This window comes from Erinaceus europaeus, chromosome 11 (genome assembly GCF_950295315.1).
Source record: "Erinaceus europaeus chromosome 11, mEriEur2.1, whole genome shotgun sequence".
Taxonomy (NCBI): domain Eukaryota; kingdom Metazoa; phylum Chordata; class Mammalia; order Eulipotyphla; family Erinaceidae; genus Erinaceus; species Erinaceus europaeus.
In genome coordinates, this window is record NC_080172.1 from 50,071,687 (window position 1) to 50,209,284 (window position 137,598).

The window sequence follows — 137,598 nt, forward strand, 5'->3', positions numbered from 1 at the left end:
GTAGCTTTCGCGAGAATGGGAAGGGGGAGGAGTAACCAAAGCACTCCAAATATCGCGGGGTGGGGGGGGATAGACAATGCCCTGAGGGCACAACATGGAGGAACAGGCACTCCGAGAATGTCCCAACTCTCGAAGGAACTAGCAGTAGCCTGAGGGGACAACATGGCAGATGTAACTTCATCTGCACAATTTCCCAGCATCTCCCCCTTTCCTTTTATCTAATGCCCAGGGCAACAGTGTGTAAAGTCTATGAACTACTCAGGGTCAGTCTGACTGCATCTGCACAATTTCCCAGCAACCACCCGACTCCCAATTTATTTTTCTTAAACATGTCAGTGCTATGGTCTCATATATGGACACTAAGTGGCTTCCCTGATTCTTTTTTTTTTTTTTTTTTTAACTTTACAGAGCACTTCTCAGCTCTGGCTTATGGTGGTGATGGGAGTTGAACCTGGGAGATCAGAGCCTCAGACAGGAAAGTTGTTTGCATAACAATTATGCTGTCTTCAAGGTCCTTTGTACCAGGTGTTTTTTTTTTTTTTTGGGTTTTTTTTTTTTTTTTTGTGGTGGGGGGCAAGGAGAGAAGGGAGAGACATCACAACACCATTCTACCATCCATATAGCTTCCCCAGTACCTTCTATGGAGTTACATGGGACTTGAACCCAAGGCCTCTTACACAGTACTGCATACTCTCTACTAGCTGCTCTCCTCTCAGCTCTACTTCGCCTCCCTCACCACACTCTTCCCTGCTGCCCTCCTCCTTCATTATCCTTTTTTGCCCCCAAAGATTTTATTGATGTATTAAGGAGAAAGAGAGAGAACCAGAGCCAGGGATTGAACTCAGAACTTCATGCTTGAGAGTCCAATACTTCATCCTCTACCTGTTGGGCCACTCTTGCTTCTTCCATTTGCTATTTCAAAGTTTGCTTTCTGCTCTCCCTGCCTTCTCAGGAAATCCTGGAGGCAGGACATGGAGCGGGGGAACCCTGACTGGGCTTGTGCCAGTGGCCCCATGGCTAGAAGCAGCCCACCTCAGAGACGCCCCCAAATCAGTGAGTATGGGAGTGGGGCAGTGGAGAGGACAGAGGGGGTGGGGAGGCACCAGGGCTCAGAATGACTTCTGGGAAAGGGCAGGCATGCCTGCCTGCCTCAGTTTCCCCTGTACCTGCCCAGCTTCACCTAATAAACACCTGGAATTGGGGTGGGTTTGGGTCCCGGTGGTAGGGAGAAGAGTCAGGAACCCTAAGCTGGGTTTCGGGGTTCAGGGTGAGTTTGGTTTTGGTGTCAGAGTCAAGGGAGCTTCAGGTCATCTGGCATCTAGGCTGGAAACAGAGAAGGGAGTCTGAGTTGGGCTTGGGGGTGGCTGCAGTGGAAATTGGGGTCCAAATGTAGATGACTTTCTTGCCTTCTGTACCCCACCCTCTTCCCCTCCAGTCAAAGAAGTCCTGGCCGCCCCCAACTCCATTCTGGAGCTGCCGTGCCCCCACCTGTCGGCCTTGGCCTCCTACCACTGGAGGCACGGCCCAGCACCCGTGCCCGAGGCCACCTCCTCCGTCTACAATGGCTCCCTCCTGCTGCTGCTGCGGGAAGGCGCAGGGGGACTCTACCAGTGCTGGGCCACTGAGAATGACTATTCTTACCCTGTGGTCTCCTACTGGGTGGACAGCCAGGCACAGGCCCTAGCGCTGGACCCCGAGCTGGCAGGCATCCCCCGGGAGCGTGTGGAGGCTCCGCTGACTAGGGTGGGTGGTGGCATCCCCCTGGTCGCCCAGCGCTCCTACTGGCCCCACTTTGTCACTGTCACCGTGCTCCTAGCCCTGGTACTCTTGGGGACCCTCGTGCTCCTCCTAGCTTCCCCATTGGGGACCTTCCGAGCCCGGGGTAAGGTGCAGGGCTGTGAGGTGCTGCCCCCTGGGGAGAAGGCCCCACTGAGCCTGGAGCAGCACCGACAGCCTCCCAAGGAGCACAGGCCCTCTGCCCGAGGGGTGGACACTGACTGTAACCACCTGGGCACTGAGGTGGCCTAAGACTCTGCACCAAGACCGGGTTGTCAGGGAGGGCCTGCAGCATTGCCAAGGGGCACAGGAGATCACCTTCTGCCAGGAAGAGCTCTACAGCCACTCTCTGCCACCGGGCAATACCCAGTGGGGTTTGGCACAGTTGCCCAAGTCCCCTCCTGCCAAGCACACAGACTCTAACCAGGGATGCCTCAGCCTGGGCCCGGGCTGCACTGGAGGACACAAAGGATACTTTAGTGCTGGCCATCCTGGAACCTTCCAGAAAGCTGCTGCTCCAGGAGGCCTGGAGACATCAAGCTGTTCCAGAACCCCCTGGTAAAAGGCTCCAGGCATCTGAGCCACCATGAGGAGGCCACCACTCTGAAGCAGCCGTCACCCTGGACACCAACATTCTCGCCTCCCAGAGTTTGCAGGGGTTCTGCAGGAAGCCCCCCACATGCCTGCTCCCCTTTCTCATCTGTGTACCACAGACTGCTGGAAAGTCTTGCCTGATGTCTGACCCCCTTCCTTTCTGGCACAGTTGGGATGGTCAGGGAACCTTCCTGACTGGCTTGATGACAGGGGACAGCCCAAGTCTTGTCACTCCTCTGCCTGGGCCCTCTCTCCTCTCCCCCTTCATTCAGGATGCAGAAAACCGCTTGCCACAGACAGTTTATTTTTTATTAAAAAGACAAAGCTGATGAGTGGTGCTATCTTTGCAGAAGCGCCCTGCCCCAGTGGAGGGCACTAACTGGTCTCTCTTTACTCTGTGGGCCCTGCCCCCTCACCCGCCCCAGGCCATGCCCACCAGTGCCCAAATTGTGCCTCTCAGGAAACATGCTTCTGTCTAGAGTGACCTTTGCCATGGCTGGCTCCCCCAGGCCTTTACTTGTTGTCTGTAGCTTGCCCCACTTTCTTCTTAATATTTGTTATTTTTCATTTATTTGATAGGCAAGAGAAAAATTGGGAGAGAGAGAGAGAGGGATAGAGACAAAGAGATACCTGCTTCCCCACCCTTGAAGCTTCAGCCCTACAGGTGGGGACCAGGGGCTTGAGCCCAGGCCCTTGTGCATGGTGACATGTATGTTCAACTAGGTGTGTCAGCACCCAGTCCCTCTTTTTTGCCAGCAGGGTTATCACTGAAGCTTGGTGCCTCCACTGATCTTAGTGGCCATTATTATTATTATTTTAACTTTCTTTCCATTATTATTATTTTTTTTACTTTCTTTTAAAAATTTTTATTATCTTTATTTATTAAATAGAGATAGCTAGAAATTGAGAGGAAGGGGGAGACAGAGAGGAAGAGAGACAGAGAGACACCTGCAGACCTGCTTCACCACTTGTGAAGTTTTCACCCTGCAGGTGGGGATCAGGGGCTTGAACCTGAGTCCTTGCACATTGTAACATGTGCACTTAACCAGGTGTACCACCACTTGGCCCCAAGGTCATTATTTTTCATTTAGTGTGAGAGGGAGAAAGGCACAGAAACAAGAGACACTTGAAGCACTGCTCCACTGCTCATGAAGTTTCCTCCCTATGGGTGGGGGCTGGGGGGCTTGAACCTCAGTCCTTGTGATAATAATGCGTGCACTCTACTGGGTGCACAGCCTTCTGGTCCCTTGTTTCTTACTCAGCCTCAGCTGCTCCCCACTGTAGTGCTTGTTGTGGACTGAATTAGTAGAAACCATGAAGGGTGGAGGAGAAAGCATAATGGTATACAAAAAGACTTTCCTGAGGGCCGCGTGGTAGCACATCTGGTTGAGCACATGTTACAGAAAGACTTTGGTGCCAGAGACTCCAAAGCCTTAAGCATGATTCAGTACTAGCACAACCATAAGCCAGAGCTGAGCAGTGTTCTGGTAGAAAGATAAATATTAATAAATAAACCATGAGGCCAACTCTATGTTGACCACGTCCTTCCTGAAACCTCACACATAGTTCTGTCTACATTCCAAAGCACCATCCCTTCCTTCTGCCCCAAGGCTGCCCTGAGCACACCCCCTCATGTCTCCTGAGACCCCAGCACTGGCCCCTGAACTCTCCCCCTCCCTCCTCAGACACCCACAAGTTCTACCCACAAGTGTGCTAAGTGTACCTTAGATGAAGATAGCCTGCCCCTTCCACCCTCACTCCTCCCTCTTCCTCCCACTCTCAGATCTGACCACATGCCAGACAGGACTGGCTGTCCCCCCACCCAGTACTCTACCCCCCACCCTTTTTCATCCCCTGTGGTCTGGCTTTTCTCTCATCTTTTTGCTGAGGTGACTAAGTTGACCCATGAACCCCTAACTGCTAAACTTGACCTTGGTCACCCTACTCTCACAATTCTATGTTTGTTTGTTTGTTTTTTAACACTCACTTTATTAAGCTTAAAGATTTATTTCTGGGGGCCGGGTGGTGGAACACCTGATTGAGCGCACATGTTGGAATGCGCAAACACCCAGGTTCGAGCCCCCAGTCCCCACCTGCAGGAGGAAAGCTTTACGAGTGGTCAAGCAGGGTTGCAGGTATCTCTCTGTCTCTTTCCCTCTCTGTCTCTCCCTTCCTCTCAATTTCTGACTGTCTCTATCCAATAAATAAATAAAGATAATAATAATAATAAAGATTTATTTATGGGGGCCAGGAAGTGGCACACCTGGTTAAGCACTCACGGTACACAAAGACCTTGGTTTAAGCCCCTGGTCCCTACCTTCGGTGGGAAGGTTTCATGAGTGGTAAAGTGGGGCTGTTGCTGTCTGTCTCTTTCCCTCCTTATTTTCTCTCAATTTCTCTCTGTCCCTATCTAATAATAAATAAATAAATATATATATTTTTTAAAGAAAGAGATTTTTTATATATATATATATATATATATTTTAATTATTTATTTATTTATTCCCTTTTGTTGCCCTTGTTGTTTTATTGTTGTAGTTATTATTGTTGTTGTTGTTGTTGGATAGGACAGAGAGAAATGGAGAGAGGAGGGGAAGACAGAGAGGAGGAGAGAAAGATAGACACCTGCAGACCTGCTTCACCGCTTGTAAAGTGACTCCCCTGCAGGTGGGGAGCCGGGGCTCAAACCGGGATCCTTATGCTGGTCTTTGTGCTTTGTGCCACCTGCGCTTAGCCCGCTGTACTACAGCCCGACTCCCAAGAAAGAGATTTTTTAAAAGATTTATTTCTTTTTCTTTTAAAAAAATATTTATTTATTTATTCCCTTTTGTTGCCCTTGTTGTTTTTTATTGTTGTGGTTATTATTGTTGTTGGATAGGGCAGAGAGAAATGGAGAGAGGAGAGGAAGACAGAGGGGAAGAGAAAGATAGACACCTGCAGACCTGCTTTACCGCTTGTAAAGTGACTCCCCTGCAGGTGGGGAGCGGGGGGCTTGAACCAGGATCCTTCCGCTGGTCCTTGTGCTTTGTGCCACGTGCGCTTAATCTACTGCGCTACCGCCCGACTCCCTATTTCTTTTTCTTATAGAGATGGATGATAATGGGGGGCGAGGGAAAGAGAGACACCTACAATACTGCTCCAGCACTCATGAAGCTTCCCCCCGCAGGTAAGAACTGGGAGCTTGAATCTGGTAATCTGTGCACTCTGCCAAGTGTGCCACTACCCGACTCCCTGTGGTTTCTTTTTAAATTAAAAAAAAATTTTTTTTCTCTTGAAGCCAGATAAATAGCCCAGCTTGTTAGATCACAGGACTTGCATGCCTGAGGTTCCTGGTTTGATCCCTGATTGATTACACACATTATAGAGCGTAAGAACCCAGGTTCAAACCCCAGGTCCCCACCTGCAGGGGGAAAGCTTCACAGAAGTGAAATAGTGTTATAGGTGTCTCTCTCCCTCTCTAACCTTTCCTTCTCTCTCAACCTCTGTCTCTAATATAAATAAGTAAAGTATATGTATTTTTTAATTTTAAAAGGATCATTATTATGTCACTAATAATAATTAAAAAAAGAAGTTGAAACATAAGAAAACACAAAGCATGGGCAGGGGTTATAGCATAACGGCTATACAAACAGACTCTCATGCCTGAGGCTCCAGTGTCCCAGATTCAATCTGCTGCACCACCATAAATCAGAGCTGAGCAGTGCTCTGGTAATAAATAAATAAAGCATGAGACTCTCAAGCATCATGTCCTGAGTTCAAATCCCAGGAGCACATGTACCAGAGTGATGTCTAGTTATTTCTCTCTCTTCCTAACTTTCTCATTAATAAACAAAATCTTTAAAAAAAAAAAAAGGGGGGGGAGTCAGGCGGTAGCATAGAGGGTTAAGTGCATGTGGTGCCGAGCGCAAGGACCTGCATAAGGCATCCGGTTCAAGGCTCCATCTCCCCACCTGCTGGGGAGTCACTTCACAGGCGGTGAAGCAGGTCTGCAGGTGTCTATCTTTCTCTCCCCCTCTCTGTCTTCCCCTCCTCTCTCCATTTCTCTCTGTCCTATCTAACAACAATAATAACTAAAACAATTTTAAAAAGGGCAACAAAAGGGAAAATAAATAAATACAAAAAATTTTTTTAAAGAAAGAAAGGAAAGAAAAAAAAAAGAAAACACAAAGCAGAACTTGGATTGGGTTTAGTGTTTGCACCAAAGTAAAAGACTCTGGGGTAGAGGGAAGGGTCCAGAAAAATATTTTAAAAAGGAAACTTCAGGGGGTCAGGCAGTAGTGCAGCGGGTTAAGTGCACGTGGCACAAAGCGCAAAGACCGGCATAAGGATCCCGGTTCGAGCCCCCGGCTCCCCACCTGCAGGGGAGTCACTTCACAGGTGGTGAAGCAGGTCTGCAGGTATCTTACCTTTCTTTCCCCCTCTCTGTCTTCCCCCTCCTTGCTCCATTTCTCTCTGTCCTAACCAACAACGAACAACATCAATAACAACAATAACCACAACAAGGCTACAACAAGGGCAACAAAAGAGGGGGAAACGGCTTCCAGGAGCAGTGGATTCATGGTGCAGACACTGAGCCCCAGCAATAGCCCTGGAGGCAAAAAAAAAAAAAAAAAAAAACCCACACACACAAAAAGGAAATTTCAATGCTATGGTCTCTTTCCCTGTTTCTCTGTCTCTATCCAAAAATAAAGAAAAGGTATGTTTTATTTACACACATGATAGCTTCACATGAGGAGAGAGACAGCCAGAGCACCACTCCAGTGCATTCAGTGCTGGGGATTGAACCAGGAGCCTTAAGCATAAAAATTCGTCTCTTTACCGATTGAGCTATTACCTGATGGAAAATTTTTTTTAAAGATCTATTGTTGGGGGCTGAATGATGTCTTCTTTTATTTCCCCTTAAAAGTCCCTGAAAGTGTTGGGAAAATAGTATAACTGTTATGAAAATAAACATTCATACCTGAAACTCCAAGGTCCCAGGCTCAATACCCAAACACCATAAGCAAGAGATGATCAGTGCTCTCACCTCTCTCTTTCTCTCTCTCCATATATAACATTAAAGTAAAACAAAGTATTTTAAATAATGAAAAGGTAAACAAATAATTGTATTTATTCATTTCTTAATAAGAGAGGGAGAGGGGCCAGGTAGTGACACACCTGGTTGAGCTCATGTTATCCTCCATCCCCACTTGCAGGGGGAAGCTTCACAAGTGGTGAAGTAGTGCTGCTCTCTCTCTCTCTCTCTCTTTCTGCCTCCAGGGTTACCATTGGGACTGCACTACAAATGCAGTGCTCCTGATGGATCCTTCCTCTGGTCAGTAGGCTTGGCACCATGTGCGCTTAACCCAGTTCACTACTGCCCGGCCCTGGCCACCCCCCCTTTTTTTTGCCTCCAGGGTTATCGCTGGGGCTTGGTGCCTGCACCACGAATCCACTGCTCCTGAAGGCCATCCCTCCATTGTTGTTGCTGCTAATATTGTTGCTGGATAGGACAGAGAGAAATTGAGAGAGGAGGGGAAGACAGAGAGTGGGAAAAATAGACACTTGCAGACCTGCTTCACTGCTTGCGAAGTGAGCCCTGCAGGTGGGGAGCGGGGGTGGGGGTGGGGGGGGCGGGGGCTTGAACCAGAACCCCGTGGGATTCTATTGCGGGTCCCCGCGCATCTCACATGTGCACTTAACCGGGGGCATTACCGCAAGGCCCCCTCTCTCTCCCGTGCCCCTCTCAGATTTTCTCTGTCCTGTCAAAATAAATAAATGAATAAGTACATATTTTACGGGAGCTGGGCAGTAGTGCAGCAGGTTAAATGCACATGGCGCAAAGCATAAGGGCCGGTGTAAAGATAGAGGTTCGAGCCCTCAGCTCCCCACCTGCAGGGGGTTACTTCGCAAGCAGTGAGGCAAGTCTGCAGGTGTCTATCTTTCTCTGCTGCTGTCTTATCCTCCTCTCTCGATTTCTCTCTGTCCTATTCAACAACAACAACAACAGCTATTACAACAATAACAATAACAACTACAACAAGCGCAACAATAAGGGCAACAAAAATGGGAAAAATGGCTCCAGAAACCGTGGATTCGTAGTGCTGGCACCGAGCCCTAGCAATAACCCTGGAGGCAAAAAAATTAAAAAAATTAAAATAAGTACATATTTTTAAAAATGAGAGGAGAGAAACGTGATAAGATTGAATTTAGGACCTCAAACATTCAAGGCTGGCATTTTTTTTAAAGATTTTTTAAATATTTATTTATTTATTCCCTTTTTGTTGCCTTGTTGTTTTATGATGTCGTTGTTGGCTAGGACAGAAAGAAATGGAGAGAGGAGGGGAAGACAGAGAGGGGGAGAGAAAGATAGAGACCTGCAGACCTGCTTCACCACTTGTGAACCGATTCCCCTGAAGGTGGGGAGCCGGGGCTCGAACCGGGATCCTTACAACGGTCCTTGTGCTTGGCACCACATGCGCTTAACCCACTGCGCTACCACCTGACTCCCTTAAGGCTGGCATTCTACCCACTGTGCAATCCCCTGGACGAAGCATTCACACCTCTTAACAGAGATGTCCACTCGGGAATCGGACGGTAGTGCAGCAGGTTAAGCACACAAGTGGCGCAAAGTGCAGTGACCCGCGTAAGGATCCCTGTTTGAGCCCCCGGCTCTCCACCTGTAGGGGAGTCGCTTCACAAGCAGTGAAGCAGGTCTGCAGGTGTCTATCTTTCTCTGTCTTCCCCTCCTCTCTCCATTTCTCTCTGTCCTAGCCAACAACAACTACTGCAATAAAACAAGGGCAACAAAAGAGAATACATAAATATTAAAAAAAAAAAAAGATGTCCACTCATGTCAGTATAATGATTATGCAAACGGACTTTCATGCCTGAGGCTCCAAAGTCCCAGGTTTAATCCCCCACACCACCATAAACCAGAGCTGAATAGTGCTCTGGTTAAAAAAAAAAAAAAAAAAAAGGGAGCCGGGCCATAGCACAGCAGGTTAAGCACATGTGGCACAAAGCACAAGGATGGGTGAACAGAACCATGTTGGAGCCCCGACTCCCCACCTGTAGGATAGTCACTTCACAAGCAGTGAAGCAGGTCTGCGGGTGTCTATCTTTCTCTCCCCCTCTCTGTCTTCCCCTCCTCTCTCCTTTTCTCTCTGTCCTATCCAACAACAATGACATCAATAACTACAACAACAATAAAAAAAACAAGGGCAACAAAAGGGAATAAATAAATAAAATATAAAATAGATAAAAAAAAGAAGATGTCCACTCATTCCTCCAGAAATACACTCTGATTCTGTCAGGGCTTCGAATCTGGTCTTAACAGCTAGAATCACATAATTTAGAGCTGGGGAGACTGAATAATGGTTATACAAAAAGGCTTTCATGCATGAGGTGCCAAGGTCCCAAGTTCAGTCCTCAGCACACCATAAGTCAGAGCTGAGCAGTGCTCTGGACTGACACTCACACTGTGTGTGTGTGTGTGTGTGTGTGTGTGTGTGTGTTCTTTCTCTATGTATTTCTCTAATTAAAATAAATAAAAATAAAATATTTCTAATACTTGCAACTAAGGACAAATTAGCATGCAAGCTTGGTCAACTTTTTCAGCAACATGGAATCAAAGACAAAAGAAACTTATTTGATGTTTTACGTGCAAATAACCTGGATTTTTTTATATAAATATATATTTTTCAAATAGATTTTTGATTGAGCTTATTATGGAAAACTTCCCAAACTTTAAAATGCGAAATTATTGGTTGGTATGAAGAAAGCCAGACAACTGTTTCTTCTCTTGGTGAAATAATACAAATGCAAATGATCATTGTTTTAAAAATTTTTTTTTAATTAAAAAAATAAAATATTTCTGAGCTGTTTCCTGCCTCCACCGTGCTTATAATCCAGCTCCCTGGATTGGCTGGCAATAGCTAGAACCAGGCTGGCATGGGGAAGAGAAGTTCTGGGGCCGGTGTATTACTGCCTCCCTCTCGAGCTGCTGCTTACCTTCACCTGGATATACCACAGACTCTAGTACAACATAGCCAAGCGAAATACATTGTCATTTTATTGTGGGCTCCAATTTCTCCATACCCTGCTTGAGGAAACTCATTTCTTTTGAAAGTTTAAGACAGATGCAGCTTGGGTGGTGGAACAGTGGATCAAGTATTGGACTCTCAAGCATGAAGTCCTGAATTGGATCCCTTGTATCACATGTGCCAGAGTTCTTTCTCCCCGCCATACATCTTTTTTAAATTATTATTATTATTATTCTTTCATTTGATAAAAACAGACAGAAATTGAGAGGGGAGGGAGAAAGAGACCGGCAACTGCTTTACAACTTGTGAAGCTTCCCTCCAATACATCTTTTTTTTTTTTTTTTTTTTTTTGCCCCCAGAAGGCTTGGTGCCTGCACTATAAATCCATTGCTCCTGCCAGCCATCTTTTTTTCATTATTGTTGTTTCTGCTGCTGTCGTTGTTGGATAGGACAGAAAGAAATTGAGAGGGGAGGGGAAGACAGAGAGTGGGAGAGAAAGATAGACATCTGCATACCTGCTTCACTGCTTGTGAAGCAATCTCCCTACAGGTGGGGCTGTGGGCTCAAACTGGGATCCTTGTCGGTCCTTGCACTTTGCACTATGTGCAAACCCCATGTACCACCGCTCACCCCCCCCCCAATACATCTTTTAAAAGATAAATTTAAGATAGAGAGGGAGATCAAGAAAAGAACACAGAGGGGCTGGGTGGTGGTGCACCTGGTTGAGCGCACATGTTGCAATGCTTAAGGACCTGGGTTTGAACTCCTGGTCCCTACCTGCAGGGGGAAAGCTTTGCGAGTGGTGAAGCAATGTGGCAGGTGTCTTTGTCTCTCTCCCTTCCCTACCACTCCCTTCCCTTTTGATTTCTGGATGCTTCTATCCAATAATTAAAGATAATTTAAAAATTAAAAGAAGGGGCCAGGTGGTGACACACTTGGTTGAGCACACACGTTACAGGGCTCAAGGACCCGGGTTCTAGCCCCCCAGTCTCCACCTGCAGAGGGAAAACTTCAGGAGTGGTAAAGCAGGGCTGCAGGTATTTCTCTGTCTCTTTCCCTCTCTATCTTCCCATTACTTTCAATTTCTGGTTGTCTCTAGCCAATGAAAATAAAGATAATAAAAAAAATTAAAAGAAAATAACACAGAGAGAGACAGCACTGCACCTGCTATATATGGTGCTCCCCTGTGCTGCTGGGGCCTTGAATCTGGGTCCTCATGTATGATTAAGTGTCTGCTCTATCCTAGCCCCTCTCCATAGTCTTGCTAACATTAGCTACTTGTTGTGTATGGAGGTTCATAATAGTTTTATTTGCATCTCCAGAATAACTGACGTTAAGCATCTTTTCATGTGCTTACCGATCATTTGCATATCTTTTTTTTTTGAGAAATGTGTGTTCAAGCACATTCTTTGTCTATCTTTTAATAGGGCTTATCTTTCTCAGTTGCAGAAATTGCTGTTTTGAAATGAGTTTACTGTCTAGATACCCTCCACCCCAGTTCCTTATTTAATGTTCTCTCCCCTTGCGGCGGGGGGGGGGGGTTTAGAAGTGGGGAGATCGTTTACCCAGTGGAGCACATATTTTGCCATGTGTAAGGAATTAGGCTCCAGCCCCCAGCCACCACATGGGAAGCTTTTTTTTTTTTAACTTAAGTTCTTTTTATTTTATGTACAGAGATGTCATTTCTACTGTAAATGTCTTGAATGGCCAATTACAGGAAGTACACTCAGTCCAACTTAATGAATCCAATGTCCTTTGGGTACTGGCAGAAACACTGCCAGCACATGTTGAGGCCGTATTTCTGGATCAGACCGTGCCTGTTTGAGCAAACTCCGCAAAAGCGAGAACCCTGGCCGAATTTTCTCGGGTGGCTCCAGTAGAGCTGCTGATGACCCATCTCGCTTTGTTGAGCACAACATCAAATTTTGTGGTCAAGTTACCAGGAAGCTTCCTGAGTGGTGCTGTACCCCACCCCCTCGTCTCTTTGTTTCACCTTTTATCTTAAGATACTAATATTAATACAGAGAGCCAAGTGTGGAGCACCCAGTTGAGCACATACAGTACCATGTGCAAGGACCCAAGCTCAAGCCACCAGATCGCCCCTGCAGGGGGGAAACTTCACAGTGAAGCAAATGCTGCATGTGTCTCTCTTTCTCATTCCCTTTCTGCTCCCCCCTCCCCTCTCAATTTCTTTCTGTCCTATCAAATAAAAGAAAATTAAAAATGGAAAACATGGTCGCTGGGAGCAGTGGGTTCAAGTGCAGGTGCCAAGCCCCGGTGATAACCCTGTTAGCAATAAAAATACTAATACTAATACATAAATTGCAGCCCAGGAAGTGGTGCAGTGCATAAGGCATTGGACTCTCAAGCATACGGTCAAGAGTTTGGTACTTGGCATTGCACATAAAAGAGTAATACCCTGGGTGAATAAGGCGGTAGCACAGCGGGTTAAGCGCGGGTGGCGCGAAGCGCAAGGACTGGCTTAAGGGCCCCGGTTCAGCCCCCGGCTCCCCACCTGCAGGGGAGTCGCTTCACAGACAGTGAATCAGGTCTGCAGATGTCTCTTTCTCTCCCCATCTTCTATCAGTTGCTCTCTGTCCTATCTAACAAAGACGACATCAATAACAATCATAATAACTACAACAACAATAAAAAGCAACAAGGGGTAGTCTGGGAGGTGACACAGTGGCTAAGGCACTAGACTCTCAAGCATGAGGGCCCATCGATCCCCAGCAGCACATGTACTAGAGTGATGGCTGGTTCTTTCTCTCCTCCTATCTTTCTCATTATTAATAAATAAATGAATTCTTTTTTAAAAAGGCAACAAAAGGGAAAATAAATAAATATTTAAAATTAAAAAAGTAATATAAATGTCTTCCTTATTTTAAATTTTTCCTTTTTTTTCTTTACTCTCTTTTTCTCACACCCCCCACACACACCTTTTATTATTATTATTATTTCTTTACTGGGGAATAAATGTCTTACATTTGACAGTAAATACAAGTTTGTACATGCATAATATTTCCCAATTTTCCATACAACAATAAAACCTCTACTAGGTCCTCTGTCATATTTTGAACCTGTATTCTCCCCCGACCCACCCCAGCGTCTTTTACTTTGGTGCAATATGCCAATTCCAGTTCAGGTTCTACTTGTGTTTTCTCTTCTGATCTTGTTTTTCAACTTCTGCCTGAGTGAGATCATCCCATATTCATCCTTCTGTTTTTAATTTCTCCTTTTTAATTTCTATTTATTTATTTATTATTTATTTATTTATTTATTTGATAGAGACAGAAAGAAATTGAGAGGGGGGAGATAGGGTGAGAGACACCTATAGCATTGCTTCACCACTCGTGAAGCTTTCCCCCTGCAGGTGGGGACTGGGGGCTTGAACCTGGGTCCTTGTGCACTGTAACCTGAGTGCTTGACAAGGTGCACCACAACCTGGCCCCCCTCATTTTAAATTTCTCCATAGACAAAATAGTTTCAGACCTGGAAGAGACTCTTGATGTCATTTAATCCATTTCCATGATTTTCCCTATTGCTGAAATACACTGAATTCCCAAACCTCAAAATTGATTGTCTAACCGTGGCTCTTCCTACTGCTTATTGGTCTACTCTTTGGGTTGTACAGATGGAAAAAAAAAAATACGGGTTCGGAGGTGGCCCAGTGGTAAAGCTTTGGACTCTCAAGCAAGAGGTCCTGAGTTTGATCCCTGGCAATACATGTGCCAGAGTGATGTGTGGTTCTTTCTCTCTCCTATCTTTCTCATAAATAATAAAATAAAATCTTTAAAAAGAAATACACAAATGAGATATTAATTGAAGACCTTCAATATGAGGGGAGGGGCTGTGAAGTTGGTAAAGCTCAGGATTTGCTTGCGAGAGCCACAGGGTTTACGCCCCCGCCCAAACCATAGGGCATACAATAGGGCATAAGCATAAATGCTGGCCTTTTTCTTATGAAATAACATAAAATGAAATCTAAAAATAAAGAATTCCAAGTGGTCCAGGAAGTCGCTCAGTGAATAAAACACTATACTCTTTTTTTTTTTTAAGCACTGGACTCTTTTTTTTTTTTAATTTTATTGATTTATTCCCTTTTGTTGCCCTTGTTGTTTTATTGTTGTAGTTATTATTGATGTCGTTGTTGTTGGATAGGACAGAGAGAAATGGAGAGAGGAGGGAAGACAGAGAGGGGGAGAGAAAGACAGACACCTGCAGACCTGCTTCACCGCCTGTGAAGGGACCTGCCTGCAGGTGGGGAGCCGGGGGTTCGAACCGGGATCCTGACGCCAGTCCTTGAGCTTTAGCGCCACCTGCGCTTAACCCGCTGCGCTACAGCCCGACTCCCAAGCACTGGACTCTTAAGCATGAGGTCCTGAGTTCAATTCCCAGCCGCACATGTACCAAAGTGATGATGTTTGGTTCTTTCTCTCTGTTCTCCTTTCTCATTAATCAATGAATAAAATCTAAAAAAAAAAAAAAAAAAAAAAGAATTCCAATAGAGGGGAAACAGAAGGTGACCTACTTAGAAGCGGCTGTTTAAGAAGCTCCGGTGTTCATTCCATTTTCAGAGTGAGAAAGGACACGCATGCGCCATAATGTGAGGGCATGCCGAAGCCATAGAAGTCATGGCTTCTGCCCGAATCCAATATGTCTCTCAGGAACCTCGCTTTGGAAGCGAAAAGCGAGTGTCAAAAGCTCAGATGACCATTGGTGAAACTGTCCATCACTCATCTCCACTCCCTACCGGAGGCGGGGAAAAATAGCCTCGTTTCCGGTTCCGTCAGTACCGGGAGACGGGTCGAGATGGAGGAAGATGCGACCGGCAGCAGGCAGTCGCCTGGAGCGGCGGCTAGAGTGGTCGCTGCGGCCTAGGGCTCCGGGCCTGGAGTTCGCCTCCAACGCGGCGGAACCGCCCTGACCCCAGAGGGTAAGCGGCCATCATCTGGTGGCTCCGGAAAACCGGGGTCTCGGAGGAACAGGAGCTGTCAAGGAGGCAGCAGGCGCCTGCGGGACCGGGTGGGCCCGTCACGCAGTTTGGGGGTAAAGGTTGATTCTCACGAAGCACCTCTTTGTGTCGGAGAAGCTCGAAGGTCGCTGTCAGCGAAAGAAGAGCAGCGAGGGGCACTGCCGAGGACCTAGAGGCGGCTGTGCGGGGGTCGGGATCGAGGCTGCAGAAATGTAGTGTCACGTGGGGGAGGAGGTGGCGGTGTGTGTGTGTGTGTGTGTGTGTGTGTGTGTGTGTGTGTGAGAGAGAGAGAGAGAGAGAGAGAGAGAAAGAGAGAGAGAGAGGTATGTGGAGTCACGTGGGTACCTGGAGCTGACCAGAGTACTGGGTGGGCATCGCACCAGCGATGATCTGGAGCGAGTATTGGGAGTACTGCCAGCCTCAGGAGATGCATGTCCTCAGGGCATGGGGGCCAGTTTGTAGATTGCCCCACATTAACAAGGCAGGCAGCTCCAAGCCTCAATGCCAATGCAATAGGGAGAACAGGTAGGACGTCAAAACGTTCCTGTTAGCAGTGAAATGGAGACCCAGCCCCAGGAGTGTATTGTTAGGAGGTGATTTGATTTGACATGGTGGTTGACTGCAGATCTGAAGGAGTACAGTGCTTGTCATTGGGCTGAGTTCCAATGACCGATAGACAGAGGCTGCTCCTGACTTAGTCATAATGGTCCTGGACTCCTAGAGTAACTAGGAGTTGTTGTAATACTGACAATTCATGATAATTTAAGCAATGCTTTCTGAACCATGGTACACATATTACACATGGAAATTTTGCTGAAATGTGAGCTCACCCTTATATTCTAGTTCTTTTAAATTTTTTAAAAAGACTTATTTGCTGTTTGTTTCTTTTTTCTTTTTCTTTCTTTCTTTCTTTTTTTTTTTTTTACCAGCGCACTGCTCAGCTCTGGCTTATGGTGGTACGGGGAATTGAACCTGGGACTTTGGAGCCTCAGGCACGAGAGTCTCTTTGCATAACCATCATGTGATCTATCCCTGCCCCCCCTTTTTTTGGTAGAGACAGAGAGAAACCGAGAGGGAAGGGAGGAGTAGAGATAAAGAGAGACACCTGCAGCCCTGCTTCACCACTTGTGAGGGAACTTGAACCTGGGTCTTTGCTCACTGTAACATGTATGTTCTTATCAGGTGCACCACTGCCCAGCCTCATCTTATTTCCTTATTAATGAGAGAAAGGAGAAAGAGGGGAGAGAGAGAGAAAGAGAAATAGAGCATCACTTTGGCACATGTGATGCTGGAGATTAAACTCAGGATTCATGCTTGAAAGTACAAAGCTCTATTCACTGTACCACCTCCCAGGTCACCTAGATTCTGTTTCTTTTCTTTTTCTCATTTTTTAAAATATTTTTGTTGGGAAGATTAATAGTTTACAGTGGACAGTAACTACAACTGTTGGCACTTGTGTAAAATTTCTCAGTTTTCTGCAAAATACCCTAAAGCACCACCCTTGACCCTCCTCCACCATTGTCCACCAGGACCTGAGTGCCCTCCCCCATCCTTTTTTATTTATTTATTTATTTATTTACTTATCCCCTTTTGTTACCCTTGTTGTTTTATGGTTGTAGTTATTGTTGTTGATGTCATCATTGTTGGATAGGACAGAGAGAAATGGAGAGAGGAGGGGAAGACAGAGAGAGGAGAGAGAAAGACAGACACCTGCAGACCTACTTCACTGCCTGTGAAGCAACTCCCCTGCAGGTGGAGAGCCAGGGGTTCGAACCAGGATCCTTATGCCGGTCCTTGCGCTTTGCACCACCTGTGCTTAACCCGCTGCACTACCGCCCAACGCTACCATTCTGTTTATATATATATATATATATATATATATATTTTTTTTTAAATCTTTATTTATTTATTGGATAGACACAGCCAGAAATTGAGAGAGAAGGGGGTGATAGACAGGGAGAGAGACACCGGCAGCCCTGCTTTACCACTTGTGAAGCTTTCCCCCTGCAGATAGGGACCAGGGGACTCAAACCTAGGTCCTTGCACACTGTAACGTGCGCTGAACTAGGTGCGCCACCTCCTGCCCCCCCATTCTGTTTCTAATAAGGCTGCCCAAGCTGCTATCTGCACTGCTCTGTATAGCAAGGATTTAGAGCAGCATTTTCAGTAGAACTTTCTGCAGCAACAGAAATGCTTTAATTTTTATAATATACATTTTTTAAAATTTATTTTCCCTTTTGTTGACCTTGTTGTTTTTTATTGTTGCTGTTATTGATGTCATCATTGTTGAATAAGACAGAGAGAAATCAAGAGAGAGGAGGGGAAGACAGAGGGGGAGAGAAAGACAGACACCTGCAGACCTGCTTCACCGCCTGTGAAGACTCCCCTGCAGGTGGGGATGCTTTACTTTTTACAAAATGCTTCCATGCCTCTTAGCTCATGTGAGGTTATGCCACACTTGCATAACTATAGCAGGTTTTATTAACCCCATTTCATTGATGAGAATTAATTTCAATGAAGTGACTTGGTTCTTTTTTTTTTTTTTGATAGGACAGAGGGAAATCGAGAGAGGAGGGGACGAGGGAGAGAGAAAGATAGACACCTGCAGGCTGTCTTCACCACCTGTGAAGTTATCCTTAAGTAGTGGAACCTCAACCTGCTCTGTATTATATAACTTGCACACTTCTTGCTGAAAGGTCAGAACCATTTCCTGTTATGCCACCTTCAGCCTCCCTTTCTCCCAGCTGTCCCTTTCCCCTACCTGGCACTCCATTCTCTCTCTCATCCACAGTCATGTCTGAGGGTCCACAGGCTGAGTAGGGTGTGATAATGGCCCTAGGTCACAAGTGTTCAGTAGGTCCCAGCATCTCTCTGTCTCTTCATATCCCTTTCACACTGAGAACATGGGATCCCAGGTGACACATATCCTGGACTAGGGAGATCCTGACCCCTTCTCTTGAGGGGCCTTGAAGGAGGATATTTACCCACTAGATTTGGTGGGTACACCAGGCTGAAACTGGGGGAAAGACCACATTTGCCCATAAAGGGGTGTCAGCGATCCAGCGGTGCCCATGCTGGAACCCCACCTTTATCTCATTTCCAAAAGCCTGGGTCCCCCATTTTATTTTTTAATTATATTATTTATTTATTTATATGCTAGATAGAGATAGAGAGAAATTGAGAGAGGAGGGAGCAATAGAGAGGGAAAGAGACAGAGATACCTGCAGCCCTGCTTCACCACTCATGAAGCTTTCCCCCTGCAGGTGGGGACCAGTGGCTTGAACCCAGGTCCTTGCACTATAATGTGAGCGCTTAGCCGGGTGCACCACTGTCTGCCCCCCCATTTTATTATTATTTATTTTAATTTTTATATTTATTTTTTATTTTCCCTTTTGTTACCCTTGTTTTTCATTGTTGTTGTAGTTATTATTGTTATTGATGTTGTCGTTGTTGGATAGGACAGAGAAATGGAGAGAGGAGGGGAAGACAGAGAGGGGGAGAGAAAGATAGACACCTGCAGACCTGCTTCACTGCCTGTGAAGCGACTCCTCTGCAGGTGGGGAGCCGGGGGCTTGAACTGGGATCCTTCAGCTGATCCTTGCGCTTTGCACCACGTTCCCTTAAGTTGCTGCTCTACCGCCTGACTCCCTATTATTATTTATTTTTACCAGACCACTGCTCAGCTCTGGCATATGGTGGTAACAGGAGATTGAACCTGGGACCTCTGAGCCTCTGACATGGAAATCATTTGCATAACCATTATGCTGTCTCCCTCCACCCTGGGTTCCCCTTTTGGCCAGCCTAGTAGACTTTTTTCCCTTTGTTTTTAAGATTTCCTTGTTGTATAAGGCTAAATATATTGTTTTGTTTCTTTATTTTTGTGCATGCAAGATTTCACTGTTCCAGGTCACTTTTTCTTTCTTTTTTTGCCTCCAGGGTTATTGCTGGGCCTCGGTGCCTACACTACGAATCCACTGCTCCTGGAGGCCATTATTGCCCCTTTATTGACACCCCCCCCCCCCCCCCCGCCTACAGGTGGGGCAAAGATCTATCTTATCTTGACTTTGCTTTCTTTTTCTTTTCTTTCTTATAAGATTGATTTATTAGTGACATGGAGGAGGGAAGTGTGGAGAGAAAAGCAGGGCATCACTCTGCCAAATGCAAGGCTGGGCATAGAACTTGGTACCTCATGCTTGAGAGTCCAACACTTCATCTACTGCACCACATCTGGGCTGTGACTTTGCTGTTTTCTCTTGCTTTGTTTCTTCATTTCCTTTATCCAGATGAGTGAGGCCATTCTGTATTTTCCTTTTATGTAAGTCCCTTTAGTATTTCCTGTAGAGCTGGGTTAGTGGAAATGCAATCTATTAACTGTTGTTTTTTGTCTAGAAGACTCTTCATCAGGCCTTCACACTTGTGTGCTAACTGAGTCAAATAGATTCTTCCTGCGTGGAGGTCTTTTCCATTCAGAAGTTTGTGTCCTGCCAGTCCTTTCTGTTGAGAAGTCAGCTGACAGCCTGATGAAGGTTGCTTATCTTTGCAGTGTAGTTACTGTGTGCTTCAGTGAGCTTATGTTTGGAATTTTTTTAATTAAAATTTTAAATTTACTAATGATAAAATATGAGGAGAAAGAGAACCTGAGCTTTGCTCAGGCATATTTGCATTCACAGTATTATCTCCCAAGCCACTCTTGGAATTCAGTTGTGTTTTTTTTTAATTTTTTTTATTATCTTTATTTATTTATTGGATAGAAACAGCCAGAAACCAAGAGGGAAGCGGGAGAGGGAGAGAGACACCTGCAGCCCTGCTTCACCACCTGCAAAGCTTTCCCCCTGCGGGTGGGGAGTGGGGGCTCGAACCCGGGTCTTCGTGCACTGTAATATATGTGCTCAGCCAGGTGCGCCACAACCTGGCCCCGGAGTTCAGTTTGTTTATGAGAGTGGGAGAGGGAATCAGATCATCACTCTGGCACATACAGTGCTGGGCATCAAACTTGGGACCTCATGTTTGAGAATTCAGTGGATTATCTACTATGCCACTTCCCAGACCACCCACTCTTGGAATTCTTAGAAATTCCTGAATCACAACAATAAAACAACAAGGGCAACAAAAGGGAATAAATAAATAAATAAATAAATTCCTGAATCTGAAGGTCTAGCTCCTTCTCCAATTTGGGGAAACATTTGGCTAATATTTCTTTTTCTTTTTTTCCTCCTTTTGTTGCCCTTGTTGTTGAATGTTGTTGTGGTTATTATTGTTGTTGTTATTGATGTCATTGTTATTGGACAGGACAGAAAGAAATAGAGAAACGAGGGGAGACAGAGGGGGAGAGAAAGACAGACACCTGCAGACCTGCTACACCACCTGTGAAGCGACTCCCCTGCAGGTGGGGAGCCGGGGGCTCAAACTGGGATGGATCCTTATGCCGGTCCTTGTGCTTCTCGGGCTTAACCCACTGTGCTACCGCCCGACTCCTTACCCTTCCCACCATGTGTGCTTAAACTGTTGTGCTACAGCCCAACCCCTGCTAATATTTCTTCAAATAAGAATTGTATCCCTTGTGGCCTGGCACTGTAGGTAGAATATAGGACTCTCAAGTATGAGGTCTTGAGTTTAATTCCAGCATTTCATGTGCTAGAGTGATTTCCTGGTTCTCTCGATGCTCCTCTTTCATGAAGTTAACACGCATACACACACACAAATTTAATAGTCTGATGTCAGCCCTTCAGGCTGACTTTTTAGAGTGAGAGGGAGAGAGGGAAAGACATCACACCAGATCTTTGTCCTTACCTAAAAACAAATTTTTAAATGGTGAAGCAGTGCTGCAGCTCGCTCTCTCACTCTCTCTCTCTCCCTCCCTTCTCTCCCTTCTTCTCTCCTTCTCTTCCCATCTCCCCCTCCTACCAGTTTCTCTGTGTCTCTATCCAATAAAAAAATTTAGAGAATGCTTCTTTAAAAAAAAAAAATATATATATATATATATATTTTATCTCTCTCTGTTTCTCACCCTCTATTTTTAAAATACATATATGAGAGAAAGAGAAAGATACACAAAGACAGCAGGGTGGTAGCACAACGGGTTAAGTGCACAAAGTACAAAGCTGTAAGGACACGATCAGGATCCTGGGCCCAGCCCCAGGCTTCCCACCTGCAGGGGATCACTTCACAAGCAAGTAAAGCAGATCTGCAGGTGTCTGTCTTTCTCTCCCTCTGTATCTTCCCCTCTCAATTTCATTCTTTTTATCAAAAATAAAATAAAATAAATGGATGCAGGAGCAGTGGGTTTGTAGTGCAGGCAATAACCCCAGCGATAACCCTGGAGGCAAGAAAAGAAAGATAAATAGAGAGAAAGACCAAAGCGCTGCTCAACTGTGGCTTATGGTGGTGCTGGGGGGTTGAACCTGGGACCTTAGAGCCTCAGACATGAAAGTCTTTGCATCAACATTAATGCTGCCTCCCCAGCCCTTTAGCTCTGTATTTTCAATTCCCCAGTGGGAGCTAATGGGTCGCCTTCAGCAGATTTGAAGGTTTCTTTTTTTTTTTTAATATTTATTTTATTTATTTATTCCCTTTTGTTGCCCTTGTTGTTTTATTGTTGTAGTTATTATTGTTGTTGTCGTTGTTGAATAGGACAGAGAGAAATGGAGAGAGGAGGGGAAGACAGAGAGGAGGAGAGAAAGATAGACACCTGCAGACCTGCTTCACCGCCTGTGAAGTGACTCCCCTGCAGGTGGGGAGCCGGGGTTCGAACCGGGATCTTTATGCCGGTCCTTGTGCTTTGTGCCACCTGCTGCACTACAGCCCAACTCCCTGCAGGTTTCTTAAAGGCAGAATATGTATGTGTTCTCCATCACCTGAACCCCCCCCGCCACACATACACACACACACACACACACACACACACACACACACGCACTTTAACCATGTAGACCTGATTCCTATGCTTAGCAGTGAGGGGGCCAAGCATGTTTCCCACCTCATGGCTTCTAAGACTCTTCAAGGTGGCAGCTGAACTTCCAGATGCTCTTTTTTCTTTTCTTTCTTGCCTCCAGGGTTATTGCTGGGGCTTGGTGCTAGTAATATGAATCCACTGCTCCTGGCGTCCATTTTTTCCATTTTATTGGACAAGACAGAGAAATTGAGAGAGGAGGGGGAGATAGAGAAGGAGAAAGAGAGACCTGCTTCACTGCTTGTGAAGCATCTCCTCTGCAAGTGGGGAGCCAGGGACTCAAACCCAGATCCTTATGCTTAGTACTATGTGCACTTAACCAGGTGCACCACCACCAGCCCCCAGCTACTCTTTTGCTCATCCCTTCTGGCAAGAGTTATTGAATAACCCAAGAGAACTCTGACCCTTGTCCAGTCCTGACTTGTGAACTCTGTGCACCGGAGGGAGAGGACACTGATGAAGTGCCCTCTGGTGTGGAATGTCTACTTCTTCCCAACACTTGTACCTTATGCAAATGAGAAAGTGATGTGGGTCAGGAGGGTTGGCTTGGGACAGCACAGGAAACAGAGTCCAGGAGATAGCACACATTTTACCATACGTAAAGACCCTAGTTTCAGCCCGTGCCACCATGTGAAGCACTATGCAAAGCTTCACTAGCAGTAGAGCAGTACAGTGGTGTCTCTCCTCTCTCTCTCTCTGCCTCTCATGCTCTATTTTAAAAATAAAATATAATGAATCCATGGGAGGGTGGTAGCTAGCAGGTTAAATGCACATGGCGCGAAGCGCAAGGACAGGGTAAGGATCCCAGTTCAAGCCCCCAGCTCCCCACCTGCAGGGAGGTTACATCACAAGTGATGAAGCAGGTCTGCAGATGTCTGTCTTTCTCTCCCCCTCTCTGTCTTCCCCTCCTCTCTCCATTTCTCTCTGTCCTATCCAACAGCAACGACAGCAATAACAACAGTAATAACAACAAGGGCAACAAAAGGGAGAAAATAGCCTCCAGAGCAGTGGGTTTGTAGTGCAGCCACTGAGCCCCAGCAATAACCCTGGAGGCAAAATTAAAAAAAAATTTTTTTAATGAATCCACTTGGAGTATTGGGAGTCTTAGCAAAGACACTTGCACAAAAGAGGGGGTGAGAGGATGTGGTCTAGGAGTCGATACAGTGGATGGGTTTGACCCCTGGCATTGCATGTCTGGTATCCTCCCTCCCCCTTCTCTCCTATCACTTTTAATAAATAAATACATTACTTAAAAATAGCAGAGTAAGGTAAGGCCTTCTGTAAGTGGTGACAGAGGCACCCTCCTGAGTATGAAAAACTGAAGCATAAAGCAGAGTGCTCCCCTTCACTCTGGAGGAACAACCTGAATGTCATTCCATGACCTGTCATTGGTCTACTTACAGGCCCCTGTCCTGCTGGATGCTACATTTGCCCTGAGCTCTGTTGGTTGGGCCAGAGAACAGGCCACGGTGCAGGGTCCCTGGTAGAGGCAGGACCAATGATTCCAGAAGCTGGAGGGCAGGAAGGGGGAAGGGGTTGTCTCTGAGGCCGGGTAGGCTTTCTGGAGTTGGTACTGGCTCCCAGACAGAAAGGGTCAGTTCCATGACTGGTGAAGGGTTCAGGGTAGGCAAGAATCGTCAGCTGGCTGGGTCACAAGGTCATCCAGGCATTGGAGAGGTGAGTGCCCAGGAGAGGAAGCCTGAGAATGGGGCTCACGTCCAGGAGGGGCCCGCGGGACATTCTGACCACTTTCCTCGCCCCCAGGACCACAGGATGGAGGACAAGCGTAACATCCAGATCATAGAGTGGGAGCACCTGGACAAGAAGAAGTTCTACGTGCTGGGCGTGGCCATGACCATGATGATCCGCGTGAGCGTCTACCCCTTCACGCTCATCCGCACGCGCCTGCAGGTGCAGAAAGGCAAGAGCCTCTACCACGGCACCTTCGACGCCTTCATCAAGATCCTGCGGGCTGACGGTGTGACCGGCCTCTACCGGGGATTCCTGGTCAACACCTTCACCCTCATCTCTGGCCAGTGCTACGTCACCACCTACGAACTCACCCGCAAGTTCGTGGCGGACTACAGCCAGAGCAACACGGTCAAGTCGCTGGTAGCTGGCGGCTCAGCCTCCCTGGTGGCCCAGAGCATCACGGTACCCATCGATGTGGTCTCCCAGCACCTAATGATGCAGCGCAAGGGGGAGAAGATGAGCCGCTTCCAGGTGCGGGCCAGCCCAGAGGGACACGGGGTCGTGGCTTTTGGCCAAACCAAGGACATCATCAGGCAGATCCTGAGGGCTGATGGGCTGCGAGGCTTCTACAGGGGCTACGTGGCTTCACTGCTGACCTACATCCCCAACAGCGCCGTCTGGTGGCCCTTCTACCACTTCTATGCAGGTCAGCAGGGCAGGAGGGGCTGGTGCTGCCCCCAAGTGTGGGGGTGGGAGACTTATTTATTTATCTGTTTACTTATTTTGACGGCAGAAAGAAATGGAGAGGGAAGGGGATAGAGAAAGAGTGACAGCTGTATCACTGCTTCACTTGTGAAGCTTTCTTTCCTGTGGGTGAGACCTGGGAGCTTGAACCTGGGTCTTAGCACACAGTAACATATATATTCTACACTGCCCGTTTTTTTGTTTGTTTGGTTGGTTTTTTACCAGAGCACTGCTCATCTCTGGCTTATGGTGGTGTGAATGATTGAACCTAGGGCTTTAGAGCCTTGTTGTTTTAACCAGGCTGGCTTCACGGCTTCACGGGCGGGTAACAGAGACCACCAGAGACACACGGCTGATCTGAGAACGCAGCTTAATCTTTATTCACGAGCGGGCAAACATGTGCTCTTCGTCTTTCTCCTCCGGCGGCAGAGAGGGACTCTCCTAAACTAACCACCACACCAGTATGTCCTGCATCCTTCTCCTCCTTCTCCTCCGGAGGCTGCGGCAGGAACTCAGGAAGTACCTAGGGTAGGGGGCGGGGAGAAGGGAGTAGCGGGGAAAACTAGCAAGGGCCAAACCAAATCTCCCGGCGGCAGGGAGAGCGAGACCAAACCAATGTGAAGCATAGCAACAGAGCCTCAGGCAGGAGAGTCTCTTTGCATAACCTTATGCTATCTATCTCCACACCCCCGCTCCCATTTTTCTGATTTATGTTTAGTGCCTACAGTGCCTGGCATCAAGTAAGGATTAAGAAAATTAAATATTGGGAGTTAGGTGGTAGCGCAGCGGGTTAAGCTCAGGTGGTGCAAAGCGTAAGGATCCGGGTTTGAGCACAGCACCGGCACCCCACCTGCAGAGTCCCTTCAGTGAAGCAAGTGTCTGTCTTTCTCTCCCCCTCTGTCTTCCCCTCCTCTCTCCATTTTCTCTCTGTCCTATCTAACAATGACAACATCAGTAACAACAGCGATAATAACTACAACAATGAAAAAATAACAAGGGCAACAAAAGGGAAAATAAATAAAAAAATTTTTTTTGAATGATAGCATAATGGTTATACTATAGACTTACACCTGAGACTCTTGCATCACAAGTTCAGTCCCTGCACCACTGTAAACCAGAGCTCAGCAGTGTGCCCGGATTTAAAAAATAAATAAATGGAGAAGAAGGAAGGAAAATAAACTAAGAGGCTGAATGAGTTAGCATCATGAGGTAGGAATGGAGAAAAAAAAAAAGCACTGATTAGATTGGGAGTCTGGGTCTTGCAGCTGGCAGGTCTGGGGGCTGGTTCTGAGATAGTCTAGATACTCCTCCTAATGTCCTAGGAGACAGAGGTAGGCAGAGGCAGGGCCACGGATCTGATTGTTTCGGTTTGTATAGACTTTGGGGAGGCAAGTGATTAGGAATCAGGAGAGGGATGGCCCTGGTGGTCTTCTGGAATTCTGCCTGGCCTCTGGGGCTTACAGAAAGAACCTCACCCCTGCCCTGCCAGCCACCACCTTTACTCACCCCCAATATTTATTTATTTTATTATTATTATTATTATTTATTTTTTAAATTTTTACCAGAGCACTGCTCATCTCTGCCTTATGGTGATGCAGGAAATTGAACATGAGACCTCAGAGCTTCAGGCATGAGAGTCTGTTTGCACAAGCATCATGCTATCTATCCCCACGCTATTTATTTATTTTTCACCAGAGCACTTCTTAGCTTTGGGTTATGGTGGTGCTAGGGATTGAATCAGGACCATGAAGCCTTGGACATAAAAGTCTTTTGTATAACCATTATGCACCCCAATTTTTAGTTGTCTGTCTACAAACTACCCAAACTAAGAACATGAAGGAAAGGGGAAGGAAAAAAAAGCACCACCTTTCTTTCACCACATCAGGCTGACATTCCCTCCCCCCCCCCCCATATATATATATGATAGAGAGGTAGAAAGGCAAGCAAGATGCAGAGAGAGACAGCAGAGTACTGTTCTACCATCTGTGGACCTTCTCCTGATTCCAGTGCCATGGCATTCCCACTTGGTGCCAGAGTTAGGACCTGAGAGTTGGCACATTGATAGATAAGGTGTGTGCTTTGCCAGGTGAGGTGTCTCCAGAGGAAACTTAACCTGAAAGGTAATTTTGGTAACAGAATTGTAGAGATAACAAGGGGAGAGAATCTTGGAGAGGATGAATTTATAGTTGAGATTATCACTCTCACTCAGGCAAAAGCCAACAGCCTTTCAGTGACTTCAGTCTGAGTGACTCCTTTCTCAGGCCTCATCTGCTAATCTGCCCTCCCTCCTTGTGGCCCTGGCAGACTTGAGATGTGCTTCTGCCTCCAGGGCCTACGAGTAGGATTGTCATCTCTGAAAATCACTTTCCTGGGGCCGGGTGGTGGTACACCTGGTTGAGCACACACATTACAGTGTGCAAGGACCCAGGTTCGAGCCTCCAGTCCCCACCTGCAAGGGAAAACTTCACAAGTGGTGAGGCAGTGCTGCAGGTGTCTCTGTCTTTCAGCCTCTCTATCTTCCCCTACCCTCTTGATTTCTATCTCTATCCAGTAAATAAAGAGAATAGGGAGTTGGGCAGTAGCGCAGTGGGTTAAGTGCAGGTGATATGAAGCACAAGGCTCCGGGTTTGAGCCCCCGGCTCCCCACCTGCAGGGGAGTCGCTTCACAGGTGGTGAAGCAGGTCTGTAGGTGTCTGTCTTTCTCTCCCCCTCTCTGTCTTCCCCTTCTCTCTCCATTTCTCTCTGTCCTATCCAACAACAACATCATCATCATCAACAACAATAATAACTACAACAGCAATAAAACAAGGGCAACAAAAAGGGAAAATAAATCAATTAAAAAATTTTTTTATATTTATTTTATTTATTTATTCCCTTTTGTTGCCCTTGTTGTTTTATTGTTGTAGTTATTATTGTTGTTGTTGTTGTTGGATAGGACAGAGAAATGGAGAGAGGAGGGGAAGACAGAGAGGAGGAGAGAAAGATAGACACCTGCAGACCTGCTTCACCGCCTGTGAAGCGACTCCCCTGCAGGTGGGGAGCCAGGGTTCAAACCGGGATCCTTATGCTGGTCCTTGTGCTTTGCGCCACCTGCGCTTAACCCGCTGTGCTACAGCCCGACTCCCTAAAAAAATTTTTTTTAAAGTAAAGAGAATAAAAATAATTTTTAAAAAAAGGAAAAGAAAAACACTTTCCTTGGCTCCTTGTGATTTGCATTCCTCTTTAGGCTTTTGCTGAGATCTTAACCCCTCTCTTCCTTTCTTTTCTTTTTTTTTTTTTAATTTATTTCTTTATTGGGGAATTAATGTTTTACATTCAACAGTAAATACAATAGTTTGTACATGCATAACATTCCCCAGTTTCCCATTTAACAATACAACCCCCACTATGTCATTTATCATCCTTCATGGACCTGTATTCTCCCCACCCACCTACCCCAGAGTCTTTTACTTTGGTGCAATACGCCAATTTTTCTTCTCTTCTCTTCTCTTCTCTTCTCTTCTCTTCTCTTCTCTTCTCTTCTCTTTTCTTTTCTTTCTTTCCCAGAGCACTGCTCAGCTCCGGCTTTTGGTAATGTGAGGGATTAAACCTTGGACTTTGGGGCCTCAGGTATCAGAGTCTCTTTGTATAACCATATGCTACCACCACCCAGATATTTTTTTCTTTTTTGAGGGGAAAAGGGAGTAGAGAAGGAGAGAGAGAGAGAGGCAGAGAGATACTTACAGTACTGCTTCACCACTCATGAAGCTTTCCTCCTACAGGTGGGGACCAGGGGCTTAAACCCAAGTCCTTGTGCACTGTAACACATTCACTTAACCAGGTGCGCCTTAGAGAGGACTCTCATTGGTACCAGGGAGAGTACTCATTCTGTTAGAGCAATAGCTTGCACCCAGAGGCTATAGTGCTCTGGTTGGCAATCTCTTCACTTCCACCCCTGATATTGAAGTTTCTAGACCTCTGCACCTCTCCCAGGCCTACATTTTCTTTCTTTCAAACTGTATGGAGATAGAGCAAGAGAGAGACATCCCAGCACAGCTCCACCATGCATGGAACTCCCCTCCCGCCCTCTTCTACCATGCTGCTGTCCCATGTGGTGCCGGGGCGCAGGCTCCGGGTCTTGATCTTGTAAGGCATGTGCCCTTCAGGGTATGCTAGCTCTTCGTGCTCCCTGCTTTATTTGTGTTTTTTTTTTTTTAATTATTTCCTTTTGTTGCCCTTGTTTTATTGTTGTAGTTATTATTACTGTTGTTGTTGGATAGGACAGAGAGAAATGGAGAGAGGAGGGGAAGACAGAGAGGGGGAGAGAAAGATAGACACCTGTAGACCTGCTTCACCGCTTGTGAAGTGACTCCCCTGCAGGTGGGGAGCCGGGGGCTCGAACCGGGATCCTTACGCCGGTCCTTGCGCTTTGCGCCACGTGTGCTTAACCTGCTGTGCCACTGCCCGACTCCCTTTATTTGTGTTTATAATTAGCCCACATCACCTCTGACACAATTCTTTTTTTTTTTTTTAATTCCCACCAGGGTTATCAGTGGATATCCATGCTACTAGTGGCTATACCCCACACCCAATTTTTCTTCTTTATTTGATAGGACAGGGAGGGGGGGGAGAAAGATAGATACCTACAGAGCTGATTCACCATTCATGAAGTGACCTCCCTGCAGATGAGAAGTGGGGGCTTAAACCTGGGTCCTTGTATATGATATGTGCACTTACCTGCATATGCCACTGCCTGGCCCCCTGTTTTGCTTTTGTACTTAACTGTCTGCTTCTGTTAGAGTGTGAGTTTCACAAGGGTAGGAATTTGAGGGTCTTTGATTTACTGTCACATCCTTAAATTGAGATGTCTGGTTCAGGGTAGCCACTCAGTAAGCCCTTGCTGGGCAGTGAATGAACTCTCACCCAGGAGCATCAGAGAAGTAATGAGAAATTCAGTTGCCAGTGAATTTTTAAAATATATATATTTTTAGTTATTATTGGATAGAGACAGAGAGAAATTGAGAGAGGAAGAGAGACAGTGAGACACCTGCAACCCTGCTTCACCACGCATGAAGCTCCCCTCCTACAGGTTAAGACCAGGGACTTGAGGGAGTTGGGCAGTAGCGCAGCAGGTTAAGACCAGGGGCTTGAAACTGGGTCCTTGTAATCACTCCCGTAATGTGAGTGCTTAATCAGGTGCACCAGTGCCTGGCCTGCCGGTGAATTCTCCCAGCACTACTCAGAACAGGTGATCTGGGTGCTTCTCCATCTTTGTTGACAGCATTTACAAAAATTGATTTTCTTTTTTTTGCGCTCTTGAAAAAAGTTGGAGAAATTTAGGTTACCGAGCTGGTGTGGTGGCTCTGCCCGTGGACTCTAAGGCAGACAGAACTTCAGGTTCAAACCCTGCCCTCACCAGAAGCTGGTGGTTTGTTGCTCCAGGGGGGAAAAAAGTTGGAGAAAATAAATCCCTCACTGTAGAATATGATCACTTTTCTCTTACTAGAATGGTAACTTAAGAGATGGTATAGTGGATAGGGTGATGGACTCTCAAGGATGAGGTCCCCAGTTCAATTCTGGGCCAGAGTGATGGCTTTGGATCACTGTCATTAACAAATAAGTCTTTAACAACAACAAAGTATCTATTTTTAAAAAAATATTTATTCCCTTTTGTTGCCCTTGTTGTTTTATTGTTGTAGTTATTATTGTTGCTGTTGGATAGAACAGAGAGAAATGGAGAGAGGAGGGAAAGACAGAGAGGGAAAGAGAAAGATAGACACCTGCAGACCTGCTTCACCACTTGTGAAGCGACTTCCCTGCAGGTGGGGAGCCGGGGTTCACACCGGGATCCTTACGCCAGTCCTTGCACTTTGCACCACCTGCGTTTAACCCACTGTGCTACCGCCCAGCTCCCTCTATTTTTTTAAATATTTAAAAATTAGGAGCCAGGCGTTGGTGCAGTGGGTTAAGCACACATGGCACAAAACTCAAGGACCGGCAGAAGGATCCTGGTTCGAGCCCCCGGCTCCCCACCTGCAGGGGAGTCTCTTCACAAGCGGTGAAGCAGGTCTGCAGGTGTCTGTCTTTCTCTCCCCCTCTCTGTCTTCCCCTTCTCTCTCCATTTCTCTCTGTCCTAACAACAATGACAGCAATAACAACAACAATGACAATAAACAACAAAGGCAACAAAGGGAAAAAATAAAGTTTCTTAAAAATTTTTTTTAATTAAAATTTTTGTTTTATTTATTTTGGAACCAGAGAGAAATAGAGAAGGAAGAGGTAGAGAAAGAGAGACACGTGGAGCTCTTGATAGAGGCTTCCCCCTTGCAGGTGGGGGCCAGAGGCTTGAACCTGGCTTCTTACATACGGTAACATGTGCATTCAACCAAGTGCACCAGGGCCCAGCCCCAATTTATCTATTTTTTTAAAATTTATTTTCCCTTTTATTGCCCTTGTTTTTTGTTGTTGTAGTTATTATTGTTGTTGTTATTGATGTCGTCATTGTTAGATAGGACAGAGAGAAATGGAGAGAGGAGGGGAAGACAGAGAGGGGGAGAGAAAGACACCTGCAGACCTGCTTCACTGCCTATAAAGTGACTCCCCTGCAGGTGGGGAGCCAGGGGCTTGAACCGGGACCCTTATGCCGGTCCTTGCGCTTCATGCTGCATGTGCTTAACCCACTGCACTACCTCCTGACTCCCAATTTATCTATTTTTAAAAAAATTTATTTATAGTGATCCAGGAGGTGGCGCAGTGGATAAATTATTGGACTCTCAAGCATGAGGTCCAGAGTTTGATCCCCGGTAGCACATGTACCAGAGTGATATCTGGTTCTTTCTCTCTCACTAATAAAATAATAATAATAAATAAATAAAAAATAAAAAAGTGATAAAAATTATTTATAAAATAAAAATATCAGCAAGACCATAGGACAAGAGGGGTACAATTCCACACAATTTCTACCACATTCTCCCTTGAAAGCTTTCCTGTTCTTTATCCCTCTGGAACCATGGACCCAGGGTCATTATGGAGTGCAGAAGGTGGAAAGTCTGGCTTCTGTAATTGCTTCTTTGCTGGACATGGGCGTTGGCCTGTCTCTCTCTTTCCCTAGTAGGGCAGGGCTCTGGAGAGGGGGTCTACGACACATAGGTGAGGTCGTCTGCCTAGGAAAGTCAGGTTGGCTTCATGGTAATATCTGCAACTTGGTGGCTGAAAAAGCATTAAGATATAAAGCAAGGGGTCGGGCTGTAGTGCAGCGGGTTAAGTACACATGGCGCAAAGCGCAAGGATTGACTTAAGGATCCTGGTTTGAGCCCCTAGCTCCCCACCTGCAGGGAGGTCACTTCACAAGTGGTGAAGCAGTTGTGCAGGTGTCTGGCTTTCTCTCCCCTCTCTGTCTTCCCCCCCTATTGATTTCTCTTTGTCCTATCCAACGACAGCAATGACAACAATAATAATAACAACAAAAACAACAAACAATGGCAACAAAAGGGAAAAAAATAGCCTCTAGGATCAATGGATTCGTAGTGCAGGCACTGAACACCAGCAATAATCCTGGAGGCAAAAAAATAAATAAATAAAAATAAATAAAATAAAGATAGAAAGCAGAACAATCTGTTTAATAATCAGGAACCTGGGAGTCAGGCGGTGGAGCAGCAGGTTAAGCGCACGTGGTGCAAAGCACAAGGACCAGTATAAGGATCCGGGTTCAAGCCCCTGGCTCCCCACCTGCACAGGAGTTGCTTCACAATAGGTGAAGCAGGTCTGCAAGTTCTGTCTTCCCCCCCCCCCCCATCTTCCCCAGCTCTCTCCATTTCTCTCTGTCCTATCCAACAACAATGACATCAATAATAACCACAATAATGTTAAACAACAAGGGCAACAAAAGGGAAAATAAATAAATGAGTATAAAAATAATAATAATAATAATCAGGAGCATAAAGGCAAGAATATAGCAGATGAGATTTGGGGGTCTCCATTTTGGAAAAAGCTAGGAAGTTTATTTTTGGTATATTCCAAGGGCCCATAACTTTACTAGTTTTTGCCTGAGCCCAACACCTAGCATGCAGATAGACCAAAGGTATTGTCTGAGGAGATGGTGTCAGATCCAGAGGCGCCAGGTGTGGGATGTCAACCCTCCAGCTCCAGTACTCCAGACCTTTCCTACCTCATAGGACTCCTTAATTCCATTCTGGGTGGTGCACTTCCCAACAAAGCCACAGAACCTAGACATAGACCAGGGCCCATGTGCACATGGTAAGTTAGGGGAAATATATACCTTAAAGTAAAAGTGCATAATAGTTTGCAGTGATTCAGTAAGTGCAGCAGGCAAGTAGAAAGACCTTAAAAAAAAAGACACCATAAAATACTTAATCAGATAGTTTCTACTTAGACCTAGATACCCTCCTTACATACTTCCTATTTCACTTCCTTCAATCACTCCAAGTCTAACCTTGTTAGACAAAGTAAGTATTACAAAAGCTAGATAAGGACAAGAGATTGGCATACTTTAATGAGGGCTCTTTTGGTTACTACCAGGCTACCCCATCATCTGCAGCCCTAGTCAGGGAATCCTGGGATTCCCACACAGAAATGATGGCCTAGACCTCTAACAGATCCCTCTCTCTACTGTCACTGGTCATTTCTATCAGGAACCCCTTTGTGGGTCCCTACAGGACCTTGCCCTCAATGTGGATGAACAATGGTAGGGACCCATTCTCCAAAGGGAGGTTGAGCCAACATACTCTACTATTAGAGGAAGATGGGTCTGGCAGTAAGTGCAGTCTAGAATGTTCCTAGCTATGACCACAGAATGTGAATTCAGACCTACAGGGATGCAGAGGTTATATACAGGCTCCTGTGCTGAATATAGGACCAGATCAAATAAAAAAAAAAAAAAAAAAAACAGCAGGGATAGATAGCATAATGGTTATGCAAAGAGATTCATCCCTAAGGCTCCAAAGTCCTAGGTTCAATCCCCTGTACCACCATCAGCCAGAGCTGAGCAGTGCTCTGGTATAAAAAAAATTAAAAAATAGGGAGTCGGGTGGTAGCGCAGCGGGTTAAGCGCACGTGGTTCAAAGTGCAGGGACCGGCATAAGGATCCCGGTTCGAGCCTCCAGCTCCCCACCTGTAGGAGAGTCGCTTCACAGGCAGTGAAGCAGGTCTGCAGATGTCTATCTTTCTCTCCCCCTCTCTGTCTTCTCCTCCTCTCTCCATTTCTCTCTGTCCTAGCCAACAACAATGACATTAATATCAACAACAATAATAACTACAACAATAAAACATCAAGGGCAACAAAAGGGAATAAATAAATATAAAAAAAAAAGAAGGAAAAAAAAAGAGGCAAGGGTAGATAGCATAATGGTTATAGTAAGAGACTCATGTTTGAGGCTCCAAAGTCCCTGGTCTGATTCCCACACCACCATAAGCCAGAACTGAGCAGTGCTCTGGTAAAAAAAAAAAAAAAAAAAAAAAAAAAAAATGCACTGCCCAGTTCTGGCATATATATATATATTTGCTCGCACCATTGTGCAAGTCCTGCAGTATCCCTCTGAGTTATTTCCAGGCCCTGGATTTGTTGAGTTGAGAGGAGCAGCACGGGTATAAGATCTGTACCCCAGATGGCCAAAGCAACAGTGGATCCCAAGATAGATTTATTTATTTATTTTTACCAGAGCACTGCTCAGCTCTGGCTTATGGTAGTATGGAGGGGTTAAACCTGAGACCTCAAAGCCTCAAGAATGAAAGTCTCTTTACATAATCATTATGCTATCTACCCCCACCAAGATCTCAAGATTTCTACACTGAAAAAAGGGAGAGAGGGGCCAGGTGGTGCACACCTGGTTAAGCGCATATATTACAGTGCTCAAAGTCCTAGGTTCAAGCCCCCAGTCCCCACCTGCAGAGCTGAAGCTTCACAAGTGGTGAAGCAGGATTGCAGGTGTCTCTCTTGCTCTCTCCCTCCTTATTGCCCCTCCTTTCTCAATTTCTCTCTGTCTCTATTCAATAATTAATTAATTAATTAATATGGGGGGGCAGGCAGTAGTGCAGCAGGTTAAGCACACGTGGGGCAAAGCGTAAGGACCAGCATAAGGATCCCGGTTTGAGCCCCCAGCTCCCCACCTGCAGGGGAGTCGCTTCACAGGCGGTGAAGCAGGACTGCAGATGGGGGGAAAATGGCCTCCAGGAGCAGTGGATTCATGGTGCGGGCACTGAGCCCCAGCAATAGCCCTGGAGGCAATATATATATATATATATATATATATATATATATATATATATATATGTATATATTACACACACACACACACACACACACACACACACACACACATATATATATATATATATATATATATATATATATATATATATTGAGAGAAACCAATGAGCAGAGAGGTTTTTGCAGTCCCTCATCTCTAGAGGGCTCTTTTTAAAGATTTATTTTACTTATAAGTAAATAGAGAGAACCAGAACCAGAACATCACTCTAGTCCATGGGATGCTGTGGATTGACTTCAGGGCTCCATGCTTAAGAGTCCAACACTTTCTCCATTGTACCACCTCCTGGGTCACCACTGCTTTTTATTTCTTTAGTTAATTAATTAATTAATTAACTTTATTGCTACCAATGTCATCATTAGGGTACAATGCCTGCACAACAAATTCACTGCTCCTGGCAGCCATTACCCCCCTCTCTATTTTTCTATTTTTATTAGATAGGGTGGAGAGAAATTGAAAGAGGACAGGGAAAGAGAGAGACACCAGTACTACTCAGACTAGCTGATCTGAGTGTGATTCCATCTTTGTAGGTAGCATTTAAAAAAAATTTTTTTATATTTATTTATTTTCCCTTTTGTTGCCCTTGTTTTTATTGTTGCTGTAGTTATTATTGTTGTTGTTATTAATGTCGTCATTGTTAGATAGGACAGAGAGAAATAGAGAGAGGAGGGGAAGATAGAGAGGGGGAGAGAAAGACACCTGCAGACCTGCTTCACCACCTGTGAAGCGACTCCCCCTGCAGGTGGGGAGCCGGGGTTGGTACGCCAGTTCTTGCGCTTTGTGCCATGTGCGCTTAACCCGCTGTGCTGCCGCCTGACTCCCTATCTGTAGCATTTTAAAAAATGGATTTTGTGGGCGGAGGGTAGGTAGCATAATGGTTATGCAAACAGACTGTCATGTCTGAGGCTCTAGAGTCCCAGGTTCAATCCCCACCACCACCATAAGCCAGAGCTGAACAATGCTCTGGTTAAAAATAAATAAATAAATAAACAAACAAATAAATAAATAAATAAAAATGGATTTTGTGTGGTCCAGGAGGTGGAGCAGTGGATAAGGCACTGGACTCTCAAGCGTGAGGTCCTAAGTTCAATTCCCGGCAGCACATGTACCAGAGTGATGTCTGATTCTTTCTCTTTCTACCCCTCTTTCTCATTAATAAAAATAAGTAAATAAATAAATGAAATGAAATGGACATTGTTTGTGAGGCTTCCCTCCTGCAGATGGCAACTGAGAGCTTGTACCCAAGTCCTTGAGTACCATAAATGTATGCGTCCAACTGGGCGCAACCCTGCCCAGCTTCTATTTCTCTCTCTCTCTCTTTCTTTCTTTCTTTTGGGATTATATTAGTTATTGACGGACATTGGGTACAGTCTCTCATCTCCCTGTGATAAATGTCTGTAGCTAAACACCTTTTTTTTTTTTATTTAATTTAATTTTTTTGTTTGTTTGTTTTTTAACCAGAGCACTGTTCAGCTCTGGCTTATGGTGGTGCGGGGGGATTGAACCTGGGACTTTGGCGCCTCAGGCATGAGAGTCTGTTTGCATAACCATTATGCTATCTACCCTCTGCCCGCTAAGCACCTTTTTAAGCAAATTTTGTTTGTTTATTTATTTGTCCGTGTGGAGAGAAATCATGCATGCACACACACACCAGAGGGTCACTCTGGCACATGCTATGCTCAGAGTATCTGAGGGGAGACAAGGAGGGGGTGGTACTGAATGTCTTGAAGTCTTGCCTTTCCTCTGATTCCAGAGCAGCTCTCTTACTTCTGTCCCAAGGAGTGCCCTCACATCATCCTCCAAGCCATCTCGGGGCCCTTGGCTGCAGCCACCGCTTCCATTGTCACCAACCCCATGGATGTCATCCGAACCCGGGTGCAGGTAAGATAAGCCTCCTCCCCAAACTCCTCTCAGGGAATGTGACCATCAGGACCCCTAGACCCCCTGAACTCCTTGGGAAGTCATTCTGTGGTCCAGCCTGTCCTCTGCTGGTCACTGCCTCTCATCTGCAGAGCTAAGCTCGGCTCTCAGTAACCTGGGCTCTCAGTAACCTCTGAGCACCTCTTCCACCTGGTCAGCTGCCTTGCTCGCCTCTATTCGTTTCCCCACTGTATCTTTAGGAACATTCCTCCAACCACTTGTACTATTAGCACAGCACATGGACCACTCTTTCTTGCTTTTATCTGTGGTTATTAGAAATTTTGATTCCATGAGCTGGGGAGGTGGCTAGAGGTACATCACTGTCTTTAGGGTTTGGACCCCATGCTACATGGGACATGAGAGCAAAAAGAAAAATGCCACAAAGTATGGAGAGGTGCTTTGCTTATTAACAAAAGAGAGAGCGTGGTGGTGCACCTGGTTGAGTGCACATGTTACAATGCACCAGGACCCCCCCAGGTGCAAGCCTCTGGCCCCCATCTGCAGGGGGAAAGCTCTGTGAGTGGTGCCTCTCTGTTTCTCTCCCTCTCTATCTCCCCCTTCCCTTACCATTTCTGGCTGTCTTTATCTAACAAATATAGTTAAAATTTCTTAGGGATTCGGGCGGTAGTGCAGCAGGTTAAGCGCAGGTGGCGCTAAGCACAAGGACCCGCATAAGGATCCTGGTTCGAGCCCCTGGCTCCCCACCTGCAGGGGAGTTACTTCACCAGCAGTGAAGCAGCTCTGCAGGTGTCTGTCTTTCTTTCCCCCTCTCTGTCTTCCCCTCCTCTCTCCATTTTTCTCTGTCCTATCCAACAATGACATCAATAACAACAATAATAGCTACAACAATAAAACAACAAGGGCAACAAAAGGGAATAAATAATTTTTAAATAAAATTAAAAAAATGGGGGAGTCGGGCGGTAGCACAGTGGGTTAAGCGCACGTGGCACAAAGCACAAGGACTGGCATAAGGATCCCAGTTCAAGTCCCCGGCTCCCCACCTGCAGGGGAGTCCCTTCACAGGCGGTGAAGCAGGTCTGCAGGTGTCTATCTTTCTCTCTCTATTTCTCTCTGTCCTATCCAATAACAATGACATCAACAACAATTATAACTACAACAATAAAAAAAACAACAAGGGCAACAAAAAGGAAATAAATAAATAAATACTTTAAAAAAAAAAAAAAGAGGAAGAAAGATTCAGTGTGTCACAAGCAATCTAGGGAACAAACTCATGACCATGCCTGTGAGCCCAACACTTTATTCAGTGTACCACCTCCTGAGCCACCCTCTTACTAAAAAAAACGGGGCGGGGGAGGTGCAGCCAGTGACACATTACCGTGCACAAGGACCTAGGTTTAAGTCTGCAGTCCCCACATTCAGGGAGAAAGCTTCGCGAGTGGTGAAGCTATACTACAGGTGTTTCTCTGTCTCTCTCCCCCTTCCCTCTCAATTTCTCTCTGTTCTATCAAATGGAATAAGCAAAGTTTAAAAAAAAAAAAAAGTGAGGAGATAGCCTAATGGTTATGCAAAAAAGACTTTCATACCTGAGACTCTAGGGTCCCAGGTTCAGTCCCTGACACCCAGAGCTAAGCAGTGTTCTGGTTAAAAAAGAAAAAGGAAAAAGGGGCTGAGACGGTGCTTCAGTGGTAAAATGCACGCACACGACCCTGGATTCAGTCCCTACTGCCAACAAGAAAACACACAGAAACAACCAAATGCGTCCAGGAGAGTGGATTCACTGAGTTATGGTGAGATGGGGAGGGAAAGAAAATAACCTTAGCGGGCTGGATGAGGTCAGCTTCCCTGGCATCAGGAAGTGGGGAAGGAGCTGGCTGGGAAGGTCAGTCTAGGAGTTTTTGTCACCGGGAAAGAATGTCCCCTACTGCACACAGATCTGAAGGTAGGTAAATTGACTTCTGATTGGTTTGTAGATAACAGGTGCACAATTCCATAACTGTCCAGAGCCTTCTCTGGGTGTTCCCAGAGGAGACCCGAGGGGAAGGACATTTTTTTGTCCTTTAAGTGGAAGGGACAGGGTTTGAGGAGTTTCCAGACTGGTAAAGCATGCATGCAGACTAGAGGCATAGCTGAATTTCCCAGGGTGCTGCAAGGGTGAGGAAAGCAGAGGCCAAGTGAGGGTACAGTGGAGGAGTGCGCTAAAGGGGCAGGGAGAAGTTCAGGGAAACCTAAGGAAGGTTAGTCAGCATCTGGGGAGGTCTGACCAGAGTGCACCTGTCCTGAGCAGGCATCTCCCTGAGGTGAGGGTTGGTGGCAGCATATGGGGTGGGAGAGTGAGTGTTGAGGAAAAAAGAGCATGAGACCTAGGGGAACGGGGGCTGGGACCTGGTGGTGGCAGCACACATTACAGTGCTCGAAGACCCACGTTCAAGTCCCTGGCCCCAACATGTAAGGGGAGAAGCTTCACCAGCAGTGGAATAGTGCTGCAGGTTGTCTCTATGTGTCCCTCTCTACCTCCCCCTCCCCTCTCAATTTCTGTCTATCCTAAATTAATTAATTAAGAGAAAAGAAAAAGAAAGTATAACCCAGGAGGTGGCCCGGTGGGTAAGACATTGAATTCTCAAGTATGAGGTCCTGAGTTCAATCCCTAGCATCACATGTGCCAGAATGATGCTCTGGTTGTCTGTCTCGATCAATCAATCAATCAATCTTGAAAATTAAAAATAAATAGAAAAGAGATCCCTCCATAGCAAGGCCTCCAGTGGGATAAGGAGGGCTGGCCACAGAATGAGAAGAGAAGCTCTAGCTTTGAGGGTCCAGGGGGGTCAAAAATCAGAAATTGGGGTCCAAGTAGTGGTGCACATGTTATAATGCACAAGGACCCAGGTTCAAGCCCCTGGTCCCGACCTGCAGGGGGAAAGCTTCAGGAGTGGTGAAGCATTGCTACAAGTATCTCTTTCTCTCTCCCTATCTCCCCCTTCCTCTCGATTTTTCTCTGTTGCCATCCAATTAAATAAAAAAATAAATAATCAGAATCCAAATCAAAGACTGGCAGAGCCTAGAGCAGCTTAGAGATGATGTAACTCAACCTTTCTGAGACCAGAGATAGGACCCCAATTCCAGAACATCCGGATGGCGATGACACCATCAGCAGTGTCTTATATTTGAGGAAACGGGGGTGAAGAGAGTCACACACATAGCCTGTGGTCACAGTGTCAGCCAGCTGAGGGGCAGCATTGCAACCTGGGTAGGTGACACCGGTGTCCTTCCCCTCCCCTCCCTGACTCCCCTGAGTGCCCTGGCCCCTCCACTTCTTGCACATGTTGCCTTTTGCAGGTTGAGGGCAAGAACTCCATCATCTTGACCTTCCGGCAGCTGATGGCAGAGGAGGGGCCCTGGGGCCTCATGAAAGGCCTCTCTGCCCGAATCATCTCAGCCACCCCGTCCACCATCGTCATCGTGGTGGGATATGAGAGCCTCAAGAAACTGAGCCTGCGCCCAGAGCTGGTGGACTCACGACACTGGTAACCAGTGGTGGGGAGGAGCTCCCACACTACCTGCTGAGGGTGGGGGCAGAGTGAGGAGGCCTGCGCCTCGCCCAGTGCCCCCACCACAGGCCTAGCCCCGACCTGGTCCTGGTGGCCTGTCTGAGACAGTGACAGAGACTCTGAACTGCTTGTGCTGAAGAAGCTCCACAGCTGGGCTCCTTATCCCGTTATTCTATGCCTCTGGCCAAACCCGGATCCCTCACTCTGTCCAATCCTGAGGCAATCTGCTGTTCTTCCAATCCCACCCTGCCATCTTCTGTCTACCCGAGAGCCTGAGAAGAGAGCCTGTACATAGAGCTTGTTGGCCGCCACTAATTCTTCCTCTAGGCCCTCTCTGGACTCCAAGCCATTTCCATCAGCTACTTCCCTGACTCATCTCTTAGGCTTCCTTCTTTTTTTATTTGGAACCAAGATGTCCACCAGACTACTATGCTTTGCTTTGCACTGAGGGGCAGGGCACCCTGTACTTTTTCCACAAGGAGTAGGAGCAGCAGCACAAACCTCTGGCTCCCCAAAGCACTCACCCTCTCTTTGGAGAGTCACTAGGTAGGGGTGGGGGTGAAGAAATGTTCATACTTTGGGGTGTATTGTCTTGTTTCTTTCAACTTCTGTGAATCAGACTACCTGTCTCAGTCCTGCTAACACCCTGATCCTGTAGTCCAAGTCCACCCCTTCCTCAGTTGGGTGGGGAAGTGGAATGTAGCTTCCCCCCTACCCCAGCACCCCAGCCTTCCCTGGGCAAGAGCAACCCAGGACAGTAGACGCTGACAGCTTCTCCTGTCCCAGGTGATCGTGGTGACACAGGCACAGGAAGTCAGGCTGTCAGGTTGGGGCAGCAGTGGGTTGGAAACTGACCAGAAGACATGTGTGCTCCAGTGCCCCTCCCCAGGCCACTGAGCCAAGCCTGGGAGAGGACATTGGGTGGTGATTCTGCACCTGGGCATTTGGGACACTGATACCTAACTACTGGGACTCCTGGTGACAAATATCATCTTAGAGTGGAAATCCCCGAGTTGTGAACTTATCTGTCTCACTGGGAGCATTTGCCCCAGTCAGGGTCCCCTCCAGAGGACGAGTCAAGAGTGGGCCAGGAGGTCACCACATTCAGGACCACTTACTTCACTTACCAGCCCAATACTGCCGAGACTGATTCTTTTCTCCTTTTCCCCAGCCAAGTCACTTCAAGGAAATGTTGATTTACAAGACTGTTCTTGCCACTGGGTCTGAGCTTCTCTTTGGAAGTTCACATTATCTTGATGCAGAGAACCCCTTCCTGCATCAAGCCAGATTTGCAAGTGGAGAGAGGTATAGCAAATGGGAGAAGGCATGTCAGACCCTGCATTTTTAGTTGCAACATCTGGCCTGGGGTCCTTCAAACCTTACTGGTATGTCCTGTCCTGCGTCCTGCTCCCACCGAAGCTATGGTGCCAATTTGCAAGGTGCTAGCTACCTGAAGCCTTGATATTCCTCATGCCTGCCCCACAGCCTGTCACCCTGGCTAGGTCAGAAGCTGAAAACTACTTTCTTCCACCTTCACTGCCCATCTTGGTCTCTTATCTCTGACGGTTCTTTTTCCTTTCACTCAATTTCTGTTTATCCGTTCTTGCACTTTATCAAGAGTCCTCCAGTTTCTACCCACGAATGGTCACCCAAAGGGTTTGGCCCACAGATGGTTCAGAATCTTCCTTTTGCCCCAAGAACCACTAATATAGTCAGAGGCCCTTCCCTTCTCTAAGCTCATCCTGGTGAGACCTTTCAAAAATGGCCTTTCCCTACTAGCAAAATGAGTTAAGTATGGGCATGAGACAGTCTTGGGGCTCTTAGTCTTAGTGTCCTCCCCTCCCAGTCTCCTCTTGTACAGTATTAAAGAGCCCTTTCTCCAGATTCATACCCTTTTCCCCACACAGATTTAAAGAATTCTGTGTCCCCAGTTTCCTATCTAAAAACTGGGGTTGGGCTTAATGCAAGTGTTTTGGCAGTGTTGGGACAGCGGTCCTCGCTTTCCCAGGGCCGGCTCAGCCAGCATTTGGGACAATTAATTGGTCTGAACCTCCAAGAAGCTTGTACAGCCAGGCCGACAGGAGACCTGATAGAAGCCAGGGATGGTAATGCAGGTGCAGTTCCCACTAGGGAACGTAGGGGTCTGTGAATAGCGAGCTTCGCTGTTAAACTGAACTGAGTCTCCTGAAGTGTAATTAAAGTTTTTATTGAGGCCCTGAGCTCTGGCTTGATTTCTTTTCGCCACAACTCAAAAAAGTGCCCGCCCCCGCCCGGCACTAAATGACAGACATCCCGCGGTGGCCAATCAGAGGGACCCGCTTCCTGGAACTAACCAATTCTCGCTCGAGTGGGCGGGGCGGCCAGGCCCGAAACTTTGGCGGTTCCGCTTCAACATGGCCGAAGGGAGCAGCAGCCAGACAGGCGGCCCCTGTGAGAAGCCGGGGGGCTCGTCCTCGGAGCCTGCGGCCCCCAGTCCTGACATCTCTAGAGTGAAGCTCCTCGACACCATGGTGGACACATTCCTCCAGAAGCTGGTCGCCGCCGGAAGGTAAGGTGACGGGAGTAAGACCGAAGACACTTCAGACCACGGGGGCCGGGAGGGAGACATTGAGGCTCTACCCGCGGGATTCGAAGCCGCGCGAGACAGAAACTCAGCGGGAAATGAGTATGGGTCACGTGGGAGCCAGGGCTGGCGGGCTGAGCGGTCGGCACGCCTACGTGTGGTCACGTGATCCCGAGGGCATCCTGCCCCAGAGGGCACCTGGGCTTGAGATTCCGGGCCTCTGATCATCACCGACAGAACTCAGACTTGGCCTTGGTGCCTCCGCACTGAAGCTGTAATGCCAGTTTCCTTAGGAAACGCCAGACTTCATGCTGTTAAAGCACTCCTTGACTGGATGGTTGTGAGGACCAAGGTATCATTCTGCAAAGAAACAGTTACTATGTTAAAATACTATGTAAGATATGGACACTTTTTTGTGGTCTGTCAGAAGGCGGGCGGAGGGACACCACAGCAGGAAGCATCCCAGTGCCAAATGCTCCCTTGTGGTGTGGACATGGCAAGGCAGGTGCCCTCCCAGGTGAGCTATCAAGCTGGACCAGGTTATTGGATACCATTTATTTGTATATTTTAATTTTCAAGATCCATTTATTTGATTTATTAGAGAGGAGATCGAACCAGAGCTTCACTCTGATACGTGCCAGTGCTGGATCTCGAACGCCAAACTACCTGTTGCGCCACTTAAGATTTATTATTTTTAAACAGCTGGCTTATGGCAGTGCAGGGGATAGAACCTGGAACCGTGGCGCCTCAGATATGAGAGTCTTGTTGTATAACCATTATGCTGTCTCCCCAGGTCTCATACTGGACGCTTATAAATATGTATACTTTATCTAGAGGGTCCAAATACATGCATTGCAAAAAAGGGGGGAATAAATAAAATCAATAAAATGGTCTCTAAGACTTTGTGAGAGCTATGGTCATTATAGTTGGGAGGGTGCAACTATACTTTGTAATTTTATAATACTGTAAACCACTAATATTCTAAATCACTAATAAATTGAATAATAAAAGTGTATTTTATTTACTTCACAGAAGGTTAAGAAAGAGAAAGAGAGAGACACTAGAGCAGCACATGAGATGCCAGGTTTTGAACTCAGGACTTAATCCAAAACCCTGTGGTTGTACCACCTCTAGAGAATGTTAGATGCTTTATTTATTTAATCTTTTAAAGTTTTTATTTACTGGGTAGAGAAAGGAAAATTAATAGGGAAGGAGGAGATGGAGGGCATGTGGTTTAAGTGCACACATTACAGTGCGCAAGGATGCAGGTTCAAGTCTTTTGTCTCCACCTGCAGAGAGAGCTTTGTGTGGTGAAGCAGGGCTGCAGGTGTCTCTCTGTCTCTCTCCCTGTCTTCTCCCCTCTCAATTTCTCTGTCTCCATCCAATAATAAATGAATAAAAATATTTTTAAAAGGGGGGCATGCACCTGTTTGAGTATATATGTTACAGTGCTCAAGGACCTGTGTTGGAGACCCTGGTCCCCACCTGCAGGGGGAAAGCTTTGCAAGTGATGTAGCAGTGTTGTAGGTGTCTCTTTTTCTATCTCCCCTGCCCTCTCTGCCAAGAAACTCACCTCTTGATCTGGGGAGACAGCATTATGGTTATTTCTGGCTGTCTCTATCCAATAAATAAAGATTAAAAAAAAAGAAAAGGGAGTCGGGCAGTAGTGCAGCGGGGTAAACACAGGTGGCGCAAAGCGCAAAGACCAGTGTTAAAGGTCCCGGTTCGAGCCCCCGGCTCCCCACCTGCAGGGGGAGTCGCTTCACAGGCAGTGAAGCAGGTCTGCAGGTGTCTGTCTTTCTCTCCCCCTCTGTCTTCCCCTCCCCTCTCCATTTGTCTCTGTCCTATCCAACAACGACGACATCAATAACAACAATAACTACAACAAAAATAAAAAAAATGGGGGACAACAAAAGGGAAAAATAAATATTTAAAAAAAAATTTTAAATGAGAGAGACAGAAGGGGAGGGGAAATTTCTCTCAGTCGTGTCAGATGAAAGAGAAATGAAGAAAAAAAGACTACTAGGAGTGGTAGATTTGTTTTTCAGGCACAGAGCCCCAACCATAACCCTGCTGGTAATAAAAAATAAAGATTTACAACTGTAGTCCCACCTCTCATGCACATAAATGCTGAAACACTTTTATCAGAATATCCAAGGGTCAGTGCCCAGATTGCAGTCTCTTCTAGCCCTGTCTGCCCACTCTATAATTCTGTAACACCCCCAATTTTTCCCTCTCTAGTCTTAGCTAGGTAACTCCACAAGCAGAGCACAGGACTTGCACATGAGTTGGGTGGTAGCACTGGGCTAAACACAGGTGGTGCAAACCGCCAGGACCTGCATAAGGATCCCGGTTCTAGTCCCCGGCTCCCCACCTGCAGGGGGAGTTGTTTCACAAGTGGTGAAGCAGGTCTGCAGGTGTCTGTCTTTCCTCCTTTGTCTTCCCCTCCTCTCTCCCATTTCTTTCTGTCCTATCCAACAATGACGACATCAGTAACAACAACAATAGTAACTACAACAATAAAAAACAAGGGCAACAAAAAAAGGAATAAATAAATATTTAAATATATATATATAGGAGCTGGAAGTGGTGCACCTGGTTGAGCACACACAGTACAGTGCACAAGGACCTGAGTTCAAGCCCCCATTCCTCTCTGCAGCAGGGAAGCTTCACAAGTGGTGAAACAGTGCTGCAGTCAGACTATTTCCCTCTATATCCTCCTCCCCTTTCTGTTTTTCTCTGTCTTTATCCAAAATATATGAGATATTAAAAAAAAAAGATTTATTCAGGCGGGAGAGATAGCATAATGGATATGCAGATTCTCATGCCTGAGGCTCCAAAGTCCCAGGTTCAATCCCCCGTACCACCATAAGCCAGAGCTGAGCAGTGCTCTGGTGTTTCTCTCTCCCTCTGCATCTCTCAAAAATAAAATAAATAAAATATTTTTTTAAAAAGATTTATTCATTTCTTGAGATAGAAATAGGGAGAGAGGCCAGAGCAGCACGCTGGCATATGCCACATGAGGATCAAACTTGGGACCTCTCCTTGGAAGTCTAAAACTCTACCACAGTGCCACCTCCCAGGCCTCAAAATAGAAACTCACCTCTACAACAAGGGCAACAAAAGGGAATAAAGGAAGAAAGAAAAGAAAGGGAGTCAGGCTATAGCGCAGCGGGTTAAGCGTACGTGGCGTAAAGCGCAAGGACCAGCAGTAAGGATCTGGGTTCAAGCCCCCGCTCCCCACCTGCAGGGGAGCTGCTTCACGGGTGGTGAAGCAGGTCTGCAGGTGTCTATCTTTCTTTCCCCCCCTCTGTCTTCCCCTCCTTTCTCCATTTCTCTCTGTCCTGTCTAACAACAACAACATCAATAACAACAATAACTATAACAATAAAAAAACAAAGGCAACAAAAGGGAAAATAAATATATAAAATTAAAAAGAAAAAGAAAAAAGAAACTCACCTCTTGATGTGGGGCGACAGCATTATGATTATGCAAAAAGCCTGAGGTACCAGGAGTAGGGTGGTAGCGCAATGAGTTAAGCGCACATGGCGCAAAGCACAAGGACCGTGGAAGGATCCTAGTTTAAGTCCTGGCTCCCCACCTGCAGAAGGGTCACTTCACAGGTGGTAAAGCAGGTCTGCAGGTGTTTTTCTCTCCCCTCTCTATCTTCCCCTCCTCTCAATTTCTCTCTGTCCTATCCAACAACAACAACAAACAATAATAATAACCACCACAACAAGGACAACAAGAGGCAAAAAAATAGCCTTCCTGGTACAGGCACTGAGCCCCTGCAATAACCCTGGAGGCAAGAAAAAAAAGTATGATGTACCAAAGGTCCTAAGTTCAGTCCCCAGAACCACCATAAACCAGAGCTGAGCAGTGCTCTAGTAGCTGTCTATGTGTATCTTTCTGTATTTCTCTGTCATTAAAAATAAATAAATGAAAAATAAATAAATAGTGGTCTGGGAGGTGGCACAGTGGATAAAGCATTTGATTCTCAAGCATGAGGTCCTGAGTTCGATCCCTGGCAGCACATGTACCAGAGTGATGTCTGGTTCTCTCTCTCTTCCTCTCCCTCTCATTGATAAATAAATAAAATATTTTTAAAAAGAAAGAAAAATGAAATATTAAAATAGAGAAAAAGATTGACTTTAAAAAAGAAACTGGGAGTTGGGCGGCAGCTCAGCGGGTTAAGCGCAGGTGGCGCAAAGCGCAAGGACTGGCATAAGGATCCTGGTTCGAGCCCCCAGCTCCCCACCTGCAGGGGAGTCGCTTCACAGGTGGTGAAGCAGATCTGCAGGTGTCTGTCTTTCTCTCCCCCTCTCTGTCTTCCCCATCTCTCTCCATTTCTCTCTGTCCTATCCAACAACGACGACATCAATAACAACAACAATAAAACAAGGGCAACAAAAGGGAATAAATAAATAAAAGAAACTCACCTCCCTTCTTGCTCCCCTCCTGGCCTGGCACTTTGCCTTCCCTACATAGTTAGTCTTACTGTCCATCCCACTCACTGCTTCACTTAGAGAATGTTTGGGTGCCAAATATTTTATTTATATATTTATCTTGTAGAGACAAATTGATTGTGGAAGGAGAGATTTACAGAGAGAGACACCTACAGCACTGCCCCACTGCTTGTGGAGCTTCCACGTCTGCAAGAGGGGAAAATAGGTTTTTTTTTTTAAACTTTTTTAAATATTTTATTTATTCCCTTTTGTTGCCCTTGTTGTTTTATTGTTGTCATTATTGTTGTTATTGTTATTGATGTCGTCGTTGTTGGATAGGACAGAGAGAAATGGAGAGAGGAGGGGAAGACAGAGAGGGGGAGAGAAAGAGAGACACCTGCAGACCTGCTTCACTGCCTGTGAAGCGACTCCCCCGCAGGTGGGGAGCTGGGGCTCGAACCGGGATCCTTTCCTTAGTCCTTGCGCTTTATGCCACATACGCTTAACCCGCTGTGCTACCGCCCAATTCCCCAGGTTTGTTTGTTTTAAAGAAAAAGCTCACAGGCAAAGGGGACCTCTTATTACAAAGGCCCTGAGATGGTCAGGACATCCTAGGAACCCATAGTTTGTAATTATGTCTTACTATATGTGCTTAATCTGGTGTGCCACCTCCTAACTCCCATGTAATTATGTCTTGGTACCATTCAGGACGCCATCAGGATCCATCCAGACAAAGTCCTTCTTTGGTTTTGAGTATTTTCTTTGCTTTCTTTCTCCTTTCCTTTTTCTTTTTTAATTTTCATTTAAAAAATTTTAAAGTATTTTTATTTTTGAGAGAGATGCAAGAGAGAAAGACAGAAACACCAGAGCACTGCTCAGCTCTGCCTTATAGAGGTGTGGGGGATTGAACCTGAGACTTTGGAATCTCTTTGCATAATCATTATATCTAGCCCCGCCCCTCTCCCTTCCTTTTTCTTTCTTTCAAATGAGAGTAACAGGTAAATGCTACCATTCTTTTAATTTAATTTTATTATTACTTTTTTAACCAGAGCACTGTTCAGCTCTGGCTTATGGTGGTGTAGAGGATTGAACCTGGGACTGTGGAGCCTCAGGTATGAGAGTCTCTCTCTCTCTCTTTTTTTTTTAAAGATTTTATTTATTTATGAGAAAGATAGGAGGAGGGAGAAAGATCCAGACATAACTCTGGCACATGTGCTGCGGGGGACCGAACTCCAAACCTCATGCTTGAGAGTCCAAAGCTTTACCACTGCGCCACCTCCTGGACTACCTCTTTTTTTAAAAAATATTTATTTATATTATTATTTTTTTCCCTTTTGTTGCCCTTGTTTTATTGTTGTAGTTATTATTGTTGTTATTGTTAGGCCAGAGAGAAATGGAGAGAGATGGAGAAGACAGAGAAGGGGAGAGAAAGACACCTGCATCGCCTATGAAGCGACTTCCCTGAAGGTGGGGAGCTGGGGGCTCGAACCGGGATCCTTACACCGGGGTCCTTGTGCTTTGCGCCATGTGGCTTAACCTGCTGCGCTACTGCCCGACAACAATATAACAACAACAGTAACAACAAACTGCAAAGACCCAGGTTCAAGCCCTTGGTTCCCACCTGCAGGAGGAAAGCTTTGCGAGTGGTGAAGCAGTGCTGCAGGTGTCTCTCTGTCTCTCTCCCTCTCTATCACCCTCTTGATTTCTGGCTGTCTCTATCCAATAAATAAAGATAATTAAAAAAAAATTTTAAAAACCAATAACAACAAACAGTAATAACCACAACAACAATACAACAAAGACAACAAAAGGGGAAAAAAATGGCCTCCTTTTTTTTTTAATTACCTTTATTTATTGGATAGAGACAGCCAGAAATTGAGAATGGGGGAAGATAGAGAGGGAGAGAAACAGAGAGACACCTGCAGCCCTGCTTCACTCACAAAGCTTTCCCCCACAGGTGGGGACTGGGGGCTCAAACCTGGATCCTTGTGCACTGTGACATGTACGCTTAACCAGGTGAGCCACCACCTGGCCCCCGAAAGTCTCTTTGCATAACCATTGTGCTATCTACCCCCATCTCGGCCATCCTTTTTAAATTAACATTTTATTTACTTCATTTAATTAATTTATTTATTTTATCTTTATTTTTTTATTGGATAGAGATAGTCAGAAATCAAGAGGGAAGGGAAGGATAGAGAGGGTGAGAGACAAAGAGACACCTGCAGCACTGCTTCACCACTTATGAAGCTTTCCCCCTACAGGTGGGGACTGGGGGCTCAAACCTGGGTCCTTATGCATTGTAACATGTGCGATCAACCAGGTGCACCACCACCCAGCCCCATATTTACTTCGTTTTAATGAGAGAAAGACCAGAGCACTGCTCAGCTCTGGTTTATGGTGGTGCTGGGGATTGAAACTGGGACCTTGGAGCCTCAGGCTTGAGAGACTTTTTACAGAACCACTATACTGTCCCCCCCCCCCCCCCTAGAATTTCTGAGATATATAACAGAGAGGCAACGCTGAATCCAAATTCCACCTACTTACGTTTTATCAGATGACTTTCAAGAAGGGGTTCCTGTTTCCCACATCCTTTTCATCACAGGGCAGCCACTATTCTAGTAGTTGCCTCTCTTAATAAGTGTAAATGGGTTGTTTCATTGTTTCAATCTGTATGTCCCCAGTTCCTCATTATGTTGTAGACTGCCTGTAAACTCTGTCATCTCACTTCCTCTTCTGTGAACTGCCTACTCATTTCCTTTAGCTATTTTTGCAGACTTAACTTTTTAAATTTTAAACAGGTTTTTTTTTTTAATCTTCATTTCCTAAAATTCTGGTGTAGTCTAAAAATTAGTCCTTACCACTTTTAGAATGAAGAAAGAGTTAGTGTTAATTTTGTCTGTAATGTTTTTGAGGAACTGAAGTCTTGGAGGGAAAGCATCTACATTAAATATTGCTTTTACCAAATTATATTAAAATTGCCGTTAAGGGCTCAGGAGATAGCATATGCAAAAAGGCTTTTTTCTCTCCTCCAGGGTTATCACTGGGGCTTGGTGCTGGCACTAGGAATCCACTGCTCCTGGCAGCCTTTTTTTTTTTTTTTTTTTTTTTTTGGTAGAGGATGAGATAAAGAGAGAGAGAAAGAGACATGGAGAGGAGGAGAGACACAACACTTGTACTTCTGGTGGCGCTTCCCCCACAGGAGCTCCCGTGTCGTCGTAGCCAGGGGCTTGAACTGGGTCCTTGAGCATGATCAAGTGTACATCTATCAGGTGAGCTCTCTCCTGGCCCAGTATTATATCTTGGATTCATTTAACAAAACTATGCATTTAATTTCGAGCATTTACTTCTTTTAAAATGTTTGTGTATTTCATGAGGTAGGCAGAAGGAAGAGATCAGAGTATTGCTCTAACAAATGTGTTGGGAATTGAACCCAGTCTCAAATGTACAAAACATGCACTCTTCCTGCTGAGTGAGCCACCTCACTGGTGGCTGAGGAGATAGCATAGCACATATCCCACAAGACTGATGTTTGAGGCACCAAAGTCTCAGGCTCAATCCCCAGATTGTAGTAGTGCTCTGGTTAAAAAAAAAAAAAAAAAAAAAATCAGGGGGCTGGGTGGTAGCATAGGGGGTTAAGTGCACATGGCACAAAGTGCAAGGACTGGCGTAAGGATCCCGGTTCGAGCCCCCAGCTCCCCACCTGCAGGGGGCTCGCTTCACAGGATAAAGCAGGTCTGCAGGTGTCTATCTTTCTCTCCCCCTCAGTCTTCCCCCTTATCTCTGTTTCTCTCTGTCCTATCCAGCAACAGCAACAGCTATAACAACAATAACAACTACAACAAGGGCAACAAAATGGAAAAATAGCCTCCAGGAGCAGTGGACTTGTAATGCAGGCACTGAGCCCCAGCAATAACCCTGGAGGCAAAAAAATAATAATAATCTAGTGCCTCTTGCACTATCTACAAGAGAGGAGCTGCAGTGGCCCAGGAAAGAGACTTAGTGATTACAACATTGGGTCTTCAACTTCATTCAGTTGGGCCCTCAGTGGAGCCCTTGAGTCCCAGCTTCTTCTTTCTCTCTCCTTGACGGGAACTTTTTAAAATCATCACATTGGAGGGTGGTGGGGTGATAGCATAATGGTTATGCAAACAGACTCTCTTTCCCAAGAATCCAAGGGCCCAGGTTCCACTCCCCACACCACCAGAAGCTAGAATTAAGGACTCTGGTTAAAAAAAAAAAAAAAGTAAAAATCATCACATTGGGGCAGGGGTAAATAGCATAGTGGTGATGCAAAAACACTGTCATGCTTGAGGGTATCAGATCTCTGGTTCAGTGCCCTCAGCACTATAAACCAGAGCTGAGTAGTACTCTGGTAAATAAAGCAAACAAATCAAATCGTTGTGTTACAGCCAGACCACAGCTTAGCTGATAGAGCACGCAGTTTACCCTGCGTAAGAAGCTGGGTTTGAACTCCTAGCACCACATGGGAACACCATGCATGGCACCAGGGAGCTCCAAATCCAGTGGTATGGCTCCTCTTTTTTTTTTATTTATTCCTTTTTGTTGCCCTTGTTGTTACTGATGTCATTGTTGTTGGATAGGACAGAGAAATCTCAAGAGGGGAGGGGAAGACAGGGAGAGAAAGACACCTGCAGACCTGCTTCACCGCTTGTGAAACGGCTCCTCTGGAGGTGGGACGCCTGGGGCTCCAACCGGGATCCTTCCGCCAGTCTTTGCGCTTCGCGCCATGTGCACTTAACCCCGCTGCACTACCGCCCGACTCCCCACGCTCCAGTCTTTTTAAAAGGCAAGTGATCCTGGAGGTTTTGTTTTGTTTTGCTTTTAATATTTATTTATTTATTTATTCCCTTTTGTTGCCCTTGTTTTATTGTTGTAGTTATTATTGATGTCGTTGTTGTTGGATAGGAAAGAGAAATGGAGAGAGGAGAGAAAGACACCTGCAGACCTGCTTCACCGCCTGTGAAGTGACTCCCCTGCAGGTGGGGAGCCTGAGGCTCAAACAGGGATCCTTATGCAGGTCCTTGCACTTTGCACCACATGCGCTTAACCTGCTGTGCTACTGCCCAACTCCTGATCCTGGAGGTTTTGAATAAGGCTGAAGGGAGAGAGTTCCCTTCTGAGTGTCCATCGTGGGTTTCGCTGGAAAAGAATTTCAAGAGAACTCGGGTGACAGATGTACAGTTTCTAAATTTGTCCTTTACTGGGTTCTGAACAGGATTTGTTCAGAATTGAAGGGGCCTTTGGAATAAGTCCAAAAAAAGGCCTTTCTGTGCAAACACCCTCTTGTTGTTTACCACCCTTATATCACACTCGGGCCCACTGAAACACACTCTTCCCACTTTTTTTTTTTTTTTATGTTTTATTTATTGGTTAATGAGAGGGATAGAAGGAGAAAGAGAGCCAGACATCACTCTGGTACATGTGCTGCCAGGGATTGAACTCAGGACCTCATGCTTGAAAGTCTGATACTTTATCCACTGCACCAACTTCTGGACCACGGTCTTCCCACTTCATATGTGCAGTGTAAAGCAACTTTCTGTGTTCTAATGCAGTGCAACCCAGTTCCACATGTTCAAGCTCAGTGAAAACAGTGTCTGTGCTTCCCAGGATCTCCTGTGCCCTGTCTTGTCCCTCAACAGGGTCACAGTAGGTAAAGCATGAGATCTGGAGTCTCCGACAGTGTGTGTGCCAGAGTGGTGTCTGATTCTCCTCTCTCTCCTCCTATCTCTTTCATTAATAAATTCCCAGCACCACTATCAGCTGGAGCTGAGCAGTGCTCTGGGAAAAAGCAAAACAAAAATGAAGTGATCTGTCTTGCCATCCCAGGAAACATTTCTTAATGAAGCAGGATTAACTCCATAGGTGGAGGATGGGGGTTTCAAGTCACAGTGATCCCCACATTCCATCCCGTTTCTTGTCCTAGTCACCATCTTTACTCCCTTTGTTCCCTGATTGAAGTACCATCCCTAACCGGGATCCTTACACCAGTCCTTGCGCTTTGCCCCACGTGCGCTTAACCTGCTACTATCGCCTAACTCCCTTTTTTTTTATTATTATTACTATTTTTAAAACATTTTTTTAAATTATTTTATTGGATAGAGGCAGCCAGAAATTGAGAGGAATGGGGAGGTAGGCAGAGAGACACCTGCAGCCCTGCTTCACCACTCGTGAAGCTTTCCCTCTGCAGGTGGGAACTGGGGGCTTGAACCCAGGACGTTGAGCACTGTCATGTGTGCTTAACCAGGTGTGCCACCACCCAGCCTCCCTTTTTTTAAATTTTTTTTAGAAAGGTTTTAAATTATATTGTAGATTGACGGGTAAATGTAAAGTTACATTTTAAGTTTAATGATATTTTTCATATCTTTAAAAAATAGCTTGTTTAGGGGTCCAGGTGATGGTGCACCTGGCCAAGCACACACATTACAGTGCACAAGTACCCGGGTTCAAGCCCCTGGTCCCCACTTGCAGGGGGAAAGCTTCATGAGTGGTGAAGCAGGGCTGCAGGTGTCTCTCTCTTCCCCTCTCTACTTCCCCCTTCCTTCTCAATTTCTGTCTGTCTCATCAATAATAAACAAAAATATTTTTAAAAAACTAGCTTGTTCACTCATCTTTTTTTTGTTACACTTTAATTTTATTTAGTATTTTATAAATTTTATTTCACCACTCCCATCACCGAAGGTCTGTGTCCCCATCCCCACACCCATTGATAACCACTGTAGTTCTCCCAGTCTTGAAAATTGGTTAGCTTTTTTTTTTTTTTTTTGCATTCATTTGTGTTGTTTATGTTCTACATCTGAGTGAAACCATCATGTAGTTGTCCTTCACCTCCTTACTTTTGTAAGGAGCATAATCTCCAACTCCATCCACTTTATCCCAATGGACACAATGTCATGCCTTTTTATTGCTGCTACCCTGGTGAGTATATGACCCATCGCTTTTTTATCCAGTCATTTGCTGAAGGGCATTTTGGTTATTTCCAGTTTTTTGCTATTGTGAATAAAGCCACTACGAACATGGGTGTACACATGTCCCTTCAAATCAGTGTTATTACATCTTTTGGTTCATGCCTAGTAGGGGGATTGCTAGATCATATGGCATTTCCATTTGTGTTTGTTTAAGGATTCTCCATACTGTTCTCCAGAGTGATTGTACCAGTTTGCATTCCCACCAGCAGTGTAGTAGAGTTCCTCTCTCTCCACCTCCTCTCCAACACTTACCTTCTCTTGTTTTATTGATGGAGCCCATTCTCACAGGTGTAAGGTGGAATCTCAGTGTGGTTTTAATCTGCATTTCTCTGATAATAAATGAGTTAGGACATTACCACATATGTCATGTGAATTTTAGAGAAGCCTCTATTCATATCTTAAAGATTATTTATTTTAGTTTTTTATATTTATTTTCCCCTTTTGTTGCCCTTGTTGTTTAACATTGTTGTGGTTATTATTGTTGTTATTGATGTCGTTGTTGTTGGATAGGACAGAGAGAAATGGAGAGGGGAGGGGAAGACAGAGGGGGAAGAGAAAGACACCTGCAGACCTGTTTCACCGCCTGTGAAGCAACTCCCCTGCAGGTGGGGAGCCGGGGGCTCAAACCGGGATCCTTATGCCGGTCCTTGTGCTTTGCGCCATGTGCGCTTAACCCACTGCACTACTGCCCGACTCCCTTTTTTATTTATTTTTAACAACATTTTGTGGGCTGGGCTAGATAGCATAATGGCTTTGCAAAGAGACTCATGCCTGAGGCTCCAAAGTCCCAGGTTCAATCCCTCGCACCACCATAAGCCAGAGCTGATCAGTACTCTGGTATGAAAAAAAAAAAAATATATATATATATATATATATATATATATATATATATATATATATATATGGTCCACGAGGTGGCACAGTAGATAAAGCATTGGACTCTCAAGCATGAGATCCTGAGTTCCATCCCCAACAGCACATGTACCAAAAAGTGATGTCTAGTTCTTTCTCTCCTCCTGTCTTTCTCATTACTAAAAATAAATGAAATCTTTTAAAAAAATTATTTATATTATTGCTATGAGAAAGAGAGATACAGAGGAGAGGGAGAGAAAGAGACACCAGAACACTGCTCAGCTCTGGCTTATGGTGGTGCTGGGGATTGAACCTAGAACCTTTTACAACTTCAGACACAGAAATCTTTTTCTCCCCAGCACAAAGCTGATTTTTTTTAAGGATTTATATATTTATTTGCAAGAGAACCAGAGTATCATTGGCATGTAAAGTGAGGGATCAAACTTGAAACTTCTTGCTCATGAGTCATTGTTCTAGCCACCCTATGACCTCCCCGGCTGCAGATGTTTCTTTAATGAGAGATATTGAGAGGAAGATAGATACATACATACTAGAGCACTGCTCAGCTCTGGCTTATGGTTGGTGGTGCTAGGGATTGAACCTGGGACCTCAGAGCCTCAGGCATGAAAACCTTTTTTTCTCTTCTCTTTTCAAAAAATTTTTATTTATTATTATTTTACTGCCACCAGGATTAGCTGGGACAGAGAAATTGAGAGGGAAAAGGACACAGAGGTGGAGAGAGAAGACAGACACCTGCAGACCTGCCTCACTCCCCTGCTTCACTCCTCATGAAGTGGTCCCCTACAGGTGGGGAACGGGGCTCTAACCCAGACCATGCAGGGTGATGTGTGCGCTTACCCAGGGTGCCATTACTCAGCTCCTGCACAGACGTCTTTTACGGAACCGTAATGTGTCTCCCCAGCCTGATTTGTCTTATTTCATGAGAGACCTGGGGCCTCGCCATGCAAGTCCAGGGTGCTCCCTGCTGAGCCAGGCCCCTGGGCACTTTGGCCTTCCTTGGCACTGCGCGGCACTGTGTCCTGGGGCTAGGGACTGAAAAAGAAGCCGCGGGCTCCTCTGTCCTCAGAGACTGGCCTTAGACCTGCCTTCTCTCCTCATCTCCTGTCCTGTGTTTTCACTTTACTGGGGTCCTCAAGCCTCCCTTCACCCTGGACTTGCTCTGCTGCCCTGGGGCCTGGGAAGAGGGACAGCCTCACCCGCGTCCCAGCCAAACCCACATCGAGCCACAATTACCCGGTTGTGAGGCCAGCTCTCTGGGTCCAACGTCACTGTCCCTCCACATCCTCCCTGCACCACAGACTGCGTGGCTCCAAGGACCAGCAGAAGGGACCCCCGCCCTCTCCCCTTTGCACCCTGTTTTGGGGACCTAGGTCACGCCTACCCAGGCCATTGATGCTCAAAGCAGCGCCCATGCCAGAAAGGACTGGAAGGTGCTTGCCTGTTACAAAATAAATAAGCACACAAACAACAACAACAACAACAACGTGTTTAGGGGCAGAAATTGGGTGAGGATGCCTGGAGGGCTGTACAGGGGCCCTGGGCTGGGGAGACAGTATAGGGGTTATGCCAAAGGTTTTCATGCCTGAAGCTCCGAGGACCCAGGCTCAGTCCTCCAGCACCACTCTTAAGCCAAAGCTGAGCAGGGCTTTTGGCGCCTCTCTCTCTCTCTTTCTCTTTTCTTTTTTTTTTTTTTTTTTGCCTTCAGGGTTATTGCTGGGGCTTGGTGCCTGCACCACCTGCTCCTGGAGGCCATTTTTTCCCTTTTGTTGCCCTTGTTTTATTGTTATTGTTATTATTATTATTATTGTCATTGCTGTCATTGTTGTTGAATGAGACAGAGAAAAATGGAGAGAGGAGGGAAGACTGAGGGGGGAGATAGACACCTGCAGACCTGCTTCACAGCCTGTGAAGTGGCCCCCCTGCAGGTGGGGAGCCGGGGGCTCGAATCAGGATCCTTATGCCAGTCCTTGCACTTCGCGCCGTGTGTGCTTAACCCGCTGCACTACCGCCTGACACACACACCCCTTTTTAACCAGAGCACTGCTCAGTTCTGACTGATGGTGGTTCCAGGGATTGAACCCAGTACTTTGGAGCCGCAGGCACAAGAGCCTGTTTGCGTAACCATTATGCTATCTACCCACCACCCTATAGCTTGCTTATTAAATAACAAATAATATATGGGGCGGGGGTAGATAGCATAGTGGTTATGCAAACAGACTGTCGTGCTTGAGGCTCCAACGTCCCAAGTTCAATCCCCTGCACCCCCATAAGCCAGAGCTGATTAGTGCTCTGGTTTAAAAAAAAGAATTAAAAAATAATAATAATATATGTGCTTTTTAAAGTCTCTAAAAAGAAATGGGGGGGGGTTGCTGACTGTCCTTGTCTGTGAGGCTCTAGGTACCCACCCACTCTTAACCTTGCTACTTACTCTGTGGCCACCCCTCCAGGAGCAGCCAGGCCCCCAGTGAACCTTCACCTAGTTAGGGACTCCTTGTCTATTTTGGCAGCTCATAAGGACATTACTTCCTCAGACAGGTCCTCCCTTGAAGCTGATCCCCCTCCGACCCTCTCTCAGCTGGGTGACAGTCTCAGCCTCTTGCCTGCGCACGATCTCTCCATGGGTGGCCACCATGGACTGGCCTTTGTTGCCCTCCCACCCTCTAAGAAAGCTGCAGAGCTGTCCCTCCACAGTGTCCAGAGCCGCAGGCCCCAGCAGGAGCCCCACAGAACAGCACCCTGTAACTCTGAGGAAGGAAGGACCTCTCAAGCAAGCAGAAAGGTGGATAAGAGAATGGGGAGGGAGAAGAAAAGACTTGAGGCTTCATCTAATTCATTTGAGTATCTTTGTTCACTGAGTGTGTGTGTGTGTGTGTGTGTGTGTGTGTGTGTGTGTGTGTGTGTGTACGTACTAAGCACCCTGGCCTTCCAGCCACAAGTGTGTCATGGGGGAGTTCCAAGTGCCCACAAGGGAGAGCTGCTTTTATTTATTTGTTCATTCATTTACTTATTTATTTATTTATTTATTTATTTATTTTTGCCTCCAGGCTTATTGGTGGGGCTTGGTGTCTGCACTGCAAATCCACTGCTCCTGAAAGCCATTTTTCCCATTTTGTTGCTCTTGTTGTTATCGTCACTGTTGTTGTTATTGCTGCAGTTGTTGGAGAGGAGAGAAATTGAGAGAGGAAAATAACACAGAGGGGGAGAGAAAGATTAAGACACCTGCAGACCTGCTTCACCACTTACAAAGCGACCCCCCTGCAGGTGGGGAGCCAGGGACTCAAACTGGGATCCTTACGCAGGCCCTTGTGCTTTGTACCATGTGCGCTTAACCTGTTGCACTACCGCCCAGCCTCCTTTCTATTCATTTTCAGACAGAGAGGAAGAGAGAGTGAAAGAGCCCATAGCACTGAAGCTGGGCTTGAACCTGGGTCATCAGCAGGCAGGACAGTGCACTATGAGTGCGCTTCAGTGCTGTGATCTCTTCAACTCTCTCTCTCTGCTACTCTCTCTATCTAAAAATAGATGGGTACGTATGTAGAGAGTTAGATCTTTAAATGATTTTAGCATATATTTAAGGGTTTATTTTTAGGAAACACAGAACATAATATGGAGGAGTGTGTGTGAGGGGAACATGTTTTGAGTAAACAGTGTCAGGGAAATTGGGTAGGCACATGCAGGAGAATGAAATGGGATCATTGCATCTAGGCACACACACAAGTCAGCTCAAAATGGATCAAAGTCTTGATGTCAGGCGGAAACCATAAAGTACATAGAAGAGAACTGGCAGAATATTCCATGTCTGCTTCGGAAATGTCTTCAGAGCCCAACAGCAAGGAAACAAAAATCAGTGGGAGCTACATCAAACTGAAAAGCTTCTGCTACAGAAAACAGAGCCGTCACCCAAACAGAAAGACGGTGTACAGAATGGGAGGAGCTCTACATGCCAGACATCAGACAAGGGGCTAATAACTAAAACACATAGAGAACCCACAGCACTCAGCAACACACACACACACCATCCAAAAATGGGGAGGGTGGCCAGGTGGTGGAGCACCTGGTTAAGCACACACAATACAGTGCTCAAGGACCCAGGTTCAAGCCACTGGCCCCCACCTGCAGGGGGAAAGCTTCACAAGTGGTGAAGCAGGGTTATAGGTGTCTTTTCCCTCTCTACCTCCTCCTTCCTCAATTGCTCTCTGTCTCTATCCAATAATAAATAAATATAATATAATTAAAGGGGGGTGGGCAGTACTGCAGCAGGTTAAGAGCACAAGACCAGCATAAGGATCCCAGTTCAAGCCCCCAGCTCCCCACCTACAGGGGGGTCACCTCACAGGCAGTGAAGCAGGTCTGTAGATGTCTATCTTTCTCCCCCCATCTCTGTCTTCCCTTCCTCTCTCAATTTCTCTCTGTCCTTTCCAGTAGCAACAATAACAATAAGGGCAACAAAATGGGAAAAAATGGCTTCCAGAAGCAGCAGGTTCGTAGTGCAGGCACTGAGCCCTAGCAATAACCCTGGAGGCAATAAAATAAAATAAAATATGGGAGTCGGGCAGTAGTGTAGTGGGTTAAGCACACATGGTGCAAAGCACAAGGACCGGCAGAAGGATCCCGGTTCGAGCCCCTGGCTCCCCACCTGCAGGGAAATCGCTTCACAAGTGGTGAAGCAGGTCTGCAGGTAACTCTCTCCCCCTCTGTCTTCCCCTCCTGTCTCCATTTCTCTCTGTCCTAGCCAACAACAACAATAACTACAACAATAAAACAAGGGCAAAAAAAGGGAAGAAATACATATAAAAAAAGAAAAATATATTAATATATAAAAATATAATTAAAAAGAAATTTAAGGGTGGAGGGTAGATATAATGGGTATGCAAACAGACTTTTTTTTTTTGGATAGAGACAGAGAAATTGAGAGGGAAGGAGATGGAGTAGGGGGGTAGGTGGGAGTAGATAGCATATAGCATAAGGGTTATGCAAAGAGACTCTTGTGCCTGAGGCTTCAGAGTCCCAGGTTCAGTTCCCTTTACCACCATAAGCCAGAGCTGAGTAATGCTTTGGTTAAAGAGAGAGAGAGAGAGGAGCTGAGCTGAGAACACCGGGTTACGTGCACATAGTACGAAGCACAAGGACCTGCACAAGGATCCCAGTTTGAGCCCCGGCTCCCCACTAGCATGGGGTAGTTCCACAACCGGTGAAGCAGGCCTACAGGTGTCTCTCTTTCTATCTTCCCCTCCCCCTCTCAATTTCTCTCTGCCCTATAGGAAAAAAATGGCCACAGGAGCAGTGGATTCATAGTACCAGCACCAAGTTGAGCCACGGCAATAACCCTGAAGGCAAAAGAGAAAGATACAAAGAGTGGGGGTAGATAGTATAATGGTTATGAGGCTCCAAAGTCTCAAGTTCAACCCCCCACACCACCATAAGCCAGAGCTAAATATTGCTCTAGTAAAAATAAATAATTAGTGGTCCAGGAGATGGTTCAGTGGATAAAGCACTGGATTCTAAAGCACTGGATTCTCAAGCATGAGATCCCGAGTTCAATCCCTGGCAGCACATGTACCAGAGTGATGTCTGGTTCTTTCTCTCTCTCCTATTCTTTTCATTAATAAATAAAATCTTTAAAAATAAAATAAAAAGTAAATCTTGAAAAAGAGACAGGAGAAAAAGGACCAGAAAGAGAGCTCCCTGGGGGTATGGCATGCCCTGCCATGCACATGGCCGACTCAAGCCCTGGCACCATGTGGGAGGAAGCATTGGTGCTGTGGTCTCTTCTTTCTGTCTCTACCTGTAGCAACCTGGAGTAGTGAAAACTCACGTGTGCAGGATCCCCACTCTTTAAAAAAAATTAGGGGGAGCCAGGCGGTAGCGCAGCAGGTTAAGCGCACGTGGTGCAAAGCGCAAGGACCGGCGGAAGGATCCCGGTTCGAGCCCCCGACTCCCCACCTGCAGGGGAGTCGCTTCACAAGCGGTGAAGCAGGTCTGCAGGTGTCTGTCTTTCTCTCCCCCTCTCTGTCTTCCCCTCCTCTCTCCATTTCTCTCTGTCCTATCCAACAATAATAACCACAATAATAATAGCCACAACAATGATAAAATCCTCCAGGAGCAGTGGATTCAGGGTTCTGTCACCAAGCCCCAGCAATAACCCTAGAGGGAAAAAAAAAAAAAGAACTTTAAATAGACCAGCCATGTGACCTGGCAGTTCTTCTAGGTATCTGTTTAAAAAACACAATAACACCTAGCCACAGAGATGTGTGTGCGCATGTTCACCAGGGCTGCTACTGAGATGTCTGGTGTCCAGGGCTTTCACCCAGCCAGGAGGTGGACAGAGCCCAGAGCCCTTTCTGCCAGAGGCAGGGTATCTGGGCATAAGTGTGGGACTGCCTCAGGGTTTGTCTTAACTCCCTTTTCCTTCTTCTCTTCTTCCTCCTCCTCCTTTCCCTCTTTTTTTTTTTTTTTCTCAGACTACAGTACCAGGTATTGCCAGGTGGTTTCCCATCCAAGTTCTAAAGTTCTAATCAGGCCCGACCCTACTTAGGACCCAAGATGAGAAGAGTTTGGGCATATTCAGGATGGTATAACAACTGACCTTTTCCTTTTCCTTTTTTTCTCTCTCTTTTTTTTTTAAGTATTTTTTAAAGATTTAGTTTATTTATTAATGAAAAAGATAGGAGGAGAGAAAGAGCCAGACATCACTCTGGTACATGTGTTGCCGGGGATTGAACTCAAGACCTCATGGTTGAGAGTCCAGTGCTTTATCCACTGCGCCACCTCCTGGACCACTTAAGTTTGTTTGTTTTTTAAATCTTTATTTATTTATTGGATAGAGACAGCCAGAAATTGAGAGGGAAGGGGGTGATAGGGAGAGAGACAGAGAGACACCTGCAGCCCTGCTTCACCACTCACAAAGCTTTCCCCCTGCATGTGAGGACTGGGGACTTGAACCTGGCTTCATGCGCACTGTAATATGTGTGCTCAACCAGGTGCGCCACCACCTGGCCCCTTTCCCTTCTCCTCTCCCTCTCCCTCTCCCTCTCCCTCTCCCTCTCCCTCTCCCACTGCTCAGCCCTGGTTTGTGGAGGTGCCAGGGATTGAATCTAGGACCTCAGAGCCGCAGGCATCTTTTTGCATAACCACTATACTATCTTCCCAGTCCTTTATTCTTACTTTTTCAAATAAAAAGAGCTAGACAAAGAGAGCTTTCTCCAGTGCAGTGGGAGCCAGGCTCAAACCTGGATTGCTCACACGGCAAAGCAGTGCATTATCCAGGTGAGCTATTTCACAGGTTGTCTTGACCCTCTGTCCTTCCCGCCAGCTACCAGAGGTTCACTGACTGCTATAAGCGCTTCTACCAGCTGCAGCCTGAGCTGACACGGCGCATCCATGACAAGTTCATAAGCCAGCTGCAGACGTCCATCCTGGTAAGTGGTTTGCCAGGTGCCGCCCTACCCCTCTCTGCCCAGGGCCCTGAAACACTCCTTAGTGTAGCTAGCAGCCCTCCTTCCCCACCAGTCCCATGGGCATCTTTAAAATATATATATGAATGATTACTGAATAGAGATAGAGAGAAATTAAGAGGGGCAAAGGAAGTAGTGAGGGAAAGAGACAGACATCTGCAGCCCTGCTTCACCACTTGTGAAGCTTCCCGCCTGCGGGTTGGGACCAGGGGTTTGAGCTTGGATCCTTGCGCACTGTAATGTGAGCACTTAACCAGGTGCGCCCCCACCTCCCCCGCCCACATAGCTGCTAGCCCTGAGTGCTCAGCCAGGGTGTGCTGCTTTCTCCAGCCCATTAAGACTTGGTGGCTCTGCTCCTGCAGGGAACCCCAAATAGACTTTCTTTTCTTTTGATTTCTTTTGATTTTTTATTTGTTTATTTGCTTTCAGGGTTATCTCTGCGGCTCAGTGCCTGAATCACGAGTCCACTGCTCCTGGAGGCCATTTTTCCCATTTTGGTGCCCTTGTTGTCACCCTTGTTATTTATCATTGTTATTGTTGGATAGAGCAGACAGGAATCTTTTTTTATTAATATATTTATTTATTTACTATTGGATAGAAACAGAAAAATTGAGAGGAGGGAGATAGAGAGGTCTCTCTGTCTCTTTCCCTCTCATGTGACTTTTTTAATTCCCTTTTGCTGCTCTTGTTGTTTCATTATTGTTGTTGTTATTGACGTCATTGTTGGATAGGACAGAGAGAAATGGAGAGAGGAGGGGAAGATGGGGAGAGAGAGATAGACACCTGCAGACCTGCTTCACCTCTTGTGAAGCAACTCCCCTGCCGGTGGGGAGCTGGGGGCTCGAACGGGGATCCTTCCACTGGTCCTTGCACTTCGCTCCAAGTGCTCTTAACCAACTGCACAACCGCCCGACCCCCAACATATGACTTTTTTAAAAAATTATTTATTTATTCATGAGAGAGATAAGAGGAGAGAAAGAACCAGACATCATTCTGGTACATGTGCGGCCGGGGATCGAACTCAGGACCTCGTGGTTGAGAATCCAGTGCTTTCTCCATTGCGCCACCTCCCGGACCACACAACATATGAATTTTATAATTAAAAAAATAAAGTGTAGGGGGGAGTCGGGTGGTAGTGCAATGGGCGAAGCGCAGGGACCGGCGTAAGGATCCCAGTTCGAGCCCCCCGCTCCCCACCTGCAGGGGAGTTGCTTCACAGGTGGTGAAGCAGGTCTACAGGTGTTTATCTTTCTCTCCCCCCTCTGTCTTCCCCTCCTCTCTCCATTTCTATCTGTCCTATCCAACAATGACAATATCAATAACAACAATAACTACAACAAGAAAACAAGGGCAACAAAAGGAACTAAATAAATATTTTAAAAAATAAAGTGTAGGGACAGGTGGTGGCACACCTGGTTAAGCGCACACATTACAGTGTGCAAGGACCCAGGTTCAAGCCCCTGGTTCCCACCTGCAGGGGGAAAGCTTCACAAGTGGTGAGGCAGGGCTGCAGGTGTCTGTCTCTTTCCCTCTCTTTTTTAAATATTTATTTATTCATTCATTTATTTTTGTATTGAGAAATTGAGGGGGAGATAGAGAGGTTCAAGCCCCAGTCCCCACCAGCAGGGGGAGCTTCATGAGTGATGAAGCAGTGCTTCAGATGTCTCCTTTCTCTGTCTCTCCCTGCCTTTCTTCCTCCCTCTGTCTCTCACTATCAAAAACGAGAAGAATGGGAGTTGGGCTGTAGCGCAGTGGGTTAAGCGCACATGGCGCAAAGCGCAAGGACCATCATAAGGATCCCAGTTCAAGCCCCCGGCTCCCCACCTGCAGGGGAGTCGCTTCACAGGCGGTGAAGCAGGTCTGCAGGTGTCTTTCTCTCCCCCTCTCTGTCTTCCCCTCTTCTCTCCATTTCTCTCGGTCCTATCTTAACAACGACGACATCAATAACAACAACAATAATGACTACAACAAGGGCAATAGGGGCCAGGTGGTGGCACACCTGGTTAAGCACACACATTACAGTGCACAAGGACACAGGTTCAAGCCTCTGGTCCCCACCTGCAGGGGGAAAGCTTCACAAGTGGTGAAGCAAGGCTGTAGGTGTCTCTCTGTTTCTCTCCCTTTCTCCTTCCCCCTCCCCTCTCAATTTCTCTCTGTCTCTACCCAATAATAAATAAAATAAAAGATTTTTTAAAAAATTAAAAAAAAACAAGGGCAACAAAAGGGAATAAATAAATAAAGATTTTAAAAATAAAATGAGAAAAATATAGCCACTGGGAACAATGGATCTGTGCAGGCACCAAGCCTCTGTCCTAATCCTGATAACAGGAAAAACAAACAAACAAACAGTCACTGAGGAGAGCCTGTCTCAGCCACAGGCAGCTTAGCTCTCCCCCACTGTGGGCTGGTGGGCGCCATCACCGTCATTCTGTTTCCTCTCCAGGAGGAAATCTCAGAGATCAAGGCGGAGGGGAACCTGGAGGCCGTCCTGAACTCCCTGGACCTCATAGTGGAGAAAGGCAGAGGCCGCACAGAGCCCGCCTGGTGAGAGGCGGCCATGGAAGGACCCGGAGGCTGGTTGCTGGGCAGACAGCAGCAGTTGTGGCCAGGGTGGCACTGTCCCAAGGGTTTAGGACATGGCTGGGAAGGTACTGAGGGAGCAGTCTTCTTGGGAGTACCCCCATGCCTGTGGCCCACCTGGCCTGAGGAGGGGCTGCAGGGGTCCAGTGGCCAGTGTAGGAATCCTGCTTTGCTGAAGGGTGTTAACTCAATATAGCACCATTCTGTGCCCAGTACTGATATATATTTATTTATGGAAAGAGAACCAGAGCGTCACTCAGGCACAAGAGATGCCGGGGGTCAAACTCAGGACCTCCTGCCTACAAGTTGCACCCACTGCCACCCACTGCCCCAAAATATATACATATTTTTTTAATGTATGCTTTAAAGCTTTATACTTAAGAGAATTCAGTTTTATAACTGAGAGGACTGGAGAGAACTGTCTGCCAGGACTGGCCCATCTCATTACTCAGGCCCACTACCCTCCTTGTGTGGCCTCCACAGACCTGTCTGCACAGCAGCCCACACTTCTGGCCCCTCAGAAAGCCTGGGGAGGTGTGTGTGTGTGTGTCCTGTGCACCCTGGGCTCAGGGCCCAATGGTGTGTAGCCCCAGAGAGCACAGGCTCATGGGGCAGAGGCAGGGCTGCAGAGTGGGCTCTGACCCAATGTGTAATACACAGGCCAGGGTGTGGAGGGGGAGCACAGGGAGGGGGGCCCCGAGCTGGGTGGCTCCTAGGTGCTGGGGGGCAGTAGGTAGGTGCTCAGTTGTGTGGACAGAAGGTTAGGTTAGTGGGGGTGGGGGTGGGAATATCCCAGAGGGCCAGAAGGAGAGCCTTGCCCCACCCCCCAGGCGCCCCAGTGGGGTTCCCGAGGAGGACCTGCGCAGCACCCTGCTGCCCTACTTCCTGCAGCAGCGGGACGCCCTGCAGCGCCGGGTGCAGAAGCAGGAGGCAGAGAACGCACAGCTGGCAGCAGAGGTGCTGGCTGGGCGCAGAGAGATGGAGGTGCTGCAGCTGCAGGGCCAGGTGCACCGGCAGGCCTGGCAGGTGAGCATGACTAGGGGTGGGGTGGGGTGGGGAGGGGTGGGGTGGGGTGGGGTGGGGTGGGGTGGGGTGGGGGAGGACAGCTCACCAAGTTGGACGTGTGCTTTGCCATGCACACGGTGCAGCTTTAAGCCCTGGCACCACATGGGAGGTGTCATGGCACCAAGGGAAACTCCAGTGCTGTGCTATCTCTCCCATACTGCCTCTCCCTCTGAAAGAGTGACCCAGAGTGTGAGATGGTACATGAGCCAGGCCCCAGCTCCACAGCCTCCTGTTCTGGAGCAGGACTTGCTGTTGTGCCCACCACCCTGGGACCCGTGTAGAGCCAGGCCTGTGTGTTCAGCCCAGCCTGTCTGCCCTCCACACATACAGGCTCTGCACCAAGAGCAGAAGGAGCTGCTGGCTGTGCTGCGGGAGCCCGAGTAAGGAGAGGACCAAGGAGTGAAGTCACCACCGAGGACAAGGCCTGTGTCCTTCTCATGGAATCCTTGCCCAGCTCCACTTGGAGATTGGGCCCTTTCTGCTCGGAGATGGCCCCCACCCCCGCTGTCTGAGCCTCCCGCAACCTGGCTCAGGGACTCTGTGTTTAACCCTTCCTGATTACCCCCTTGCCCTGCTCTCCCGCATCCGGAAATAAACTCCCTCCGGTCTGTAATCTGCACGGTGCTGTGGGGTAACTAAGGTTAAAGTGCCGCTCTTCCCGTGGGATGCTGCCCAGGCAGGCATAGTGGGGCTCTGCGCTCTGGGGCATTGGGTGTCCTGGGGGTGATGCAGGCCTCCCGTTGGGCCCAGCAGGTGGATGGAGTGGGGTGCTGCTCCCGAGGCATCACTCTGGGGGGCCATGAGGGGCTCTCCTGGGAGCTGTGGCTCTACCACTGAAGGGACCTGAGGGACAGAGATATGGGGAAGGGGGCGGACGCCAGCAGGGCCACGAGACCCCAGCACAAAGCCCACCTGGCCTGCCCCCTCGTCCTGTTCTCCTTATCCTGTCCGGCTCAGGCTGCTTTTCTGTTTGGAAGCCAGGCCTGAGCTGTAGAGTCCCCCCACTCCCCCCAAGCCCCCTCCAGTCCCTTGGCTGACTCCTGCCCACCCCAGACCTCAGCCCTCCCTCCTCGCCTCCCCCACTCTGGGCCACAGCTCCAACCACAGCATCCTCTGGGGTTTGGCCTGCAGCACCAGGGCGGAGCACCCCCAAATAGCCCTGGCAGACACGACCCGCTGTCCTGGGTCGGCCCCAGAGTATAAAAAGCAGAAACCGAGGCTGGCAAGGGTACTTCAGCCTGAGCCGCAGCTGCCTGACACCATGAGGCCCCTCGCACTCCTTGCCCTGCTGGCCCTGGCCGCCCTCTGTCTCGCCCACCCGGCAGGTAAGCCCTGAGCCCGGAGGTAGGGAAGGAGGAAGGGACAGAGGGACTGAGCTTGGCCCTCTTGGGGTGATTAAGCCCAGTGTCTCTCCTTGCAGATGCAGAGCCCAGTCGCCCAGAACCCGGCAGAGGAGCAGGTACAAGGGCACTTGGGGGGCTTTCCACTGCACCCCCATCCCTGGGGCCCCAATCCCACCCCGCTGACCACTTCTCTCCACAGCCTTCATGTCCAAGCAGGAGGGCAGTGAGGTGGTGAGGAGACTGCGCCGCTACCTGGCTCAGGGACCCGGGTGAGAGTCGGGTGCCCTGGCAGGGAGGGGGTGTGGGGCTGCGGGAGGAGGGGGTGACGGACGGCTCCATGGGGGTTCAGTGCCCCAGCCCCCTACCCAGACCCCCTGGAGCCCAAGCGGGAGGTGTGTGAACTCAATGCTGACTGCGACGAGCTGGCTGACCTCATTGGCTTCCAAGAGGCCTACCGGAGATTCTACGGCACCGCCTAGAGCCCAGCCGCCTGCCCACCACCTGCCTCAAGTCCCACGAGACCCCAGCACTGCCCATCTGGCCTGCCCCTTGTCCTGTTCGCCTTATCCTGTCCGGCTCAGGCTGCTTTTCTGTTTGGAAGCCAGGCCTGAGCTGTGGAGTCCCCCCACTCCCCCTATGCCCCCTCCAGTCCCTTGGCTGACTCCTGCCCACCCCAGACCTCAGCCGTAGAATCTCGTGGAACTGGAGTCACTCTAGAATAAAACCCAGACGATAAACCGAGGCTGTGCGTTTGCGTTTCTGTTCATGGGGTGAGGGGAGCATAGGGTGGAAGAGCCAGAAAGTGCTCCCAACTCTGGTTTTCATTCATTTATTGGTAGTTGCCATGCAAGCTATAGGGTGGCTTCCTAAAAGGCTAACTTGGTGTCCCCCAAAGCCCAGCCATGCCCACCTCCCCTGAACCCACCTGTGCCCCAGATAATCCAGGCTCAAGGGCCTAGGCTCCTGCATCATGGCTGCCACCCCACTCGCAGGATAAACAGCTGGGGGCCCAGGGGCACTCGGCAGCCTGGGCTGGGGCGGGGCGCAGCAGACCCCTCTGGCCAGTCATGTTAGTGCTTCCTGGGCCTGAGCAGTACCTCTGGCCTAAGCATTCTAGGCCGGCCAGCCCGGTTAGGGGTATCAGTGCTCCTTGGCAGAGACTTCTAGCAGCACCAGGATTAGCCCCGCACCTTCCCACCCCACTGTCCAGCCTGAACACACACTTCAGACCCTCTGCACTTCCCATGCCCTCACCTGCCTCACCTGCTCCACCGCCCTTCTCCACCACTCCATCCTGGCTCATCGTCTGTCCCCTGCCTTTTCTGTACTCCTGCTCTGCCTCCAGGCCCAGCAGCACCCCTACCTTGTCAGGCTTTGTTGGGGCTTCACCCTACCCAGGCAGCTCTGAGAAGGCCTACTGTGGCTTGGCTTTCGCACCCCTCTCCAGTGGGCCCCCCTGCAGCAGGGAGCAGGCAGTAGGAGCCCGGGGCAGGGAGGAGGTGAAGGCGGCGATGATGAGCACGTTCCCGGCCAGCACCAGGCCCAGTGTGCCCAGTGTGCCTGCCCGCCCTGGGGGCGGCCCCTGCACCACCATCCAGGCCCGGCGTGACCTCATGTCGGCCAGTACAGCCTCCAGCTGGAAGTGGGTGCCCAACACTGCACAGATGTGAAACAGCTGGTGGCTGTGGCCTGTGGGGGTGTGGGCGTGTCAGGATACACATTCTGGGGTCACCCAGACCCAGCCTGTGATCCACAGCAGGTCCCCTCAAACTGAGGACTTGTCCTCTGAGTTATGGAGGTGTGACAGAGCCCTGGAGGACGTGTTGCTGGCCTGGCCTGCTAACTCGGAACAGACATGGCTCTGACTGACCATATTCCCGCTGGACTTTGTGGGTCCCCCTACCTCCCTCCAGGCCCAGCTTGTTCTCACCGACATAGTCAAAACGGCCAGGTGCCAGGCGCTCAGGCAGACGCGTGGTGAAGAGGAAGCCAGTGAGCCCCGCGCAGAGCAGGTGGTAGCCATGACTGACAGTCAGTGCTTCCTGTCCACAGGTGGGGGTCCAGCCCCAGCACAGCCCCAGCTGCAGGAAAGTGACTGCTGCCAAGGGCAGGGGTGGGGGCAGGAGGAGCAGGTGGGGACTAGTGGAAGGCCAAGGATCTCACCCGATAGAAAAGTGGGAGGTTGTCAAACAGGAAGGGGTAGGTGAAGGCGGCTGTGCGCAGCAGCTTGCTGAACCCCGGGCTCTCCAGCTCAGGGAACCTGTGGGCAGACCGAGGGCAGGCAGGTGCCCACATTGTTGGGCAGGGCCGCAGTGGTAAGGGACCCTGGAGCCAGGACAGGCTGAAGGGCTGAGGAAGGAGGCCTCTGCTGGCAAATGGGGTAGAGGCCCGGTACCAAGTATGTGTTCAATAAATGCTCCTGGGCTCTGCTGTGCTGAGGAGCCTTGGCTATGCTCGGAGGTGCCCCTCCCCGACCCTCCATCTGCCCTTCACCCACCGGGAGTAGCAAGAGAGGCCAGTGCACAGGAAGGAGTTGAGTGTGGCGATGGGCACAAAGAGCTGGCAGAGGTGGCTGTGCAGCCAGGAGGCTGGCACGGAGTAGGCGGCATAGGAGACGGCACAGCCTGGGGGCAGAGGTGGGGTGCTAGTTGGAGGAGGCTCCTCACAGCCCCCCACTGCCCCTTCCTGGAGCTCCGCTCACCCAGGCTATAGAGGCTGAGTGCACCGTAGTCCAGGAAGTAGCAGATGTGGTGTGCGCGGGCCGACATGGAGCTGAAGGTGTGTGCGCAGCACGAGGCGAAGGGGTAGAGGCAGGCAGGTAGCAGGAAGGCCAGCAGTGGCCAGTGGTAGGGATCTGCCCCGAAGCCCGGGGTCCCCACCAGCACCAGTAGGCGCCACACAAAGTACCTGTGTGGGGCACAGGTGAGAGCTCAGGCCTAGGGTCCCTCCTCCAGCCCTAACTCAGGCCGCTGGCACCCAACCACCCTCACCAGGTGGGCAGGAAGTGGCTCCAGATGTTGACCGTCTCGTTGGTCATTTGGAAGGAGCTGAGGATGCAGTCCACGGCGGAGCTGCTGGGGTGCCGGTAGCCCGACATGATTCCATCTTCCCAGAACACCTACAGGATAGGGAAGGTCACTGCCAGGCCCTCCCCAGGGAGATCTCTAAAAGCAAAGGTGAGGAGAATGGGGAACACAAGAGCCCCAAAGCCAGACTTAACACTGCCTGACCTCAGGCCCCAATAGCCACAGGGGGGCAGCAGGAATGGAGGCGCTGTGGGGTGGGGTAGCCCAGGCTCTGGCTCCTCAGGAGCCTCAAGAAGTGTGTGTGCCTCTGTGTGTGTGGGGGGGGTGGCTATAGGTAGCCTGTGGGAAGGGCTCCAGTTGCTAGAAGCAAACCCTTTGCCCCAGCTGTCCCCTGGAGTGGAGATTTGGGGGAGACTGCAGGCCTCACCCGGGGGACCTCGTGGATGCGCAGGAGCTGGGGCAGCTTGAGACTGAGCATGGCAAAGCCGACCTAGAGGCAAAGCAGAGGCTGGGGGTTAGGGGTCTGGCCCCACCCCCATCGAGTCTCAGGTGGCTGGGAGCCTGTGAACACTGCCCACCCACCCCCTCCATCTGGGAGGCTCCTCAGCTTTAAGGCTGCCTCACATCAGTAAGCCTGGACCTTGGCAACAGACCCTGCTCTCCCTACTGTTTCCATCTCAGAACCTCAATTCCTGGGAGCTGGGCAGTAGCAGTGTTAAGCGCACATGACGCAAAGCTCAGGGACCGGCATAAGGATTCCAGTTTGAGCTCCTGGCTCCCTACCTGCAGGGGAGTCACTTCATAGGCGGTGAAATAGGTCTGCAGGTGTCTATCTTTCTCTCCCCGTTTTCCCCTCCTCTCTCCATTTCTCTGTCCTATCCAACAATGATGACATCAACAACTACTACAATAATAAAACAAGGGCAACAATGGGGGAAATAAAAAAAACTCAATTCCTGGAGGCCAGCGGGCCCCAGTACCTCCACCAGTGGAAGTGCTCATTTCTGGGTGCCTGGAATGAGCACACAGAAGCCCGCCCAGGTGGGGTAGGGAGCCGGGGGTGCCTGGCTATGCTATGTGGAGTGTGCAGAGTACTCCTGTCCCTCCTCTGAGCCCCAGACCTGTGCACTGCCTCCAGCTGCCCACCTCTCCTGACATGCCTCAAAAAAAATTTTTCGGGAAACCACGCCTCACCCTTCTTCCTACCCCCTCATTCAGCCTTACTTGGTACATTAGGGGCTGTCCTAAGGTCATGGGGCTCTGCCCTAATCTGGGTGCTGGCTCAGGCAGACCAGGGCCCCTGGGAGGGTGGGAGAGCTTGGCTTGGCCCAGCACCTCCCCTCCCCCCGTAGTGGAGGGCTGCAATGCCTCTGGCCCTCAACTTCCTCGTAGCACCAGCCAGGTGGGCCCCCTTACCCTGTCTGCAGCCTTCTGAGGTGGAGGGTAGAGGGCCAGGGCTCCTTCAGCAGGTGGAGTCCTAGCTCTACCAGCCAAGCCCACAGGGTAGGGAGAATGGCAGTCCTGGGCGGGGAGTGGGAAACAAAGGGGAGCCAGAACAATCCCAGCCTTGTTCAGTCCCTGGGGAGCAGTGAGGGCGGCCCAGCCCATTAGCAGGCAGCTCAAGGCCTCCTGAACAGCAAGCCTCTGGCCCAACCTCTTCGAGCTCACTCTTGTAGAGATGGCCCTGCCAGGCTGGCAGAGAACCCAGGTCCTGGGCAGGGTCAGAAGCCACCTCCCAGGCCCACTGATGAGTGGGTGGGCTACAGACTCAGCAGGCTTCTGTGGCAAATAACCACCCAGCCAAGAGCCTTGACACACACCAGGGACTAGGGACGCAGGGCTGGCTTCAAGGCCCTCCCCATTCTGAGCCAGGGTACCCATAAATGAGCACCCAGGCAGCACCATTTCACGTGCACCTGGTGGTGCTGTGGCTCGAGCACTGGACTCAAACCCTGGCGCTGAGTCTGGCAGAGTGCTGCTCTGCTTCTCATAAACATTTCTGGAGCTCCCATTTCAATTGCAGCGTCTTGCTTCATCAGTCCACCTCAAGGAAACTATCCCCAAAGGCCATTCAGCTCGCCCATGTCCCAAGGAAAACAGAGGCACCAGGAGGCGGGGCAGGTTTGGGGGAGTCTTTATTGAGTGATGCTTTAGTCTTAGTCTCTGCCAGGGACTTGAGCAGGGGTTGCCCACTGCCCTGGGCTGGCTTTGACTTGCTGTCATTAGAGGAAGGAGACAGGAAGCCTGCTTGCTCTCCTCTGAGAACAGCTGGGAAACTAGATCAGCACTGGGGTGGGGGGGCCAGCTGAGCTGAGACACCCCCCAGCCCCAACCCGGCCCTAAGGGGTGTGGGCCGAGGCCACCCCGGGCCAGAGCCTCCCGTAGGCAGCTCTGCTCTTGCTCGGCTCACTGCCCTGAGCTATTCATGATCTCTGCTTCCACAATTCGCCTGGGCATTCTTAAGCGAGCCCTGTGTGCAGCCCCACCTGGGTCCTGGGAGGTCAGAAGCAGGGAGGTCCATTGGGACAGAGGGCCACCACCCACCCAGATGGGGGAGGCACTCTGTGAGGGGTGGTAGCTTTGGCCCATCCCTCTCCTCTTACTGGCACCCACTGCCCAGAGGACACAGGAGCTCTGACCAGCACACAGGCCAGACTGCCTGCAGCCTCTGTCCAGCTGCTCCCTGCCCTGGAAGCTGACGAGGACAGAAAGCAGAAATGGGGGCACAGGGTGTGAGGCCCTGCAGTGGAAGGCGACGCAGGCCCCTGCCCTGCTATGGGCTTGGGCAGCCTCGGGCCCTTCTGGCCCCTCCTCTTTGAGTATCTGAGGCTCCAGAGCTGCCCAACCCTGGACCAGGGGAGTGAGGAGGCTAGGTGGTCCCCAGGGAAGGGTCTACAGAGGACCACCTGGACAGCTGGCATCACCCAACTCTTGCTCTGGTGCCCAGAGGCTCCAAACTCCTGGCCCCACTGCCTGCCTGTGTTCTGTAAGGAAGAAGGGCCCCATGTGTGCCTGTCCCCAGATGGAATGCGGACACCCCTGCCTGCCACTGCCACTACCCCTGGGGGTGGCAGGGGCTGGGCTGGAAGACGGGCTGGGGGGCCCAGGCTTTTCCTGCTCCAAGCCACCTCCCTCACTTTCCTGGCGTCGTCTTGGCAACGGGCCCTGCCCCCCGCCCGCTCCTGGGCTTCCCTGCAGCTGTGTGTAGCCACCTGCCTGCCTGCCTGCCTTTCTGTGCGCGTGCGTGAGTCTGCATGTGGTGGGGTGACTACAGGTGGTGGTCCTGCTGCCAGGGAGGGCAGGAGAGATCTGGAGTCAGCCCCACTGCAAGGCATGGGCATCAGCTTCAACCAATCTCCTTCCACTGCTTGTAGAAATCCAAAACGTTCTTGACGTCCACGCTGGCATGCGCCGCGGCCTGCAGGGCTGCCTGTGGACCGGGGAGGGATGACAGGGAGGGCCTGAGCCCCTGAACCATGGTGTGCCAGCCCCAGCCCCATCCAAAGCAGCCCTCACCCAGGTACCTGCATAGGGCCTGAGAGCTTGCCAGGGTCATCCAGAGGAAGGCCTGTGACGATGGTGACCATGCCACTTGGGTCCTCCTCACCTGCCCCCTGGGCCAGCGTCAGCTGCTTGCAGCTGTCCAGGATCTTATAGAGCGACCTGGAGGGAGGGGTGTGGTGAGGAGCAGGCAGGGGGCAGGCACCCCAGAGGCTGGCCTGCAGGAGGGTGATGGGGTGCATACAAGTGTACAAGTGCATCCCAAGCAGCAGGATGCCAGTGGAGTTGGGGCCTACAGGGGGCGCTGCCTGCCTTCTGGGAAGTGCAGGAGGGCTGGGTAAACTCACCAGGCATCTGCATCTTGCCTCTTCAGCTTATGTCGCTCGAAGCTCTTTCCCACCTCTTTCTGGCAGCGAATGTACCTGCAAAGGAGACAGAGTGAAGGTGGGGGGCAGAGAGGGAGGGTGCCTCACACAAAGCAGCCATTGTGGGCTGGGGGGAGGGTCCTATCACAAGTCTGTGTGGAGCCATTCTGAAGTGGCTTCCTGGCCTCCTCTTTTCAGCTCCTCTCTGATAACACTGGCCTACTCCTCCCAGGGGAGGGCTGGCAAGAAATGGCAGCAGATGCTTTTCAAGTTAGGGTTTCTGGGGACCAGGCCCAGACAAGCAGGCTTTGTGCAGCTTCCTGCCAGCACAAAGCACTTCCCTCTTCCCTACCCCCACTGCCCAGTCCTCCAGGCCAGAGGATGGGCCTCGGCCACTTAGTGTTCTTGGTGGCTTCAGGGGACACATGAGGCCTCTGCCTGGCTGAGCCAGCCTGATGAGCAGACCACCTGCCGAGGACCAAGAAGCCCAGAGTCTGGAAGAGGGTCAGTTACAGCAGCACTGTGGTCAGGGCAGTGCGCCCCCCGGCCGTTCAGGTTACCCTCATTTCAGCACCTGCCTTGGTTCTCCCTGCCCAGGGGCTACAAGTGGGAGCCTCACCTAAGTAGCAAGAGGCAGGAAGCCAGCTACACCCACCTGTTTCCTTTCTTAAACTCTGCCTCCAGGTACCGGATCCCATCCCTGGCCCCTGGGTGCTCCTTCTTCAGCAGATCTAGGCCATCGATGACTGGGAGGGAAGCAGACAGATGTACTTAGAGCAGGGACTGCCTGTGGCCACCCAGGAACCCGATCAGAGCTCAGCCAGCAACGTGCTGAGGAGCTTCCAAATCAGTCCTCCGCAGCCTGCGAGTTAGGCTTCGCAGAGATTCCAGGCACCTGTTTCAGGACACGTGCCAGGCTCAGAAAGGTGGCTAGTGTTGACCAGGACCACCTTGTGGAACCTGTCATCTGCACGCTACCTGTCTTCCCTCCCATTCCATCCTCCTCCCCAGTGCCCTCACCTGTCCTTGGGATAATGACAATGAAGCGGCCGCTGGAGGCCAGCTGTCGGATGACTGGAAGGTGGTGGCAAAGGGCCTGGGTGTCAGGGACGAGGTAGGGAGACATGGCTGACTGGGCCTTGGGCTGTTGCAGGCTCCCCTCCAACTGAGAGACCTCCAGCTGGTGAGAGATGGGAAAGAAACGCTCATGTGTGGCCCTGCAGCCTGAGTGAGAGGGTTGGCAGGGTCCAAGAATGGTAAATGGTACTGCAGGTGGTTCTTGGGAACTCCTGCAGCAACAGGGACAGGGGACTCTATTGAGGACCACGAAGGACAAGCAGTCAGAAACGAGGACTAAGGTCAAGAGAAAGGCAGTGAAAGCAGAAAGAGGGCACTAAGACTGGGGCAAGAAGGAGCTGGACCCCAGACAGATGCTGGGTAACATGGAGGCCCCACAGACCAGTGCGGGCACTGCAGCTGTGGGAGAGGCTCTGCCAGCAGGCTGGCAGCCACCCCAGCAGTGGGAAACAGCTCTGCCTACCTGCAGTCGCAGCTGAGCCATGTCCCTCATCAGCCTGTTCCGCCGTGCTTCCTCCTGAGCCTGGGAGAGGGGAAAGCAAGCACTAACTTGGGGTGCCAGCTGGGATTGTTTTTTTCTCCAGAGGTCAAGATGAGCAAGAGGAACTGCTGGGGCTTAAGACTCAGAGGCAACCTGAAGCAGCCACCTCTTGCTCCTGCTCAAGGATGGGGAGGCTGGTAGGGAGAGCTCAGGGTGTCCTAAGCTGTGTCCTCCCCAGTCCCACTCCCCCATCACCAGCCCACTGACACTGAAGCCCCTCAAACTGTCCTGTACCTCCCCCTCTGACAACCCACTTGCAGAGCCCAACTGGCTTTAATTATTTCCCACCCTCAGTCCCTGAAATTGCCAGCTTCCCAGACCTGGCAACTGTACCTCCTTCATGGGGCAGCCCATGTGAGCTGGGGCCCCTCCCCACTGCTCTCTGCCCAGGGCTGGCCTAGCCCATGTTCTCCGCCTGAAGCCAAAGCCACCCAATGCCCATGAGGGCCCTAGCTCCAGGGGACAGTTTTCTTTACTTTCTGCCTCAAATGCAAATTCCTCAACAGTCTAGATCACCAGGTTAGGGGTGGGGAACTCATGCTGGGAAATTGTGCAGTCACATCTGCCATGTTGTCCCCTCGGGCCCGCGAGAGTTGGGACATTCTTGGAGCGCCTATTCCACCATGTTGTGCCCTCAGGGCATTGTCTATTTCCCCGCCATAGTTGAAGTGCTTTGGTTACTCCTCCCCCTTCCCATTCTCACGAGAGTTATTATCCTATCCTGGAGTGCTATGGTTACTCCTCCCCCTTCCCATTCTTGGGAAAGCTACTCCTATAAAAGCCGTTCTTCTTCTGCACCTCGCTCTCTTGCCAGTGCTTCACTTCAGTGTTCAGACGCAGGAAAGGTTACTGCGTGAGGCGGCCATTTTCGCTACCTCCATGTGGCCCAACCTGTTTCTCTAGCACCCAACTCTGAGGTGCCAGCGCAAATAAAGATTTGTGTTCCCTCTTCGCTCCGGAACCCCTCTCTCTTCTCCGCAGCACACAACAACAAACTCAGACATGAGGAGCCACTACAGCTCTTGCTGAACACACTAGTATCGTCAGAGCAGTGCTGTAAAATACTCATCTGCGCAGCCTGGGAGATGGCGCAACAGGGAGAGAGAGCCGAATTTACCAGCGTGAGGTCATGAGTTTGACCCTAGCATCCCATGCACCTGAGTGATGCTCTGGTTCTCTCCATATACCCCGTGAGTAAATGATTAATCTGGAATGTATAAACTCATCCCAACCCTGCGCCAACGAATGAAGTTATTTGAACAGTGCGCTGCTTTGCCATCTGCACACCCCACACTGAAGAAAGCTTTGCTGTTGTGGCCTTTCACTCTCTCTCTGTCTCTCTGTGAAAGTCATCACGGAGCACTGAATCCCAGGGGATGGATGACCTGATGAGCAGGAGCAGAGGACCCCTGGACCCCAAGCAGTTCAGAACAAAGACAGGAGAGGGTAGGAGATGGTGCAGTGTGTAGACTATAGCCTTCCCATACACGAAACCCTGGTCTTCATCCTTGGCACCGCGGACAGCACCAAAGGAGCAATGCTATATAAAGTCGCTCTCCCTCCCAGTATACAGAAAAAGAAAAAAAAAAAAACTGGCGTGGGGGCCAGGTGGTGGCGCACCTGGTTGAGTCCACGTTACAGTGCACAAGGACCCAGGTACGAGCCCTCCCCTCCCCCCGCAGAAGGAAAACTTTGCTAGTGGTGAAGCAGTAACTGTAGGTGTCTCTCTCTCTCTTTATTGTTCCCTTCTCTCTCAGTTTCTGGCTGTCTCTATTAAATAAAGATAATAAAAATATGTAAAAAAGAAAGTATTAAGTGTTAAAATATATATACTGGCTTAGGCTGGGGAGACAGCATAATGGCAATATAAATAACTTTCTTATTCCCCTTTGTTACCCCCCCCTTTTTCCCCTTTTGTTGCCCTTGTTGTAGCCTCGTTGTGGTTGTTATTATTATTACCATTGTTGATGTTGTTCATTGTTGGATATGACAGAGAGAAATGGAGAGAGGAGGGGAAGACAGAGATGGGGAGAGAGAGATAAGACACCTGCAGACCTGCTTCACCGCCTGTGAAGCGACTCCCCTGTAGGTGGGGAGCTGGGGGCTCGAACCGGGATCCTTATGCTGGTCCTTGCGCTTTGCACCATGTGCACTTAACACACTGGGCCACCACCCGACCCCCAATGTTGCCCCCCTTTTAAATTGTTGTAGTTATTATTATTGTTATTGATGTTATTGTTGGATAGGACAAAGAGAAATGGAGGAGGGGAAGACAGAGAGGGGGAGAGAAAGAGAGAGACACCTGCAGACCTGCTTCACTGCCTGTGAAGCGACTCCCCTGCAGATGGGGAGGCAGGGACTCGAACTGGGATCCTTACACCAGTCCTTGCGCTTTGTGCCACCTGCGCTTAACCCGCTGTGCTACCACCTGACTCCCATAAATAACTTTCATGCCTGAGGCTCTGAAGTCCCAGGTTCAATCCCCAGCACCACCATATGCCAGATCTGAGTAGTACTCTGGTGAAAGAAAGGAAGAAAGGAAGGAAGGAAGGAAGGAAAAAAGGGAGAAAGGGAGAAAGGAAGGGAAAGAAAGGTAGCTAAAGAAATTATTCATGGGGGGTGGAGGAAATAGCATAATGGTTATGCAAAGAGACTCTCATACCTGAGGCTTTGAAGTCCCAGGCTCAATCTCCCGCACCACCATAAACCAGAGTTGAGCAGTGCTCAGGTAAAAAAAAAAAAAAAAAAAAGGTGTGGGCGGGTGGGGGGGTAGATAAAAAAGAGACTCTGATGCCTGAGGCTTGAAGGCCCCAGGTTAAGTCCCCTGCACCACCATAAACCAAAGCTAAGCAGTGCTCTGGTAGGAAATAATAATAATAATAATGGTATTTGGACATTAAGTCCTCTATTTCCTGGTCCCACATTAAAAAGAGAAAGGGGGTGCTGGGAGGTGGTAGAGCACACACATAACCTTGTGCAAGGACATGGATTCAAGACTCAGGTCACTACAGGGAGTGCAAGCAGTAGGGAAACTTCAAAAGTGATAGAATGCCAGGTTCAGTCCACAGTACCAGACACCAGAGCTGAGCAGCACTATGGCCCCTCCCCTCTCCCCCCCCAGTATCATTCCCTCCGCATCTCTCATTAAAATAAATAAAAGTCTGTCTGTAGCCGCAGGGGCAGTTCGGGTCGTCTCTGGCTCCCCAGAGATGGATAAATAAAAAAACAGTAGCACAGCGAGTTAAGTGCACATGGCACGAAGCTCAAGGACCAGCACAAGGATCCCGGTTCGAGCCCGCCTTCCCCCCTCCTCCAGCAGGTGGGGAGCCATTTCACAGGCAGTGAAACACGTCTGCAGGTGTCTTCCTCCACCCCTACCCCCCACCCCCGTCTTCCCCATCTCTCTCGATTTCTCTCTGTCCTATCCAACAACAATAACAACAACTACAACAATGATAAGGCCAACAAAAGGGGGGAAAGGGCCTCCAGGAGCAGTGGGTTCATAGGCACCTAGCCCTAGTAATAACCCTGGAGGCAAAAAAAAAAAAGTAAATTAAAAAAATAACTGGTCTGGGAGGTGGATAAAGCCTCGTACTCTCAAGCATGAGGTCCTGAGTTCAATCCCCAGCAGCACATATACCAGAGTGGTGTCGGGTTCTTTGTCTCTCTCCTCTTTTCTTTCTTTTTTTTAAAGTATTTTATTTATTTTATTTTTGAGAGAGATGCAGAGAGAGTAAGACACAGAGAGAAATACAGAGCACTGCACAACTCTGGCTTATGGTGGTGTGGGGGATTGAACCTGGGACTTCGGAGCCTCAGGCATGAGAGTCTCTTTGCATAACCATTATGCTATCTACCCCCGCCCTCTTATATAATTTAAAAAAATTCTTTAAAAAATAATAATACCAATAAAGGGGGGGTTAGATAGTGAATGCACATGAGACCACGCTTGAGGACCTGGGTTCCAACTCCTGCTCCCCACATGCAGGGGGGAATGCTTCACGAGCAGTGAAGCAGTGCTTAGGAATCTATCTTCCCCTCCCCTCTCAAATTCTCTCTACCCTATCAAATAAAGGAGGGAAAAAAACATGTAAGCAGGATTTAAAAAGAAAAATTGGTAGAACCCTGATACAGCATCTTTCCTCCTCTTTATCTTTCACCCTCAACCAAGATGGAGGGAGGGAAGAAGGAAGGAAAGGGTAGCCGTAAACAGTCATGCTGGCACTCAGCCTCAGTGATTAACCTAGTGACACTGACACACACACAGCTCACTTGGATAGAGCACTGCTTTGCCATTTTTGCGACCCAGGTTTAAGCCCAAATTTTACTGCACTCGAAGAAGCTTCAGTGCTATGTCTCGATCTCTCCCTTTCTCTCTGTCTCTATGGGGAGCAGAGAAAGTCATCTAGGAGCTGTGAAGCCCTGGCAATGGCCGGGGATGGTGGGGTTGGCAGGGACAAGAGCCTGGTTTGCCGACTGTGCAGCTCTAGCTTTGCTGTGGGCAACAACCCTTTGTCATCTGTCTTGCCTTGTCTATGAGGACAGTTGCCAATGTCTGTCTTGTAAGGCGGCTGTAAGGGACCTGTGGGGTGTCACAGTGAGCCACAACTCTGGATGAAGGGCCATGTCAGTATACGGCAGCACTGCAGCTGGGGGCAAGTGCCTGGGCAGAGCAGGAGGCGCCAGGTAAGCAGTATGGATGGTGGTGCATGGCCTCCCTGAGGGACTCTCATGTACCCCCACCCCCAGAAGGAATCTTGAGAGCTACAGTTTAGAGGAAACACCTACCAAAACCAGCACTTTTCAAGCTGGAGACTTCCCTGAGATTATTGTTTTAAATTCCTGTGTTTCCTTCTGGAATAAGATGAAAGTCTCACACAAAAGGTTTGTCTGTCAGAACTGGCCGCTCTGTGGGCCTAGGGTGTACCCAGGGCGGAGAAGCCTGACTCACCATGCGGAACTGTGCCTGGGCCTGCTGCAGCAGGCTCTCCTGCTCAGACTGCGCGGTGCTGATGAAGATGCCCACTTCGGGGTTGAACTGCAGGATGCTGCCTTGCAGGCGGGCGACAAAGTGACCAAAGCTGCGGATGCAGCAGATTCGCACGACCGCCTGAGGAGGGAGATATGGGTACAGCTCAGGCGAGTGAGAGCCAGAGAAGCCTCTCTCCCACCCGCACTCCTTCAACTCCAGCCATTCCAGCACTAGGCTGCTCTGGGTGGGAGATGCGGGGAAGGGGAGCACCAAGGCCCAGAGCAGACTGCCTTCAGTTGGCAGGTAAGCAGTTGCACACAAAGCAGGGGCCTCCTGTCAGGGTGGGGGTGAGGGGTGGGGGTGGAGGGAGGAGACCTGGCCTATGAGTCTCTGGGGCTCAGTCCCTTCAGGGTTGAAAGAATGAGGAACTGACTGATCAATAAATGGATGAGACCAGTACTTGCAAACTTTTTTTTTCCTTGGTCAGTGAAACTCTTCAAACAAAAACTATCTGGAACCCTACAGCATAAAGCAGACTAGAGGGTGGGGAAAATAGCATAATGGTTATGCAAACACTCTAGAGCCTGAGGCTCTGAGGTCCCAGATTCAATCCTCATCACCACCATAAGCCAGAGCTGAGTAGTGCTCTGGTAAAAACAAAGTAGAGCCAACTTGCTCTGGCTGGAAAGGTAGCAGGCAAGGGGTGTGCGTGTGTGGTGTGGTGTGGTGTGGTGTGGTGTGGTGTGGCGTGGCGTGGCGTGGCGTGGCGTGGCGTGGCGTGCGTGCGTGTGTGTGTTGGGCGGGGGGATGGGGTTACAGAGCCTGCATGTGTGGCTAACTAGGAAAGCCAGTGTCTGGCCTGAGTCAGCAAGCACATGTCCCTCTAGCTCTACCTTTCTCTGTTGTGTGTTCAGCTTGGAGGAGGCCAGACCCATAGGAGAAAAGAAACTGGTAAAGACTCAAAGTCCTCACGACCCAGTTCTGTCCTCTATATAATATGGAGGAGGTGGTGGAGTGGTGGTGAGGACTCCTCTACTATAGCAGAGCTCAGGACTCTCAGCCAAGAAGGAAGCTGACACATGGCTGTCAAAACTAAGGCCTGAGCATGGCCCCACGGGTCCTACAGCACAGCCTCACCTCCTCCACGGCGCTGAGGAGGGGGCGATCAGTGTCAAAGTGAAAGCGTCTGTGGGCAGCCCGCAGGGGGGGCAGGTTGCGAAGCGCCATATCCTCTGGGAGCAGCAAGCTAGAGGGGAGGTCGGGCAGTTCACAACCTTCCAGAAGGTCCTGGACCTCAGGACACAGGGCAAGGCCTGGGGAAAGAGAGGACACATGTTAAGTTCCTTCCCTGTGGAAACCCCAGACAGGGCCTACACAGCCCTTGCCCTTCAGAAATTCCCAGGCTGAAGAGACAGGGACTTCAAGGACAAAAGATAGAAGAGATGGCAGGAGAGGACAAAAGACAAATGGGAGTGGGGAGACAGGTCCATGTGTTAAAGGATCTGCATGCCTGAGGCCCCAGATGTGCCAGGTTCAAACCCCAGCACTATTATAGATCAGAACCGAGCAGCATTCTGGTCTCTGTCTCTTCCAAAATAAATAAATGTGTGCTCTGGAGGTGGCACAGTCATTAGAATCTTAGACTGGAAAGCACAAGGTTCCAGGTTCGATCCTCAGGATTATGTGTGCCAGAGTGATGTTCTGGCTCTCTCTCATGTCAATAAATGTTTATTTTGATTTTTTAACCAGAGTACTGCTAAGCTCTGGATTATAGTGGGTCTGAACCTGAGACTCTAGAACCTCAGGTATGAGCCTTTTTTAAAAAAAATCTTTGTTTATTGGATAGAGACAGCCAGAAACTGAGAGGGAAGGGAGAGATAGAGTGGGAGAGAAACAGAGACACCTACAATACTGCTTCACCCCTCATGAAGTATTCCCCCTGCAGGTGGGGGCCGGGGGCTTGAACCAGGATCCTTATGCCAGTCCTTGCAACTTTGCTACTGCCAGGCCCACTGTGCTACCGCCAGGCCCCTGTAAATGTGTGCTTTTAACCAGGTGCACCACGAACTGGTTCCATGAGAATCTCCTTAAATAACCATTACCCCACCTGGTAGAACCTTCTAAAAAATAAATCTTTACAAAAGAACAAGAAGTGCGCATACAAAGGTCAGTCCCACAGAAGAGCAGTCCTCAAGGATGAGGAGAAGAGCAAACAGGGAGAACAGGGACACAGACTGGTGGCACCCCACAATAGGGAGAATTAGCTCTGGAGGGAGAAGCAATGCCCTTGGTGAGTCCCACCTTGGTAGGTGGAGGTGGAGTTTTCAGGCTGAAAGGTGAGTGGAGGAATAGAGGCAGACAGTTCTAGAGGTCAAAGTTGCTTTTCACAGGCATCAGTGGAATATCAGCACAGGGCCTGGCTCTCTCACTGCCCCTGCCGTCCCCACTGCCCTCTGCAAGGAGCACACGGCCGCCTGGGCAGTAGGGCGGCAATAGGAAACCAGAGCAGCCGAGACCACAATGAGTGCTGTGTGCTGGGGAGGCTGGACAACACATCTTATTAACCTCCTTCCTCCAAAGGCCAGGTAGGGGATGGGCTCAGGAGCCAATGAAGGAGAGGAGACTGAAGGGGGTTGCCAGGGACCCACTTACCAGACTCCTGTAGTTCAGTGGCAGCTGGCAAGAGATTCAGCAACACAGAGAGGCGGTTCCACAGACTCTGAGAACTCTGGGGAGAGATGGAGGAGGCCTTAACAAAAGATGCCCAGGGTGCCCCACAGGTAGAATGTGGATAAGCACTGGGCTCTCAAGTTCAAGCCCTGGTAATGCATGTGCCAGAGCAGAGCACTACTTTGGTTCTCTTCCACCCCTACCCTCTTTCTCTTTAATAAATCAATATAATAATAATAATAATCTTTAATATTTTACTTTATTTTAGTGAGAGAGAGAGAGATACAGAGACCAGAACACTGCTCGGCTCTGGCTTATGGTGGAACTGAGGATTGAACCTAGGACCTCAGAACCTCCGACATGAGAATCTTTTGCATAACCATTATGTTGCCTCCTCAAAAAAATTAATATCAACAAACCTTTTCTTCCAGCTCCCCCCCCCACAACAGCCATATCCTGGGACAGCTCTGTGGGAAAATGAGTCCACATCTTAATTGATGCCACACTTTCCTAATGAAAAATGACTAACAAGGGTGGGGGTGGGAGGGTGGGGGTAGTGCAGTGGTTTCAGCATGCTTGGCACAGCATAAAGATCCAGGTTCAAGCCCCCAGCTCCCCACCTACAGGCGGTCACCTCACAAGCAGTGAAGCAGGTATACAGGTGTCTATCTTTCTCTCCCCCTTCCAATCCTCTCTTGCTCTGTCCTATCCAACAACAACAATAATAATAAAAAGGGCAACAAAAATGGGGGGGAATGGCCTCCAGGAGCAGTGGATTTGGAGCCCCAGCTATAACTTTGGAGACAAATAAATAAAATAAAATCAATGACTAATTAGTAAGACATAGCACACACCCAAGGATATGCCTGGCTGGGACCCAAACTCTCTGGACTAGGGAAGGAGCCAACCACCTAGAGAAGGGTAGAGACTCCGAACCCCAGGAGACTGCCAGCACCCCACTCTGCCTCTAGGGATACCAACTAGACTCTTCTCGCTCCACACCCTGTACCCAGGATAGCGCCTCTGAGCACCACACCATTTTCTAGGGCTAATCTCTTCACTCCTCCTGCTCCCTGTTCTCTAGAATCTGTGATACTGACTCAGCTTTCATCAACACACCACTCATCATGGCAGGCACTGTGCCTGGTCCTGGAGCTACACAGCCAAGCAAGCAGCTCTTTTGCTTCCCCAGTCAGCAAAACTTGAAAGCAAGCCCAGGCCATGTTCTTCTTGAGGGCAAAGGTGAGACTTGACCTCCCCCCAGCAAAAAGTACAAGTGCTGACAGCACTGTCCTTCAGCAGATCCCCCAGGGAGGCAGGCCTCTCCCACAATGTGCTGGGCGGTGGTGGGGGAGGGAGGTGATTTACCTGCGCACACACGATGATGAGGTCAGGGTTGGTCCGCAGCCAGTCCAGGAAGACTTTCACTGCAGGGAGCAGCCCTTCAGCCATCAGCACCTGCAGCTTCTCCTGCAAGCTGTGCTCATTCCGACAGGAGCGCCCACTGGAGTCACTCCCTTCTGACTCAGAGCCCTCCTCAGAGGCTGTGGAGGGTGAGAACTGGGGTGAACCACAAGCACACAGAACAGGCGGGGACCCTGTTGGGGGAACACATCCCCATGCTGCCTGAGCTCTCCTGAAGAAAGCCATGAAAGGCAGCCAGCTCACCTATAGATCCCTCCCCAATTTGTCCGGGCTCACTGACGGGCTTCTTTCAAGCCGGGAAAGGCTCCTGGCTTGAAAGAAAGACCCGGCTCCTGTGTGAGCACCACTCAGCCAACCACGTTTATAAAGAGCCTATTCTGTACCGGGAGGACAGACAAGGAACCTGAGCACAGGGGGAAAAAGGGGCACAGAGTGTAAAGAACTACACCCAGATTTTAGCTGCTCATTGTGATAGCAGAGCACTGAACAAGTCACCCCATCTCTGAGCACCAGCTTCTCCTTTTCCCTTCACCTGATACTTGCCAGGCAGAAAACAAGCAACTCCACCTGAGTGGGAAAGGGCTGCAGACTATGAAGGTACAGAGGGCTGCAAGGCCCCCAGAAGGTCTGGCCTGATAACTGGCACATGCTCACAGCTCTGAGGTGCCCTTTACAGAGGAGACTCCCCACAGGGGACAAGTTTCACTCAAACCACCTACCCCAGTGGGAAATGGTTTTTCAGCTGCCAGGAGCCCCTACTGGGACCTGGGAAGGCACCAAGGGAGGAAGCTGCCTCTACTACTGCCTGCAGTAGAGGAAAGCTCCTAACCACGGGGCAGGCTGGAGCGGGAGAGGGTCAAGCTACAAAAAAAAGGGGGGGGGGGGAGGATGGCAAAGAGGCAGAAAGTGACAGCTGAGGCAGAAGATAGGAGAGGGGCTGAGAGCACTGCAGAGAAACAGCTCCTCTCTCAGCAGTGTGCCCAGGGCACGCAGGCACCAAAATAAGGGCTGAGATGGCGAAGAGCCCAAATACCTGGCTCTGAGGGCTTGTCCACATCCCCGTTGACGCAGGGCCTGCGGCCCTCTGTGGCAGGAGGCTCAGTATTGGGCTGGAGGAGTAGGTTGCTGAAGGTGGGTGCCAGGCGAAAGCAGCGCTTGGTTTGGAACATCTGGGTGGACATAGCTTGCAGATTGCTGGTCAGGCTAGCCTCGCTGGGGCCCAGGGGGCCGTTGAGGGTCTCAGGAGCCTCTGGCCTAGCCCGGGGTGTTTCCGGGGCTGGGGACCGTGATCCTTCCTCGTCCTCCATATCTTCCAGGTCTGATCGGGACTCTTGACTGTTCATATCTGAGTCTGTCTCAGCATCAAAAGCTGTCCCTCCACCTTCGAGACTCTTGTCAGAGCCACTATCTGAACCCTCACTGGCCCGGGCAGAGTCATGGCTGGAGTCCGACTCAAAGCCTTCACTCAGGTCACTGTCATCTCCAGCTTTAGGAGGATGGCGGCGGCGGCGAAGGCAGGAAAGGCGGGAGATCTTGCGAATCTTTTTGACCTCACCTGCTTGTGGCTCTGCGGGAGGAGGTTCAGGCCCGGGCTCCTCCTCCTCCTCCTTCTCTAGGAGTTCCTTGGATTCAGGTTCATCTGTGGACAGAAGGAGATCAGGTGGTGGCCTAGGAACAAACAGGAACCTGCGGAGCTTGAAACTGCTCCTCCACACCACTTCCCCACTGCACCCCTGCTCCCTGCCAACCTACCCCACTCACTTCCCCCCAGACCCCAGCACCTGTGCCATCACTCTGGAATGCCGGGACAGGGTTTTCGCCCTCTTCCAGCTCAGCCTGCAGTCGAATATTGACATGATTGACAAGGTGGGAGAAGAGGGCCAGGGTGAAGGCGATGGCTGCACTGTACTGCTTGGAGCCTAAAGCCAGGAAAGCTGGGCATCAGTTCCAGCTCCTCCTCAACCCTCCTTTCTCTCCAGGTCTCCTCCCAGTAAAGGTCTCTCAGGCCTCTGCACTGTCACCTTATCTTCTCAAAGTGGGCAGTCCCCTACCCCCACTGTGCTTCCTCGCGGACGGACCCTCTAGTGTTGTCTTGTGTTCCCTGATGTCTCTGCCTGCACACACAGTCCTGACACGCCTCTCTTCCTCTCCAGCTTGCTCTACAGACAACTCTGCCAGAACAGGTTCCAGAATGGCCTGACTGCCCCCATAAGCAAAGGCTGAGTTCAGCTAAGGATCCTGCCCGTTGTTTCTTCAGGAGTGTGCGTGGGAGGAGAAGGGATGTGTGCTGTCACCTTTGCTGATTCACCAGCAACTCCTTCAGGGAACTTCCCCTACCATAGTCAAGCAGTGATCCAGTCCCCAGCCGAAGGGACTGGCTGTGGAGGCAAGCTTATGAAGTTTGGGAAGTTACCTGCTTGCTTCAAGCTGTGCACACCCATAAGGCAGATGATGACCATCTGGAAGATGAGGAGGTCTGGGAGGAATGCATACCCGCTCTCATATTCCTCCTCATCCTCACTGGCCAGGCTGAGGTTGGGTGAGGAGGGCAGGTAGAAGAGACAGAGGTTGAAGTCCTCCAGCACTGACTGGCAGAGTGATGTCAGTTCTGCATCCATGGAACTGTGGATGGGTCAGAACAATTTCAATTGTCAGTGATGAAGTAAGCCAAAGAGTCAGGAATGTAGACTTCAGGAAAAAGGGTAGAGGGATTTCTTTGTAGGGGAGAATTTGATAGGAACAACAAGAACTTGGTGCTGAATATCTCCAGACAACACAAAATAACAAGGAATGGGACAGGTGTTCATGGCAAGGCACATAAGCTGGGCCTGCCACCCAGCCATAGCTTCAACTTAGTGCCCATTCTGGGGCGAAGACCAAGCAGCCCAGGAGGATGGGCACAGAAGCCCCAGACAAAACAGTAAGGTGGTCTGTAAAGACTGAACAATTAGAGAATTTCCAGCAGAGAGACAGAACTCAACAGCCCAGCCCTGCCTGCTGCAGTTCTGCTCCATAAGGGAGTCATCACAGTTGGGGCTCATAGGCCTACTTCCTTCTCACACTCTTACTCACCTGCTTTTAGGCTGCAGGAGGCTTTGCAGATACATAAAATTCACCAGCAGCCTTTTGATGTCTTTACATCTGAAATGAGAGGGTCCAGTGAGATGGTTGAGTGGTTCCATAGTCCCACCAGCCCCACCATGCCAATGCCAATGCCAGCCGCAGGAAGGTACCCTCCCACACACAGGCCCTGCTCACCGCTTCTTGCTAGGAGACAGCTTCCGAGTCTCACACTTCTTCAGCTGGTGGTACATTTTGGCAGCCTTATCGTATAGTCGCTTGAGATTACCATAAGCACCTTCAAAGGACACCTCTGATTGGATGCTGGAGGAGACAAGAGGGGACAACTGAGCTTGGCAGAAGGAGAGGGGGAAGAGGAACACATCACTGCCAAAGAGTTTAAGGAACCGTGTTTCCAGTAAACACAGACTGCCCCAGCCTTTCTCTTGTACTCAAGAGGAGTACACACACACAAACTTCAGGTCAAGAAGGACAATGCCTTCATCTTCTCTACTACTTCAGAAAGTGGGACGATTCACGAGCAGCTCAAGTGCTGGACTTAAAGCATGAATTCCCACCCTTGATTCTGGCATTGTATATGCCAGATAGATGCTCTGGTTCTTTTCTTTTATTCATGTTAATAAATAAATCTCAAAGGCAGGGGAGATAGTAATGGTTATGCAAAAGACTTCCATGCTGGGGCCAGGTGGTGGTGCACCTGGCTGAACGCACATGTTACAGTGCACAAGGACCCAGGCTTGAGCCTCCGGTCCCCACCTGCAGGGGGAAAGCCTTACTAGTGGTGAGGCAGGGATGTCTCTCCCTCCCTCTTTATCTCCCCCTTCCCTCTCAATTTTTGGTTATCTCTATCCAATAAAATAAAGTACAGTAAAAAAAAAAAAATCTCGGGAGTCAGGTGGTAGTGCAGCGGGTTAAGCGCACAAGGCACAAGGACCAGCATAAGAATTCCGGTTCAAGCCCCCGGCTCCCCACCTGCAGGAGAGTTGCTTCACGGGTCTGCAAGTGTCTATCTTTCTCTCCCCCTTTGTCTTCCTCTCCTCTCTCCATTTCTCTCTGTCCTATTTAACAACGACGACATCAATAATGACAACAATAAAAAAAGACAACAAGGGCAACAAAAGGGAAAATAGATAAATAAATAAATATATATAAGGAGAAAATTAGAAAAAAGACTTTCATGCTTTTTTTTTTTTTTTTTTTTTGCCTTCAGGGTTACTGCTCGGGCTTGGTACCTGCACCATGAATCCACTGTTCCTGGCGGCCATATATTTCCATTTTTGTTATTGTTGTTGGATAGAACAGAGAGAAACTGAGAGAGGAGGGGAGACAGAGAGGGGGATAAATAAATAGACACCTGCAGACCTGCTTCACTGCTTGCAAAGCAACCCCTGCAGGTGGGGAGCCGGGGGCTCTAACTGGGGTCCTTGTGCTGATCCTTGACACACTTCTCGTAATATGTGCACTCAACTGGTGTGCTACAGCCCAGCCATCCCCTGTCCTTGGCCAATAAATAAGTAAAACAACAAAGAAAAAGGAGAAAAATGGCCACCAGGAGTGGTGGGTTGATCACGTAGGCAACAAGGCCCAGCAATAACCCTGGCAGCAATAAAATTAAAAAAAAAAAAAAAAGAAAAGAAAGCAGGGCTGGGGAAAGAGCTGTCCAATACTCACCAGCGCAGGTAGCAATACATGGCTTCCACATTATAGTACTTGCTGCCCGCAAGAGTGCCCAGCTGGTTGAAGGGCATTCCTGAAGAGAAGGAGAAGTCAGGTGGTCAGTGGCCACAACAGTCACCCAATGATGCCAGTGCTAAGCAACCAGTGCTAAGCAAACTCACTGGGAGGCCAGTGGGTCTGCAGGTGACAGTGGAGAGGGGACCAGCAGTATGACCTGGCTCCTCCTAAGGACTACTGACCTCCTCCCACCTCCCATCAGTTCCTCCCACTTGGCCTGACAAGGAGCTCAGCCCTGGTGGGACACCAGTCCTTCAGTGCAGCAGTGGCCTTCCAAGGCTGGCGGCACTCCATGGAGCCCTATCCTCCCACTGTGGCTCAGCTTTCACCCCACCTCACATGCTATCTCCCCTCCCTCCGTGCAACAGAGCCTTTCTTCCCTGTGCCTACAGCTGTACTCTCTATAGAGACCCCAAGGCTGAGGAAACCATCTTCTCTCCTCATCTGCCTTGCTCCTTCGTTAGCTTGAGACTTTCCTTTATTTCTAGCAGGGGATATAATTCAGCATTAAACTACACGCTACACCAGTGTCTGAGCCACTGGATCAATGCTCAGCACCAAAAACAAGGGCCTTTTCCACATCTCTTCCCTCATACCACCATCTCAGTAAATGTTACAGGGGAGACTACACAACTGACACAAATGCGCAAGTATGAGAGGCTGTGGGAAAGGAGAGGATGAATATAGCATGCCTGCCATCTCGACACCACTGTCCTCCTCTTGGAAAGTGGTGCTGGTTGGGGACTCAAGGGGGTTCACTTACCAATCTGAGGAGCAACTGAAAGGGCTTGGTAGTAAAATCTCTCAGCCAGCAGCTCAGTGTCTACGCCAGCTAATTCATTCTGATATCGTGCTGCAGGAGAGAGGAGGGAGAGAAATGTGGGGATTCCAGGTTTCAGAAAAGGATCGCCTCGTCTGGCAGAGCTCTGTAACACAAGTGGAGGGTGTGGGTGCTGAGCTAGGTGGCAAGCTGCTGGGATCTGGCAGTTTTAAATCTGTATAACTGTGGACAGACTGTTCAACTCTCTCCTCCATGCTGGTAGGATGAAAAGGTAAAGAATATCTAACTTTTGTAAAAGAAACATTCTCTTTGGCTATCTCTTCTTGGTTATGTGGGAGCTGCAAAACATATAACTACTTGAAAAGAATGTGAGTAATTGGTTCTGGATGGCAGCTGTTCTATTCTAAAAGATATTACTGATGACACTCACTCAGTCTAAAGTGATACACTGATTTATCTCTGTCCAGAAATGGATTCTAGGCAAGGAGAATAAGAATTTCAGGCCTTGGAGTAAGACACCAAAGTAAAAACCCTGGGTTGAGGGTGAGGGTGGATGTTTGGCTTCACGGGGCAGGGCGGGGGATGGGACGGACACAGTCTTTTGGTGGTGGGAATGGTGTTTGTGTACACTCCTATTAATCTGTAGTCATATAAATCACTAATTAATATGAGAGGGGAAAAACTGATTGAATGTCTCAAACTTTTTAAAGCACAGACTGTCTTTTTAATACATAGGCTGAGTCTTTGATATGTTGACTCTCTTAAAAGCTTAGACCAGGGGAGTCGGGTGGTAGCACAGCGGGTTAAGCGTGCATGGCGCAAAGCGCAAGGACCAGAATAAGGATCCCAGCTCAGGCCCCCAGCTCCCCACCTGCAGGGGAATCACTTCACAGGTGGTGAAGCAGGTCTGCAGGTATCTATCTATATCTCTCCCTCTTTTTCTTCCCCTCCTCTCTACATTTCTCTCTGTCCTTTCCAACAACAACAACATCAATAACAACAACAACTATAACAAAAAAAAATAAGGGCAAGACAAGGGAATATTAAAAAAAAGGAAAAAAAAGCTTAAACCAGGGAGAACAGAAACAACAGGTAGCACAATTATATACAAATAATGTCAAAGGACATAAATCATGGTGATGTTGTGTATGATACAGCAAATCCTAACAAAGGAATATTTCAAAGTTAACCCAACTGCCAAATAATGTGATTATAGTAATAACTATCTATTGTCTTCTTAAACCGTAAGACAACAGGAACCTCCCAGCTTCCTCTATAGAGCCTATATTTCCCCCAGTCCTGGAACCTCTAGGGTGGGGCTCACTTTCCTGCATGCTTCTCTCAATTCATACCAAATGATATGCACCCGCCAATATCAACCTAATAAGCGCAACAAGTACCACCTCAGCACACTTCACTTCAGACTGTGTCCAGAGATGTCAAGCATGGAATGTCAACACTTCACCCTCATTACTCGGATGAGACCTTTCCTTTCATAGTATTCTCTAATTTCATTCCAGGAAGTTCACTTCCTAAAAAAGTCCCAAAACCTAGATATAGACCAAGTCCCATAAGATAGAACCTATCGGGGAGTTGGGCGGTGGCGCAGTGGGTTAAGCACAGGTGGCGCCAAGGCAAGGGCCAGCATAAGGATCCCAGTTCGAGCCCCCAGCTCCCCACCTGCAGGGGAATTGCTTCATAGGCGGTGAAGCAGGTCTGCAGCAGGTGTCTTTCTCTCCCCCTCTCTGTCTTCCCCTCCTCTTTCCATTTCTCTCTGTCCTATCCAACAACAACAACATCAATAACCACAACAATGTTAAATAACAAGGTCAACAAAAAAGGGAAAATAAATAAATAAATATTAAAAAAAAAAAAAGATAGAGCCTATCATAGGTGGGAATCAGGTGGTAGTGCAGTGGGTTAAATACAGGTGGCGCAAAGCACAAGGACCGGCCTAAGGATTCCGGTTCAAGCCCCCCACTCCCTACCTGAAGGGGAGTCACTCCACAAGTGGTGAAACAGGTCTGCATGTGTCTATCTTTCTCTCCCACTGTCTTCCCCTCCTCTCTCTATTTCTCTGTCCTATCCAATGACGACGGCATCAATAATAATAATGACTACAACAATAAAACAACAAGGGCAATGAAAGGGAATAAATAAATAAATATTTTTAAAAAGATAGAGCATATGTTCACATGTATCCATAAATTGGGGCAGAATATATACCTGAAAGAAAAAATACACAATACACAATAGTCTGTAGTGAGTCAGTATCAAGTTCATAATGAAATAGGTTCTACTTAGACTTAGATACCCTCCTCACCTACTTCCTATTACAGTTCTCTCACTCACTCCAAAGCTAACCTTATCAAAGCAAGGACTGCAAAAGCTGAATAAGGGCAAGAGACTGGCATACTTTAATGATGACTCTTTAGTCGCTATCAGGCCACCCCATCTGCTGGGGCCCTAATTGGGGAGTCCTGAAATTCCCAGAGACATGATGGGCCTAGACCTCAAAAAAACTCCCTCTCTCCATTGTTACCAGTCATTTCTATCAAGAACAACACAATAGACCCCTTTGTGGGTCCCCACAGGACCTTGCCCTTAACCTGGATCAACAATGGTAGAGAATTTTCCATCCTCCAAAAGGGAGGATAGACAACATACTCTATGCTACACCTGAGGAAGATGGGACAACACTGGGGCAGCATGTAATGTTCCTACTCATGACCATAGAATGTGAGCTCAGATCTAGAGGTATGCAGAGGTCATACAGACTCCTAAGCTGAATATGGGCCCCAGATCACACCAAATCGATTGGGTTTACAGTCAATAATATTTATACCCCTTTCCCATATTAGGGAGCTACTCTCTTCCCTGATCCAGCTTTCTGGTCCTTTTTCCAGCCTTGACATCATCTCCCCAGACAATAACTTGGATCCACCTGCATATCAGGCTCAGGAAAAAAAACAAACAAAAAACTAGTATAGCCACAGGCCCTTTGGAATATAACTAAAATATGCCTAGTAGCTATCTACAAAATGGATGACCCCCCCCAACTCTTCATCTGCATTATTCCAGCCTTTACGTCCATGACTGGTCAACAATTTGTTTGGCTTTGTATGTTAACTTTCTTTTCAACCACCAGGCTCCAGATGCCAGCATGATGCCAACCGGACTTCCCTGGACAAACAACTCCACCAAATGTGTCCTGGAGCTCCGCTTCCCCAGAGCCCTTCCCCACTAGGGAAAGAGACAGGCTGGGAGCATGGATGGACCTGTCAACACCCATGTTCAGCGGGGAAGCAATTACAGAAACCAGACCTTCCACCTTCTGCATCCCACAATGACCTTGGGTCTATACTCCCAGAGGGTTAAAGAGTAGTAAAGCTGGGAGTCGGGTGGTAGCGCAGCGGGTTAAGTGCACGTGGCACAAAGTGCAAGGACCGGTGTAAGGATCCCGATTCGAGCCTCCGGCTCCCCACCTATAGGGGAGTCGTTTTACAGGCAGTGAAGCAGGTCTGCAGGTGTCTGTCTGTCTCTCCCCCCACCCCCCGTCTTTCCCTCCTCTATTTCTCTCCTATCCAACAACGACAACAATAGTAACTACAACAATAAAACAAGGGCAACAAAAAGGAATAATAATAATAAAAAAAAGAATAGGAAAGCTACCAGGGGAGGGGATTGGATACAGAGTTCTGGTGGTGGAAACTGGGAAACTGTGTGAAGTTGTACCCCTCTTATTCTACGGTTTAGTCAATGTTTCCTTTTTATAAATAAAAAAAAATTTTTTTAAGTTTCATGCCAATTGCTTAATGCGCCCAGCAATCACACACCAGCAGTCTAATGAAAAACTTGCCTCTCAGAGCTGGAGACCAGCAGCTGCAGAAGAAGAGAGCTCTTTCTCACTTTGAGAAACAATCATCAGTGATCTGGGATGTGGAGCAGTGGATAAAGCATTGAACTCTAAAGCATGAGGTCTTAAGTTCAATCCCTGGCAGAACATGTACCAGAGTTATGGCTAGTTCCCTTTCTCTTCCTATCTTTCTCATTAATAAATAAATAAATAAGGGACCGCGTCCCCAGAGACTCACCCTACTAGGGAAATAGAGAGGCTGACTGGGAGTATGGATCGACCAGTCAACACCCATGTTCAGCGGGGAAGCAATTACAGAAGCCAGACTTTCCACCTTCTGCAACCCACAACGACCCTGGGTCCATGCTCCCAGAGGAATAGAGAATGGGAAAGCTATTGGGGAGGGGATGGGATATGGAGATTGGGTGGTGGGAATTGTGTGGAGTTGAACCCTCCCTATCCTATGATTTTGTTAATGTCTCCTTTCTTAAATTTAAAAATAAATAAATAAATAAATAAATAAATAAATAAATAAATAAATAAGGGAGTTGGGTGGTAGCACAGTGGGTTAAGCGCACGTGGAGCAAAGCGCAAGGACCAGCGTAAGGATCCCGGTTTGAGCCCCCCACTCCCCACCTGTAGGGGAGTCGCTTCACAGGCGGTGAAGCAGGTTTGGAAGTGTCTCTCTTTCTCTCCCCTTCTCTGTCTTCCCCTCTTCTCTCCATTTCTCTCTGTCCTATCTAACAATGACAACATGAATAATAACTACAACAACAATAAAACAACAAGGCAACAAAAGGGAATAAATATTAAATAAATAAATAAAATCTTTTAAAAAGCAAGAAAGAGTGGTCCGGGAGGTGGCGCAGTGGATAAAGCACTTGACTCTCAAGCGTGAGGTCCTGAGTTCAAGCCCCAGCAGCACATGTACCAGAGTGATGTCTGGTTCTTTCTCTCCTCCTATCTTTCTCATCAATCAATAAATAAAATCTTAAAAAAAAAAAAAAAAAGCAAGCAAGAAAGAAAGGGACATTCATCAGAGTGATAAGCCCTTCTGGAGGTCTGATTTTAATTTCTCTAGGAGTCCATCAAGAGAAAAGAAAACCAAAAAAAAAAAAAGAGAAAAGAAAACCCTCACAAGGGAGGAAGATAGCAGACTAAAATCCCCCTAACTCTGACTTTCTCAAAATTCAAAGGAATTCTCTTTTTTATATCCACTGATGGTGACTCAAATGAGAACAGTGACAAGGGAACAGTAGATGAACTGGAGGGAAAATGTTAAGAGATTAAGGGTCAGGGAGATATTATAGCAGCTGTGTACCAGATTCTCAAGTCTCAGGTTCAATTCCTGGCACCACTACAAGCTGAAGTGGAATAGTACTGAGGTCTTTCTTTCATTAAACAGAGTAAGATAAATCAGGCTAAGAGAGACAACACAAAGGTTATGCAGACTTCCATGCCTGAGGCTCTGAAGTCCCAGGTTCAATCCCCAGCACCACTAAAAGCCAGAGGTGAACAGTCTTCTGGGTGTGTGTCTGTCTGTCTGACTCATTAAATAAAAATAAAATATTAAAAAAAAAACTGAAAGAAGTGTATTACTTTACAAAATAATAACAGTAAATTTTTAACAGAAGCCAAATTATTTCTCTCTTCAGTCACATAAAAGTTGATACCGGGTGGTCCGGGAGGTGGCGCAGTGGATAAAGCATCGGACTCTCAAGCATGAGGTCCTGAGTTCAATCCCCGGCAGCACATGTACCAGAGTGATGTCTGGCTCTTTCTCTCTCCTCCTATATTTTTCATAAATAAATAAAATCTTTAAAAAAAAAAGTTGATACTGGGAGTCGGCCGGTAGCGCAGCGGGTTAAGTGCACATGGCGCAAAGCGCAAGGACTGGCAGAAGGATTCCGGTTTGAACCCCCGGCTCCCCACCTACAGGAGAGTCGCTTCACAGGCGGTGAAGCAGGTCTACAGGTGTCTGTCTTTCTCTCCCCCTCTATCTTCCCCTCCCCTCTCCATTTCTCTCTGTCCTATCCAACAACGATGACATCAATAACAACAATAATAATTACAACAACAAAACAAGGGCAACAAAAGGTAATAAATTAAAAAAAAAAATTAAGTTGATACCATAGTCGGGAGTCGGGTGGCAAAAAGTTCAAGGACCGGTTTAAAAATCCCCACCTGCAAGGGAGTTGCTTCACAATGCGCTACTGCCCAACTCACGGGTGTCTATCTTTCTCTCCCCCTCTTTTTCTTCCCCTCCTCTCTCCATTTCTCTCTGTCCTATCCAACAATGATGACATCAATTAATTACAACAATAAAACAAGGGCAACAAAAGGGGATAAATTAATTAATTTAAAAAGTTGACACCATAGTCAACAATTTGCTCGGCTCTATATGTTAAGTCATTTTCCAGCCACCAGTTTCCAGATGCTAACATGATGTCAACCGGGCTTCCCTGTGCAAACAACCCCACCAATGTGTCCTGGAGCCCCACTTCTCCAGAACCTTGCCCCACTAGGATAGGAGAGAGACAGGGTGAGAGTATGGATTGACCTGCTAATGCCCATGTTCAGTGGGGAAGCAATTACAGAAGCCAGACCTTCCACCTTCTGTACCCCATCATGACCCTGGGTCCATACTCCCAAAGGGATAAAGAATAGGAAAGCTATCAAGGGAGGGGATGGGATATGGAGGTCTGGTGGTGGGAATTGTGTGGAACTGTACTCTTTTTATCCCATGATTTTTGTGTTTCCTTTTTATAAATAAGAACTAGTGGTCCAGGAGGTGGCGCAGTGGATAAGGCATTGGACTCTCAAGCATGAGGCCCTGAGTTCAATACCTGGCAGTACATGTACCAGAATGATGTCTGGTTCCTTCTCTTTCTCCTCCTATCTTTCTCATTAATAAATAAAATCTTTAAAATAAATAAATTTAAAAAAAAACCTAAAAAAAAAAAAAAGAAAGTTGATAACAACAACTGAAGTCTTTGAGCCTATCCTATATAGCCCATGACAGAGAAATGAAAGGTTCAGGTTCTTACACAAGTCCCCCAGGTACACCAGACATCGGTGACATGCCATCTGTGCCCAATCCATCTCCTTCCCTGAAGCAGATACTGGCTTCTTGCATCCTGAGAGAAAAAGAGAGAAACTGATGAAGTCATTCCTTGGTACCCACCTATAAGGAAAAAGGCTGAGAATACAGGGCTCAACTTGGGACACAGGGCAGAGAAGACACTCACTCAGAACATGGGTAGAACAGATACAAAATTGACTCAGGAGGTAGGAAGAAACTGGAAGAAAAGGGTGAGAGCTCCCAACCCAGGACAGCTCTCTAGTCACATGAGAAGTCACTGAAAGCAGCTGGGCAAATAGTTCAACCAGCAGAGCATCAGACTTGATGCCTGAGGTTACTGGCACTGAATCTACTGGAGTGGTAGGTACCCTGGCACTGAATCTACTGGAGTGGTACCCTGGCACTGAATCTACTGGAGTGGTAGGTACCCTGGCACTGAATCTACTGGAGTGGTACCCTGGTTTATCTCTCTTCTGTTTCATGTGAAATTCTCTCCTCACATATATATAGTAAAAACCAAACTTTGGGGGCTGGGTAGTGGCACACCTGGTAGAGTGCACATGTCACAATGTACAAGGACCTGGGTTTAAGCCCCCAACTGCAGGGGGGAAACAGTTTTACAGGAATCTTTCTTTCTCCCTCTCCTTCCCCCATCAATTTCTCTGACTTTATCCAAATAAATAATAAATGGAAGCCAAACCTTAAAAACACCATCATCAACAACAAAAAGTCATCCTGAGGCAGCTTCTGAAAGGGAGGAATAAATCCCAACATCAGGGCAGTAATGGATGCCCTGGGTAGAAGCTCCCTACATGAAGAGATTAGCCCAGCAAAGATGAAAAATTTGCCCCCAAAACAGAGAACATGAATAAGGCCAACATAAATGTTTCTTGTTTCTGTCAAATGGAGATCCATGGAGAAGGAAGCCTATTTGGAAAGTCTGCCTGTGATGGGGATAAGATGAGCTTGCCTGCCTGAGGACTAGGGGTGGCCAAGCACCAAGGATGCCTGAACTTCAGTTGAGTCCTTTGGGAGGTGGTGTTCCCAGGTGCTAGGTACTAGCCAAGTGTTTTACATCAACTTCATTGACCCACACATAAACCCCAAAAGGTGGCTGTTCTTTTATTTTGTTATTGGGTTTTTATCCTTCTGGGTTGACATTTTCAGATGGAAAAGGAGAAAGGGTGGCTGGGGAAATAACATAATGGTTCTGGAGGGGCCAGGTGGCGGAGCACTTGGCTGAGCGCACACATTACAGTGCGCAAGGACCTGGGTTTGAGCCCCCGGTTCCCACCTGCAGGGGGAGAGCTTTGCGAGTGGTGAAGCAGGGCTGCAGGTGTCTCTCTTCCGCTCTATCACCCCCTTCCCCCTTGATTTCTGGCTGTCTCTATCCAATAAATAGATTTTTTAAATATTTATTTATTTATTTATTCCCTTTTGTTGCACTTGTTGTTTTATTGTTGTAATTATTTTTTTTTAATTTTTTTATATTTAATTTATTTATTCCCTTTTGTTGCCCTTGTTGTTTTATTGTTGTGGTTATTATTGTTGTTGTTGTTGTTGGATAGGACAGAGAGAAATGGAGAGGAGGGGAAGACAGAGAGGAGGAGAGAAAGATAGAGACCTGCAGACCTGCTTCACCACCTGTGAAGCGACTCCCCTGCAGGTGGGGAGCCGGGGTTCGAACTGGGATCCTTATGCCGGTCCTTGTGCTTTGCGCTACCTGCGCTTAACCCGCTGCGCTACAGCCGGACTCCCTGTTGTAATTATTATTGTTGTTGATGTTGTTTTGCTTTTAAATGCATATATACAACCATGTCTCCAACCAGAGAATTTTGCTACATGGTGTTATGGACACAACCTCCATCTCTGACCCACAATATCTATGTTGTGGTGAGGGCAGAGGGACTGGGAAGCTAAAAAACAAGGGGAGCAGTCTGGGAGGTAGCTCAGTGGGTAAGGCTTTAGAATCTTAAGCATTAGGTCCTAAGTTTGACCCCCAGCATTGCATATGCCAGAGTATCCTCTGGTTCTCACAAGGACCGGCTTAAGGATCCTGGTTCAAGCCCCAAGCTCCCCACCTGCAAGGGAGTCGCTCCACAAGTGGTGAAGCAGGTCTGCAGGTATCTATCTTTCTCTCCCCCCCTGTCTTCCCCTCCTCTCTCCATTTCTCTGTCCTATCCAACAACAACAATAATAACAATGAAACAAGGGCAACAAAAGGGAATAAGTAAAATAAATATACATATAAATCAATTAATCAATGAATCAAAATAAACAGATGAAAAATAAAGCAGAAGTAGAGGCCTATGAATTTGCTCCACAAGCCCATCTCTTCAGAACTCACTGACCTATGAGCGGGTCGGTGACATGGGTCCAGTCGATGCAGCACTGAAGTTCGAGCTGGTAATGGGACTGGATATAGAGAAGAAGATGCTGGTAGAAGCCAATACCCGCAACCAGGTGTGTCCTGTAGGCACATTCCAAGGTGCTCCGGCTGTGGATATGCTAGAGATCGGGAAAGGAAGGGGCTGGCTTAGCACAGGCTCAGTACTGCCCCAGCAAGGAAATAACTTACCTTCGAGGCTCTGGGGCTTCATCCTTACCTCCTCTCAGTTACAAATCCCCTCTATACCATCAGCTCCACTTCTCAGCCTATCAAGGAAAAGGCTCCCCTTCTACTCTAACCCTACCTCCATCTGACTCCCTCCCTCCTTTACACCATTTTGTCCTTGACTCCCCTAGCCCCAACCATGCTCTGGTCCACTTTCCTGCCTCTCTCTTCTTCCATTAGCTTCTCTTCTTATGGTAAACTTCTTCCCAAGTTCTGGGAGCTTCCCTTACCTTTTTGTTAGTCTTGATAAGCTGGATAACTTCATAGTATACCTTTCTCCATAGCAGTTCCTCAGCCTTCCTCCCATAGTCTACCGGATGCAGGAACATAAGCTTGACGCAGAGCTCACGCAGCCTGGGAGGGTGTAGAGGAGCATGAGAGACTGTCTGTTCTTTGGGAGCACAAAAGCTGAGGGCAATGAAGTATTAGCCAAGGCCTCAAGCTGCCAAACTCTACGTCTCCCAAGGAACATGCAGGGTTGGCCAGAATAAGCCAACAGAACAGCGGTGTTGGAAGACAGGGGAGCCCAAAAGGCAGAGGCCAGCACAGTAAGAATCTAAGTAATCTTAATGTTCTTCCGCACTCTGCTCCTTTGTACCTTCTTCTTTCCTTTCTTTACACAGTATGGTCAACTCTCCCAACTCAAATGCTGCTTATGGCATCAGACCATTAGAAACAGAAGCTATGTCTAGAATGAGGAAGCCCTGCCTCTTGTCTTAGATAGGTGGGAGACTTCAGAGCCCATTTTTGCATGATGAGGTCAGGACGCTAAGAGAGGACACATGACAGGGTTCTGTGAAGGACAGAGAAACTGTTAGGACTGTGGTTTCAAGGCTCCAGCTTACTTGTTCCTCAGGCTAATGTTCTCTGGTTTGAACACTTCTTGATAAGCGGTTTTGTTGCAAAGGATGAGGTCAAGTCGATGCACAGCCTCCACTACAGCCCTGCAAAGAGACACAGGCATACATACAGTCCCTAAGACACTGACCTCAGAGGAGAAGCTACAGATCTGGCGAGGGGGAGTAGCCCTGCCCAGAACAGGACAAACAGGCCCCACCCTCAGCTGTCAGTCCCACACTCTTCCAAATTCAGCAGTGATGGTGACAGTTTTGATTATCACAACCTGGGGGGGGGGGTGGTGGCTACAACAGGCATTTAGCAGTGCTGCTAGATACCCCACTACTTGATGGTCTTCTATATTAACCATTCTGCCTAAGACATGTCTGTCAAGATAGAAAAGCCTCGTTTGGAGTATGGCACCAAAGTAAGAAAGCAGAAGTACACTAGAGTTTGCAGTGAGTACCTCCCTAATACTTCCTCTCCACTTTTCCAAGCTTTGGGTCCATGATTGCTCAACAATTTGTTTGGCTTTGTATGTTAACTCTCTTTTCAGTCACCAGGTTCCAGGTGTCATCAGGATGCCGGCCAGACTTCCCTGGATTGAAGACCCCACCAATATGTCCTGGAGCTCAGCTTCCCCAGAGACCCACCCTACTAGGGAAAGAGAGAGGCAGACTGGGAGTATGGACCGACCAGTCAACGCCCATGTTCAGCGGGGAAGCAATTACAGAAGCCAGACCTTCTACCTTCTGCAACCCACAATGACTCTGGGTCCATGCTCCCAGAGGGATAGAGAATGGGAAAGCTATCGGGGGAGGGGGTGGGATATGGAGATTGGGCGGTGGGAATTGTGTGGAGTTGTACCCCTCCTACCCTATGGTTTTGTTAATTAATCCTTTCTTAAATAAAAAAAAAAAAAAAAAAAGATAGAAAAGCCTTGTGACAGTGGTCAAGGAGATGGCACAGTGGATAAAGCAATGGATTCTCAAGCATGAGGTCCCAGGTTCAAGCCCCTGCAGCACATGTACCAGAGTGATGTCTGGTTCTCTCTCTCTCTCTCTCTCTCTCTCTCCTATCATTCTCATTAATTAATAAATAAAATCTAAAAAAGAAAAACCTTGTGACAGGCAACAGGGGACTCACCCAATGGAAGAGCATAAGCTGTAATGCCAGACAGGAAATCAAGGGTTTGAATCCCGTATCTTATTGATTCTATAACTTTGGACAAAACATGACATCTCTTTAAGCCTTATTTATCATTTCAGTAAGATGGTGATGACAACAGCAGCTGCCTCAGAGAAGTATTGTAAGGGTAACATGAGGTAACTTAGAGAAAACACTGGTATAAGGGTTGGGCGGTAACGCAGCGGTTTAAGCGCACATGGCACAAAGTGTAAGGATCCCAGTTCGAGCCCCCAGCTCCCCACCTGTAGGGGGGTTGCTTCACAAGTGGTGAAGCAGGACTGCAGATGTATGTCTTTCTTTCCCCCCGTCTTCCTCTCTTCTCTCCATTTCACTCTGTCCTATCTAACAACGACACCAATAACAATAATAATAACTACAACAACAATAAAAAACAAGGGCAACAAAAGGGAAAAGAAAGAAAACATTGCTATATGGTTGGCATTCAAGTAGAAGGAATCATTACTGCACCACAACTTACTTGCCCTGACATAATAAAGGACAAGTGTTCTTACAGCACTGTGCCCTGGACTAGTAGAGTATGGGAAGGGGAAGGAGGTTGAGGTGCTTCCTTGTATGCTCTCCTGGGTTCACATGAAAGAACTGGAACAGTTTACTGGGCAGGCTGCCTACCTTGCCATGCAAATGACCTAGGTTCAAGTCCTAGCACCACATAGGAGTGCCATGGTACTGGCAACAGCTCAGATGCTGAGGTGTCTCTTTCTATCTCCCCCTTTCTCTAAATGAAAAAGAAGCCTGGGAGCAGTGAAATCACACAAGCCTGAGGTGCCAGTATCACCCAACAAATATAAGATAAACTTTGGAACCAGACTGCATAGATTCAAATCCTAGCTCTACTTCTTACCAGCTATGTGGTCCTGGGCAAAATGTCTAACTTCCTTATGTCTCAGTTCTTCCATCTACAGAATATCACTACCTACTTTGTAAGGAATAAATTCACTGATACATAAAATCTCTTAACAGTGCCTCGTATACAGTAAGTGTTCAGTGTTACTGGTCTCCATCCTTTTTGCTATAAGGCCAACAAGGAAATACCAGACACTCAGAGAAATAGCCAAAGACACTATAATAAGTGACTACAAAGTCCCCAAGTCAGGTAGTAACACTGCAAGGGTCAGGTCCATAGGATGACAGAAGCTGTGAGAACAGGGGAACAAAGCATAGTTGTGGAGGCTGGGTGGTGGCACACCTGGTTAAGTGCATGTCACAGTGTGCAAGGACTCAGGTTCAAGCCCCCAGTCCCCATCTGCAGAGAGAAAGTTTTGTAAGTGGTGAAGCAGTGTTGCAGGTGTCTTTCTCTCTCTGTCTCTATCACCCTCTTCCCTCTCAATTTCTGGCGGTCTCTATCCAATAAATTAAAAAAGAAAAAGAAAAAGAAAGGAAAGGAAAGGAAAGGAAAGAGAAGAGAAGAGAAGAGAAGAGAAGAAAGAGAAGAGGAGAGAAGAGAAGAAGCGAAGCATAGTTGTGGACACAAAAACAACTAAACAGGGAGTGGTGATTCCAAACAATCAGAGATGTTTCAGAATGCTGAACCATGCGTTTCTGGACCATGTCAGGCCAGTATTCTGTGATAGCTCAGGGTGTACAGCACTAAAAGCTTCCTAGTCCAGGCAAAAGTGGCCTGCAGCACCCCTGAGCACAGTGATCTTGAGAGCTCCATACTACTCTAAGCAGCATCTGAGCAGCCGAGAGATGGAAAGAAAACCCTTGGCACCTGCCAGTCCCTTAATGCAAGGGGGCAGCATCAAGCCTTCAGAGAGTTACCCTGTGCCACCTTCATCCCCAGGGCAGGAAATTTAACTTCAGTGCCATGGACAGAGTTAAAGGATATGTGTATGTGTCGATAGCCTCCAGAGCTCTCTCTGGATTCTCAATTTAAAAAGGGGGGGGAAGGGCTGGGCGTTAGCGCAGTGGGTTAAGCACATGTGGCGCGAAGTGCAAGGACCAGCTTAAGGATCCCGGTTCAAGCCCCCGGCTCCCCATCCACAGGGAAGTCCCTTCACAGGCAGTGAAGCAGGTCTGAAGGTGTCTTTCTCTCCCCGTCTTCCCCTCCTCTCTCCATTTTTCTCTGCCCTATCCAACAATGACAACAATAATAACTACAACAATAAAACATGGGCAACAAATGGGAATAGTCTCTTCAATTAAAAAAAAAAAAAAAAAGGTTGGGAAGTCAGGCAGTGAAGCACCTGGTTCAGTGCACACACTACAGTGTGCAAGAGCCCAGGTTCAAGCCCATGATCCTCACCTGCAAGGGGAAGCTTCACGAGTAGTAAAACAGGTTGCAGGTGTTTCTCTGCCGTTCCTCTCTCTATCTCCCCTTCCCTCTCTGTTTCTGGCTGTCTCTAACCAATAAAAAAAGGTAACGAATTAAAAAAAAAAAAAGTAAAGGGGGCCGTGCAGTAGCACAGCAGGTTAAGCACACAGGCATGAATCACAAGGACCAGCACAGGGATCCTGGTTCAAGCCCCCGGCCCCCCCATCTGCGGGGGGGGGTTGCTTCACAGGCGGTGAAGCAAGTTTGCAGGTGTCTTTCTTTCCCCCGTCTCCCCCTCCTCTCTCGATTTCTTTCTGTCCTATCCAATGACAGCAACAACAGCAATAATAATAATAATGACGAAGATGATGATAAACAACAAGGGCAACAAAGGGGAAAAAATAGCCTGCAGGAGCAGTGGATTAATAGTGCAGGCACTGAGCTCCAACAATAACCCCAGAGGCAAAAAGAAAGGACAATATTAAAAAAAAAAAAAAAAGGAAAAGACACAAAGAAGTGGAAAGATATTCCATGCTCATGGGTTGGAAGAATTAACATCATCAAAATGAATATAAAAAAAAAAAAAAAAAAAAGGGAGTCGGGCGGTAGCACAGCAGGTTAAGTGCACATGGTGCAAAGCACAAGGACCGGAGTAAGAATCCCAGTTCGAGCCCCTGGCTCTCCACCTGAGGGCAGTCCCTTCACAGGCGGTGAAGCAGGTCTGCAGGTGTCTATCTTTCTCTCCCCCTGTCTTCCCCATCTCTCTCGATTTCTCTCTGTCCTATCCAACAACGACGATATCAACAACAACAACAATAATAACTACAACAATAAAAAAACAACAAGGGCAACAATCAAGGGAAAATTAAAAAAAAAAAAAAAAAAAGCGGTTATGTAGCCCAGGAGGTAGAACAGAGGGTAAAGCATTGGACTCACAAGCATGAAGTCCACAGTTTGATATCTGACATCAGATACATCAGAGTGATGCTCTGATTCTTTCTCCTTCATTAATTAAGAGAGGGACCTAGTGGTGGCACACCTGGTAGAGTCCATGGTACCAAGTACAAGGACCCAAGTTTAAAACTCTGATCTCCTACATGGAGGAAGCTTCACAAGCAGTGGAACACTGCTGACTTCCTTCATATATCTCTCTCTCTCTCTCTCTCTCTCTCTCTCTCACACACACACACACACACACACACACACACACACACACTTTTTATCCAGAGAGAAGGGGGAGAATACAGGGGATTGAGAAACAATATACCTCTTACTGTGCATGTCCTGGGTTTAAGCTCCAGCACCAAATGGAAGCACCACAGGGGAGGACCAGGGATGATGGTGTGGTGGTATGGTATCCCTTCCCTATCTTTCTCTATCCCTCTCTCTAAAAAGTAACGAATAGGGCCCAGGCAATGGTGCAGCCTTAGCCTCTTTCCAGCTTCTAGAATCCCTTGTGGAAAACTTTATTGACAAAGCTGCCTGTGAACAGCCAGCCAACCGGGAGAGGAAACCCAATGAAACTAAGAGGCACTAGACAGAGGGGCTCATCGTCAGGGGCGACATTTGGCTTTTGACCCACGGCAATGGTGCACCCGGTTAAGTACACATGGTGTGAAGTGGCATAAAGCACAAGGACTGGCATAAGGATCCCGCTTCAGGCCCCCGGCTCCCCACCTGCAGGGGAGTCGCTTCACAGGCACAGGCGGTGAAGCAGGTCTGCAGGTGTCTTTCTCTCCGCCTGTCTTCCCCTCCTCTCTCCATTTCTCTCTGTCCTATCCAATAACGACGACATCAATAACAACAATAATGACCACAATAACAATGAAAATAAGGGCAACAAAAGGGAAAATAAATAAATATAAAAAATTAAAATTTTTTTTAAAGTAAAGTTAAACTGAAAAGACTGCTCAGTGGTACTGTACATAAGCTAGGTCCTGGGTTTGTCCTCTAGCACTGTGCTTAAAAAAGGGGGGGAGGGGGAGCAGGGAGTGGTAGTGCAGCAGGTTAAGCACAGGTGGTTTGAAGTGACCCCCAGCTCCCCACCTGCAGGGGAGGTCACTTCACAAGTGATTAAGCAAGTCTGCAGGTGTCTGACTTTCTTTTCCTCTCTCATCTTCCCTTTCTCTCTCCATTTCTCTCTGTCCTACCAACAACAACAAGGACAACAAAATGGAAAGAATGGCCTCCAGAAGCCGTGGATTTGTAGTGCAGGCGAGAGCCCCGACGATAACCATATGGAGATAAAAAAAAAAAAAAAAAGAAGTGAAAACAGCCTGGGAGTTTGCTTAGTGGATAAAGCACTGGACTCTCAAGCATGAGGTCCTAAGTTCAACCTCCAGGAACGTTATCAGAGTGATGTTCTGGTTCTCTCTCTCTCAAAAAAAAAACAAAAACAAAAACCCACCTGCAGGGGAGTCGCTTCACAGGCGGTGAAGCAGGTCTGCAGGTGTCTTTTCTCTCTCCCTCTGTCTTCCCCTCCTCTCTCCATTTCTCTCTGTCCTATCTAACAAAAAAAAAGGGGGGGTCAGACGGTGCAGCAGGTTAAGCGCACGTGGGACAAAAAGCAACAACCGGCACAAGGATTCCAGTTCGAACCCCTGGCTCCCCACCTGCAGGGGAATCGCTTCACAGGTGGTGAAGCAGGTCTGCAGGTGTCTGTCTTTGTCTCCCCCTCCTCTCTCCATTTCTCTCTGTCCTATCCAACAACGAAGGACATCAACAATAACAAAAATAACCACAACAAGGCTACAACAACAAGGGCAACAAAAGGGGGGAAAAATGGCCTCCAGGAGCAGTGGATTCATGGTGCAGACACTGAGCCCAGCACTAATCCTGGAAAAAAAAAAAAAAAAAAGGAGTGGTCAGGGAGGTGAGGTGGCGCAGTGGTAAAGCATTGGTCTCTCAAGCATGAGGTCCCGAGTTCAATCCCCAGCAGCACATGTACCAGAGTGATGTCTGGTTTTCTCTCTCTCTCTTCCTTTCTCATTAATAAATAAAAATTAATTTAAAAACAAATGGAGTTCCAGTGGTCTGGGAGATGGCTCAGTGGATAAAGCACTAGACTTTCAAGCATGAGGTGCCGAGTTCAGTCCCCGGCAGCACATGTACCAGAGTGATGTCTGGTTCTCTCTCTCTCTCTCCTCCTCCTCCTATCTTTCTCATTAGTAAATAAATAAAATCTTTAAAAAAAAAAAAAAAAGGAGCTCTAGTGGTGCAAAAAAAGCCTGGCTTTATCACTGTGGTGCTTTTCTGTTCAGCAAGAGACAGAGAGGAGAGACAATGCAGCAGTGGAGCTTCCCTTGATGTCTCAGAACCTCCATGTGAACCTGGGCTGCACACAAAGCACAGCAAGGCACCATCTATCTGAACCCCTATTTTTTTTTATTAGTTTATTTTCATGAGAGAGCAAGAGAAAGATCTGATAACTGCTCGGCTCTAGCAGTGCCAGGGATTGAGCTTGGAACCACTTGTATGTACGTACTGTGGTCTACTGCTGTGCTATATCCCCAAAACCTAGAATTTCATTCCTGAAACAGGGGATGGGAGTGATCCAAACTTAGAACAGCGATATAACTCTCCAGAAAGAGGGCATGCATTGCCCCCAGCCACCCAGGTTCAGGTCCCCTGGTCCCCCTCCACCTCCCCATATATGAAAATATATGAAAAAGGTGACTCACCAGAGTGAAATCACATTGCAAGGCCCCAGTTACTTACTTACACACACACACACACACACACACACACCACAGTTTCATAGTCTAACACTATTTATCTTAGAGAAATCACATTTCCGGACAGAGAGTAGACAGCATAATGCTTAGGCTGAGGCTCCAAAGTCCCAGGTTCAGGTCCCGCACCACCATAAAACAAAGATGAACAGTGCTCTGGTAATAAAATAAGTAAGTAAATAAAAAAGAGAAATCATATTTCCTTTTCCTGGTTCCTTTGGCCAGTCACTGCTGCTATAATAAACAAAAAGAGCAGAGGTTGGTTGCCAAAATTTTTCCAAGTCACCAACACACAAAGCTTCCCCATGGTCTCACATGAAAACCACCCACCACCTGAAGTGAGTTCTGGCATGGCAGTGGCTTGACAGAAAAGTACTCAACAGGAACAGGTGAATGACCCTAACAGTACCAAAAGCCCGGTACAAGTGTGGATTCTGGCAGGCGCTGCCCACGCTGTGACAAGGCCCACCCCCACCCCCACCCCCTCATCCACCCCAGATTGCTGGAGCAGCCCACCCCGGGAGCCCAAGGACCATGGAATAGAATTACTTTGCTATTTTGGGAGCAGCCTGTACACCCTCTGCCTCCTGGCTCCAGAGCAGACAGGTTGCCTACTCTAGGGCGGAAGAGGTAGCTTGCTCTTGGCTATTTCACAGCCAAGAGGGGGGCCCTAAGTTCTGAGGACGGTCTTCTCATAAAGCCAAGCATCTCTCACCTCTAAAGCCAAATGATAATCCCCAAACCGCTCTTCTAGGAAACGGCAAACCAGTTTGGTGTCTAAGCTACATCCTAGCTGGGTCCAGCTCTAGCGCCCCTGTTCCACTGAAGCCGCAGGAAAAACCCTCCACCCCAGGAGGCAGGAACCCGTCGTGGCCTTGGCCAACAGAAGACTAAAGGTCTGCAGATAGTGGCTCCAGGGCTGCGAAGTGCAGGAGAAGCCACAAACGACGCCTGGCGAGAGCCCACAGTCACGAGGGTGCAAGGAAGAGTCCCCAGGTGGCCGGAACTGGGGCCCCCGGACCTGAGAACACTCTGGACTCAACCCCACAGCCTTCCCAGTCCGTTCTCTTTGCATTCGGGAGTCTGAAAGGGACAACAGAGCCCAGCAGTCAATCCAAAGCTGTCCTTTTAAGGATGAGGAAACAGAGGCCCAAGGTCACACAGTCGGTGAGTGACAACGCAAGGAGCTGCACCTGCCACCACTCCGCGGCGCCTCCCAGTTCAGTGTTGGAGGGGATAGGGTTTTGCTCCACGGTGAACTCCCGTCACCTTTCCAGCCCCTCGAGCCGCCAGTCCCACCTCCTTAACCCCAAATGCGCACAGTTCGCGGCCCGCCCCATGCCCGCCGCGGAAGGGACTCCTCCACGTGCTTCTCCGGCCGCCTCCCACCCATCCAATTCCTCCCTTCAGCGCCGGCCCGGGGATGGCCCCGCCTCCCCTTTGCTCCCTCCAAAATGCACCCTCCCGCCAGCCCGCGCCTCAGGCCCGCGCCGGCCCCGCCCGCCGCCCGCCGCCCGCCGCCCGCCCCGCCCTGCGCCCCGGCGGCTGCACTCCCGCCCCGGCCCCTCACCGGTAAAGCCGCTTAGTGTGGAGGACTTTGGCTTCGGGCTCGCTGCTCTCCCCTGCGGGGGGGCCCTGGCTCATGGTGCCCGGGTCCGGGGGTGGTTCCCGGTCACAGGCCCCCGCCGCCCGCTGCTACCGTCACCACCGCTGTCGCCTCCGGCCGTAGCCGCAGCACCCACCGCTGCCGGCCCTGCAGGGCCGCCATCGCTGTGAGGCGGCTGCCCGAGACTGCTCCTCCTCTGCCTGCCAAGTCTCGCGATAGCAGCTCCAAGTTTTAGGGCCAGTGGCCTACAGCCACCAAATCTCGCGAAACTTGCTTTCCCTCTCGGAAGTTGCCCGAAGTAAGTCTGGGCAGCCTTAGCCTCTTTCCGGCTTCTACAATCCCTTACGGAAAACTTTATTGACAAAGCTGCCTGTGAACAGACAGCCAACCTGGAGAGGAAACCCAATGAAACTAAGAGGCACCAGACAGAGGGGCTCGTCATCCTCAGGAGCGACATTTGGCTTTTGACCCACGGTGGTCTATAATTATGCCCCCTTCAGTCCTCACTGCTCCGTCTGACACGAGCTGAGTGGGTCCATTATTTTAACAGCCATATCAGTGTTAAAGTTTCCTGGAAGGAAATGACTTGTACAAGTCCCTTGGCCCCTCAGCTCCCCGCCCAGAACTGTCCACTCCCTGGTTTATCTCTCGCCAGTGAAGATTTGCTGTTTTTCAGCCACAATGCTGGGTTGTAGAGACTGGGGCAAGTAGTCCAGACAGTTTCCCCAGCCTCATGATGGTCAAAATGACAAGAATGAAGGCCAGGTAGTGGTGCACCTGGTAGAGTGCACACATTACAGTGCTCAAGAGCTGGGGTTCAAGCTACTGGTCCTCATCTGGAGGGGAGAAGCTTGAGTGGTGAAGAACAGTGTGCAACTGTCTTCTCCTTCCTCTCTCAATTTCTTTTTTTTTTTTTATTAATTTTTTGTATTATCTTTATTGGATAGAGACAGCCAGAAATTGAAAAGAGCGGAGAGATGGGGAGAATAACAGAGAGACACCTGCAGTCCTGCTTCACCACTCATGAAACTTTCTCCCTGCAGGTGGGGCCCGGGGTCTCGAACCTGGGTCCTTGCACACTCTTAACATGTGCAGGCAGCCAGGTGCGCCACCATCTGGCCCCTCAACAACTTCTTATTATTATTTATATTTATCATTTTGTTGCCCTTGTTGGTGTGGTTATTGGTGTCATCGTTGTTGGATAGGACAGAGAGAAATGGAGAGAGGAGGGGAAGACAGAGAGGGGGAGAGAAAGAGAGAGACACCTGCAGACCTGCTTCACTGCCTGTGAATCGATTCCTCTGCAGGTGAGGATCCGGGGTTGGAACCGGGATCCTTACACCGGTCCTTGCGCTTTGTGCCACGTGCGCTTAACCTGCTGCGCTACCGCCTGACTCCCTAATTTTTATATTTATTTATTTATTTATTTATTTATTTATTTATTTATTCCCTTTTATTGCCCTTGTCTTATTGTTGTAGTTATTGTTGTTATTGATGTCATTGTTGTTGGATAGCACAGAAAAAATGGAGAGAGGAGGGGAAGACAGAGAGGGCGAGAGAAAGACACCTACAGACCTGCTTCACCGCTGGTGACGTGACTCCCATACAAAGGGGGAGCCCGGGGCTGGAACCCGGATCCTTACGCCAGTCCTTGCACTTTGTACCACATGCGCTTAACCCACTGCGCTACCGCCTGACTCCCTCTTTTCTCAATTTCTATCTGTCCTACCAAATAAAAAGAAAAAATTACAAAAGTGAGAAACCACTCCCTTGCTGCTGGGCTGTAGTCCTCACATCCCAGATAGCATTTTAGATTCCTTTTTTTTTTTTTTTTGCATTTTAGATTCCTATTGCATAACCATAAACTCTTGGGGCTTGAACCTGGGACCTTGGAATTTCAAGCATGAGAGTCTTTTTGTGGTTTTTGGTTTGCTTTATTTGTTTTTTTGTTTTATTGCCACCAGGGTTAGTGCTGGGGATAACCGCTCCTGGCAGTCATTTTCCCCTCCCCCCCCATTTTTTATTTGATAATAATAAAAAAAAGAAATTGAGAGGATTTGAAATGGGAGAGGGAGATAGAAAGGGAGAAAGAAAGACAGACACCTGCAAATCTACTTCACTGCTTCTGAAGTGTCCCCACTGCAGTTGGGGAGTGCAGGCTGGAATCTGGTCCTTGCGCATAGTAGTATGTGCACTTAACCGGGAGCACACCACTTGCCACCTGGCTCCTATGAAAGTCTTTTTGCTGTTCAACAATTTGTTTGGCTTTGTATGTTAACTCTCTTTTCAACCACCAGGTTCCAGATGCTAGTATGATGCCAACCGGACTTCCCCTGGACAGATAACCCCACCAATGTGTCCTGGAGCTCTGCTTCCCCAGAGCCCCCCACCCTACTAGGGAAAGAGAGAGGCAGGCTAGGAGTATGGATCTATCTGTCAGCCCATGTTCAGCGGGGAAGCAATTATAGAAGCCAGACCTTCCACCTTCTGCATCCCACAATGACCTTGGGTCTATACTCCCAGAGGGATAAAGAATAGGAAAGCTATCAGAGGAGGGGATGGGATACAGAGATCTGGTGGTGGGAATTCTGTGGAGTTGTACCCCTCATCCTATGGTTTTGTTAATGTCTCCTTTTTTAAATAAATAAAAAAGAGATTAAAATTTTAAAATAAAGCCTTTTTGCATCATCATTGTGCTGTCTTCCCTTCCTGCCTTGCTGTTCTATTCTTTTCTCCCTTTCTTCTTTCTTTCTTACTCTCTAGGTTAATGTATAGTTACTAGCACATAGGTACAGTCTCATCTCTTTATGTTAGCTGTCTGCAAAACACCCACAACCCAAGACTTTTTTTTAATAAGATTTTATTTATTTATGAGAAATAAGATATAGGAGGAGAGAGAAAGAACCAGATATCACTCTGACACAGATGCTACAGGGGAGCGAACTCAGGACCTCATGCTTGAAAGTCCAAAGTGTTACCACTGTGCCACCTCCCGGACCACACCCTAAAACTTTTTTTAGTGACTTAATATTGATTTACAAAATTACAAAATAAGTGGTCCAGGAGGTAGTGCAGTGGATAAAGCATTGAACTTTGAAGTCCGAGTTCCTGAGTTCAATCCACAGCATCACATGTACCAGAGTGATGTCTGGTCCTTTCTCTCTTTCCTCCTGTCTTTCTCACTAATAAATAAAATATTTTTAAAAATTACAAACTAAGGGGGGTTCGGGCAGTAGCGCAGCGGGTTAAGCTCACGTGGCGCAAAACGCAACAACCTGCTCAAGGATCCAGGTTCGAGGCCCTGGCTTCCCACCTACAGGGGAGGCGCTTCACAAGCGGTGAAACAGGTCTGCAGGTGTCTTTCTCTCCCCCATCTGTCTTTCCCTCCTCTCTTCATTTCTCTCTGTCCTATCCAACAACGACATCAAGAACAACAACAATAACTACAACAATAAAACAACAAGAGCAACAAAAGGGAATAAATAAATGTTAAAAATATATATATATATTTTTTTTTTTTGTTAAAAATATATTTAAAAAATTTTTAAATTATAAAATAGGGAGTCAGGCGGTAGCACAGCGGGTTAAGTGCAGGCGGCGCAAAGCGCAAGGTGGCGCAAAGCGCAAGGACCGTAGTAAGGTTCCTAGTTCTAGCCCCCAGCTCTCCACCTGCAGGGAAGTCGCTTCATAAGCAGTGAAGCAGGTCTGCAGGCGGTTCTCTTTCTCTCCCCCTCTCTGTCTCCCCCTCCTCTCTTGATTTCTCTCTGTCCTATCCAACAGTGATGACATCACTAACTACAACAATAAAACAAAGGCAACAAAAGGGAATAAACAAACATTAAAAAATCCGTTTAAGGAGTCGAGTCGGGCAGTAGCACAGCGGGTTAAGCGCAGGTGGCACAAAGCGCAAGGACCGGCATAAGGATCCCCCTTTGAGCCCCTGGCTCTTCCCCTACAGGGGAGCCACTTCAAAGGTGGTGAAGCAGGTCTGCCGGTATCTATCTTTCTCTCCTCCTCTCTGTGTTCCCCTCCTCTTTCCATTTCTCTCTGTCCTATCCAACAACAATGACATCAATAACAACAATAACTACAACAATTAAAAAATCAGTTTTAAAAAAGTATAGGGGCCGGGTGGTAGCACACCTGGATGTATTACAGTGCTCAAGGACCCAGGTTGGAGCCCCCTGTCCCCACCTGCAGGGGAAAAGCTTCATGAGTGGTGAAGCAGGGCTGCAGGTGTCACTCTGTCTCTCTCCCTATTACCCCCTTCCCTCTTGATTTCTGGCTGTCTCTATCCAATAAATTAAAATATATATATAGTGGTCTCGGAGGTGGCACAGTGGCTAAGGCACTAGGCTCTCAAGCATGAGGTTCTGAGTCTGATCCCCAGCAGCACATGTCCCAGAATGATGGCTGGTTCTTTCTCTCTTCCTATCTTTCTCATGAATAAATAAATAAATTCTTTTAAAAAATTAAAAATAAAAATAAAATATATAGTGGTCCGGGAGGTGGCGCAGTGGTAAAGCTTTGGACTCTCAAGCATGAGATCCCGAGTTCGATCCCCAGCAGTACATGTGCCAGAATGATGTCTGGTTCTTTCTCTCTTCTCCTATCATTCTCATAAATAAATAAAATCTTAATAAAATAAAATAATATAAATATAAAATAATAGGGGTATTATTCTACACTGTTCCTACCATCAGAGTTATGTATCCCTATTCCTTCCATTGGAAGCTACAGTAGTTCTCCCAAGATCACAGATAGGGGTTGACTATTATTTCCATAGCCATATGTGTGTATATTACATATATATATATTTGCTCATTTTTCCCCATAGGCCCATCTTCTCTTCTTCTCTAAGTCATGCCTAAATCATTTTCTACTTCCAAATGTCTTTCCTTTTTTTTCCTCCTATCTCTCTGTATCCCAATGGTGTTGGTGTTCAGAGCTGTCTGTTCACCTTCCCCCTATTATTTATCCTCAGCTGGGAGTATAGACCAAAATCATTTTGAGAGTACATAAGGTGGGAGTTCTGCCATTTGTAATTGCTTCTCTGATGGACATGGGCATTGGCAAGTCAATCCATACCCAGTTTTCTTGCCCTTGTTGTTGTTATTATTGTGGGATAAGATAGAAATCGAGAGAGGACAGGAAGACGATGATAGACACCTGCAGACCTGCTTCACCGCTGCTTATGAAGCAAAGCCCCTGCAGGTGGGGAGCTGGGGGCTCAAACTAGAATCTTTTCTCCAGTCCTTGGGCTTCATGCCATATGCGCTTAACCCACTATGCTACCGCTCGCCCCCCCCCTCACCCCCCAGCCTATTTCTATCTTTCTCTAGTGGGTAGATCTCTGGAGAAGTGAGGTTCCAGAATACATTGGTGAGGTCATCTGCCCAGGGAAATCAGAATGGAATCATGATAGCATCTCCACCTTGGTGGCTGACGCTGCAGTGCTTCTGCAGATGTCTCAGTTGTAGTTGGTGAGTTTTGTTAAGTTTGATAGTTGTAGATATTTGTTTTATTTTTTTATTTATCTTTTTTAGTAGTTACTTCCTATTGTTGCCCTTGTTGTTTTATTGTTGTAATTATTATTATTGTTATTGATGTCATTGTTGTTGGATAGGACAGAGAGAAATAGAGTGTGGAGGGGAAGACAGAGGGGGAAAGAAACATAGACACCTGCAGACCTGCTTTACCACTTGTGAAATGACTCCCCTGCAGGTGGAGAGCCAGGGGCTCGAACCGGGATCCTTATGCTGGTCCTTGCGCTTTGTCCCATGTGCGCTTAACCCACTGGCTGTGCTACCACCTGACTCCCTTATTTTTATTTTTTTTTACCAGAGCACTGGTCAGCTCTGGCTTATAGTGGTGTGGGGGATTGAACCTAGGACTTTGGAGCCTCAGGCATGAAAGTCTCTTTGCCAGCATAAGGATTCCGGTTCGAGCCCCTGGCTCCCCACCTGCAGGGGAGTCGCTTCACAGGCAGTGAAGCAGGTCTGCAGGTGTCTTTCTCTCCCCCTCTCTGTCTTCCCCTCCTCTCTCCATTTCTCTCTGTCCTATCTAACAACGATGACATCAATAACAACAATAAAAAGTACAACAACAATGAAAAACAACAAGGTCAACAAAAGGGGACATAAATAAATAAATATTAAAAAAAGGAAAAGAAGAAAGTCTCTTTGCATAACCATTATAACCATTATGCTATCTGCCCCCACCCTAGATATTTGTTGTTTCTGTTCCCAGTTACTCCATGGCCAAACCTCCCAGAAGTCTGTTTTATTTTATTTTAATATTTATTTATTTATTCCCTTTTGTTGCCCATGTTGTTGCTGTTATTGTTATTATTTATTTTTATTGTTATTATTTTTATTATTATAGTTATTATTGTTGTTATTGATGTCATTGTTGTTAGATAGGACAGAGAGAAATGGAGAGAGGAGGGGAAGACAGAGAGGAGGAGAGAAAGATAACACCTGCAGACCTGCTTCACCACCTGTGAAGCGACTCCCCTGCAGGTGGGGAGCCGGGGGCTCAAACCAGGATCCTTACGCTGGTCCTTGCGCTTTGGGCCACGTGTGCTTAACCCGCTGCGCTATCGCCCAATTCCGAAGACTATTTTATTTTATTTGACAGAAAGACTAGAGCAGGGCGGGAGTAGATAGCATAATGGTTATGCAAAGAGACTCTCGTGCCTGAGGCTCCAAAGTTCCAGGTTTAATCCCCCGTACCACCATAAGCCAGAGCTGAGCAGTGCTCTGGTAAAAAAGAAAAAAGAAAAGAATAGAAAGAAAGAAAGACTCGAGCACTGCTGAATCTGGGAGCTCAAAGCCTCAGGCATGAAAGCCTTTCACATTACCATAATGCTGTCTCCCCGTCCCTATTTATGTATTAATGAGAGAGCAGGAGAGAAAGAGAACCAGAGCATCACTTTGGTACTTGGGGCCACTCTCATTCCTTTCTTTCTTTCTTCCCTTCTTAATTTATTTATTTCCTTTTTGTTGCCTTTGTTGTTTTTATTGTTGTTGTAGTTGTTATTGATATCATTGTTGAATAGGGCAGAGAGAAATGGAGAGGAGGGGAAGACAGAGAGGGGGAGAGAAAGATAGATACCTGAAGACCTGCTTAACAGCCTGTGAAGCTGGTCTGGGAGTGTCTGTCTTGCCCTGCTCTCTCAATTTCTCTATGTCCTATCCAACAGCAACAACAATAACAACAATGGAAAAATATGGCCCTCAGGAGCAGTGGATTCATAGTACAGGCACCAAGCCCCAGTGATAATCCTGGAGGCAAAAAAAAAAAAAAAAAGTAAGCTAAAAAGCAAGTTTTTTGGGGGGGAGGGGAAATCTGTGTTATAATAGGAACATTAATTCTTCCACCACAATGTTCCTGATTCTAATCACTGACCTTCTACTAATTTTGTTTGTTTTTAGATAGAGACAGAGAGAATGAAAGAGACCACAGTACCAGTACCAAAGGTTCTTTCAATGGAGTGGGGGCTGGGCTTGAACCTGGGTCTCACACAAACATCGTATAACCCAAAGAAGCTTTTTTTTTTTTTTTTTTTTTAATTGCCACCAGGGTTATTGCTGGGTCTTGGTGCCAGCACTGTGAATTCCCAACCTCTCAAATGAGCTATTATTTTCTCAGCCAGCCACTGGTTTTCTTCCTGTTCCTTCAACCTACACCTTTTGATTTAGTGATCTTTAACTTACTGTTTTTCTGCCAGGAATACTAATCATACTTTTTGTTTCCTTTTGTTCTTTTTGTATGTGTGTATACACAATTTCACTCCTCTGGAGGGTTTTGTTTGTTTTTGTTTTTTTTCAGAGAGAGAGAGCCACCAAAGCTTCCCTCACTGTCATTGTTCTCCCATGTAGTATGCCAGGGGCTTGAACCTGAGCCATGTGTGTGGCAAGGCAGACACCTTACCAGGTGAGCTATCTCACTGAACCTCCATATGTACTCTTGATTGTCCATCAAATGTCAGCTCAAATGTCATCTTGTCAAAAAGGTTTTCCATACTGATGTTGTCCTATTGGTTTATTACTTCTTCATTACCTGTTACCCTGGGGGAACTAGGGTAGAGGCCTTCTCTATCATTTTGTTCTTTCCTTTATCTCTGCCTATTGTAGTATCTAGTTAGTAAGTGTAAGTGTTTAATAAATGTAGAATGACAGCTGGAGAAATGGTTCAACTAGCAAAGCACCAGACTTGTATGCCTGAAGTTCCCAGTTCAGTCCTCAGTATGACATTTACCAAAGTGTTGGTTTCTCTCTCTCTCTTTTTATCTCTCTTTCTCTCTGTATATGTGAAACTATCTCATATGTGATTTTTTTCTGCCAGGGGTATTGCTGAGTCTTGGTAACTACACAATTCCATTGTTTCTGGAGCCATTTTTTCCCCCTTTTTTGTTTCTGGTATTGTTTGTTTGTTTTTTGCCTCTAGGGTTATCACTAGGGGTTGGTGCCTGCATTATGAATCCACTGCTCCTGGCGGCCATCTTTTTTCCACTGTTGTGGTGGCTGTTATTGTGTTGTTGTTGCTGGATACGACAGAGAAATCAAGACAGGAAGGGAAGACAGAGAAGGGGAGACCTGCTTCACTGCTTGCAAAGCGACCCCTCCTGCAGGTGGGGGAGCTGGGGCTTGAACTGGGATCCTTGCTCTGGTCCTCGTGCTTCACACTATGTGTGCTTAACCTGGTGCACCACTGCCTAGCCCCGGGTTTTTTTTGTTGTTGTTGTTAAAGATTTTATTTATGGGGCCAGGAGGTGGCGCACCTGGTTGAACAAAGAACAAAGTGTTTTACAAAGAGCAAGGGCCCAGGTTTGAGCTCCCATTCCCCAACTGCAGGGGAAAAGCTTTGGGAGTGTCTCTGTCTCTCTCTTTCTCTCTCTCTTTTTTTTTTTAAGAGGAAACACAAATCTTTATTGGTGCTGGCACCTCAGAGTTGGGTGCTAGAGAAGCAGGTTGGGCCACGTGAAGGTAGTGAAAATGGCCGCCTCACTGGGCGCCTCACCAGTAACCTTTCCTGCGTCTGAACACCGTGAAGCGCTGGCAAGAGAGAGAGCTGCGGAAAACGAAGGGTTTTTATAGGAGTAGCTTTCACGAGAATTCTTTCTCTTTCTCTCTTTTTATTATCTTTTATTATTTTTTAATATTTATTTATTAATTTTCCCTTTTTGTTGCCCTTGTTGTTATAATTGTTGTAGTTATTTTTTAAAAGATTTTATTTATTTGTTAATGAGGAAGATAGGAAGAGAGAGAGAAAGAACCAGACATCACTGTGGCACATGTGCTGCCAGGGATTGAACTCAGGACCTCATGCTTGAGAGTCCAATGCTTTATCCACTGTGCCACTTCCCGGACCACTATTGTAGTTATTGTTGTTTTTGATGTTGTCATTGTTGGATAGGACAGAGAGAAATGGAGAGAGGAGGGGGAGACAGAGAGGGGGAGAGAAAGACAGACACCTGCAGACCTGCTTCACTGCTTGTGAAGCAGTGACTCCCCTGCAGGTGGGGAGCCGGGGCTTGAACCAGGATCCTTACACCGGTCCTTGGGTTTTGTGCCACCTGCGCTTAACCACTGCCGCTTAACTGCTGCACTACCGCCCAACTCCTTCTTTTTATTTATTGGATAGAGACAGCCAGAAATCGAGAGGGAAGGAGGAGATAGAAAGGGAGAGAGACACCTACAGACCTGCTTCACCACTCGTAAAGCTTTCCCCCTGCACGTGAGGACTAGAGGCTCAAACCACAGTCCTTGTGCCTTGTAATACGTGTGCTCAACCAGGTGCACCACCATTCGGCTCCCTCTCTCCCTATCTCCCCCTGCCCTCTCAATTTCTGACTGTCTCTATTCTTGATAAATAAACTTAAAAATAAAAAAAAAGATTTTATTTATTGGTTGGAGACTCCCAGGTTCAATCCCCTGCACCACCACACACAAACCAGAGCTGAGCAGTGCTCTGGAAAAAACAAACAAACAGATTTTATTTATTTATTATATTTTCATTTATTTATTTTTACCAGAGCACTGCTCAGCTCTGGCTTATGGTGGTTCAGGGGATTGAACCTGGGACTTTGAAGCCTCAGGCATGAGAGTCTCTTTGCATAACCATTATGCTATCTACCCCTGCCCAAGATTTTATTTATTAATTAATGAGAAAGATAGGAGAGAAAGAATCAAACATCATTCTGGTACATGTGCTGCCAGGGATTGAACCCAGGACCTCATGTTTGAGAGTCCAATGCCTTATCCACTACACCATCTCCTGGACCACTCCTTCAGAGTTTGTTTTTTAATTAATTATTATTATTACATCCAGTGTTATTGCTGGGGCTCAGTGCCAGCATTACGAATCCACTACACCTGGCAGCCAATCCCCCCCCCATTTTATTGGATAGGAAAGAAAAATTGAGAGGGGAGGAGAAGTGTCCCCCGTGGCTTGAACCCAGATCTTTGTGCATGGTGACATGTATGCTCTACTGAGTGCATCACCACCCAGTCCTATAAAATAATCTTAGGTAAATAAATATTAAATGAATACATGTAGAAATTTCACCTCTTTTCTCATGTCCCACACTCTGTACCAAGCACTCCTCAGTGTGCAGACCCAGTCTTATATGCCCCTATGCTTGGAACACACACTCACCTCTATGCCTGGCTGCTTTCAGAAAGGGAGACAGCCTCCTCTAGTGCCTTTTCTGTCGGAGGATTCAGCAAGGCAGGACCTGCCCCTTTAATCTGGGCCCCACCTACTCTGGTCAGACAGGTTTGGAGATTCAGGTAAAGGGAGGGAGACTGAGAAATACTTGCAGAGCGAGCAGGGAGCTAGGCAGCTCCTTCCCGGGACCATTCGCCTCTCTCCAAATGGAAAGTAAGAGGGTGTCATGGACCTATGTGACAAAGGGGAATGGGGTAGGGAGATGGGGGGCAGGGGAGAATAGCCCCAGTAAGAAGCAGAGAGACCCAGGAAAGTGGCAGAGGAGGAGAAAGACAGGAGAAGGACACATGGGAAACAACCAGGACTGGTAAAAGTCAGCATGGACTGACCCTGGCCTCTGGGAGACGGGTGAGGTGGACTGGTGAGGTGTTCGGAATCTGACCAAGTACCCAGATTGGAGACATAAGGACAGGTTTCCCTGCAGCTGCCAGCTCCTTGGGACAGAGATGTTGGGAAACCGGTGGCGTTTTTTTTACCAGAAGAGTTTCAAGCAGAGATCTGAGGGGAGGAGAGGTGGGGGAGAGGTTCAACTTCTGTGTCCACCAGAAAACTCTGGGTTGGGAAGGAGACCTTGGCACCATTCGAGACACCTCCTCCTCCCACTGCTGTGTTAGGGTGGCCATGACCCCAGAGATTTTGGTGGAGGTGAGTATAAGGTAGAAGGCGTGGGGGGGGGCCTGACTGAACTCACAGCTTCTTGGGCCTGTGCCCCTTGACTCACTCTCTCCTCGATGACATTTGATGTTGAAAGGCACCAGCCTCCACCTCAGCGGCTCCCTGCCCTCCCCACTCCCTCCATTTCAACATCTTCTTCCTGCACCAGGTTCTCCCCAAGGGCCCAGAAGGGGCTAAAACCAGGAGGCCGGCAGTCCCGAGGTCACCAGTTCTGACCACCTATCTCAGGGTCAGAGGTCAGTGGCCTCTTACAAAGTTCTCTGCCCCCTCCAGGGTGACATGACCGTGTACTAGCTTCCCTAGACCTGAGACCCCAGGATGACAGAACCTGAAACCTTGGCCCTACTGGAGGTGAAGGGGCCTGAGCCTCCAGAGAAGAGTCCCCCTCAGGCCTTGGTCCCCAATGGCCGGCAGCCAGAACAGCCTGAAGGGGAAGGAGAGGCCGAAGCTCCTGGAGCCAAATCCCCCAAAGTGGGGTCCTCATCCGGGTCCCCCACAGCCGGCGAGGGAACTGAGGACGGCCTGGACAGCACAGTGAGCGAGGCCGCCACCTTGCCCTGGGGGACTGCCCCGCAGCCCAGTGCTCCGTTCCTGTCCCCCGACCCTCCTGGCTGGCGGGACATCGAGCCCCTGGAAGCAGAGGAGGCAGCCACCAAGCTCGGGGCGCTGTCCGACGACGATGCCAACCTGCTGCCCGAGAAGGCGGCCCGGGCCTTCGTGCCCATCGACCTTCAGTGCATCGAGCGGCGGCCCCCGGAGGCCGTGGCTGAGGCCGAGCGCCGCCGGACCTTCCTGCCCCCGCGGGCGGCGCCCCCCGAGCCCGCGGCCCTGGTGGAGCGCAAGTGGGCAGAGGCGGTGGTGCGGCCACCCAGCCGCGCCTGCGGGGGCTGCGGGGGCTGCGGGGGCCGCGAGGGGCTGCGGGCCGTGGGCTCCATGGCAGCTGCGCTGGTGGTCTTCCCTTGCCTGCTGTACGGGGCCTACGCCTTCCTGCCCTTTGATGCCCCCCGCCTGCCCACCATGAGCTCCCGCCTCATCTACACGCTGCGCTGCGGGGTCTTCGCCACCTTCCCCATCGTGCTGGGTGAGCAGGGAGGAAGGGTCCTGGGGGGTGCGAGGGAGGGGACCCCCCAGATAAGCGGGCGCGCCCGGCTTCCCGCCCGCTGACAGCCGTGTGCACCCCAGGGATGCTGGTGTACGGGCTGAGCCTGTTCTGCTTCTCCGCCCTGCGGCCCTTCGAGGAGCCACGTAGGGAGGTGGAGATCCACCGGCAGTACGTGAGCCAGTCTGTCCAGCTCTTCATCCTCTACTTCTTCAACCTGGCCGTGCTCTCCACCTACCTGCCCCAGGACACCCTCAAGCTGTTGCCGCTACTCACGGGTCTCTTCGCCATCTCACGGTGAGTGGGGGCCGGGTGGGTCACCCCTGGCGGTGGAGGGGCCCAGGCGTGGGACATGTCTGGAGATTCAGGAACAGAGCTCTGGGGCAGTGTACCCGGGAGCAGAAGGTGGCCTACTCCTTGCGTGACACTTCACTTGTTAGCAGGCTCGTCTTTCCAGAGGGAGTCCAGTTTCGGATTAAAAAATCTTTTTAAATATTTATTTTCTCTTTTATTACCCTTGTTTTTTATTGTTGTAGTAGTTATTATTGATATCGTACTTGTTAGATAGGAGAGAAATGGAGAGAGGAGGGGAAGACAGAGAGGGGGAGAGAAAGACAGACACCTACAGACCTGCTTCACCGCCTGTGAAGCGACTCCCCCTGCAGGTGGGGGGTGGGGGACTTGAACCGGGATCCTTATGCCGGTCCTTGCGCTTTGCGCCACGTGCGCTTAAACCGCTGTGCCACCGCCGGACTCCTTTTTTTTTTTTTTTTTTTTAAACCAGAGCATTGTTCAGCTCTGGCTTATGGTGGTGTGAGGGATTGAACCTGGGACTTTGGAGCCTCAAGCATGAGAGTCTGTTTGCATAACCATTAAGCTGTCTACCCTCCGCCCCAGTTTCAGATTTTTAAATTTTTTTTAATCTTTATTTATTGGATAGAGATAGCTACAAATCAAGACAAGGTGGAAGGGGGTGACAGAGAGGGAGAAAGACAGAGAGACACCTGCAACACTGCTTCACCACTTGCAAAGCTTTCCCCCTGCAGGTGGGGACAAGGGGCTCAAACCCAGGTCCTTGCCCACTGTAATGTGTGAGCTCAATCAAGTGCGCCACCTGTCCTCCAGTTTCAGTTTTTGTTTTTTTTTTTGCCTCCAGGGTTATTGCTGGGGCTCCGTGCCTGCACCATGAATCTACTGCTCCTGGAAACTTTTTTCCCCCTTTTGTTGCTATTGTTGTTTTATCATTGTTGTGGTTATTATTGCTTTTTAAAATTTTTTGTTATCTTTATTAATTAGATAGAGACAGCTGGAAATCTAGAGGAAAGGGGTGATAGAGAGGGAGAGAGACAGAGAGACACCTGCAGCAATGCTTCACCACTCACAAAGCTTTCCCCCTGCAGGTGGGGACTGGGGGCTTGAACCTGAGTCCTTGTGCATTGTAGCACATGCACTCAGCCGGGTGCACCACCACCCATACCCAATTATTGTTTTTGATGTTGTTGTTGTTGGATAGGACAGAAAGAAATGGAGAGTTTGAGCCCCTGGCTCCCTGCCTTCAGGGGAGTTGCTTCAAAAGTGGTGAAGCAGGTCTGCAGGTGTCTATCTTTCTCTCTCCATCTTCCCCTCTTCTCTCCATTTCTCTCTGTCCTAACAGCGATGACATCAATGACAACAATAAACACAACAATAAAACAAGGGCAACAATAGGGAATAAATAAATAAATATTTAAAAAAGAAGGAAATGGAAAAGAGGGGAAGACAGAGGAGGAAAGATAGACACCTGCAGACCTGTTTCACCACCTGTGAAGCCACCCCCTGCAGGTGGGGGGGGGGCTTGAATTGGGATCCTTGTGCCTGTCCTTGCCTTTTGTGCCACCTGCACTTAACTGCTGCACTATCCCTCGACCCATTTCAGATTTTTTGTTTGTTTGTTTGTTTTACCAGAGCATTGTTCAGCTCTGGCTTATGGTGGTGTGGGGGATTAAACCTGGGACCCTGAGACTTTGGAGCCTCAGGCATGAGAGTCTGTTGGCATAAACATTATGCTGTCTACCCTCCACATGTTTCAGATTATTTTTTTCTTCTTTAACATGTTGCAGGCCTCATTGTCACCAATGCAATAGATGCTGTGGTGGAAGCTTAACCTGTATCAATGTAGCCACATCTATTTCTGAACACCTGAATCAACAGTGCCCATTTTTATCTAGAATGAGGCTTGTTTCAGATTTTTAAGAAGACTTATTTACTTGATTATGTGAGGGATGGAAGAGAGAACCAGAGCACCACTCACTTCAGTCCTTGTGATGCCTAGAATCAAACTTGGGACCTTATGCTTGAAAGTTCAGAGATTGTTATGTTTATTTATTTATCATCGGACAGAGACAGGGAGAAATCAAGGGAGAAAGAGACACCTGCAGCACTGCTCCACCACTCATGAAGCATCCCCTTGTAGAGTGTGGTTGTGAGGCTTGAAGCCAGCTCCTTAGGCAGTGTAGCATGTGTGCTCAGCCAGATGCACCACCACCTAGCCCCCTTTATTTTTATTTATATTATTTATTTATTAATGAGAAAGATAGAAGAACCAGACATCACTCTGGTACATGTGCTGCTGTAGACGGAATTTAAGACTTTATGCTTGAGAATCCAATGCTTTGGACTAGGGGTAGATTAGATAGCATAATCTATAAAGCATTATGGATAAAGCAGTGGATTTTTAAAAATAGCTTTTAGTATTTATTTTTCCCTTTTGTTGCCCTTGTTTCATTGTAGTTATTATTGTGATTGATGTTGTCATTGTTGGATAGGACAGAGAGAAATGGAGAGAGGAGGGGAAGACAAAGACAGACACCTGCAGACCTGCTTCACCACCTGTGAAGCGACTCCCCTGCAGGTGGGGAGCCGGGGGCTCGAACCGGGAGGGGAAGAGAAAGATAGACACCTGGGAGTTGGGCAGTAGCGCATTGGGTTAAGTGAGGGGCTGCAAAGCTTAAGGACCGGCAGAAGGATCCCGGTTTGAGCCCCCAGCTCCCCACCTGCAGGGGAGTCGGTTCACAGGCAGTGAAGCAGGTCTGCAGGTGTCTGTCTTTCTCTCCCCTCTCTGTCCTATCCAACAACGATGACATCAATAACAACAGTAATAACTACAATAAATATTTTTTTAAAAAGATAGACACCTGAAAACCTGCTTCACCACCTGTGAAGGGACTCCCCTGCGGGGGGGGGGGGCAGCCGGTGGCTCAAACCCAGATTCTTACGCCAGTCCTTGCGCTTGGCACCACCTGCACATAACCCGCTGCGCTACTGCACAACTCCCTCGGATTTTTTTTTGACCACAACACTACTCAGTTCTGGCTTATGGTGGTGCTGGGGATTGAACCTGGGACCTCAAAGCCTCAGGCTTGAAAGGCCTTGCATAACTATTATGCTGTCTCCCTAGCCCAGATTTTTTTAAATGAATGTTTTCTGCCTCTTTATTTATTTAAAATTATTTATTTATTTATTTATTCATGAGAAAGGAGAGAAAGAACCAGACATCACTCTGGTACATGTGCTGCCAGGGTCTTGAACTTAAGACCTCATGGTTGAGAATCCAGTGCTTTATCCACTGTGCCACCTCCCAGACCACGCCTCTTTATTTATTTACCAGAGCACTGCTCAACTCTGGCTTACATATGGTGCAAGGGACTGAATCTGGGACGTTGGAGCCTCAGGCATGACAATCTGTTAGGATAACCATTATGCTATCTATCTTCCGCCATTATTATTATTATTATTTTTACCAGAGCACTACCTCATCTCTGGTCTATGTTGGTGCTGGGTATTGAACTTGTGACCCAAAGCCTCAGGCATGAGAGTCTTTTGTATAGCCTCTGCAGCCTGGAGATTCCAAGGTTTCATCTACTGAGCCCTGTGCCACATTCCCAGCTCAAGGTTTCTCACTTGGAACTGGAAAGAATTTTAGATGTTGCTCAGACCAGCCTCCTGCCTGTTGCAACCATTCCACTGTGGCATCTTGGTCTGGGGTGACTGGCCTCTAGTTGAACCAACCCCTGTAACCAAGTGGCTAATTCTTTTTTTTTTTTTTTTTTTAACATTTACTTAGTACTCACTACATATGGGGTGGGGGAGGGAGAGAGATTCACATAAGGCAGAGGAAAGTTGAGACACCAGAGCACCACTCTGGGATTTCAGAGCCTCAGGCATGAGAGTCTTTTTGCATAACCATTATGCTATCTACCTCCTGCACCCTGCCCAAGACCCCAGTGCTTTACCCACTATGCCACTTCCTGGGCCACTGAACTTCTATCTTATTTATTAACTTTACAAATATTTGGTCCAATGAAATAGCTCATTTGGATAGCATGCTGCTTTGCTGTGTGTGACCCACATTAGAACCCAACACCTTGTGGTGTTTATTTTTAACATCAGAGCACTGCTAACCCTGGAGGCAAAAAAAAAAAAAAAAACAACCTAGAGTGAAGGGGGAGATAGAATGGGGGTAAGGAAGGGAGAGAGGCAGAGAGAGAGCTGTAATAGTGCTTTACTGCTTGAGCCCAGGTCCATGAGCACTGTAATATGTGCATTCGATTAAGTGCGTAACCACGTGGTCCAAAAATTTATTTTTTGGGGGGGGCAAAAATTTATTTTAATAAGAGACAGGGATACGGGGGAGGGATCTGAGAGACTGGAGCTCAGCTCTGGCTGGGATTAAACCTGGCACCTGAGAGTGTCAGGTCTTTCCCTGCTGAACCCAGGGCCCTATCTTCTCTACCCTGGGCAAATTACCAAGTATTTATGTCCATTTCATCATCTATGAAATGGAGTTGTTGTGAGGGCCAAAGGAGTTAATCTGTGTAAAGCAATCTCTGGCAGCACATGTACCAACATGATGTCCGGTCCTTTCTCTTTATCTTTTTCATGAATAAATAAGAGCTTAAAAAAAGAGGGTGGGGTAGATAGCATAATGATTATACAAAGAGACTCTCATGCCTGAGTTTCTGAAGTCCCAGGTTCAATCCCCCACACCACCAGAGCTAAGCAGTACTCTGGTAAAAAAAAAAAAAAGAAAGAAAGAAAGAAAGGAAGCAGAGGCATGTCAAGTTTAGCAATAGTGGTCCTTTGTGTATTAGGAGGAAGCTGGTGTCCTTCCCCCAAGTGAAGTATTTGCCACCAGCGTTATCATGGGCTTGGTGCCTGCACAACTGTACTACTCCCAGCTACCATTTTTAAATGTTTATTTATTTTTATGTTTATTAATTTATTTTCCTTTTTGTTGCCCTTGTTTTTTATTGTTGTTGTAGTTATTGATGTCGTTGTTGGATAGGACAGAGAGAAATGGAGAGAGGAGGGGAAGACAGAGAGAGGGGGAGAGAACGACAGACACCTGCAGACCTGCTTCACCGCCTGTGAAGCTACTCTCCTGCGGGTGGGGAGCTGGGGGCTCGAACCGGGATTCTTGAGCCAGTCCTTGCACTTTGCGCCACCTGCGCTTAACCCACTGTGCTACCACCCAACTCCTGCTTGTTTCTTTTTGATATAGAGGGTGGTGAGCGAGAGAGGGAAGAGAGAGGAGAAACACTGCAATATCTCTCGTTTCCCTTCTGCAGGTGCTCCTATGTGGTGGTCAGGGCTCAAACCTGGGGCCCTATGTACACTTGGTAACCTGTGCACCCTAGTGGGCGATCCCCCTGCTGGTCGCCGTAGGGGAATGGAGGGGGATTTGGCTGTGGACTGCAAGCATTCTTGAAAGTGGCGTCCTTGCTCTTCTGTCCCACTTCCCCTCTAATATGGCAGAAGAGGGGGTTGTGAACAGGCTTGAATTGAAATCATCCTTTTACTACTTCCCTGTTATGTGACCTTGGACCAGTCTTAATTCAATCCTTTGGAATCTTAAGTGTCTTCATCTGCAACAGTGAAAACACAGTGTAAGGCACCACAGCTGTGAAAGAATGAGGAAGGAATTTGTAGGCTGATAGTTAAATGGGAAAATCAATATGCAGAACAATCCACACCTTGTGCTTCACAAAGAGAAGGGGCAGGATATATATAGCCCAGTGGCAGAACATGTGCTTCACGTTTGATCTCTGGCAACCTTCCTACACCTACCCCTCACTGCAAAAATGAGAGAAAAGGAGAGCATGTCTTTTTTTTTTAACCAGAGCACTACTCAGCTCTTGTTTATGATGGTACAGGGGACTGAACCTAGGACTTTGAAGCATCATGCATGAATCTCTTTGCATATACATTATGCTATCTAGCCCCACTCTTTCTCTTTCCTTTTTACTGGTAAGACAGAAGATGAAAAAAAAGAGGGAGACAGGGAGTTGGGCGCTAGCACAGTGGGTTAAGCGCATGTGGTGCAAAGTGCAAGGACTGGCGGCATAAGGATCCCGGTTTGAGCCCCCGGCTCCCCACCTGCAGGGGAGTCGCTTCACAGGCAGTGAAGCAAGTCTGCAGGTGTCTCTCCCCTTCTGTCTTCCCTTCGTCTTTCCATTTCTCTGTCTTATCCGACAATGACATCAATAACAACAATAATAATAACTACAACAGTAAAACAAGGGCAACAATAGTGACTCCCTGGGGTGAGTGTAGGAGAGGTGAGGTGGCTGGGAATCAGTAAAGGAAGATATTTTACTCACTGGTACTTTTGAATTTTGAAGCCATGTTAAGGTACACCAATGAGATATTTTAAATTAGATAATTAAAAAGAAAATAAAAGAGGGAGGAGAATAACAAACTGTCCACAGAAACACTAAGTTTAAGTTACATGGGAGTTTTCCCTGCTGCCTAAAAGCTCAGGTTTAAAAATAATAATTATTGGATCAAGACAGGAAATGAGAGGGGAGGGAGAAAAAGACAAGAGATACCTGCTGCACTGCTTCACCATATGTGAAGCTTTCCCTCTGCAGGTGGGGACCAGGGGCATGCACCACCATAAGCCAGAGTTGAGCAGTGCTCTGGTATGGAAAAAAAAAAAAACTCCAGGGGCCTGGTGGTGGCACCTGGCTAAGTGCTCACATTACAGTGCTCCAAGGACCCTGGTTAGACAAAAGGAATAAATATTTTTAAAATATTTATTTATCCCCTTTGTTGCCCTTGTTTTATTGTTGTAGTTATTATTGTTACTGATGTCATTGTTGTTGGATAGGAGAGAGAAATGGAGAGAGGAAGGGAAGACAGAGAGGGGGAGAGAAAGGTAAGACATCTGCAGACCTGCTTCACCACTTGTGAAATGACTCCCCTACATGTGGGGAGCCAGGGGCTTGAAGCCAGTCCTTGCGCTTTACCCGCTGCGCTACCACCCAACTCCCTAATAGATACTTAAAAATGAGAGAGAACATTCCTACTGGATATGATTTGGTAAGTTATTCTTTTTTTTTTTTTAACTTCTTTACTGGGGAATTAACATTTTACATTCAACAGTAAATACAATAGTTTGCACATGCATAACATTCCCCAGTTTCCCATATAACGATACAACCCCCAGTAGGTCCTCTATCATCCTTCATGGACCTGTACTATCCCCACCCACCCACGGTGTTATTCTTTAAAAAATTTTTATTTATTTATTATTGGATACAGAGAGAAATTGAGAGAAAAGGGGGAGATAGAGAGGAAGAGAGACAGAGAGACACCTACAGACCTGCTTCACCGCCTGTGAAGTGACTCCCCTGCAGGTGGGGAGCCAGGGGCTTGAACTGGGATCTTAACCAGTCCTCGTGCTTTGCGCCACGTGCACTTAACCCGCTGCACCTGACTCCCCAGTAAGTTATTCTTTTAAAAATTTATTTATGGGGGCCCCAGTGGTAGTGCACCTGGTTGAGCATACATGATACAATGCGCAAGGACCTGGGTTCGAGCTGCCGGTTCCCACCTGCAGCGGGAAAGCTTTGCAAGTGATGAAGCAAGTACTGCAGGTCTCTCTCTCGCTCCCTATCATCTCCTTCCCTCTCAATTTCTGGCTGCCTCTATCCAATAAAATCTTTTTTAAAAAATGTATTTATGGGTTGGGGAAGAGAAGCAAAGCATCACTTTGGCACATGCAGTGCTGGGACTGAACTCGGGATGCCATGCTTGAGTCAAGGCTCCATTCACTGTGCCACTGGTAGACTATTTTTAAATTCATTTTTATGGGATTCATTTATTTTTGTTTCATGCAGAGCACTGCTGCTCAGTTTTGGCTTATGGTAGTGTAAAGAGCTTGAACCTGGATCGCACAACCTCAGGCATGCTACAGAAGTCTTTTTGCACATCCATTATGCTGGGAAAAATTTTGAGTTCCCAGATCCCAAAACACTTAACTTTCCAAACCACATGCAGAGGAACACTTTTCCAGACAGCAGAGGGTAAATGACCACATTGTGCCTGCTCCAGATACTGACATTAGTTATTTTTAGTCTTCCATGTCACACCCCCCAGGCCCCCCTTAATGCACCTCCTGCCACCTGGCTGCCTGGGCTCACTCACTAGCATGACTGTTCTCCTGCCTGCAGGCTCATCTACTGGCTGACCTTCGCTGTGGGACGCTCGTTCCGGGGCTTTGGCTATGGCCTGACCTTCCTGCCCTTGCTGTCCATGCTGCTATGGAACCTCTACTACATGTTCATGGTGGAGCCTGAGCGTATGCTCACCGCCGAGAGCCGCCTGGACTACCCTGACCATGCTCGCTCAGCTGCAGATTACAGGCCCCGGCCCTGGGGCTGAGCCCTCTGGCCCTTCTTTCTGCACTCCATGCAGGGTGGACCCCACAATGGCTCTCACAAGGCAGAAATGGACTGTTCTTTCTTTAAGGAAGGAGCTGAACAGCCATGTCCATTATGGATCTGAAGGCCTAGGCTGGTACTGGGGAAGCACGGTTCCTTACTCCTGGTCTGTGGATCCAGTACCACAGGGATCTGCTCCCCTTATCAGCCAGCAGTGCCCACCTTCTCACTGTTTCCCAGCCAGCTGTCTAAGCAGAGGCCCCAAGAAGGACTGGAAGCACAATGCCTAAAATAAAAGCTGGGCTCAGATCCAATGGGGCTTTTATGCTTAGTGCAAACCTTTCTGTGGGGGACTGGGTGCAGCCCCCCCACCCCCCGCCCTTGAAGACCATTTGGCCTCAGATAAGTGAGACAGTATTGACCAACACACCTGCTTGCTGCCTCCTCTCCAAACGGATGTAGCCCCTATAACTTCTCCCTCCAAACCTGCCTCTTCCAGAGGAAGAGGGGCCAAGTTGGGATATCTGTCTCCCATGAAGGTGTGTGTGTGTGTGTGTGTGTGTACATGAAACAAGCTATGTGCTGGTTGGGGAGTGGCAGGAAGGCACAGTGGCTGGTGTTAACCCTGTGTGCCTGTGCAGATCATAATAAAGCACTTCCTTGGCTTTCTTCACACTTGCCTACAAGTATTTAAGTGTCCCTTTCTTGTGTCAGACTGTCTCAGAAACCTCCTGGCAACAAGTGACAGAGTGTGTGGAAGAGTCAGGTCCCCTGGGGAGGGAAAGAACCTGGGCTGGTGCAGAGATGGGGTCACAAACTGAAACTTGGTCACACCCATTATAGGAACTTCCACTCCCTGGGACTAGTCTCAAACTATCCCAGAGAGAGAGAGAGAGACAGACAGACAGACATACACCCTAAGAGAAATCTCAAGATTTGTGAGAAAAAAAAGTCTATTTCATGCCTCTCAGAGGCAGCCAGTTAGAAAAGCCTCACTCAGACCTGTACATCCACCTGAGACTATGAGGGCAGAGAAGCAGGGAGGCAACACACAGTAGCTCTCCTTCTGGTGACAACCCAGTTCCTGACTCTTCAGAGTATGGAGGAGATTCTGGGGAGGGGTCCCCCTGAAGTCAGGTTGGTCTCTGAGCTCCTGCTGCCTGGATCACTGACCCTCTGATTTGAAGTCCAAGGGGCAGGTCCCATCACGTCCTCCCCTCTGGCATAGCCTCAGTTTATGGACTGGTACTCCAAATGCTGTTTGCGGCCCAGCAGCAGGAACATGCCTCCTCCCAGCAGCATGAGGCCTGGAGCTACCAGGGCCACAGCCATGATGCCCAAGATTAGCGGGGACAAGGCATCCACTGGTGGGGTGCCCACACCCAGGAGCATTGACCTGGAGAAAGGAGAATGGGAAAGACATATCAGCCGGTTTGGAAGGGGGAAGAGGCCCTGACTCCCTTCATGCTCCACTCCCCGCCCCAGCCCTAGCCCCAGCCCAGACTCTCACCAGCTGAGGTACTGCTGATCCCAGTAGCCAGGACCTGTGGGAGCCCCGAAAGTCAGGTTGAAGGCACAGAAGTTATTCTGGGTCCCAAAAAAGGCTCGGACGATGGGTGACTGGGGGACAAGGTATGGCAAGGTGGGCTCAAGAGCAGAAGCATGGCAGGGCATGGCCGATTCTCGGTTCCCCTGCTGTTGGGAGAATGCCACTGGCCGCCATTGCATGAAGCCTGATGAATGCGGGTCCCACAGCAGCTGGTCCAACTGGTTGGGGGGGGGGGGGTGACAAACAAGGCCCTATGAGGAAGGACAACATATGTCCTACCTTTTGTACGCCCCTACCCTTTCCAGCCTCTCCGTCTGTCACTCCAGTGCTATGCAGACCTGGCTTAGCACTCATGGGCTGCTGGCACCAGGGCTGCGACCTCCCTCTGTGGAAAGGGGAGCTGGAGGAGAATTCTAACTCTGTGAGCTTCTACTCAGCTTCCTTGGCTCTTACAAATTCAACTCTCAGAGCACCACCTCTCTCTGCTTTCTCTCCCTCTTGTCTTCACAACTGTGGGCAGAGACTGGGCCAAAGACCTTAGCATGTTGTCCAGCATGCTTTTGCATGCTTTCTCTCTTTTTTAAAGATTTTATTTATTTATTAATGAGAAAGATAGGAGGAGAGAGAAAGAATCCAACATCACTCTGGCACATGTGCTGCCGGGGATTGAACTCAGGACCTCATGCTTGAGAGTCCAAAGCCTTATCACTGCGCCACCTCCCGGACCACTGAAGGCTTTCTCTTTTAAAAAGAAAGATTTTGGGAGTCGGGTGGTAGCTCAGAGGGTTAAGCACATGTGGTGCAAAGTGCAAGGACCAGCGTAAGGATCCCGGTTCGAGCCCCTGGCTTCCCACCTGCAGGGGAGTCGCTTCACAGGTGGTGAAGCAGGTCTGCAGGTGTCTATCTTTTTTTTTTTTTTTTTTTTTTAAGATTTTATTTATTTATGAGAAAGACAGGAAAAGAGAACCAGACATCACTCTGGCACATATGCTGCCAGGGATCGAACTTGGGACCTCATGTTTGAGAGTCCAAAACTTCATCACTGCGCCACCTCCTACACCACTACAGGTGTCTTTCTCTCCCCCTCTGTCTTCCCCTCCTCTCTCCATTTCTCTCTGTCCTATCCAACAATGACGACACTAATAACAAAAACAATAACTACAACAATAAAGGCAACAAAAGGGAATAAGTATTAAAAAATACAAAGATTTTATTTATTTATTAATGAGAAAGATAAGAGAGAGAAAAAGAACCAGACATCAGGGGGTCAGGCGGTAGCACAGTGGGTCAAGCGCACATGGCACCAAGCGCAAGGACCGGCATAAGGGTCCTGGTTCCAGCCCCCGGCTCCCCACCTGTACGGGAGTTGCTTTACAGGCAGTAAAGCAGGTCTGCAGGTGTCTATCTTTCTTTCCTCCTCTCTCCATTTCTCCATGTCCTATCCAACAATGGTGACATCAATAACAACAACAATGTTAAAACAATAAGGGCAACAAAAGGGAAAAAAAAAAAAAAGAACCAGACATCACTCTGGTACATGTGCTACTGGGAACTGAACTCAGGACCTCATGCTTGAGAGTCCAATACTTTATCCACTACGCCACCTCCCCAACCACTCCAGTGCTCTCTCTCTCTCTTATCTCCAAGGTTATTGCTGGGGCTCAGTGCCTGCACTATGAATTCACTGCTCCTGGAGGCCTTTTTTCGTTATTACTGTTGGATAAGACAGAGAGAAATTGAGAGAGGGGACGACAGAGATAGGAAAAGAAAGATAAGACACCTGCAGACCTGCTTCACCGCTTATGAAGCGACCCCCCTGCAAGTGGGGACCTGGGGGCTCAAACCAGGATCCTTATGCCAATCCTTGCACTTTGTGCCACCTGCACTTAACCTGCTGCGCTACTACCATCCCCCCTCCCGTGCTCTCTCTCTCTCTCTCTTTTTAAATTTCTTTATTGGTGAATTAATGTTTTACATTCAACAGTAAATACAATAGTTTGTACATACATAACATTTCCCAGTTTTCCATATAACATTACAACCCCCAGTAGGTCCTCTGTCACAGTGCTCTTTTTTAAAGATCTGTTTATTTTATGATTGAGAGAGATAGATATCACATACCAGAGAATTATTCTGGTATATGCAATGCCAGAGACTGAACTCAGGACCTTATACTTAAGGGTCCAATATTCTTTTTTTTTTTTGCCTCCAGGGTTATTGCTGGGGCTAGGTGCCTGTAGTACAAATCCACTGCTCCTGGAGGATATTTTTCTCCTTTTGTTGCCCTTATGGTATATCATTGTTGAATAGGACAGAGAGAAGTTGAGAGAAGACAGAGAAAGGGAGAGAAAGATAGACTGCTTATGAAGAGACCTCCCTTGCAGGGGAGCTGGGGGCTTGAACCAGGATCCTTATGCCAGTCTTTGTACTTCATGCCATGTGCGCTTAACCAGCTGTGCTACCTCCTGGCCCCTTGGGTCCAATATTCTAATCACTGTGCCACCATCCAAGCTGTGGCATCCAACTTTTATCTATTTTTTTTAATTTTATTTATTTATTCCCTTTTGTTGCCCTTGTTGTTTTATTGTTGTATTATTATTGTTGTTGTCATTGTTGGATAGGACAGAGAGAAATGAAGAGAGGAGGGGAAGACAGAGAGGGGGAGAGAAAGATAGACACCTGCAGACCTGCTTCACCGCCTGTGAAGCGACTCCCCTGCAGGTGGGGAGCCGGGGTTCGAACCGGGATCCTTATGCCAGTCTTTGTGCTTTGCGCCACGTGCGCTTAACCCGCTGCGCTACAGCCCGACTCCCTTTTATCTATTTTTTAATCTTTATTTATTTATTGGATAGACATCCAGAGATTGAGAAGAAGGGGGAGATAGACAGAGAGACACCTGTAGCCCTGCTTCACTCGTGAAGCTTTCCCCTGCAGGTTGGGGACCGAGGGCTTGAACCCCGGTCCTTGTGCAGTATAGCACATGTGCTCAACCAGGTGTGCCACCACCTGTCCCCTCCAACTTTTATCTATTTATTTTTTAAAAGTTTTTTAATTATATATTTATTTATGGGATAGAGACAGCCAGAAATTGAGAGGGAAGGGATAGAGTCAGAGGTAGACAGACACCTGAAGTCCTGCTTCACGTCTCATGAAGCCTTCCCTGTGCAGGTGGAGAACAAGGGCTTGAACTGTGGTCCTTGCACACTGTATGCTCTTAACCATGTGCGCCACTGCCTGCACCAAGTTTTTTAAAAAATTATCTTTATTTATTGGATAGAGACAGCCAGAAATTGAGAGGGGCGAGGAGAGAGAGAGACAGAGAGACACCTGCAGCCCTGCTTCCACCACTCGTGTAGCTTTCCTCCTGCAAGTGGGACCAGGGGCTTGAACCCAGGTCCTTGTGCACTGTAATGTGTGCACTCAACTAGGTGTGCCACCACTACTGCCCCCCTATATATTTTTTAAATATGTTTATTGGATAGAGACAGCCAGAAACTGAGAGGGAAGGGGAAGATAGAGAGGGAGAGAGACACAACACTACTTCATCACTTGCAAAGCATTCCCCCTGCAGGTGGGGGCTGGGGGCTCGAACCTAGGTCCTTATGCACTGTAACCTGTGCGTTCAACCTGGTGCACCACCACCTGGCCCCTATTTATTTTTTTACTTACTTATTTTGGATAGAAACAGTGAAATTGAGGACAGGGGTAGATAGCATAATGGTTATGCAAAGAGATCCTTATGCCTGAGGCTCTGAAGTCCCAGGTTTAATCCCCTGCACCACCATAAATTAGACCAGAGCAGTACTCGTAAAAAAAAATAAATAAATGGGTGGGGGTAGATAGCATAATGGTTATGTAAAGAGACTCTCATGCCTGAGGCTCCATCAAGTCCCAGGTTTAATCCCCTGCACCACCATAAACTAGAGCTGAGCAGTACTCTGGTAAAAAAATAAATAAATAAAGGGGGGGGGCAGATAGCAAAATGGTTATGCAAAGAGACTCTCATGCCTGAGGCTCCATCAAGTCCCAGATTCAATCCCCTGCACCACCATAAGCCAGAGCTGAGCAGTGCTCTGGTTAAAAAACAAAAAGAAATAAGACTTTTCCTTAAAACAAAAAAAGAAAGAAATTGAGAGGGAAGCGGGTCCCCACGAGCAGGGGAGAAGTTTCACGAGCAGTGGAACAATCCAGCAGGTGTCTTTCTCCCTCCCTATTTCTGTCTCTTAACAGATAAGGAGGGAAGGAAGGAAGGAAAGAAGGAAGGAAGCTAGGTAGGAAGGTATGTAGGTAGGTAAGTTTGTCCACTGGGAGTGGTGGAGTATTGCAGGTATTGAACCCCAGCGATAAGCCTGGTGGAAAAAAAAAAACATTTAAAAAAAAAAAGGGAGTCACGCTGTAGCGCAGCAGGTTAAGCGCAGGTGGCCCGAAACACAAGGACCTGCATAAGGATCCCGGTTCACCCCCCCCCCCCAGGGGAGTTGCTTCACAGGTGGTGAAGCAGGTCTGCAGGTGTCTTTCTCTTCTCCTCTGTCTTCCCCTCCTCTCTCCATTTCTCTCTGTCCTATTCAACGTCAACAATAACTACAACAATAAAGCAATAAGGGCAACAAAAGGGAATAAATAAATAAAATTTAAAAAAAAGAGATAAAATCTTAAAAAAAAAAAAAAGTGACTGACTCCCTGACCTCTTAGTGGAATACCATCAACATTCCCTTAAGTGCCTGTC

At 48.1% G+C, this 137,598-nt stretch overlaps 9 protein-coding genes, 1 long non-coding RNA gene and 1 other non-coding gene across 19 annotated transcripts in view; 6 read left to right on the plus strand and 5 right to left on the minus strand.

The window, feature by feature from the left end:
• SEMA4A (semaphorin 4A) overlaps positions 1-2,699 on the plus strand; it is a 29,736-nt gene extending 27,037 nt beyond the window's left edge. The window contains exons 14-15 of the mRNA XM_060201583.1: positions 953-1,053; positions 1,436-2,699. Coding sequence (XP_060057566.1) covers positions 953-1,053; positions 1,436-2,028 — 694 coding nt within the window. The 3' untranslated portion in view covers positions 2,029-2,699. The remainder of the gene's footprint in view (positions 1-952; positions 1,054-1,435) is intronic.
• Positions 2,700-12,027: 9,328 nt separating this feature from the next.
• LOC107523280 (small ribosomal subunit protein uS14-like) lies at positions 12,028-12,309 on the minus strand. The gene has a single exon (XM_060200975.1). The coding sequence runs from the start codon at positions 12,289-12,291 to the stop codon at positions 12,121-12,123; it is 171 nt and encodes a 56-aa protein (XP_060056958.1). The 5' UTR covers positions 12,292-12,309; the 3' UTR covers positions 12,028-12,120.
• A 2,871-nt stretch (positions 12,310-15,180) lies between these two features.
• On the plus strand, positions 15,181-40,815 carry SLC25A44 (solute carrier family 25 member 44). 2 transcript variants are annotated; one of them, XM_007535445.3, is made up of 4 exons: positions 15,181-15,330; positions 24,083-24,716; positions 36,770-36,897; positions 40,231-40,815. In XM_007535445.3, exons 2-4 carry the CDS (start codon positions 24,092-24,094, stop codon positions 40,420-40,422), a joined length of 945 nt encoding a protein of 314 aa, XP_007535507.1. In that variant the 5' UTR covers positions 15,181-15,330; positions 24,083-24,091; the 3' UTR covers positions 40,423-40,815. The 2 variants fall into 2 exon arrangements, with proteins under 2 accessions (XP_007535507.1, XP_060057597.1); XM_060201614.1 differs by lacking the exon at positions 15,181-15,330 and adding an exon at positions 17,914-18,065.
• A 562-nt stretch (positions 40,816-41,377) lies between these two features.
• Positions 41,378-67,021, plus strand: PMF1 (polyamine modulated factor 1). Its single transcript, XM_007535447.3, has 5 exons — positions 41,378-42,990; positions 62,622-62,727; positions 65,207-65,307; positions 66,174-66,369; positions 66,739-67,021. The coding sequence occupies exons 1-5, from the start codon at positions 42,836-42,838 to the stop codon at positions 66,790-66,792; spliced, it is 612 nt and encodes a 203-aa protein (XP_007535509.1). The 5' UTR covers positions 41,378-42,835; the 3' UTR covers positions 66,793-67,021.
• Positions 49,408-52,190, plus strand: LOC132541345 (uncharacterized). The gene is made up of 3 exons (XR_009552529.1): positions 49,408-49,466; positions 51,860-51,976; positions 52,052-52,190. It is a non-coding gene; the product is annotated as an uncharacterized LOC132541345 (long non-coding RNA).
• A 143-nt stretch (positions 67,022-67,164) lies between the features above and the next one.
• Positions 67,165-68,492, plus strand: BGLAP (bone gamma-carboxyglutamate protein). The gene is made up of 4 exons (XM_007535461.3): positions 67,165-67,733; positions 67,829-67,867; positions 67,951-68,020; positions 68,101-68,492. Exons 1-4 carry the CDS (start codon positions 67,670-67,672, stop codon positions 68,228-68,230), a joined length of 303 nt encoding a protein of 100 aa, XP_007535523.1. The 5' UTR covers positions 67,165-67,669; the 3' UTR covers positions 68,231-68,492.
• Positions 68,493-68,566: 74 nt separating this feature from the next.
• On the minus strand, positions 68,567-72,758 carry PAQR6 (progestin and adipoQ receptor family member 6). 2 transcript variants are annotated; one of them, XM_007535462.3, is made up of 8 exons: positions 72,194-72,755; positions 71,205-71,267; positions 70,742-70,869; positions 70,453-70,658; positions 70,249-70,375; positions 69,915-70,011; positions 69,682-69,832; positions 68,567-69,440 (listed from the first exon to the last, which is right to left on the minus strand). In XM_007535462.3, exons 1-8 carry the CDS (start codon positions 72,680-72,682, stop codon positions 69,166-69,168), a joined length of 1,536 nt encoding a protein of 511 aa, XP_007535524.2. In that variant the 5' UTR covers positions 72,683-72,755; the 3' UTR covers positions 68,567-69,165. The 2 variants fall into 2 exon arrangements, with proteins under 2 accessions (XP_007535524.2, XP_016049080.2); XM_016193594.2 differs by lacking the exon at positions 71,205-71,267 and having other exon boundaries at positions 72,194-72,758.
• Positions 72,759-72,895: 137 nt separating this feature from the next.
• On the minus strand, positions 72,896-110,306 carry SMG5 (SMG5 nonsense mediated mRNA decay factor). Of its 5 annotated transcripts, none has more exons than XM_016193589.2 (22): positions 110,078-110,306; positions 101,322-101,420; positions 100,749-100,830; positions 100,214-100,370; positions 97,828-97,917; positions 90,907-90,996; positions 90,081-90,159; positions 88,587-88,712; positions 88,401-88,469; positions 87,742-87,950; positions 87,110-87,247; positions 86,362-86,967; positions 85,272-85,447; positions 83,886-83,961; positions 82,371-82,546; positions 81,213-81,371; positions 76,184-76,243; positions 75,664-75,823; positions 75,299-75,389; positions 74,626-74,700; positions 74,302-74,440; positions 72,896-74,207 (listed from the first exon to the last, which is right to left on the minus strand). In XM_016193589.2, exons 1-22 carry the CDS (start codon positions 110,149-110,151, stop codon positions 74,124-74,126), a joined length of 3,015 nt encoding a protein of 1,004 aa, XP_016049075.1. In that variant the 5' UTR covers positions 110,152-110,306; the 3' UTR covers positions 72,896-74,123. The 5 variants fall into 5 exon arrangements, with proteins under 5 accessions (XP_016049075.1, XP_007535510.1, XP_060057578.1 ...); XM_007535448.3 differs by having other exon boundaries at positions 100,707-100,830; XM_060201595.1 differs by having other exon boundaries at positions 100,707-100,830; positions 110,104-110,295.
• A 10,612-nt stretch (positions 110,307-120,918) lies between these two features.
• TMEM79 (transmembrane protein 79) lies at positions 120,919-131,641 on the plus strand. Of its 2 annotated transcripts, none has more exons than XM_060201625.1 (4): positions 120,919-121,000; positions 121,796-122,603; positions 122,705-122,918; positions 131,114-131,641. In XM_060201625.1, exons 2-4 carry the CDS (start codon positions 121,841-121,843, stop codon positions 131,322-131,324), a joined length of 1,188 nt encoding a protein of 395 aa, XP_060057608.1. In that variant the 5' UTR covers positions 120,919-121,000; positions 121,796-121,840; the 3' UTR covers positions 131,325-131,641. The 2 variants fall into 2 exon arrangements, with proteins under 2 accessions (XP_060057608.1, XP_060057607.1); XM_060201624.1 differs by lacking the exon at positions 120,919-121,000 and adding an exon at positions 121,128-121,492.
• Positions 124,710-124,837, minus strand: LOC132541632 (small nucleolar RNA SNORA1). The gene has a single exon (XR_009552762.1). It is a non-coding gene; the product is annotated as a small nucleolar RNA SNORA1 (small nucleolar RNA).
• A 617-nt stretch (positions 131,642-132,258) lies between the features above and the next one.
• GLMP (glycosylated lysosomal membrane protein) overlaps positions 132,259-137,598 on the minus strand; it is a 6,796-nt gene continuing 1,456 nt past the window's right edge. For both annotated transcript variants that reach the window (XM_007535464.3, XM_016193591.2), the window contains 2 exons: positions 132,834-133,090; positions 132,259-132,719 (listed from right to left, as the gene is read on the minus strand). In XM_007535464.3, the coding sequence (XP_007535526.2) occupies positions 132,554-132,719; positions 132,834-133,090 (423 nt within the window). In that variant the 3' untranslated portion in view covers positions 132,259-132,553. The remainder of the gene's footprint in view (positions 132,720-132,833; positions 133,091-137,598) is intronic.

What these genes read in the sequence shown, in the direction of transcription:
- TMEM79 (XM_060201625.1), top strand. Translation starts at nt 121,841, where the DNA reads ATGACAGAACCTGAAACCTTGGCCCTACTGGAGGTGAAGGGGCCTGAG. An exon ending in CACCTTCCCCATCGTGCTGG is followed by an intron (nt 122,604 to 122,704) that starts GTGAGCAGGGAG and finishes TGTGCACCCCAG; the next exon opens with GGATGCTGGTGTACGGGCTG. An exon ending in GGTCTCTTCGCCATCTCACG is followed by an intron (nt 122,919 to 131,113) that starts GTGAGTGGGGGC and finishes TCCTGCCTGCAG; the next exon opens with GCTCATCTACTGGCTGACCT.
- SMG5 (XM_007535448.3), bottom strand. Translation starts at nt 110,151, where the DNA reads ATGAGCCAGGGCCCCCCCGCAGGGGAGAGCAGCGAGCCCGAAGCCAAA. An exon ending in GGACAAGCCCTCAGAGCCAG is followed by an intron (nt 85,448 to 86,361) that starts GTATTTGGGCTC and finishes CACCCTCCACAG; the next exon opens with CCTCTGAGGAGGGCTCTGAG. An exon ending in CCCAGGCACAGTTCCGCATG is followed by an intron (nt 76,244 to 81,212) that starts GTGAGTCAGGCT and finishes CCCCTCTCCCAG; the next exon opens with GCTCAGGAGGAAGCACGGCG.
- PMF1 (XM_007535447.3), top strand. Translation starts at nt 42,836, where the DNA reads ATGGCCGAAGGGAGCAGCAGCCAGACAGGCGGCCCCTGTGAGAAGCCG. An exon ending in AGCTGCAGACGTCCATCCTG is followed by an intron (nt 62,728 to 65,206) that starts GTAAGTGGTTTG and finishes TTTCCTCTCCAG; the next exon opens with GAGGAAATCTCAGAGATCAA. An exon ending in GGCCGCACAGAGCCCGCCTG is followed by an intron (nt 65,308 to 66,173) that starts GTGAGAGGCGGC and finishes CCCACCCCCCAG; the next exon opens with GCGCCCCAGTGGGGTTCCCG.
- BGLAP (XM_007535461.3), top strand. Translation starts at nt 67,670, where the DNA reads ATGAGGCCCCTCGCACTCCTTGCCCTGCTGGCCCTGGCCGCCCTCTGT. An exon ending in AGAACCCGGCAGAGGAGCAG is followed by an intron (nt 67,868 to 67,950) that starts GTACAAGGGCAC and finishes TTCTCTCCACAG; the next exon opens with CCTTCATGTCCAAGCAGGAG. An exon ending in TACCTGGCTCAGGGACCCGG is followed by an intron (nt 68,021 to 68,100) that starts GTGAGAGTCGGG and finishes ATGGGGGTTCAG; the next exon opens with TGCCCCAGCCCCCTACCCAG.
- SLC25A44 (XM_007535445.3), top strand. Translation starts at nt 24,092, where the DNA reads ATGGAGGACAAGCGTAACATCCAGATCATAGAGTGGGAGCACCTGGAC. An exon ending in CTTCTACCACTTCTATGCAG is followed by an intron (nt 24,717 to 36,769) that starts GTCAGCAGGGCA and finishes CTCTGATTCCAG; the next exon opens with AGCAGCTCTCTTACTTCTGT. An exon ending in TCATCCGAACCCGGGTGCAG is followed by an intron (nt 36,898 to 40,230) that starts GTAAGATAAGCC and finishes TGCCTTTTGCAG; the next exon opens with GTTGAGGGCAAGAACTCCAT.
- PAQR6 (XM_007535462.3), bottom strand. Translation starts at nt 72,682, where the DNA reads ATGGTGCTGCCTGGGTGCTCATTTATGGGTACCCTGGCTCAGAATGGG. An exon ending in ACTCAGCCTCTATAGCCTGG is followed by an intron (nt 70,376 to 70,452) that starts GTGAGCGGAGCT and finishes CTCTGCCCCCAG; the next exon opens with GCTGTGCCGTCTCCTATGCC. An exon ending in GGCCTCTCTTGCTACTCCCG is followed by an intron (nt 70,012 to 70,248) that starts GTGGGTGAAGGG and finishes GTCTGCCCACAG; the next exon opens with GTTCCCTGAGCTGGAGAGCC.
- LOC107523280 (XM_060200975.1), bottom strand. Translation starts at nt 12,291, where the DNA reads ATGGGTCATCAGCAGCTCTACTGGAGCCACCCGAGAAAATTCGGCCAG.